This window comes from Oryctolagus cuniculus, chromosome 1 (genome assembly GCF_964237555.1).
Source record: "Oryctolagus cuniculus chromosome 1, mOryCun1.1, whole genome shotgun sequence".
Lineage (NCBI taxonomy): Eukaryota > Metazoa > Chordata > Mammalia > Lagomorpha > Leporidae > Oryctolagus > Oryctolagus cuniculus.
The window spans coordinates 222747762-222891940 of record NC_091432.1 but is presented as its reverse complement, the minus strand read 5'-3'; the positions used below and the strand labels follow the sequence as shown (position 1 = coordinate 222891940).

The window sequence follows — 144179 nt, the reverse complement described above, 5'->3', positions numbered from 1 at the left end:
CTGAGATATCTCCACACTGTCTTTCACAGTGGCTGTACCAGTTTGCATTCCCACCAACAGTGGATAAGGTACCCTTCTCCCCACATCCTTGCCAGCATTTGTTGTTTGTTGATTTCTATACACGTACCATTCTAACAGAGGTAAGGCAAGACCTCATTGTGATTTTGATTTCCATTTCCCTAATGGCTAGCAATCCTGAGCATTTTTTCATGTGTCTGTTGGCCATTTGAATTTCATCTCTTGAAAAATGTCTGTTTAGTTCCTTTACCCATTTCTTAATTGGATTGTTTTGTTGTTATTGAGTTCATTAAGCTTTTTATAGATTCTGGAAGTTAATCTTTGTCAGTTGCATTGTTTGAAAATATTTCCACCATTCTGTCCATTGCCTTTTTGCTATGTGTTTCTTTTGTAGTGCAGAAGCTTCATAGTTTGATGTAGTCCTACTTGTTAATTTTGGCTGTGTTTGCCTGTGCTTCTAGAGTCTTTTCCAAGAAGTCTTTCCCTATGCCAGTGTCTTGTAGGGGTTCCCCAGTGTTCTTTAGTAATTTGGTGGTTTCATGTTGTAGATTTAGGTCTCTGATCCATTTTGAGTGGATTTTTGTGTAAGGTGTGAGGTAGGGGTCTTGTTTCAACTTCTGCATATGGAGATCCAGTTTCCCCAGCACCATTTGTTGAAGAGACTGTCTTGGCTCCAGAAGTTGATTTTTGCTCCTTTTCAAAGAAGTTGGTTGTAGATGCCTGAATGTATTTCTGGGGTTTCTATTCTTCTCTGTTGTCCTACATGTCTGTTTTTTGTGCCAGTGCCAGGCTTTTTTGATTATAACTGCCCTGTAGTGTGTCTTTAGGTCTGGTATTGTGATGCCTCCAGCTTTGTTTTTGTTGTTTAAGATTACATTAACCATTTGGGGTTTTGTGTTTCCATATGAATTTCAGCATATTTTTCTAGATCTCAGAAGAATGTTGTTGACATTTTGATTGATATTGCAATGAATCTATAAATTACTTTCAGTAGTATGGACATTTTGATGATGTTGATTCTTCCAGTCCATGAACATGGAAGATTTTGCCTCTATTTTTTATGTCTTCTTGCATTTCTTTCTTTAATGTTTTGTAATTTTTATGGAAGAGTTCTTTGACTTCCTTGGTTAAATTTATTACAAGTTATTAAAATATTATTGTAGCTATTGTGAATGGGATTGATCTTAGAAGTTCTTTCTCAGCTACAGCATTGTCTGTGTATAGAAAGGCCATTGAGCTGGCGCCGCAGCTCAATAGACTATTCCTCCGCCTGCAGCACCAGCACACCGGGTTCTAGTCCCGGTAGGGGCGCCGGATTCTGTCCCAGTTACCCCTCTTTCAGGCCAGCTCTGTGCTGTGGCCAGGGAGTGCAGTGGAGGATGGCCCAAGTGCTTGGGCCCTGCACCCCATGGGAGACCAGGAGAAGTACCTGGCTCCTGCCATCGCATCAGCACAGTGTGCCGGCCGCAGCGCGCTGCCTGTGACGGCCATTGGAGGGTGAACCAACAGCAAAAGGAAGACCTTTCTCTCTGTCTCTCTCTCACTGTCCACTCTGCCTGTCAAAAAAAAAAAAAAAAAGGCCATTGATTTTTGTGTGTTGATTTTGTATCCTGATACTTTACCAAACTCTATTATGAGTTCCAATAGGCTCTTTGTAGAGTCTTTTGGGTTCTCTCTATACATATAGAATCATGTCATCAGCAAATAGGGATAGTTTGACTTCTTCTTTCCCTATTTATATCCCTTGGACTTTTTTCTTTGCCTGAAGGCTGTGATTGACACTTCAAGAACTATAATAAATAGCAATGGTGAGAGTAGGCATCCTTGTCCGATTCCGGATCTTAATGGGAATACCCTCAATTTTTCCCCATTCAGTAGGATGCTGGCTGTGGGTTTGTCATAAATTATTTTTATTATGTTCAGGAATGTTCCTTCTATACCCAATATGCTTAAGGTTTTCATTATAAAAGGGTGTTGAATTTTGTCAAATGCTTTCTCTGCATCTATTGAGATGATCATGTAGTTTTTGGCCTTCTGCTTATTAATGTGGTCAATCAGATATTGGACCATCCCTGCAAGCAAGAGATAAATCTCATTTGATCTGGGTGATGATCTTTCTGATGTGTTGCTGGATTCAACTGACTATCATTTTGTAGAGGATTTTTGCATCTATGCTCATAAGGGATATTGATCTAAAATTCTCTTTCTCTGTCATCTTTTCCTGGCTAAGGAATTAAGGTGATACAGGGTTCATAGAAGGAGTTTGGGAGGATTCCCTTCCTTTCAATTGTTTTGAATAGTTTGAGAAGAATAGAATTATTTCTTCTTTAAATGTCTGGTAGGACTCAGTTGTAAAGCCGTCAAACCTGGGCTTTTCTTTGTTGGAAGGGTCTTTATTACTGATTTAATATCTGTCTGGGTTATTGGTCTGTTTAAATGTTCTGTGTCTTCATGACTCAATTCCATAAGTACAAATTTAGGAATAGAGTGATTCTTCTTGTCTTCCCAGCCCTACTCCCACCTAACCTCCTCCTTCCTCTCCCATTCCCAGTCCCATTCTCCATAAAGGAAAAAAAAAAAAAAAAAACTGTTCCTTGACAGTCAAGACAAGAACTGTTCAAGTCATTTCTTCTCAAAGTGTCAGTTTTACTTCCTTTTTTTTTTTTTTCTTTTTTTTGTTACAGGCAGAGTGGACAGTGAGAGAGAGAGACAGAGAGAAAGGTCTTCCTTTTTTTTGCCGTTGGTTCACCCTCCAATGGCTGCCACAGCCGGCGCACCGTGCTGATCCAAAGGCAGGAGCCAGGTGCTTCTCCTGGTCTCCCATGGGGTGCAGGGCTCAAGCACTTGGGCCATCCTCCATTGCACTTCCGGGCCATAGCAGAGAGCTGGCCTGGAAGAGGGGCAACCGGGACAGAATCTGGCGCCCCGACCGGGACTAGAACCCGGTGTGCCAGCGCCACAAGGTTGAGGATTAGCCTATTGAGCCGCAGAGCTGGCCAGTTTCACTTCTACAGATTTCCTTTTAGGTGCTCTATTAGGTATCACAGATCAGGGCGTATATATGGTATTTGTCCCTTTGGAACTGGCTTATTTCATTAAGTATGATGTTATCCAGGCTCATCCATTTTGTTGCAAATGACCAGATTTCATTTTTAACTGCTGTGTAGTATTCCATAGAGTACATATCCTATAATTTCTTTACCCAGTCTTCAGTTGATGAGCATTTAGGTCGATTCCATGTCTTAGCTATTATGAATTGAGCTTCAATAAATATGGGGGTACAGATAATTCTTATATTTGCTGATTTCATTTCCCTTGGGTAAATTCCCAGGAGTGGGATGGCTGGGTCATATGGTAGGTCTATATTCAGATTTCTAGTGTATCTCCAGACTAACTTCCATAGTGGTTTTACCGGTTTGCTTTCCATTTTTTAATCTTGGGTACTGTAAGTGTAATTGGTGATCCTCTGAAAGTAATCTGGAATTTCTCTCATTTTAGAATCTTTCTTTATGTTTTACTGTGGTGATTTTGATTACAATGCATCATGGTGAAGATTTTTTCTCATCATGTCTATTAGGAGTTCTATGCGCTTCCTGTACTTGGATGTCCCTTTCTTTCTCCAAATTTGGGAAATTTTCTTTTATTATTATTCACTAAAAAGGCCTTCTGATTCTTTCTCTCTTTCTACACCTTCAAGAAATCCTAGAACCCATATTCTGGGTCATTTGATAGTATTCTGTAGATTCACAATAATGTGTTTCAGTTTGCTAATTTCTTCTTCTTGTGTTTGGTCTGTGTAATTTCCTGTCCTTTGTCTTCTAAGTCAGATATTCTTTACTCTACTTCACCAAATCTGTTGTTAAGGCTTTCCACTGTAGTTCTAATTTGTTCTGTTGAATTATTTATTTCCATTATTTCATTTTGATTTCTCTTTAAGATGGCAATTTCATGGGAGAAATTTTCTTTCATTTCATGTATGGATTTCATTAGTTTGTGTATTTGCTTCTTATTACTTCTAAGTAATCCTATGATCAATGTTTTGAATTCTATTTCTGACATTTCTTCAATCTCATTATCTTCACAATCTAGTATTGATGTGTTGTGTTTTTTGGGGGATGTCATGTTGTATTCTTTATTCTTGTTTCTTGAATTGGTGTGTTTGTTATTTGGCAATTGTGGAGATATTCATTGCTCTCTTCTTCTTCTTCTTTTTTTTTTTTTTTTTTTTGCTGTGGTGACTTTTATCTTTGGACTATGTCTGAGTGTGTCTGAGTGGATTATTGGAGTGTCTGCTTTTAGGGAATAACTAGAGGCATGTGGTGAGGGTGGCCAGGGAGCTCTGTTCAGTACTTTATGATAGAGGGTGTGTCTGAGGTGATACATCCAGGTTTGCCATGATAAATCTACTTTTTTTTTATCAGAGGGAAAGTTTCTTCTTGTTTGATGGTGTAGACTCAGCTGAGCTCCTCTCTTCAAAGGAGACCAGTGCATGGGCACTAGCCCCAGTGAGTGTGTTATTCATCTACTCTGCCACAAGGACCACACAAAGGTTCTGTGCAGTTCTCAGTATAAGCTCAGATGCCACAGCAATGTCCCTCACCAGGTAACCAGGAAGTCCTGAGTGTGTGGAGCCTCCCACAGTGACTGCCCAATGACCCAGCCACACCCTGAGTCCTCCCATGCAGCCTCAGTGTTTTCATAGTCCTGGCACACAAGCCTCCCACAGTTCCAAGCTCCCAACCTATCCGTTCTCCCTGCCAGACTCAAGGGTCTCTGCTTGCTCATTGCTGGGCGCAGACAGGAGCTGGCACAGCTGTTACAAATGTCCAAAATGGCTTGCTCTCTTTCAGCTTGTTACAGGATGCCTTTGCAAGATGATCTGGGAGAGAGAAAGCATGCCCATCCCTTAGTTTTCTCTCCTCTATTTTCACAGGTACACTATCCCCCAAAGGATTTCAATCCGGATTCCCTCTAGGCTTTTCCTGCAGCTTTATCACATGTGGCTTGGGCTTCTGCAGTCTGGTTTCACCTCATTCTCCAACTCTGGTGCAGAAGCTCTCAGCTGTTGGGGTCCTAAATTGTGGGCATCCTTGCCCTTCCATGTAGGTACACTGTGTCCCTCAAATTTGTGTGCAGTTTCCTTTGCTGTTTTCTCCCTAACTCTTCCCTAGGACTGCACTCTTTCCACTTTTTTTAGAGTATCTTCTCCTCAACTTGAGCAGTTAGCTCTCTCCCTACTTTATCACCTTAATCCAATTCAATCCACATTTACTTTTTAATCTCTCATTTTGTTGATTTGGGTCTTTCCCCCTTTTTTTTGGTTAGTTGGGTCAATGGTGTGTCAATTTTGCTTATTTTTTCAAAATCTAGCTCTTCATTTCATTTATGTTTTGTATTTTTGTTGCAATTTTGTTTATTTATTCCTTAATTTTAATTATGTATCTCCTTCTAATTTGTGGTCTGATTAGTTTTTTTTCTAGGTCTTTGAGATTCATTGACAACTCATTTATTTGTTGACTTTCCAATTTCTTGATGTAAGCACTAATTGCTATAAACTTCTCTCAACACTACTTTTGCTGTATCCTATAAGATTTGATATGAGTTATTGTCATCTTCATTCATTTCCAGAAATTTTTAATTTCTCTTTTGGTATCTTTTATAATCCACTGTTCATTTAGGAGCATGTTGTTCAGTCTTCATGTGTTTGCGTATATTCTTGAGATTCTTGAGTTGTTGGTTTTGGGCTTCAATCAATTGTGATCAGAAAAGGTGCATAGTATGATTTGATTTTTTGAATTTACTGAGACTTCCTTTATGGCATAGTATATTGTCTATCCTGGAGAAAGTTCTGTGCACTGCTGAGAAGAATGTGTATTCCACAACTGTATGGTGAAAAGTTCAGTAGATATCAGTTAGATCCATTTGGTCCATAGTGTCAATTAGCTCTCTTCCTTTGTTGATTTTCTGTCTGGTTGATCTATCCATTGGTGAAAGTGTGGTGTTGAAGTCCCTCATTACTATTGTACTGGAGTCTATGTCTCCCTTTATATCCATTACCAGATCTTTTAAATACCCAGGCACCCTCTTATTGGGTGCATATATATTTATTATAGTCAAGTCTTTCTTTTGTATTGATCCCTTAATCATTACATAGCTTCATTCTTTTATCTCTTTTAACAGTTTTTATGTTAAAGTCTATTTTGTCTGATATTAGGATGGCTGCACTTGCCCCCTGCCCTTTTTTTCTGTTCACATATAATATCTCTTCCCATCCTTTCACTTTCAGTCTATGTGTATCTTTGTTGGTGAGTTATGTTTATTGTAGGCAGTAGATAGATAAATCTATCTACAAGATTTATCTATAGATAAATCTTGATTTTTAATCCATTTGGTCAATCTGTATCTTTTAACTGGAGAGTTGAGGCTATTTACATTCAAGGTACTGTTGATAAGTAAATACATTTTTTTCCATGAATATTTCTATCATTTACTTTGGGTTTCTTTTGTACTTTCACGGGGGGACTTTCTGTCTTTGCATTATTTCATGATGGTGGGTTTCTTTCTGTGTTTCTGTGTGTAGCACATCTTTTAGCATATTTGTAAGGCTGAACATGTGGTGACAAATTCTTTCAATTTCTTTTGTTGTGGAAGGTCTTAATTTCAGCTTCATTCATACGTGAGATCTTTGCAGGTACAGTATTCTGGGTTAACAGTTTTTTTCTCTTAACATTTGGACTATATCTTGCCATTGTCTTTTAGCCTGTAGGGGTTCTGATGAGAAGTCAGCTGTGAGTCTAATTGGCGATCTTCTGAAAGCAATCTGGCATTTCTCTCATGCACATTTTAGAATCTTTTCTTTATTCTTTACTGTGGAAAGTTTGACTACAATTTGTTGTGGTGAAGATTTTTTCTGGGCATACCTATTAAGAGTTCTATTTGCTTCCTGTACTTGGACCTTCTTTTCTTTCTCCATGTTAGGGAAGTTTTCTATAATTATTTTACTAAGTAGGCCTTATATTTCCTTCTCTTTTTCTACTCCCTCAGGAACTCCTAAGACCCTATGTTGGGTCATTGAATAGTATCCCATACATCCCCAACATCATTTTTAAGTTTTCTAATTTCTTCTTGCTGTTTTTGGTCTGACACTAAAATTTCCAGAGATTTGTCTTCTAGCTCAGATATTCTTTCTTTTACCTCACCAACTCTATGGTTGTGGCTTTCCACTGCATTTTTTAAAAAATATATTGAGTTCTTTGTTTCATGTATTTCATTTTGATCTCTCTTTACAATCTCAATTTCATGTGCAAAATTCTCATTCATATCATATATGGTTTTCTTAGCTCATGTATTTGCTTTGATTACTTTTGAGTAATATTATGATTCTTTTTTTTTTGAATTCTATTTCTGGCATTTCCTCAATCTCTTCATCTTCACATTCTAATATTGAAGTAGTGTTGTACTCCTTTGTGGAGGTCATAGTGTCTTCCTTATTCATGTTTCTTGAGTTTTCACATTTTATTTTTTGGAATTTTTTTTGACAGGCAGAGTGGACAGTGAGAGAGAGACAGAGAGAAAGGTCTTCCTTTGCCATTGGTTCACCCTCTAATGGCCACCGCGGCCAGTGCGCGGCCGCCGGCGCACCGCGCTGATCCGATGGCATGAGCCAGGTACTTCTCCTGGTCTCCTATGGGGTGCAGGGCCCAAGTACTTGGGCCATCCTCCACTGCACTCCCGGGCCACAGCAGAGAGCTGGCCTGGAAGAGGGGCAACCAGGACAGAATCCGGAGCCCCGACCGGGACTAGAACCCGGTGTGCCAGCACCCCAAGGTGGAAGATTAGCCTAGTGAGCCGCAGTGCCGGCCTATTTTTTGGAATTTTTATAATTTTTTTCCTCTGATGGCTTTTTATCTTTGAACTATGCCTCTGTGGTTTAGTGAAATGTTTATTCTTTCAGTGAATACCAAGACATGTGTGATGGGTGTGACCAGGGAGTTCTGGTTAGCGCTCCAGGATGGGGTAGTATCTTCAGTAACACCCAGATTGGGCTTAGTAGCTTTCCTCTTGTAAACTGGATGGAGAGGAATGATCACCTCTATTGGTGCAACTATTCTTTCTCCTCCAGGCTGAGGAGTGCCCGGGTGTTAACCCCCAGTGTGTACAACACTTATGCACACCAATGCAAATTTGATCTGCCCAGCTCCTTCTGTGAGCACTGTTCCCTCTCCTATGAGCTACTTTTAACCACCCAGGAGCTCTGAGAGTGTGCGGCAGCACTCAGTGATAGCCCAGAACCCAGCCACTCTCTATCTCTTTTTATGTGCTCACAGTGTTTTCTCAGTCTCAGCACTCAGGGTTCTTGTGTTCATAGAATGCAGGTGGAGCCATTCCACATCGCTAGCCTATTCTGACAGCCGGGGGACTACAGCACTCCTAGAGCTGCTGTCCATGTGCGTTCCAGCCCGCTGGATCGAGTCCTGTCCTCCCAAACAGATTCTATGCTAATGTGGTATATGGGTTTTTCTTTCAGGCAAGATCTCTGGGTCACAGGTGCGCACTGTACCCACCAGCCACAGTCCTGCTCACTTCATAATTGTGCTGGGCACTTAGGAAGAGTCCCACAGGCTGCACTTCTCTTCTGTAGGGATGGCTCCCCCGCCCCTCCCATTGCAGAGTGAGTAAAGCTAGAGTGATTGAGGACACCTCAATTGGCTGTTCCTGCACTGCTGTGAGTGCCCCCGCTGACTGGGTGGAGGGTGGCCTTAAGAATTGCTGGGTGCGTGCACACAATCTGGGGTGGCTGCTATGTGCCTAAATCCAAAAATGGCACCTGCCTTCCCACTGCTGGCTGCAGGCCACTGTTGCAGGAGTGAGGAGGGGAGAGAGAGAGACATACTGCCTTTTTTCCTTTCCTCCTCCACGCAGGGTGAGTGGTTGCCCTGCTGTTTCAAAAGATCCCTGGTGGGCTTGAAGGGATACAGTTCTCCAAGCTTTGCCTCTAGGGCACAGCCCTGGAGTCCGATCTCACCTCCTTTGACAAGGCAGGCAGACACCCCCCCTTCCTGGATCCAAGTTGCAGGTGCTCTATAATCTTGCTGTACCCCAATGCATGTCTTCAGCTTCTGCCCAGATTCTGGCAGTTCCTACTGCTTTCGCTGGATGTTCCACTAGTTTACCCTGAGGCTTTACCCTGAGAATGCACTTTCTCCACTTTTTTTATATTAATTTTGTCCTGCATAAATCAGACCACCCTGTTGCTATTCCACTGTCTTGGAACCTGTATTTTTTTTCTTTATACAACATTTCCACACATTTCTAGCTCTTCCCTAGTTTAAGTTAATGTTTCTTGTAGAGCACTTATTAAGTTTTATGTTGTATTATAACTGGATAAAATAATTTGGCCACTTCTCAGCCACAACTTTTGCAATCTGTGTTTTATCAACCTAAAATTCGGGATACTATTTTCAAAGCTATGATACTATTAACAGGTCTTCTTCTTAACAAGCTTTAGCTTTTAAAATCTATTAAATCTATTTAACTTTGAAAATCTTTTTAAAATTTTTATTAAGATCTATTGACAGCAAGCACATGTGGATATTACATATGCATACACATGACCTAGAGATACCATTAAATGCTATTCAAGGAATATGTTTTTTTTTTGTTTGTTACCAGAACAGAAACAGCTGTGTCTTATTTATTTTATTATCCACAATAATAATGGTAATAGCTAGCATTTATTGATTTTTCCAGTGTACCCAATTGATCACACACATTTCATCTTCATAAAGGTTACATGAAATAAATGTTGATTTAATTACAAAGGAGAGAAAGATGCCACAGAGCGATGAAGCCACATACTCCAAAATCCCACACCTGGACCAGCATTGTGACACAGTAGGTAAAGCCCCCATTGCGATGCCAGCATCCCATATGGGTGCTGGTTCAAAACCAGGCTGCTCCAGTTTCCTGCTCTGGCCATTGCATCTGTTTGGGGAGTGAACCAGCTGATGGAAGATTCCCCGTACCCCATCCCCCATATTAAAAACTCTGCCTTTCAAATAAATAAATAAATCTTTAAAAAAAATCCACACTTATTAACTCAGACCACAGGGGTTTTTTTTCTAGTAATATTTTAATTGTTTCACTGCTTACTTTAAAGCATATTCTATATGATGCCTATATCCACAGACTCAGGATAAGTAGCTGAATTTCTTTTAGTTAAGCTGGCTAAGCTACGTAACAGATGTTGATTTAGAGTCTAAAAAGATCTCTGCAGATAAAGAATCCTCTTTTCTCCCTTAGCTTGCTAGGACAGGGAAAGTGGTACACCTTTAAGTTGCCAAAGTCATCATTTATCTTACCTGTTAATCAGATTTCAATTTTTGTATCTTGTCCTCCTGAGGGATGTCTTGCCCTTCTGAGACTCACTCATATCCATTGATCTTTTTGCCTAAATCCTGAGAGATAGCTACTTTTTTTGATAAAAATCCCTACTGTCATTTTTATTTGCTGAATCATCAAAGAGTGGGTAGTGAAAACCGAAGGTAAGAAGACGACTTAGCATCCACAGGACTTGGTTCCTGATTAGAAGGTAAAGAAGTCACCAAAAGAAACAGAAAATCCTATAGTGACTGTGATTTTTTCCTATGTAAAACTAGGACAAGAAACAGTGTATTTAACAATAATGGTAAGGACAGATAGCATTTATTGAGAGCTTACTATATATCAGCTTTATTTTGAGAATGGTACTGTGTTAACTTATTTAATTCTTAGTTCATATTTGATACAAATGAAAACAAACACATAGAAGCAGGGGAGATGAAGCAACCCGCAAGAGGTAGGGAATTATGTAGTAAAGTAATCAAGAAAGGGTTTCTACTTGAGTTTTAGGCAGTAGTAGACACCAGTTGGAGTTCTGTGATTATGTCTACTTATTTTATTCAGCAGAAGGAAGTGTGGACTGGTAGCCTGGGTTGGTGCCCTTGTTACCACGTACATTAGCCTTTGGACTTCACAGTTTTCTTAACTACAAAACACACTGAAATATTAATCCCATGACTCTAAGTTGTCCCTAGGACTGAACAGGGTAAAGTCTGTGAAACATCTGGCCCACGGCAGATTCCTGACCCATGCTACCTCCCTCTTGCTTTCCCTCCTTCTCTGTCTATGCTTCTGTAGGAATAGCTGTAAGCAACAAATAAATAACAACCATGAAAAATGGTATATAAATACAAGCTGATTTATTTACAAACATTTTTAGATTATAAAAGTAAAACTATTTCTCATTACACAGAGCAAAGAAGAAAGGAAGATACAAAATCATGTTCAATAGCATCATTCAAATATAACAGCTTTTACCTAGGTCATAAGCTCCTTGAAGGAACAATCCAGATCTGTACTCAGTTTTATTAAGCATTGTATTGCCAACAATTATCTTAAAATCTAGCATACAGGCAGAGCTCAATATAGACTTGCTGAATAAATAAATATAAATTACTTCGGAGCTGGTGCTATGACGTGATGAGTGAAGTCACCTCCTGCAGTGCCAGCATCCCATGTGGATGCCAGTTCAAGTCCATGCTGCTCTGTTTCCTATCCAGCTCTCTGCTATGGCCTGGAAGGGCAAGTCCTTGGGCCCCTCAGCTCTGGCCCTTGCAGCCAACTGGGGAGTAGTCCAGCAGATGAAAGACCTCTCTCCCTCTCTACCTCTCCTCTTGGTGTAACTCTTTCAAAGAAATAAATAAATCTTTTTTTAAAGATTATTTCTTTGAAAGACAGAGTTACAGACAGAGGTACAGAGAGAGAGGTCTTCCATCTGCTGGTTCACTCCCCAGATGGCCGCAATGGCGGGAGCTGTGCTGATTTGAAGTCAGGAGCCAGGAGCTTCTTCCGGGTCTCCCACATGGGTGCAGAGGCCCAAGGACTTGGGCCATCTTCTATTGCTTTCCAAGGCCATAGCAGAGAGCTGGACTGGAAGAGGAGCAGCCAGGACTAGAACCAGCACCTATATGGGATACTGGCGCTTCAGGCCAGGGCTTTAACCTGCTGTGCCACTGTGCCGGCCCCAATAAATCTTATTAAAAAGAAAATAAAAAGCATTACTTCAATCCTACCATGTTCCTAACCTAGTAATTTTTACTATTTATAACTCTAGTAATTCTTTTCTCTTAGCTCTGTGTGTGTGTGTGTGTGTTTCTGTTGTAGAGATAAAGTGAACTCCAATGTGCAGTCTCTTCCTTACTGTTGACTCTTTGGTTTCTCATTGCTTTCTGGTATAGCTTATTCATTTATATCTTTTAATGGCAGTATTATGTTCTTTTAGGAATCTCTGTATGCCTTCATAATTAGCTCTTCAGTACCAATTTTCAGATACAGAATTGCTGGGTCAGTCTGTGTACTTTCAAATTTTTAGACACATATTTTCAAATCATCTTCCACTAAATCATTATGTAACTAACATGTAAGATATCTTAAAATTTGTTTCACTTGCTTGACATATTCTCTTATCAATTGTTTCTTTCCTTCACAACTCTTAGGAATATTTTATATACCATGAGGAGACACATGAACAAAGAACAATAAACACAGTAGAAATTTTACCCTTTTTGTTTTAGTAATCACAGGAAAAGACTGACATAATACCGCAGTAGGAGATGAAAGTGTGGTTTGAAACACAGTAATAATTCTGAAGTCTATAGTGGCCTCTTAAACAAGAGAAGATTGTGAAATATTCAGCCAAACTGTTAAAATGTAAGAAGAAAAACATTCAGCAGGTATTGGATGTGGGGACCAAATGGCCTCTGGCTATGAAGAATTTTCTTATTCAAATAATTTGCAGAAGATGCTGAAGAATCCCTTTATTTGAGATTCCTTTACTTTACTTTGTTTACTTCCCTAATGTCTAGATTTTTTCCTGTTTGGCTTGAGAGAAGTTACATTCTACTTGAAGATAGGAAAAAGAATGGCCTAAGTTATTTGATCAAACCTGTCTCAAATTTACTGTGTGTGAGACTGGACAATTCATTTGCCTGTCCTCAGTTTCCCCATCTCTCAGATCTATGACAAGGCTCAATTATCTGGTCCCATCTCCTTTTCTCCTCAGTTTATCTCCTCTGTCCCCACTAGCTGTCCTTTCTTTTTAAAATTCACCAGCCCTTTATGGCTCAAGACCTAAGATGTTTCTTCCAAAATCAACCAATTGATTCACTTTTATTGGTCATTCAGTTCTTTTAACAAAAGACCCTCCAGGAATCATCTTCATTCTACTTCATGCCATTCTCCTTTGCAGCATTAATTACACTGAAATCAAATACGTATCTGTGATTGCTTTTATTGACAATCTGCTATACTGCTAACTCTGAAAAAGAATGCCATGTGATCATTTCCCTTGTTTTCTTAAAGCAGCTGCTAATGTGTCCAGAGCATGAACTAGTTGTTTGATGCTGTTGAATGAAGAGGGGAGGAAGAAGAGAGAAGGAAGGAAGGAAGGAAGGAAGGAAGGAAGGAAGGAGGGAAGGAAGGAAGGAAGAAGGGAGGGAGGAAGGAGGAAGGGAGGGAGGAAGGGAGGGAGGAAGGGAGGGAGGAAGGGAGGAAGGGACCCACATTGTTTCAACAACTGAACTACCCTTTTCTTTCAACAAGCATTTATTGAGATTCTACTGTGTACCAAGCAGTGGGCTAGACTCTGGGGATGTAGCAGCAAACATTTTCGTGAGGGAAACAGTGGGTCAATGCGTGGCCTTCAGCTAAGAAGCAGGACAGGGAGTGTGGGGGTCAAGCAGGAGCTCTCGGAGGCAGTGGCGCTGCAGCTGAGACCCGGACAACAGGAAGGAGTGGGGAGAGCATTCCAGGGAGAGGGAAGAACAGGCCTCAGGGGGTCCAAGAGACAGGAAGTCCACTGTGGCTGGAGGGTGGTGAGCAGCGGGCAGCATGGAGCAGGTCCGAGCAGGTGCAAAGATGGTGAAAATACCCTAGTGGTTTGTTTCCTCTTCCTTCAAACTGTCATGCCCAGCCAGTCTCTCAACCCGTGGGCTCAGCAGGGCTCAGTAGTTCAGGAACTACTGCTGGGGGTAGGCGGAGGGTAGGGTGGGATGTGGCCCTTGTTCAAATTTGGCTATAAAATTGGATGCAGGGAGGGGTCATAGCCAGACAACAGTCTGAGAGTCAGCAGCTACAGAGAAAGAAAAGAGATCGCCTTGCACCTTAGATTCTCTCTGCACAGTCAGGGTCCGTGCCGCCCTAGAGGAGAACAGCCTGGTCTGTTCTTTCCGAAGAGAGCAGCCCTGTGCATGGAGAGCGCTCAGGATGTGCTAGGATGAAAGTTCCCACTTGGCCAACTTCAAGGATAAAGGAGGGAGGAGAGGAGAGGTCAGAGTCAGGTTCTATTTCCCTTTCCCAGTCCATGCTGTGACTTCTGGAGTTTACTCCTGGTGACTCTTACAGTTAGGACTCAAGATTTCTAGGACAGCATAGCTTTCCAAGCAACATTTTGCAGAATGACAAAATTCCCAAACCAACTCCTAGCCAGCAAGCCTTCAGCAAGCAAAATGTTATTAAACTCTTTAAAGAAACTGAGCTCTAATCAACTCATACATTTTCCCAGTAGTAGGACACAGGGTGCTAAGGAGGGCTGTCACACACACACACACACACACACACACACATCCAAGTGACTATTACGTAAATTTTCTTTCTTACACAACAGCCAAAAAACAAACAAACAAACAGTGAAACAGAGGAATGAGTACATTCTTTGGAAGATGTGTGGAAGCATGAACAAAATGTCTTCAGAACCCAGTATAAGATGTAAACAGGCAATACTTGTAGAGGTTTTAAGAACTGCTCACTTGCTGTCTTTAGGTAGAGTGTGCCAGTGAGGATGGGGTATCATGCACTGTGACTGTTCTTCAATCTACACTCCTCAGAGGATTATTCTAAAGACACCAACAAGGCAGCATAATAATACCTCTGCAATGCTGCTGCTCCTTCCATCACTTGGCAGGATGCAAACCTAGATCTGTCTCAGTTCATCCTTAACCCTCTATTGGTTCACTTTTCAAATGACTGAGGGCAGCTGTAAGAGAGAAAAGTTCCCCCATCCTCTTTCCTCAATTTTGAATCTTTAGAAGGCAGCCAGGTTGAGGAAGCAGCAGTTCACCAGACTGAGGTAATACCAGGTGCCCCGGGGCTTCTGTGCAGTGAGTTCTGAGCCTCTGGCAAATCGCCTTCCAGTAGCTAAATTTAGATCATCATGACTTCTCTGTTTTCCTGTATTCTCTCTACCCTACCCTACCCACGCTCCAATTCTATACCCCTGCTAAAAAGTCATATTTCTAAAATTGTGCTCCTTGACTGTTCAACCTTATGGATCTTCTAATTCTTTTCTCAGTGTCTTGTGGATGCCTATGATTTACCCAATTTCATTGCTTAAAATGTTGTGATATTGGCCCATTTATTGTAGAATAAAAACCAAACACTTTCATATGGCTTAAGCTCTATTTCCTTCTTTCTTTAGTTACTTTTCCCCCCCAAAATTTTGTCTTCCTCTCTTGATTGAAAGTATCTTTCGGTTCCTGATACGTATCATACATTTGTTACAGACATTTGTGCAGTTCCAATTTGCAATAATGCCTCCTACTTCCCTGATCTTTTACCTGCTTCCCCTTCCCGCCCTTCAGATCTTATTGATCTTGCATCCTCATTGATCACTGCATGCAGCCACTGGAGTAACTGTCCATGGTCCATCTCCCAACTGGACCATAAGAGTTCATGAGGGCAGGGGGCTATATCTACTTTTACACTATTGTCTGTCTAGTACAATTATAAGGTAAGATATTACTAGTAGTTCACTAATATTTATATTCCCATTATAGACATCCTAAACTTTAGCAGGCACTAAGATCACCCAACCACATACTACTAAATATTCTAGCTCTCCTTGCAACTTGGTGTGGACAAGGAATGGACTTCTGATCATTAAGATGTGAGCAGAAACAATGTCACATACAATAAATATTTGTGTACAACCATCCTCTCTAGCCCCTTCCTGATAGTCAGAAGGAACTCTGAACAGAAGAGTCACATTAGAGCCAGAAATGAAAGCCACATTTAGGGGATGGCAGAGCTTCCTACCAGGCTTGGACAGCATAATTCTATAGGGACACATGAAAGAAAAGTAGAATTTCAATTTGTAAAAGTCACTAATTTGGAATCTTTTCATTATAGCCCAGATTCTAAATTTTGGTACGTAAGTGTTCAGTAAATATTTCTTAAATGAATGAATGCATTTGTGGAGTTTGAGGAGCAGCTTAACTTTGCTGTTTTAGTTTTGATCTCCACATGTTTACTGGGTCATTCTTTCTATCTTAGGACGAAGAATACGCTACGGTCAAAAAATGTGGAAGTGACCAGGGATTTGTACATGATATACTTTTACTAAATTCTAGTTAGCAAAGTGTTATGCACTGCTGTAGGTACTTTATATTCACTAGTTCACTTGAAACTCATAACCATTTTATGAATAGGTACTACTGTTATCCCCGTTTTACAGATGGGGACACTGAAGGACATGAAAGGTAAATGTCTTTCTGAAATTAGACATGGTTTAACCCAGGTTCTCTGACTCTAGAGCCTAAATTCTTTTTTTTAAAGATTTATTTTATTTATTTGAAAAACAGATTTAAAGAGAGAGAGAGAGAGAGAATCTTCTATCTACTGGTTCACTCCTCAGATGGCCATAATGGCCAGAATTGGGCCAACCCGAAGCCAGGAGCCAGGGGCTTTATCTGTGTTTCCTTACCGTTGTAGAGGCCCAAGCACTCGGAGCATCTTCTACTGCTTTCTCAGGCACATTAGCAGGAAGCTGGATCAGAAGTGGAACAGCTGGGACTTGAAGAAGTGCCCATATGGGATGCCAGCATTACAGGCAGCAGCTTAACCCACTATGCCTTAATGCTGATTCCCAGATCCTAAACTCTTAATCATTCTATCATACTTCCTTCTGAAGAATACAAGTCATCACAAACAGTGTCAGAGCTGAAGAAACATTAATCTAATGTAGCTTATTAATTTTACAGATGAGGAAACTGAGGCCCAGGGAAAGGAAATAATTTGCTGATAGTGACACAAATAGAAAGAGAGTTCCTATTTCCTACAGAAAGAGTTGTTCCAATGGACATCTCCAGGAGAGGCAAATTTGATCAGTTTCATGTTAAGAATAGGTGAAGCAGAGTGCCATGACAGAGAGAAGTGATACATGACACGTGTGTAGGAATAGTGAACAGTAGAAGGCATATGTGGTAGATTGGATATTGTCTAATTCCTCATTCCCCTGTGGAGAATTACGTGTTCATACTCTATGTCATCTGACTTTTCATAGTCCTCCTATTGTGCACAGTGTACAACCCCACACTGTTAATAATGGGCTTGTTCATGTAATTTGATTTAGTTGATGGAATGTTATCAGATATCACATGAGAAAGGTAAAAATGTGCTTGCGCAAGTTGGTTTTTTCACTTGCATTCCTGTGATTTTTTCACACATCAAAGAGTTTATTCAAGGACAGAATGAAGACATATGGAAGTACCAAAACCAAATACAAATCCTAGCAACAGACTCATTGAACTTGAAGAGCAAAGCAAACTTCCACAGCTGAACTACAGACTCTTTGAGACAAAAAAATGCTGTGTTGCCAGCTACTGAGAGTTGGGGTGGTTCTTCATTACATTATTATTATGCCAATAGCTAACTAAAGCATTACGATTCACCATGGCTACCTTGTCTTACACTAGGCTATTTTATAAGCATTTCACCTTTCCTTGAAATCAGTTTACTGCCTCGAGTTTCTAGTTTGGAATTCGAAGGAAGATGAATAGCATCCAATATGGTTTTATGAACTTAGAGAAATTTGAAGGGGTGTGGAAAATACTGATGGGGAGCTGTTTGGAATACGTCCTTCTCCTAAAGTCTATGAGACAAATAGTGACTATCCTGTAGGAGTCCCAAGAAAGGAACTAACGTTGCAGCCTATAGAAGCAGCAAAATGGATGGAAAGGCTTATCCCTTAGGATCTTCAAATAATAATTCTGGTTGAGTACAATGTGGATAATTCTTGCCACTTTGTTCATTGTGATGTAATTTTGTGTGCTCAAAGCTGCTATCTCTACAACCAGCAAGTCAATGAGTTAAGGGCTTGAACTTATTTCATCAAAATCTAGCTTAAAATTTTGATAGCATTAGGTGATGTTAGAGCCAGAAATCTAATAAATCCTCAATTTCTGTTGAGTTAATCACCTCTGCTTTTCTGGGTCCCTAGGAGTTAATAAATAACTACTACCATTAAAGGACTAAAGAGAAATAGTAATTGTCCAAGCACCTGATATGGCAGTACAGCACTCTAGGTAAAGATTAGGTTGGTGCACATGACTTTAGTTTAATGAAAATAGGGTGTTTTAATCCTCCTATTACACCTCCTCTGCCCCATTCCCAACATAAATCTTGAAAATTATAATTTTAAAAAATTAATAAATGTATTTATTTAAGAGGGATGCACTCACATCTGCTATTTTACTCCCCACATGCCTGCAGAGGCTAGAGCTGGGAGAGGTTAAAGTTAGACAAGATTGAATTCTTATGTATAAGGGACCCAGTGACTTGAGCTACCACCCGCTATCTGTCTGGGTGGACAGCAGTAGGAAACTGGAACAAGGAGCAGAGCTAGAACTGGAATCCAAGTCTGTTATGGGATATAAGCATCCCAAAAGGCATCTTACTGCTGGGTCAAATTCCCAGTTTCAAATTCCACGATTTGTTGACAACTGGTCAAAGGAAATGAAATGAAGATTAGCATAGCACAGCACAGTCAGGTCTCAGAAGCTGTGTGTGGCTTGTCTCTTCTACCACAGGGGTTAGAAGCTAAAGCACAAGAGAGGAGACTTGCTTGTCCCAGGTGTTCCACTTGTTCTTTGAGTAAGTACGTGAGAAACACAGGATCCTGTATTTAAGGTATGGCAACCCTGTTTCTTAGAGAAAGTGGTTTCTGATTGCACCAGTAAAATGATTCCATCTTTTTTTTTTTTTTTCTGACAGGCAGAGTGGACAGTGAGAGAGACAGAGAGAAAGGTCTTCCTTTTGCCATTGGTTCACCCTCCAATGGCCGCCGCGGCCAGCACACTGCGGCCCATACACCACGCTGATCCGAAGGCAGGAGCCAGGTACTTCTCCTGGTCTCCCATGGGGTTCAGGGCCCAAGCACTTGGGCCATCCTCCACTGCACTCCCTGGCCATAGCAGATAGCTGGCCTGGAAGAGGGGCAACCGGGACAGAATCTGGCGCCCCATCCGGGACTAGAACCTGGTGTGCCGGCGCCGCTAGGCAGAGGATTAGCCTATTGAGCCACAGCGCCGGCCCAAAATGACTCCATCTTCTCTACTGAGTGACACAGGCTAGACTGACATGGAGATAAGGGTCCTCAGTGCTACTTGCCCTACACCATGAATCACTATACCTGATCATCTACATTAGGTACAAACAGATTGCAGTCACTCAAAAATATTTGCTGAATAAATAAATACTTGTGATAAAAACAATTGAGGCTAGCAAGCCCAAGTAATGATCCACATTCTGGAAGAGTTGATAATATATCAGGAGAAACATATCCAGAAATTGATCAATACATATTTATTGTGCTCAATGTGCTAGGACTTGGTGATAGAATGCGCATGAGATAAAATGTCTGCTTTCAGTGAACTCATAGTCTGGTGAGTAAAACAGTCACTTCTAGTGATAGTTTCAGAGGAGTAGATGGGATAAAGAGGGGTAGATGAGGCTTATATTAGATATCTCAGGATTTTCCAGAGGGTTTAAAATATAAGCTGAATTTGGAAAATGATTTAAGGTCAGAAAAAAAGACATGTTCCTTTGTTCTTTCAGGCTGCTATTTCTTTAGGCTGTATATTTTATCAATAACATGCATTATTTATTCACAGTTCTGGAGGTGGGGAAGTCCAAGGTTGAGGCACCAGCAGATTTGGTATCTGATGAGGATTTCATCTCTACTTCATTAGATTGTGCTTTCTCACTGCATCCCCACATAGCAGAAGGGCCTACAAGCTGCCTTGAACCTCTTTATGTGGGTACTAATCTCATTCATGAGTGCTCCACCCTCCAAGGCCCACCTGCTAAGACTATTGCAGTGGGCATTACATTTCAACATATGAGTTTTGAGGGGACACAGATATTCAGACCAAAGTAGGCTACAAAATCTTGGCATGCTGAGACAATGAAAGTGAAATTCTGTGTGGTTCAAGTGTAGGTTGTATATGTGTATGTTGCTGGACAATTAGAAAGTAGTGGGGCCAGTGTTGTGGCACAGCAGGTTAAGTCACCATTTGTGACACCAGCATGTCATATAGGTGCCAGTTTGAGTCCTAGCCGCCGTGCTTCTGAACAGCTCCCTGCAAATGTACTTAGGAAAGCAGTGGAGGGTGACCCAAGTGCTTGGGTCCTTGCACTCACGTGGGAGACCTGAATGGGGTTTCTGGCTCCTGGATTTGGCGTGGCTCACCCCAACTTTTTTTTTAAAGATTCACTTATTTATTTGAAAGGCAGAAACACAGAAAGAGAGAGAGAGAGGTCTTCTACCCATTGGTTCACTCACAAAATGGCTGCCACAGCTGGGGTTGGGCCAGGCCTAAGCCAGGGACCAAGAGCTTCTTCCGGGTCTCCCATGAGGGCACAGGGGCCCAAGCGTTTGGGCTATGCTCTGCTATTTTCCGAGGCACATTAGCAGGTAACTGAATAAGAAGTGGAGCAGCTGGCACTTGAATTGGTGTGCATGTGGGATGCCAGCACTGTAGGCAGATGCTTAGCCTTCTACGCCACAGTGCTGGCCCCAGATCCCAACTTTGTGGCTATCTGGGGAGTAAGGCTGTGCATGGAAGATCTCTCTCTTTCTCTCTGTCTCTCTTTGTATTTCTGTCACAGTCTTTTAAATAAAATAAATAAATCTTAAAAAATAAAATGGCAAATGTTATGCATCTGAAGTTCAGTGTAAGGTCAGATAAGTACAAGACAGAGATAGAGCTAGAGAGGAAGAAAACATTATTTGTAAATGAGGCAGTGATACTAATATTACAAGAAAAATTGGCAATGAATACAGCTCTTTATCCTTTATTGTGTGCCATATGTTTTGTATGTATCACTTCATGGTATCCTTACCATCTCTTTGAAGTAGCTGTATTTATTTTCCACATTGTCTAGAAGGAAATGGTCTCAGAGAAGTCGAGTGACTCACTCATCACACACCAGCAATTCTGAAGAAAGCTTGTCTATTCTCAAAACAGATTCTCTTAACCTCTGACTCCTCTAATTGTGAAATATGCTTTAATGGTAGACGAAGGATAGAGATGCAGAGATGAGGTTTATACATTTTATGCAAAGGCTGCAGCATTAGTCATCTCCAGAATTGTGAGGTATCGGGGCTCTCAGAGATCCTGAGATATCACAAAGATGATAAAATGAGTCCCCAGGTATCTGTGCTCACCTCCCTAATGCATTCTCCCAGGAGAGCCTGCCGTCATCCAGTCCAAGAGATGGATATTCACCCTGAACTCGTAAAGAGCAATTTATAAAATGTGCACCAGAAAAGTAAAACCCAGCACTTGAAGCTGATGGTTAGACAAACTAGGGCAGAGCATAGTTTGTTATTATTCTTTAATTTTCCACAAAGGGTTCAGTTTCATCCTATTATAATAAAAGCCACCGATAGAATAAAAGCATCTCATCACATCAGCAGTCATTTCTACAAATAGAGCATTGACGCTTTAGATATTAACATGTGTTATAAATGTCATTGATATATTAAGACTGCTCAGACTGTCTATCTAAAAATAGAGGGAAAGCCAACGAGAGGGGAGAGAAAAATACAGAGCAAACGAGTTCAATAAAAAAGGGGAACTTATTCTTGCCCAATTAAATCCCCTATTTATGCACAATTCAGGTAAACACACAAATCTGATTCATGCCTGGGATTTAATTCATCAGCAGAGTCTAATGCAGGTAGAAGAAAGAGGCAGGGAGAACGTGAGGAGGAGGAAGAAGTGTAGAAAGAGGAAGATTAACAGGAGGAAGAGAAAATGCATGAAATTAAATGATTTTAACATAGGAAAAGACTTAAAAATTATATTCTCTGATCCTCCATTTACAGCTGGGAAAAGAATCTTGTAAAGTTTATACAATTCATCCTGGTTGTGCGTTGCTTGATAAAAACAAAACAAAGCAAAGAACACTTCAGAAATCTGACTACCAAGTCCAACATTTATAGGAGAAAGTTGAAAATTTTTTTTTCTAAAGGGAAGTGGAGAGCTCTGTGTGTGGGGGTGAGGGAGAGCATTGATGTGGAAGGCTTTGGAGGCATAAATACAAAGGAAAAGAATGGGAACAGTCACAACATTCCGAATCTGTCTTTGGATGGAAATATTTCCAAAACACACAATTTGATGTTCAAGCCAGCCCTGGAAGGAAGGGCAATTGGAATCATTTCATTCAAGAAGGCCCAGAGAAGTTAAGGCACACGCTTATGGACTGGTAACTAAACTGGCTTCACTGGTCCCCGCCACCTAGGGGTCAGACTCATTCTTGGCTGCATGGTCCCCACTCCACACATTAACATAAGCCTCGACTTTGGCTTTTCAGTGTCACAAGGCAACATTGCAGTTACCTGGGCCAAGGACTGCCTGCACAAACGGCAAGACTGAAGATCAGAGGGGAAGGGTTCTTCGGAGGGCTCACAAAAGCTGTAATTACCTAATTCAATGAACAGAATAGAAATCAGTTATTGTGCAATTGTCTTATATTGGTGAGCTGTGCAAATTGGTAAAAGCCTAGTTTAAGATTTGAATTCAGGGCCAGAACTGTGGCTTAGCGGGTCAAGCCACTGTCTGTGGTGCTGGCATCCCATTTGTGCACCGGTTCGAGTTCCAGCTGTTCCACTTCTGATCCAGCTCTCTACTGTGGCCTGGGAAAGCAGTAGAGGATGGCTCAAGTCCTAGGGCCCCAGCACCCACATGGTAAGACCCAGAGGAAGCTCCTGGCTCCTGGCTTCGGATCAGCACAGCTCCAGCCAGTGTGGCCAATTAGGGGAGTGAACCAATGGATGGAAGACCTCTCTCTCTCTCTCTCTGCTTCTCCTTCTCTCTCTAACTCTGACTTTCAAATAAAAAAATAATTTTTTTAAAAAGATTTGAATTTGACTCACCATCTCTGTATGTTGCAGACCACTTGATGGGGGTGCACTATGGGGTGGAAAGGGAATACGAGAAAAAGGACAGACAAGATTAGAGAAAGTAGAGATTGTGGGCAATTTAAAAAAACCAAATGCTGTGAAAATTGCACTTGTAATTTGCTGGTGTAAACCCATGCTGTTGACGTTACTGTTATTATTCTGGGGCCTTCCCTAAGATTATCTGGCACTCCACAGCCATGAAGAAAGCAAAGGAAGGCTTTTCTGTTACCTCTGCTTCTCCTACTTGCTTCTTCCTCCCCCTACTCCTTCATCTTCCTCTGCCTCCATCTCCTCCCTTATCTTAACTTTCCCTTTTTCTTACTTGCCTAGTCATTAAAATTATAAATGTATACAAATATACCTCTCACATTATATGCTTAGTTCATAATAGCTTTTAATATTCCCTGTGGCATTTTGCCTCAGCTTTTTCAAAATATAAATTATTTCATAATAAAGACAATGTTTGTTTAGTGTAGAAGTGCACTAAACAAAATGGAAGTGCAAGCCATGGAGATGGAGTTCTTCAGGGATCTCACCCCCAGTCATACCCCAGCTGAGTATGGTGGAAAAGCAGAAAGGGGCCTGGGAACCAAGGTTCTGCCTTCCTTTCTCTTGAGTTTGTGTCCCTAATCTGTTGCTTCCCATCTGTTAGACTTTGTGTAAGTGCTTCAACTTCTCTGAGTCAGTTTCTTCAGTGAAGAAACTGGGACTTGATATCATAGCCTGCTTCTCAAGATTTCTTGTGAAGTTGAACTGAAATGTATTAGTCCAATTTCTGTCCCACATGGAGCGCGAGCTACCATGCATTAGCTGCTACAGTACATCCCTCCAGACACACAGCTGGATGGGAACAATTGGGCTCATTCTCTGTATTATATATAAAGAATGCTTTATTCCTCCTAAAATATCATGTGAACATCTTCTAATATCTGTAGACATAAGCTCATCTTTTAAAATATAGCTGTACTGACTCAGTTCCTCACAGATACTCATTGGGAAGGTGTCCTCAGCTCCTTGGTCTTTTCTTTGTGAGCAACGTTGCTGTAAATGTCATAACTCGGGCATTTGAAAGCCTACTCAGTTCTATCACTTAAGTAGTCTGTTTGTTGTACGAAGGCCTGCTGGGTTGCATGAGTCCTTTTGAAAAGATGAGGGGAAGATTCCCAGCAGTCCTTTTGCTTGGACTCTCTTTCCCTGACTGGGCCTCCCATGACAGTTCATTCAGCGAATATTTATCAGGACACCCTTTGTGTTCAAAGTAGAAGCTAGCACAGTTCTGAGTAGGAAGACTGTCCGTCTGATGGAAGGAAGGGATGAGATGCTACAGAGATGCTGAGGCTTTGCACACTCAACAAAGCAAAACACTAACTCTCAGTTTCTCCAAAATCTGATTAAAAATTGTTAGAATTTACATTATTTCTACTCTATAAGTGCTTTTCTGATTCTGGCTACCATTGAGATTTTTGTAAAGGACAATTTGATACCATACCTGTCTTCTCACCCCATCACTGATGTGTGAGTGTCCTGGGTTTTAGGAGGGCTTGTCTCTGGTTATCTGTTTTGTGTCTGTTTCTGGTCTCCTTGGCATCCTATTGCAACCACTGTCAAAAGCACTGTTAGAAACTCTGGATTTTCTGCTTCTCTGCTGTTCAACTCTCTTGTGCTTAGGGAAATATTATCTTATAATGTTTCTATTGCAAAATATCAAGACAGAAACCACTAAGAGTTGGGTCAGCAGCAGTGACTGGGAGGAAAACAAGAGAGAACAATAAAGAGGGAAAGGAAAAGGAACAACTGACATTTCTCCAATGCTGAATAATGTATTTGAATGTTTCATTTTATTGTAGATTGAAAGGGGCTAAAGGGGAAACAAGATGGGAGAGGGAAGCAATGAAAAAGATGGGGAGGGGTGGCATGTGTAAGTCCCAAGAGATGGGCATTGTCATCTAGAAAGCTACTTCTCAGCTTGGCTTTGTTCTTAAAGTTCGACTCTGAATTATGTGTTGGATGTTTGGGGACTTACCCCCGGTGCACTTGTAACACCTGTAATAGAATGTTCTGGGTGTGGAATTATCCTTCTATTTGAGTAACTATTGCAACTTGTTTGGTTTTTCTACGTTTATGTGTTTCAACTTCTTTAATTTTTCACTCTTCTTTCTCATCTCACATTTATTTTAAGTTATAGAGCACAGACTTGTAGACGTTTGCTTACAGCCACATGAACATCTCTTTCTGTAATATAAATTGTATTCAAAACAATGGGACTGGATCAACCCCACACTAAATATGCTTCAGAAAATATATAAATCCAGCAGAACAAAATGTGCTTCAATTTATCCCTGGTGATTGGTCTTCAATGTCTGAAGAAAGTCTGCACATACATAGTCTGAGACTCTCATGAAAATGTCCTTTTGAAAAATAAATTGTTTTAAAATGGGTTAAAATTAGTTAAAATTTCTGTAAATCTTGAATAGCTGATAGTATTTAAAGAAAAATATTAAATCACCAATTTAGTTGTAATGGCATTCAAAATAAGTTGCTAAATACAACTGCAAAGCAGATGAAAAAATTTGTATTAATATTTGGTGCAATTACTTAATTTGAAATCAGAAAAATGCAATTGCTATAAAACACAGTAAGAAAAAATGTTTCTAGGGTAACTTAGTATCTGAGAGTTATTCTAAGGATAACTCTAAGGAGGGAGAAAAGGATCGATTGGAGGAAAGAAGAGAAGGTGTAAAATAGATGCAGTGAATGGAAACCAAGGAAAGGAAAGAGAGACAAGAGGTCAGGGCGAATGGATGAAGGCAAATAGTTATCATTGCTTTCCTCTATTATATAGGAAAAGGAAGCATTTCAAAAAAAGAAATACTCATTGTGAGTTGCTGTTGGGAAAGTCTCTGTGGAGAATTCAAAGGAAAATTATCTGAAAATCTTCAAGATCCTGGCTATATCAACAGCAGGAAGTAAAGGGGAATGTTTAAGTACCCGGCTTAATTAACAACCTTCAACGTCACATTAGACTTTGGTTAATTTACCACTTTTACTGCTTACTAAAAAATCCAGCTTTTGAAAGTAATTTACATGGGCCTCAGTTCATTCATATATAAAATGGGAATTAGAATGTCTAGGGCCATAGAAGGAATGGGATGATGTAATATGTACTGAGAATTCAGCACAGCAGCTATGCAGATGAGTTACCCCTCATTGCTATTATCATGATGATTATTATTTATTGACCTTCTGGAAAACAGTGGCTTAATATGTAGAAATCATCATGCATGTATTTATTCCCTTTGCCCCAGGAATCCTCCTCTTGAAAATGGATCCCAAGAAAATAATTCAACAAAAAGATAAAGCTAAGTGCTTGGTGATGATCACTATAGCATTAGCTATAATTATCAAAAAATAGAACAACTTAAATGTCCGTCAATAGGGGAATAATTTATAGTAAATTATGTATACCAACATAATAGGATATTATGCAATATTATGCAACCATTACAATTATAATTACAATGACAATGTAGCATCATGAACAAATGCTTATAATTTAATGTTAAGCAGAGAAAATATAAAATGATATATATAGTACAATTGTAGCTTTGTAAAAATATGCATACATATGGGTGAGAACAGGCATCTTCTAAGCAGAATTTGAAATAATTATGCATGGGTGTGCAGTTAAAGTTTTTTTTTTTCCTTTTCACAAATTGTTTTTTAATATTGTTTTCAAATCATCTATTCAATAATAAAAACATGCAGCAGGAGATGTCTAAATAGAGAGGTATACTTTTATAACTCACATTAGTAAATTAGTGGTAAAAACAGATTTGCTTAGGGACATGCCATACAAGGGCTTTGGGGCATTTAAGTGTGTAATATTTATAGATAATAAGCAAATAGCTAACATATATAATTTTTACCATGAGCCAGGTACTGGTTTGAGAGCTTAGTTCATTTTCTACAGTGAATTTTTGCAAAAACATCATTTCACTGTTAGGAAAACTGTGTTAAGAGACTGTGTGGTTAAGCAGTTTGTCTAGAAGTCATATAGTGACTAAATAATGACTAGTATTTGAGCCTATATAGTCGGATTCCAAAATATATTCCCAAAACTGTCACATATGCAGTATTTAGCTGTGAACTGGTCTTTCACACTATATAGGGCCTGCATATGGGATTTATTGAATGCTTGGTTATTGATGGCTGAAAATTTTAAATATTATCTCTGAATTTGCCTTTTATAAATAAAATCTGATGTGATAATGGAGTGTGGGCAGAAGACATAGATAGGGCTGCTACTCTCATGTGGCTCTGCCTCTTTCTGGATTTGTTCTCTGCTCCTGCTCTCCACCCTTGTACCTAATCTCCACTTCCTCACATCCACCCCACAACCACTGTCACCCTCCATTAGGATGTCAATCGAATCACAATGGTGGAAGGAAACTGACTTCCACCACCACCCTTTTCTCCAGTGGAGGTCTGCATGAGGTCATTGGGGAAGGTTACCATCTGGAATGAGTCTGATGATATCTTGGGGGCAGGGAAAGGCAGTGGACTCCTTGTTCCACGCTGGCATCACCATGATGCATTCAGTGGGCAACTTTCAGCAACCTTTCACTAACCCCTCATCTAGGTACCAAGCATGTGTTGTTGTAGTCAAAGGTTGTGATGTGTTAGGGTATTATTTGCCTGCCATGAATTGGGGTAGTGGATCTGTGGGATCTTGGTCAGCCCATTCCTGACCAACACCTAGTACATTTATATAATGCTGATCCCAAAAATCATAAATGTGATTAAAATAGAGATTCTTGACTTTGATCTACCACAAATCAGAGGACACAAAAAAGGGTAGAATTACAGATATAACACTGCTGCCAATGACCTGAAACAGGTGCTTTGTACAACGTAAAAAATAAGTAGTATTGTCACAGCTTCTTCAAATATCAGAAGTTAGCAGCATGCTTTTAGCAGACACTGAATCATCTAGGAGATGATGCTGTTCTGTGGTTCACACACATGCTTGTCATCATTGTCCTTGGTCTGGAGTCCCAGAAATGCCATAACTGCTTCACTTGTGCGGCCTTGAACTGGCCACTTTATCCATTAAAGAAAGTGTAAGGTCATCATGCCACAGAGTTGTTCTCAGGAATAACTCAGATAGTATCTGTAAAGTAGCTCAGCACAACACCTGGCTCAGAGCATGCCCTCAGCTTGACTTATTATCCTGAGTTGAGGCTCATCAAGCCTCACAGACATGAAAGTGAGAACTTGAGACCTCAGAAACCACATGGGAGAGGGGACGGTGAAGGCTGACATTCTGTTGGGAAAGTTAAAGAGCAAGACATTTTAACGTTCCCATGAGTTAAGCATACCTTAACAGCAGGTACTAACAGGTAGAGCTTATATAAAGTCTTGGTTGAGTTCCCAAAGTCACTGAAATGCCACATCGTGGAGACAAGTTTGGTTTAACAAATTAAAGCAGGTGCTGTCAGCTCCTGCTTTTGTCCAGAAAAAAAAAAAAAAAAAACACCATCTCAGCATTTCCATATATAGTGTGATATTTTTAGAATTTCAAATGGGTTATTAAATTCGTAGGAACTCACAATTTCAAGGGCTTTTACTAGTTCTCTTCTAAAAATAAATAATTTAGCTAAACTGTGAGAGAAAGAACATATTTTTGACAATTTTTAGTATGATAAAATTATTTGTACATCCTAAAATCAATTATATTGAGGAATAATTTATACATAATGAGGGAAATTTGTCCATTTTAAATACACAATGCAATGAGCTTTATTTTTTACAAGGCAATTATTTTTCAGAAAGGCAAAATGATAGAGAGAGGGAAAGACAGAGAGAGATAGTCCATTCACTAGAATGATTAATTTCCCAAATACCCACAATAGCTGTGGCTGGACCAGGCTGAAGCCAGGAGGCCAGAATCCCCTCCAGGTCTTCTATATGAGTGACAGGGAGCCAAGCAGTTGGCTCCTCATTTGTTGCATTCCCTGATACACTAGCAGGAAGCAAGATGGGAAGTAGAGTAGCCAGGACTCCAAACAGTACTCGGAGATGGGATGTAGGTGTCATGACTAGTGGCTCACTCAATGTGCCACAAGGTCTACCCCTATAATACAAGGACTTTTAACAAATGCATTATACCTATAATCACTACTTGGTTTAAAATAGAGAATCTTTCAATCATGAAAAATTCCATTGGGTCTCTTTCCAGTTAATTCCTTACCTTTAACTCCAGTCAACCACTGATTTGATTTGTGTTACTACAGACTACTTTGCCTATTGTAAAATTTCACATAGGGAGAGTTATATGGCATAGACATTTGTGTTTGGCTTCTTTTGCTCAGCACAATGCTTCTGATATATTGCACGTTCTGGTTAGCTTTTTTTTTTTTTTTTTTTTGCATTGTGGAGTAGCATATGTACTATGATTATCACTCATTTTGCTCATCTATTCACTTGTTGATGAACACTTTTTCAGTTGTTGACTTCTTTAAATAAAGCTGCATGAATAGTCCTGTAAACATATTTTCTTGTGAATACATATTTTTATTTCTTTAGGGAACACTTTCATTTCCATTGGGGGAATTGCTAGGTCATAGAATAGGTATATATTTATTTAGATATTTATAAAAAGCTTTATACAAGTCTGCTCAGCTGTTTGGTTTTTTTTTAAATATTTATTTATTTATTTGAAAGTCAGAGTTACACAGAGAGAGAGGAGAGGCAGAGAGAGAGAGAGGTCTTCTGTTGGATGGTTCACTCCCTAGATGGCTGCAATGGCCGGAGCTGCGCCAATCCAAAGCCAGGAGCCAGAAGCTTCTTCCACGTCTCCTATGAGGGTGTAGGGGCCCAAGGACTTGGGCCATCTTCTACTGCTATCCCAGGCCATAGCAGAAAGCTGGATCAGAAGAGGAGCAGCCAGTACTAGAACCAGCACCCATATGAGATGCTGGTGCTTCAAGCCAGGGTGTTAACCCACTGCGCCACAGCTGTTTCTTAGTGTATGTAGTATTTATACATCTGCCAGCAACGTTCAATAAATACTTGTTAAGTTACAAAGTATTACATACTTCATAAAAAATGAAAAAAAGGATTTGGAGCACTTCAATTATCCACAAACTAACCCTTTGTGAGAAGTTATTTCATTTCTTAACAGAGTAATAGAAGGTCATAGGAAATTCCTGTCTTAGTTCTCGCTGCTGTAATGCAGCAGCACAGAACAACAGACGTTTGTTTTCTTGCAGTTATTTTTACTGAGGTAAAATTCACATATCATACAATTTACCATTTTAAAGTATAAAATTCCATGGCACTTAGTAAATTTTTAAGTGTGGCACAAATGCCACCTCTGTCTAGTTCCAAAATATTTTCTTTCTTTCCTTCTATTCAAATACTTTAACTTTTTATTAACATGTAATAGTTGCGCATTTTAAGGGGTACAATGTGATATTTCAACATGTATACATATTTTCCAGTTGTAGAGGATGAAAGTCCCATATTAGAATGCCAGCATGGTTGGGTTTTAATGAGGATCTTTTTTTTGGTGGCAGACTGTATCTTCTGGCTGAATGTTCACACGGAGGAAAGAGAGCGAGAATTCTCTGGAGTCCTTCTATAATGGATTAATCCCGTTGTGAAGGGTCCTATTCTCAAGACCTAATTACTTCCCAAATTCTCCCTAACCCCCAATACCATTGCGTTGGGGATTATGTGTTCAAAAAATCAATTTAGAAAGCACAAACACTCAGTGTCTAATAACAAACTGTTTTCAGGAAAAAGTCTTCAGATGTTATGCAATTTGTACAACCAATTTTAGCATGCTGCTATAAGGAGAGTTTAAAATATCAATTTGATGAAAAAGATTCAGAGTGAGCAACATAGATAGTATGCTATAAAGCAAGAGAAGGTTCCAATATATCTACCACAAATAATAGACTTTGGAGATATACTGCCTTTGTAATAGATTAGTGGACTATATTTCAGTTAATGACAGGATTATATATATATCACAAGTTATGGCTGTGTTTGCATTGCTCATGAAATGTCAAAAAATAGAAACTGATTAGAGGATTAAAATTAGTACAAACTGAAATTCCAAATTCTGTCTCCATAGTTTCTTGACATAGACTCAAAGAGAGAGGAAGCCCTTAAAAATGATTGTATTTTTTATTGCATCTTACATATCCAAGAGCAGTGCCAAGAGCCCTCAGTTCTCAACAGGTGCATAGCAAATGGAATTAAACTGATCTTTGTGTCCAGCATGAGCTTAGATCATAGTGGTATGCAAATATTAATGTTTGTATAACACTTTTCAGGCCCCGAAACACTTTATTCTATAGGGTCTGACATGACTGAGTGAATATTCTGTGAAGTTCACAGAACATGAACTCTTATTATCTTTACTTCCAGATGAAGAATTGAGGCTTAGTAGGGGCTTAATAGGCTTGCCCTAGGCCACTCTGACAACAGCACTGCCATAAACTTGATGTCATGGCAGATTGAAGACCCTTATTCTGTCCCCGACTTCAGTGATCCTTGAATCATCATCATCATCCTACAACTGAATTTTGTATGTTTAAATATATTTACATATTTTTCAATAGCCAAGAGTTTTATTATCTAAATCATAATATTACCCCTTTTCATCTCTTTGTTCGAACCTTTCTGGAGGTAGCCTGAGGCTTATGGTGTAGGTGTGAATTGAACTTGCAATTCCTGATGACAAAATTCCCTAAGCCATGCACTGGACTGTGTTTACACATAATCATCTCACCAGGGGGTTATGAGACCTAATTAATTACTGTTTGTAAAGCAGCCTGAGATAAAAAGATGAAATCTTTCACTAGAGTACACTGTATCAGCAACAGCAACTAAGCAAAAAATGACACCCAACCAGTGAGGGAGAGAGTCAGGAGGGAAGGCCTAATTAGTGGGATCCTTGTAACACCCTGTGATATTCCCAGAAGCTGCAGGTTCAAATTCCAGTAGCTCATCCTCAGCCTCCTCAACTTACCCATGCAGTCGAATGGACCACGCTACTGGTGAAACTTGGTGGTAGCTTGAATTTAACCTTGAAACTTGACTGTTTAGCTTTCATGCTTAAGGGACTGTGTTTATGGAAGACAGATTAATGGGATAATAGTTCAATGATTACCTTCATTTGTAAGACCACACTGGGAGCTCTTAAGAGTAATTTTGCCTCCCTTTCTGGATAGACTAGTTAAACTGTTATATAGAACTGCGGTCAAGTTCACAGGTGTGGAGGCAGATCTGAGTTTGAAATCCTATCTCTCCAGTTGGGTTAAGTTGATCTAATTACTGAGTCCTCATTTATCTTATCTGTAAAATAAATTATTTCTAGTGAGAGATTAAGTGAGTGTTTGGCACATTATGACCGCTCCAGAACAAAGAGCCTACATTGTACCTTCTAGCCCCATTGTTTAGAAGATGAGGAGGCCCAGGAGAGGCAAAGTTGTTTGAGATGAAGCAAGTATAAAATTTAGGTAAGCAGAATGCTCAACCCACTGTGAAAATAACAACAAATCTTAGAGGAAGTAAATTCTATTTTCTCTTATTTAAGAACAGATGCAATCTACTGTTACGGACTGATTGTTTATGACTCACTCAAAATGCATATGTTGAATCATTAAGCCCTAACGTGATGGGATGAGGAGGTGGTGTCTTCTGCAGGTAATTAAGGTTTAGATGAGGTAATAAAGGTGGAACTCATGATGGGATTAGGTCCTTACAAGAAGAGGAATTGACTGGTGCTCTCCTAATCTATGCCGTTGGAGGGTACAGGGTAAGAGTGGTTGTCTGCAAACCAAGATGAGAGGACTCACCAGAACACAACTGTCCCAGCACCATGATTTTGGATTTCCAGTTCCAAAACTGTAAGAAGTACATTTATTTGTTTAAGCCATCCAGTCTATTATGTTACTTTTCCTGAGCTTCCATATTATCTATCTATATCTCTATTTCTATCTCTGTATACCCATAATAAATAATCATTTCAAGGTTCAGATAAAGCCAAAACCCTAGCTGTAACATGATGGATGCATTCAATAAATACTAGTTTTCATCTCTTCTTTTATTTCACCGTAGATGTCAGTAAGTTAGCTCTAGTTCCTTGTTGAATAAATGACCTTACTTGTTCTTGAACAACAGGGTTGACTGTTTGACAATCATTCTAATCACTAAAGTGTTTTGGCATATGAGATAAATATTCAGATGAAATATTTATTTCACCTTTAATTTAATAATTATTATTGTTTCTCTGTACTCAAAGAGAGAGAGGTAGGAAGACAAAAGCCCCAAGAGATTAGCGGGAGTATGATTTATTCAGATCTTTCCATTCAGTAGGAACTGGAGTGCACTACTACTTACCAAACATTGCCTTTAAACCATCTGAAAAAAAACTGCAAGAGACTTTTGCTTACTCTGTCTGGCAAGCTGAGACAGTAGAAGGGGTTAATATAGTTCAAAATGAAGCCTGATGTATAAAATATGCCTAGTAGCCTATGAATATGGATGTGATTTCTACAAATGGAAAGTTATATGGCCAATAACTGGGGGAGGCAATATTTAAAAATGCAATGCCATAGCAGGGACTAAAGCGAGGAAAGAAGTTCAGGAAGAGAGTTACAGGAGTTCAAGAACAGTGCTGGTTGGCAAAAGCAGATAAAGATCAAGAGGGCAAGATACAGAGGCTACTCTGATGCTCAACACAGATCAACCAAGGAGAGTATGGGAAACAAACTGAGAGGGATCAGAAAATGTTAGAAAGAAAAAGTGGGAGCCCTAAGCAGTTAGAGAAGACAGGAGAGAATAAACAGGTCAAAACCACCTTGAAGTGTTCATGTCTTCAGAGAGAATGAAAAAAAAATCTTAATAATGGATTGGGGAAAGAAGTTTTGAAAGTCTTTCCTGTGGCTTTTAAGCTAATAAATATGTATAACTCTTAGGGACTGTAAGGTGTATGGTATACGGAAACAGCTATTTTTGGTATGTTTGATTAAAGAATACTCAGTAGAATATAGTCAGCTGTCCTATAGGACTGGTCTCATGACTAAGCTTAAGAACTTTAGTGCTTGGAAGTTTGGTGTAGGTTCTAAAACTTCATACCTGGAGATCAATCTTTAGGATTTTCCAAATAGTTTGATTGACTTATTAAGCATCTGAAATAGCACAGAGGTAGTAATAAAGGAAAGGACATTGTGTGAGGTTCTGCTACAGCCAGGCCTTTCACCTAATAATCTAACCTATTTCCCCAAGAATCTTAGGTCTTTGCCTCATTTAATTTCTTACATAGAGACTAAAGCATTATTTGGTAGCACATTTCCTGTAATTTCTAATTTACTTGTATCTAATCTGACAATAGGACCCCAAATCTTTCCTTTCCTGTTCTTAATCCACCTTGGTTATATCAAAAAGATTTTCTCTTAAGCTTTCCAGGGACAGAGATATTTAATCAGAGTATCCTTTAAATCTGATTATAGTCCCCACTGGTTACATCAGAGATGGGTAAAAAACCCAATTCTGTACTTATATAATTTTTTAAAAGCAAATAATAGTAATCAACCAGGAATAAACAAGGGTTCAGTGTTACCATGTTTGACTTTGTCAATGTAGACCTTTTCTGAGACATTTAAGTTAAAAGGAAAAATACATTATTTCCTCTATTTCTCTCTCTCTCTCTCCTCCCCTCTCCTTTCTTGAGGTGTACCACTTATAAATAAGCATTCTATTATTGATTCTGAAACTAGTTTTTTTGGTGACATTAAATCCCACATATACTTTTGGGGAATTTCATAATTTACATCAACACATGGAAGTATAATCAAGTTCCATCTTAGCTAACTGCATTTAGTTTGCTTTAATATAGCAATTCCCAAAGACATTTGATAATTATATTTCTTCAGAATACCTACGTATATGTCTTATAATAGACACTTTACAGAATGGTTTTAAGGATCTGTCAATCTCAGAGAATCCTTAAAAGGATTATAGGGATGGTATTGTCATTATTATTGTTCCTCTTTTCATACAAATAAACTGAGGCTTAAATAGATAACTTATTGGATAAGGTCCAGAGTAAACGGCAAAGTTAGAAGATGGGAAGAGAAGCCAGCTCAAACCTATACTATAGATCTTGATTCAATCCTTGAGGTCAAAGAGAGCCCAAGAAAATAGCTGAGAAATCAGAACACAAGTCTCATAATTTTTCCGAGGTTCAACAAGAATACTTGCCAAAATTTCTGTAGAACCACCACCAAATGTTCAATTACTGATGCTACTCTGAATACAGAGAAGTTCCCTTTTCATTCAGTTTTTTCAGATATATTTTGGTAAATTTTGGCCATGTCCTGGCACCTGCATTCAAAAAGCTTATGCTTGTACTTTTCATATGTCTAAAGGCCATATTTTAATATTTTATTTTTTTTAATTTTTTAAAAATGTTATATTTCATATATACAGATTTATTAACATAGCCCCCTTACCCTCCCTGCAACCCATATTTCAACCTTCCCCCACCCCCACATTCCTACTCTCAATCTTTATAAAGATGTATTTTCAGTATACTTAATAATCACACAGTTAACCCTACTCTAAGTAAAAGAGTTCAACAAATAGTATTAGGAGAAAAAAAAAACAAAACACTTTTCCTCAATGGAAGAAATAAAGGCTATTAACAATCACTGAATCTCAAAATGCCCAGTACACTCCAGTACATTACATTTCTGGTACTCTGTTAGTTACCTTAGATCAGTGAAACAATTGATATCTGCTTTTTGATACTGGCTTATTTCACTAAATATAATGTTAAAAATAAGAGTGGGAATAAGAGAGGGAGGAGATGTACAGTTCGGCACATGCTTACTCGGGCTTACCCCTAATGGTAGAGCTAGAAATGTGTCAGGGGATTCCAAATCAATCCCATCAAGGAGGTATGTACCAATGCCATCTCACTAGTCAGAATGATCAGTTTAAGCTCATAATTGATCATAAAGATAGGATTAAGTGTCAAAGAAATCACATAAACGAGACTAGTATCTGCTAATAATAACTGATAGAATTAAAAAGGAGAGAACAATCCAACATGGGAAGCAGAATACACAGCAGACTCATAGAATGGCAGATGCCCTAAATAGCACTCTGGCCTCAGAATCAGCCCTTAAGGCATTTGGATCCGACTAAAAAGCCCATGAGAGTTTCTCAGGCATGGAAAGCCAAGATACTGTGGAAAAAAAAAAAAAAACTAAATGAAAGATCTCTGAGTGAAATCCCAGTGGAAAGAATGGGCCATCAAAAAAGGAGGTACCTTTCTCTGAATGGAAGAGAGAACTTCCACTTTGATTATGGCCTTGTCTAAATAAGGTCGGAGTTTGTGAACTCAAGTGGCTTCCATAGCCTTGGCAGCTCATGAGAAGAGCCTAGGGTGATTACTCAACATCATAAATAAGAGTGTCAATTGTTAAATCAACAACAGGAGTCACTATGCACTTATTCCCCATGTAGGATCTCTGTCCTTAATGTATTGTACTATACAAATTAATGGTAAAACTAGTACTCAAAAAGTATTTTATACTTTATCTGTGTGGGTGCAAACTGTTGAAAATTTTATTTAGTATATACTAAGTTCATCTTCTGTATATAAAGATACTTAAAAATGAATCTTGATGAAGAATGAGATGGGAGAAGGAATGGGAGATGGAATGGTTGTAGGTGGGAGGGAGGTAACGGGGGAGAAAAGCTGCTATAATCCAAAAGTTTTACTTTTGAAATTTATATTTATTAAATAAAAGTTAAAAAAATGGTTTACAAGTACATCCATATTGTTGCCAAAGATAGAATTTCATTTTTTTACAGCTGAATAGTACTCCATAGTGTATATACATGATAATTTCTTTATCCAGTCAAGTGTTGGTGAGCATCTTTATTGATTCCATATCGTAGCTATTGTAAATTATCCTGCAATGAACATAGGGTACAGATAACTTTTCATATGCTGATTTCTTTTGATTTGGGTAAATTCCCAGGAATGGGATATCTCATCCTGAGGTAGGTCTAATTCAGATTTCTGAGGTATCTCCATACTGTCTTCCACAGTGACTGTGCCAGTTTACATTCCCACCAAAAGTGGGCCATCGTACATTTTTCCCCACATCCTCACCAGCATTTGTTTTTTGTTGATTTCTATATGTGAGCCTTTCTAACTGGAGTGAAGAGAAATTTTACTATGTATTTTTTTTATTTGACAGGTAGAGTTACAGATAGTGAGAGAGAGAGACAAAGAGAAATGTCTTCCTTCCTCCAGAGATTAATCTTAACTGGTTTGTCAACGATAAGTTAGTTGTAGATGCAGTTTCTATTCTGTTCCATTGATCTAGATGTCTGTTTTTGTGCCAGTACCAGGCTGTTTTGATTATATCTGCCATGTAGTATATCTTGAAATCAGGTATTGTGATGCTTCCAGATTTGTTTTTGTTGTATAAGATTACTTTAGCTATTCAGGGTCTCTTGTGTTTCCATATAAATTTTAGCACTTTTTCTAGATATGGGAAGAATGTCATTGGTATTTTGATTGGAATTACATTGAATATGTAAATTGCTTTTGGTAATATGGACATTTTGATGATGCTGAATCTTCCAATCCATGGACATGGAAGATTTTTTCATTTTAATGTTTTCTTCCATTTCATTCTTTAATGATTTGTAATTTTCATTGTAGAGTTCTTTGACATCCTTTGTTAAATTTTTATCCCAGGTATTTAATTCTGTTTGGAGCTATTGTGAATGGGAATGATCTTATAAGTTCTTTCTCAGCCATGCCATTGTCTGTGTATACAAAGGCTATTGATTTTTCCTTGTTGATTTTATGTCCTGCCACTTTACCAAACTCTTTTATGAGTTCCAATAGTCTCTCAGTGGAGTTTTTTGGATCCCCTATATATAGAATCATGTCACCTGCAAATAAGGATAGTTTGACTTCCTCCTTTCCAATTTGTATTCCTTTGGTTTTTTTTTTTTCTTCCCTAATGGCCCCTGGCTAAAACTTCCAAGACAGTGTTGTACAGCAATGGTGAGAGTGGGCATCTTTGTCTGGTTAAAGATCTCATGGTTAATGCTTTCAGCTTTTCTCCATTCAAAGGATGCTGGCTGTGGGTTTGTCATAAAATCACTTGATTGTCTTGAGCAATGTTCATTCTATCCCCTATTTGCTGAATATTTTATCATGAAAGGATGTTGTATTTTACCAAATGTTTTCTTTGCATCTATTGAGATAACCATATGGTTTTTGTTCTCCAGATGGTTAATATGATGTATCACATTTATTGATTTGCAAATGTTGAACCATCCCTGCATACCAAGGATAATCCCACTTGGTCTGGGTGAAGGATATTTCTGGTGTGTTGTTGGATTTAATTAGCTAATATTTTGTTGAGGATTTTTGCATGTATGTTCATCAGGGATATTGGTCTATAGTTCTCTTTCTCTGTTGTGTCGTCTTCTGACTTAGGAATTACGTTGATACTGGCTTCATAGAAGGAGTTTTGGAGGATTCCCTCCCTTTCAATTGTTTTGAATAGCTTGAGAAGAATTGAAATTACTTTTTAAAATGTCTGGTGGAATTTAACAGTAAAGCTGTCCAGTCTTGAGTTTCTCTTTATTGGGAATGTCTTTATTACTGATAAAATTTCTGTTTTGTTTATTGGTGTTTAAGTTTTCTATGCCTTCATGACTCAATTTTGGTAGATCGTATGTGTACAGAATCTAACCAGTTCTTCTTGGTTTCCCAATTGGTTGCCATACAGCTCTTTGTAGTAATTCTTGATGATTCTTTTTATTTCTGTGGTATCTGTTGTTACATTTTCTTTTTCATCTCTAATTTTATTGATTTGGGTATTATCACTTTTTTTTCACTAGTTGCACCAATGGTATATCAATATTGTTTACTTTTTCAAAAATAACAACTATTCATTTAACTGATTTTCTGGTTTCTTTTGTTTATTCTTCTGCAATTTTAATTATTTCTTTCTTCCTACTAATTTGGGGTTTGCTTTGTTGCTTTTCTAGGTCATTGAGATGCGTTGATAACTTATTTATTGGTTCTTTTCCAATTTCTTTATGTAGGTACTGACTGCTATAAGCTTCCCTCTTCATACTGATTTTGCTGCATGCCATGAATTTTGATATGATATATTGTCATCTTCATTTGTTTTCAGAATTTTTTTATTTCTCTTTTGATTGCTTCTATGACCCACTGTTCATTACAAACATGTTTGGTTCTCATGTGTTTATATATGATTTAGAGAACGTTGAGTTTTTTTATTTCCAGTTTTATTCCCTTGTGGTCAGAGAAGATGCATGGCATGATTTTGATTTTTTTAATACAGTGAGATTTGTTTTATGACCTAGCATATGGTCTATCCTAAAGAAAGTTTCAAGCATTGATAATAATGTGTATTCTGCTATTCTGAGGTGAAAATTTCTGTTGATATCCATTAGGTCCATTTGGTCTATAGTCTCAATTAACTCTGTTGTTTACTTACTGATTTTCTGTCTGGTTGATCTGTGCATTACTGAAAGCAAGATATTGAATCCCCTCTTATTATTGTATTGGAATCTATGTCTCCCATTACATCTATTAACATTACTTTAAAATAGCTAGTCACCCTGTGATTGGGTGCATATACATTTACTATAGATATACCTTCCTATTGAAATGATCCATTAATCATTACATAGTGACATTCTTCATCTTTGTGTCTGATATTAGAATGGCAACGCCTGCTTTTTTATTTTTTATTTATTTATTTTTTTGCATTAGCTTGGAATATCTTTTTCCATCCTTTCACTTTCAGTCTGTGTTTGTCTTTGTTGGTGAGATGTGTTTCTTGTAGGAAGAAATGAGATGGGTCTTGTTTTTTAATCCATTCAGAAAGTCTGTATCTTTTAACTGGAGAGTTGAGCACATTTACATTCAAGATCACTATTGATAAGTAACGACTTGGTCCTGCCATTTTTTCATAGTTATTCCAATTATTTATTTTGGATTTTTCTGTATTTTTCCTGAGGGAATTTCTGCCTTTACATTCTTTCATAATGAAGGCTATCTGTCTGTATTTCTGTGTGTAGCATACACTTAAGCATCTTCTGTGAGACTGGATGAGTATTGACAAATTGTTTCAATTTCTGTTTGTTATGGAAAGTCTTCCTTTTGCCTCCATTCATAAATGAAAACTTTGCAGGGTACAGTATTCTGGATTGACAGTTTTTTTTTTTTCTCTTAAGACTTGGACTCTGTCTCTCATTCCCTTTTAGCCTATAGCGCTTCTGATGAGAAGTCAGCTGTGAGGCTAATTAGAGATCCTCTGACAGTAATCTGGTGTTTCTCTCCTGAACAATCTTTTCTTTTTGTTTTAGTGTGAAAAGTTTGACTATAAGGTGTCATGGTGAAGATATTTTCTGGTTATGCCTGTTAGGAGTCCTATGTGCTTCCTGTGCTTGGATGTACCTTTCTCCACATGAGGGAAATTTTCAGTAATTATTTCATTAAATAGGCCTTCCAGTCCATTCTCTCTTTCCACACTCTCAGGAACTCCTAAGATCCATTTGTTGGGTCATTTAATAGTATCCCATAAATCTCCAACACTGTTTTTAAGTTTTCTAATTTCTTATTCTTCTTTTTACATTTTTGTTCTTACTTTAAGATTTCCAAAGATTTGTTTTCTAGCTCTTATATTTGTCTTCTGCCTCTCCAAGTAGGCTGTTAAGGCTTTCCTCCACAGTTTTTTTAAGATTTATTTATTTTTGCTTTTTCAGAAAGCTTTTATTTAATGCATACAAATTTCACAGGTACAACTTTAGGAATATAGTGGTTCTTCCCCCCATACCCACCCTCCCACCTCCTACTCCTTCTCCCATCCCATTTTTCATTGATTCATTTTTAATTTACTTTATATCTAAGAGAGCAACTCTGTACTAAGTAAAGATTTCAACAGTTTGCACCCACACAGACACACAAAGTATAAAGTACTGTTTGAAAACAAGTTTTACAGTTATTTCTCATAGTGCAACTCATTAAGGACAGAGGCCCTACATAGGGAGTAAGTGCACAGTGACTCCTGTTGTTCATTTAATAATCAACATTCTTATTTATGATGTCATTGATCACCTGAGACTCTTGACATGAGCTGCCTATGCTATGGAAGCCTTTTGAGTCCACAAAGTCCCTCTATTTATACAGGACCATAAGCAAAGTGGAAGTTCTCTCCTCCCTTCAGAGAAAAGTACATCCTTCTTTGATGGCCCCTTCTTTCCACTGGGGTCTCCCTCACAGAGATCCTTCATGTAGATCATTTGTTGCCACAGTGTCTCAGCTTTTCATGTCTGAAATGCTCTCATGGCCTTTCCAGCCAGATCCAAATGCCCTAAGGGCTGATTCTGAGGTCACAGTGCTGTTTAGGGCATTTGTCATTCTATGACTCTGCTGTGTGGTCTGCTTCCCATGTTGTAACATTCTCTCCTTTATAATGATATTGTTATTATCAGACATTTGGTTTTATTTATGTGATCCCTTTGAAAATTAACACTATCTATATGATCAATTATACAATTAATATGATCACTTTAACAGATAAGACAGCATTAGTACCACTCAGCTTAATGGAATTTGGAGTCCCATGGCAAGTTTTCAGCTTTACCTTTAGGAGTAAGTCCATGTGAATGTGTACTGAACTGTATAGTTCCAACCTCTCTTATTCCCACTCTTATTTTTTACTGATATCTATTTTCAGTTGGATTTGTACATCTATGAATAATACTTTGTTAAGTAAAGGTTTGACTAATGGTATTAAGTAGAAAAAGAAAATAAAAAATAATGAACTGTTCCTCTACAATCAAGAAAAGGATTGTTCAAGTCATAGATTCTCATAGTCAAGTTTCTCATAGTCAGTTTCATTTCTACAGATTTTTTTAGGTGCTCTGTTAGTTGTCACAGATCAGGGAGAACATATGGCACTTGTTCCTTTGGGAATGGATTATTTCATTAAGTATGATATTTTTCAGATTCATCCACTTTGTTGCAAATGACCAGATTATATTTTTTGGCTATTTTTTTTACCACTGTGTAGTGTCCCAGAGAGTACATATCCCATAATTTTTTTATCCAATCTTCTTTTGATGGGCATTAGGTTGATTCCATGTCTTAGCTATTGTGAATTGAGCCACAATATACATAAAGGTGCAGATAGCTCTTTTATTTGCTGATGTCGTTTCCCTTGGGGAAATTCCTAGGAGTTGGATGGCTGGGTCAAATGGTAGGTCTATTTTCAGATTTCTGAGGTATCTCCAAGCTTCCTGCCATAGTGGTTTTACCAGTTTGCATTACCATCACCAGTGGATTAGAGTACCCTTTTCTGCACATCCTCCACATTTGTTACTTGGTCTATTGAATTATTCATTTCTAATATTTCATTTTGATTTTTCTTTAAAATCTCAATTTCATGGAAGAATTTTTCATTCACATCATGTATGGTTTCTTCAGTTCATGGATTTGCTTCTGATTGCTTTTGAGTAATCCTATGATTAATTTTTGAATTCCATTTCCAGCATTTCCTCAATCTCTTCATCTTCACATTCTAATATTGAAATGCTCTTATGTTCCTTTGGGGGGTCATATTATCTTCCTTATTATTGTTTCTTGAACTTCTACCTTCGTTTTTAGGCATTTGTGGATTTTATTTTTGTTTTTTTTTTTTTCTTTGCTGGCATTTGTCTTTGAGCTATGCCTCTGTGACTTAGTAGAATGCCTCCACTTTCAACAAATACTAAGAAGTGTGTGGTGGGCACAACCAGGGAGCTCTGGTCAGTGCTCCAGGGTGGGGTGAGTATCCAGAGTAACACCCAAATTGCATGTGATAGATCCTAATACCCAGCTATACCCTGCATCATCTCATGTAACCACTGAGTCCCCACAGTCTCAGCACAAAAGGCTTCTACAATCGTTAGGTCCAGAGGCTTGTCTGTGCCTCACCAGCCCATCCAGTCAACAGAGGGGCAGATGTTCTCTGAGATAGCTCCACCTAGGCATCTTGATTCTGGGAGATGTCAGGCATCTCCCCATCACACATGGTTGCTGAGTTACCTCGCAGCCAGGTTCAAAGTCAGTGGGTTCTTCAAATTCTTCTTTCTAATAGAGCCTACAGATCACATGCATATGCAAAAGCCACCAGCTGGATGCTATTCCCTGCCCACCAGTGCTGCCGGTACTGCCAGAAAGTGTCCTGTCTCAGCCAGTCGCTCTGTGTGCACACAACAGCTTCTGCAGCTGTGCCTAAACCCAAAATGGCACCTGCTGTTTTTCAACCGGTCAGCAGACACTGTTGTGGGGAAGTTGGGGTGAGATAAATGTGCCCCCTCTACTTCCACTGGGTCTATGGGCAGCCTCTAGCAACAGCCAGTCCCCACATCTCCAGTCTGGACTCACACCGTGCTCTCCCTATGGCTATATCACCATGGGTTGCTGCAGTCTGGCCTCACCTCCATCTCTAAACTGCTGCTTGCTCTGGCTCTTGGCTGTTGCAGCTGTGTCCATGTTGTGCTGCACATCCTCACCTTCCAAACAGGTCCACACCATTTCTCTTCTTCTTGAAGGACCTCCAGTGCTGTTTTCTCTCCAGTTCTTCCCTAAGAATGCACTTCATACAGTTCTTTCCTTACTGTGTATCCCTAGCCTAGCAAAGCATTTCACTCCATAATCCACCATCTTGGAATTTCCCATTTGAATGCTTTTAACAGTTCTGGTCTCCTTCCTCCTTGCAAGGAAACAAGAAATATACAGCTATCATGTGGCAGGTATTTGGCCTAGCTGTTACACATGTGGAGTACGGGGATTCAAGACCTGGCCTCAGCTCTTTACTCCCTCCTGCTGCTAGTGAGGATTCTGGGAGATATTGTTAATGGTTCAAGTAATTGGGTTCCTTACACCCATGTAGGAGCTCTGGATTGAGTTTCACCATAGTGAACATTTGGAGAGTGAACAAGCAGCTGAGAATTTTTTTCTCTTAAAATATTGATTATTTTAAAAAGAAATACACAGCTTTTGTCCAGTAAGTCATGTGAGAGCTTTTTGTCCAGTGAGTCATGTGAGAGGCAGGGAAAGGTTCACAGAACATGGCCAGAAGAAGTGCAGAGGAATTCAGAGAAGAAAGTATTCAAGGGGTTAACATTGTGGCATAGTGGGTAAAGCTGCCGCCTGCAGTGCCGACATCCCATATGGGCACTGGTTCAAGTCCTGGCTGCTCCACTTCCCATCCAGCTCTCTGCTATGGCTTGAGAAAGCAGGAAAAGATGGCACAAGTCCTTGTGCCCCTGCACCATTGTGGGAGACCCAGAGGAGGCTCCTGTATCCTGGCTTTGGATCAGCACAGCTCCCGCCATTGCGGCCAGTTGGAGAGTGAACCAGCAGATGGAAGACCTCTCTTTCTCTTCCTCTCCTTCTCTCTCTGAGTAGCTCTGATATTCAAATAAATAAATAATCCTTTATTTTTTAAAAAAGAAAATATTCAATTTATCCCATAAAATGATCAGGGATAATTTCACATGAAGGTGGCTTCTTAGTTGAGTTTTGAAAATCATGGGATTCTGACAGATGAAGAGGATCAGGGGTGACATCTCAGAACCTCTAAGATCATCTCCACATATTTCTTTATTCCTCTAGGGCAGTGAACACATTGACCTCCATTTTGGCATCTGTCTGATTTTCAGTTGACTGGTGAGTACCATTTCCTAAAAGAATTGCTGGCAAGACCTATGTGCACATATGGTCTTAAAATGCCTCTCAGTTAAACTATCCTTGACCTACAAGCTTCTATAGTGCTTGGGGAGAGAAGATTGCAGATGCATACAAACAAAAGTACCCATTTTTAATGATCCTGGTGAACAGGAAGGATGTGTCTTGGAATAGACTCTTCTGAAAGATCAGTCTCCTGGATTGATTAAGTTTCTTTTAGCCCAGTAAACAATACCTAAATGAATATAAAGCAACTGAGGTTTTCACATTAGGATGTAAGTGTCAGTGTTTTCGTAATACTATCTGGTATTTATTTGGTTCTTCTCATGAGTCAGTTCTGTTGTGCAAATGATATCAATTCATTATCTCAATGAATCTCAGGAAACATATGTTATCATCATCCCTCATTTTCTAGATTAGTAAATTAAGGTTCAGAGATTAATTACCCCACCCAAGGCCATACACTTAAATGTAGATCTTGGATTTGAACTCAGGGTCTCTGAGTCTAGAGAACTTTGAAGTTTTTATGCTTTGTTTCCTTCCAAATGCCACCTCTTCTCCATATGTTGCCGCTGATGATTGGCACAGTGGCTACAAGGCACATAGTGAGTCACAGATGCTCTAATTAGAGTTCATGCTGAGTAATGTAGAAGAAATCTTCCATATTATTTCAGATTACACTGGAGGTACCCAGAAAGGAGGAATTAATGAAAACTCAGGATTACAGCACTTTTGAAAAATAAATGGATAGGCCAGCATTGTGGGACAGTAGGTTAAGCCACCACTTGTGACACTGCCATTCCATACTGAAGTGCAGGTTGAGTCCTGACTGCTCAGCTTCTGATTCAGCTCCCTGCTAATGTACCTGGGAAAGCAGCAGAAGATGGCCCAAGTATTTGGGCCCCTGTCACTCATGTAGGAGACAAGGATCAAGTTTTTTTTATTTTACTTGTTTTATTTTTGTCTTTTTTCCCCCAGGAATTTTTTATTTAAGGAACACACACTTCATGAATTTCATAAATATAACTTTACAACTTCAGGAATATAGTGATCTTTTCCACTGTACCTGCCCTACTACCCACACTCCCACCCCTCTTCCTCTTCCCTCTCTTATTCCCATTCTTATTTTTTACTAAGATCTATTTTCAATTAATTTTATATACATATGAGTAACTTTATACTAAGTAAAGAGTTCAACAAATTTTTTAAAAGATTGATTTATTTATTTGAAAGTCAGAGGTACAGAGAGAGAGGGGAGAGGCAGAGAGAGAGGTCTTCCGTCAAATGGTTCACTCTCCAGATGGCCGCAATGGCCGGAGCTTCGCCGATCTGAAGCCAGGAGCCAGGAGCCAGGAGCTTCTTCTGTGTCTCTCACATGGGTGCAGGGGCCCACGGACTTGAGCCATCTTCTACTGCTTTCCCAGGCCATAGCATAGAGCTGGATCAGAAGAGGAGCAGCCAGGACTAGAACCAGTGCCCATATGGGATGCAGGCGCTTCAGGCCAGGGCATTAACCCAGTGTGCCACAGCGCTGGCCCTGGCTTCAACAAAATTTATGGAAAAAAAAAAAAGTGTTCCTCAGCAGTCGAGACAAGGGCTATTCAAAGTTATTACATCTCAAAGTGTTAATTTCACTTCTATATGTTACCTTTTTTAAGGTTTTTATTTATTGAATATAAATTTTCATATGTACAGCTTTTAGGGATATAGTGTTTCTTCCCCCCATTCCCGCCTTTCCACCCCCACTCCCATCCCACCTCCCAGTCCCTTTCCCATTCCATTTTCCATTAAGATTCATTTTTAGTTGACTTTATATACAGAAGACCAACTCTATACTAAGTAAAGATTTCAACTATTTGTATGCACACAAACACACAAAATACAAAGTACAGTTTGAAGACAAGTTTTACCATTAATTCTCATTTAACAACTCATTAAGGACAGAGGTCCAACATGAGGAGTAAGTGCACAGTGACTCCTGTTGTTGATTTAATAACTGAAACTCTTATTTATGAGGTCAGTGATCACCTGAGACTCTTGACATGAGCTGCCAAGGACTATGGAAGCCTTTAGAGTTCACAAACGTGGAAATGCTCTCCTCCATTCAGAGAAAAGTGCATCCTTCTTTGATGGCCCCTTCTTTCCACTGGGGTCTAACTCACAGAGATCCTTCATGTAGAACCATTTTTGCCATTATGTCTTGGCTTTCCATGCCTTAAGTTCTCCCATGGTGTTTTCAGTCAGGCCTTAGGGGCTGATTCTGAGAATACATTACATTTTAGGTACTCTATTAGAACAGATCAGACAGAACATATGTTATTTGTCCTTTTGGGACTGGTGTGTTTAACTAAGTATAATGTTTTCTAGTTTCATCCATCGTGTTGCAAATGACAAGACTTCATTTTTTTACCACTGTAGTATTCCATGGTGTACATATCCCATTTCTTTATCTAGTCTTCAGTTGACAGGCATTTAGGTTGATCCTATATCGTAGCTATTGTGAAATGAGGTGCAATAAACATGGACACCCATATTCCATATTCTAGTAACAAGGATTAAGTCTCACCTACCTTCATTTCTGATCCAGTTGTCTGTTAATATGCCTAGGAGGCATTGGATGATGGCTCAGGCATTGGAGTTCTTCTACTCACATGGGAGACCCAGATAGATTCCTGACTCCTGACTTCAACCTGGCCAATTCCTGACTTTTGTGCACATTTGGAAGTGAAACAGCACGTACAAAATTCTCTCTCTCTCCTTGCCTTTCAAGTAACAAAAATGAATAAATGTTGAAAAAATAAAAATTTGTTTATGATATAAATTATCATTTTCAAAAGTTTTATGTATTTATTTGAGAGGCAGAGGGACATACAATAGATACAGGGCTAGAGATAGGATTAGAGATAGAGACAGAGATGATAGAAATAGAGACTGGGAGACAGAGAGAGAGAGAAGAGAGAGAGAGAGAGAGAGAGAGAGAGAGAGAGTTTCCATTTACTGGTTCCATCCAAAAATACTTGCAACAGTTACCAGCTGAGGCTGAATATTGCAATCCAGGTCTCCCACATGGGTGGTAGGAATCTAGTCAATTGAGCCACTTCCAGCTGCCTTCCAGGGCCTGTGTTAGCAGAAATCTGGGGTCAGGAGTGAAGCCAAGCATAAAACTCAGCTCCGAAATATAGGACATGAATGTCTTAACTGACTGGAAACACCTGCCCCTGAAATTATTTTTTTAAAATCTCTGAAACAGTATCAATTTTAACCAATGCATATATAGTGCTTACCATCTGCTGGATACTTCATATATCAATGAGCTCAATTATTTGAGGAAATCCAATTATCATTACCATTTTATAGATGGGTAAACTGAGTTACAGAATAGTTGAGTCTCTTGTCTGGTGTCCTATTGTTAGTAATTAACATTTCTGGCCGTGAAATTAGTCTGGCCCCAGACACTATGCTTTTGTCTACCATGTTCTACTGCTTAGAATCCATAAAGATGCAGTACTGTTTCTTGTCTTCAGGGCTGACTTCTTTGAGATCTCGTGGTATATTCTTTCAAATACCAGAAATACACTCATTATGGTAACAGGTTCAAACCTTGATTCAAGAACATCTTAAACTTAGACCTTGAATAACACAGGCACATTGGCATGTATGCTTGTCAAATGGACTATTAAAATATTTCCCAAATATAATTCATTTTAACATTCTCTCTTTTGCTCTCTTATAGAATTGACATTTGAGTAAATTTAATGCATTTAGTTTTACACTTGTTTTGGCAGAGGATTCATCAACCTCTTCACACCATGCCTGGAAAATCCTCCAAGTCAAATCTGTTTAGGATGTAACTCCACTCTACTTTTTGAATTATTTTATTTCTACAGAAGACTAATAATAAATTGATACCAAAATTCTTCAGAAAACACTTCATTTTCCCCTTCAGTTTAAAGACCCTGAGTTTGTACTCTTAGCTTCTCTTTCTTTGGAGTCTTAAACTTCCTACCCATCAATTGGAAATTCAGATTGGTTAAGTGTGAATTACTGAGTTAATATTCCTAGTATCTCCTGAACCAATCCATCTATCAGGTAACTAATGAATGCCTTGCACTGATATAGATGAAGCTGGTGATACAAAGAATTCATACAATAGCCCTTGTCCTTAAAGAGGGGTAAGACTTGCAAACATTTTAATTAGTGAATAACCACATATACACATTTTATGGCACTGAATTAAACATGCATAATGTATATAATTGTCAGAAAAGGAGAATATTGCCAATTAAATTTTGGAGGAAAGCATCTTTAAAGGAGGTGAGAAATGGGGCAAAATAGAAACTGACACTCCTTGAATATCTCCAATAATAGCACAAGTAGTAGTTGCAATGACAATATAGTTTTCTGAGTAGTTAATATGCTCTGGACCTTCTGCAGACTGCTTTTTGATCATAAACCCTGACAGTCATAATGCTTCTATAATATTGGCATTATTATTCAACTCTGAAGGTGAATTAACTGAGTCTAACATGTTAAAGGAATTTAACAAGTGGCACAACTGGCAAGGAAACCCAAACAATGCCCAGCTCCCATTGCCCTTGCTGCTCAGTCAGCATTGCACTGGTCCAGACAGTGATGTTTCATTGGCATGATTCTTATCAGATTGGGGATTACATTTGTCTCTTCCATACTGGAAAAATAAGATTACAAATTCACTCTTGCAGATGAAGAAGGAGAAACATGAGGGATGATACATACATTGGCCAGATTCATGTTCATTCGTTCAAAAATATTTGGGTAATGTACTGTGTAAGAAGTTAGGACTGTGTGGTCTGCAAACATATGACGCTGTCCTCTTGATGCTCAGAAGTTTGTGAGATATTGATTATCGCAGAAACACACATGTAACGGCAGGCTGAGATAAAAGGTACACAGAAAAGCGTGAGGGCCATGAACATGCATAGGACAGAGCTTAACCCAGTTTGAGAACCTGAGAAAAATGCCCATGGTAGAAAGACTTGTGACCTGCTATCCGTAGAAGGAGGAGGGGGCTAATTGGTGGGAGGCAGGGCAACTTAAACAGGGGACAATGGGTTTTTTGAGGCAATCTTGGTAGAGGAAAGACCTTATATGAATAAAGTCAGGAGAAAAGGTTCTGTAAAGAGACAGGAGTTTTGTGAGCTCAGAGAACAAAAGGGAGAATTGCAGAGGTGAGGCAGGTAGACCCAGATCATGCAGAGTCCTGTGAGCTGTGTTAAGGCATTTGTCTAGTGTTGTAGACAAACAGGAAGTCCTTGATGAGTTTTAAGCAGAGTGATTCTGCATTTTAAAAAGGTCCCTGGGGTTACAGAGTGAACAAACTCATATTAAATGAAAGTTGGAGTAGAGACAGGGAAGCTGGAAAGGAGGCTCTTCTGGGAGTAGAGGGGAGATTGAAGAGGGCTGTGGTGGCCTGACCCAGGCAGTGTCAGAGGGATTGAAAAGAAGTCAGTGGATAGGAGAGATTTTTAAGACATAAAATTAACACAGCTTGAAGACTAATTGACTTGGGGGTGGAGGAGGATAACGAAATGACAGAGTCAGTCATTTCAGATCCAAGTCTCAAGCTCTACACAATGTGACAATGCCTGCTGGAGCCAGGGACTTGTTCTTAATTTAGATCTTAACTATATCTGGGCAATGAACAGTGAGCACCAGGACTAGGGATACAGAAACTGGTTAGGAAATGAGGCCACTTCCCAAGTTCCACTACTGCATTTTGGATGCTGGACTTCTGGGAATCTGTGGAGGAACTGTGTATAGGGGTGAGTGAGTAGTGTGTGTTTGTGTGTGTGTGTGTGTGTGTGTGTGAAAGAGAAAGAGAGAGAGAGAGAAAGTTTTCTCTCCTGCCCCAGTTTCTAAGAGCTGCTCTGTCTTTTGTGTTCTTTGCCAAGAGGAAAGAAAACAGATTGTTCTTGCCCAGAGCATTCAGCTGACTTGACTGGTGCCAACCAAAAAGAAAACCCCTAAGAATATAATAATCATTGCTCATGTGTACACATCACTTTACAGTTTACCAAGGGATACACATTACACTCATAAAACTCTGCAGCAGGCATCCTGTTCTTAATTTTACTTCCATTTGAAAGATACTAAGAATATTCAGAGAGGTTAAAATGCCTGGCTTCAACCTTCCAGTGTATTTTCATAGTGCCTGTTCTTAGACTTTATACCCCCTCTATTGGCATTATCAGGCTTGAGTTCACTGGAAAGGAGCTGCCAATGATATCAGTCCCTCCCATTTAAAATTCCTTTCACACTGGGCAGCTCACTTTCATCAGCAAACCACACACAAATGACCATCTCATTTCAGATGAGAAAACAGAGGACCCAGACGCCGAAGGTCAAACAGTAAGCACATGGTTGGTGGGAAATCAAGCCTGTTTCTTCTTTTACTGACCTTTACTACTGCCCAGGACTACCATTAAGCTAAGGGGTATGGGACCTTAAGTTTATAGATTTTGTTTTTTGACAGGCAGAGTTATAGACAGTGAGAGAGAGAGACAGAGAGAAAGGTCTTCCTTCTGTTGGTTCACTTCCCAAATGGCTGTTATGGCCGGTGCTGAGCTGATCCAAAGCTAGGAGCCAGGTGCTTCTTCCTGGTCTCCCATGAGGGTGCAGGGACACAAGCACTTGGGCCATCCTCCACTGTCCTCCCAGGCCACAGCAGAGAGCTGGACTGGAAGAGGAGCAGCCGAGACTAGAAACCAGTGCCCATATGGGAAGCTGGCACCACAGGCGGAGGATTAACCAAGTGAGCCATGACGCCAGCCTGGGACCTTAAGTTTAGAGACACTGTTTTAAATAACTCAAATGTGGTGCGTGTTGGGAATGCTCTCAGAAATCTCAAGACCTGGTTACAGCCCTAAACTGAATGAGGCCAAGTCCACAACAGTGAGGAGCAGTTGGGTTAAGAGCAGCTGTCGTTGCAATCTCCTAATTGGAAATAATTGGGATTTTGTCTCAAACCACAGAGCCCTGATTTAGCCAACTCAGCCTCAACCAGGAAGCATCTGTTACCATCTCCAATGGCAACAGTTTAATCCCCACTCCAGCACACCATTCTTCCCTGCCAACTGGCAGGCAGCTATGCTCAGAGCCTGCAGGCTTCCAGACCTGGCCCTGCGGCCCCAGCAAGAATTGCGTCAGGTCAACTTCTCAAGTTAGAATAAGATGTAGAGAGTAAGGGAAAATGCTGAGCACAGCACTAAATGACTCTCCTTAGGGAAAAGTGAACTCATGTTTCTGAGGATATATTGGGCACTGTGCTGGGAGATGGATATATGCATAATTATTTCATCACCCAGTGAGATAGTGAACAGTGCTATTTTATGGAAGAAGAAATAGACTCAGAGAGGTTGTCCCGCTGGCTCAAGGACACAATGCCAGCCAGTGGTGAAACTACAATTAGATCTCTTGTCTCTCAGATCCCAGGGTTATGCTCTTCCCATCTTTCCACTTAGCCTAACTCCTATGCCTATGTTTTTAGACTCAGTGTCCCTGGTCTTATTTCTACCTGTTTCTCAATGCAGAGATTAAGAGCTACCTGCTTTTTTGAAGCTTCCTCTATCCCATCAGATGGAGGTATGCACAGATAATAAAGTTCCCAAACTTAGTCAGCAGGGAGAAGTCCTTGCAAAAGAAACCAGGCAGTTGCTGAGCAGCAAATAATGGCTGTTTTTATATTACCTTGCATGTGGGATATTGGCAAAGACTTCTGTTTATTATGTTAATGAGTCCTCTGTGATTCTCCATTGCTTATGTATAATTAAGATGGCCTTTTTAAAAATACCTCCTTCTAGAGTTTGGGAAAACTAAAGTGTTTGTTTGGATTGGTAATAACTAATAACAGGAAATATAGCAATTGCTTCCAAAGAACAGCAAGAAATGAGCTGCCTGATGCCACACAAGAAATCAAAGTAAATCCAATGCTGCTAGCAGTGTACGGAGGCAGGATAACGGAGGTAGCCTTCTGGGGGTAGGCATCCTATTTTTCTCGCGCCAAACCAAGTTCTACATCCCAAGTTGAATAAACTCCTTTGAGCCTAATTTTTAAAAATGAAGAGATTTTAAGGCAATTTTCATTTCTCAGTTATACTTTGCTGTTTGTTTAATGAGGCAATAATGAATCATGGACCACTTTGAGGATCTATATATCAAATATATACTGAGCACCTTTATATGCCTGATAAAAATTCCAGGTACTAATACAACAGGAATAAGTACAGTCATTCATTTCACAGAACTTACATTCTAGTAAGTGTGGGTTGAAGTAAGTAAGTAGGGGTGGTTGGGCATTGTAGCACAGTAGGTTTAAGCTGCCACTTTGGGCACCTGCATCCCATATCAGAGTTCTGGTTTCAGTACCTGCTACTCTACTTCCCATCTAGCTTTCTGTTAATATGCCTGAAAAAGCAGATGATGACTCAAGTACTTGAGTCCCTGCCACACACTTGGGAGACCAGGATGGAATTCTGAGCTCCTGGCTTTTCTCTGGGCCAGCTCCAGCTGTTGTGGGTACTTGGAGAGTGAACCAGAGGGTGGAAAATCATTCTTTCTCCCTCTCTCTCCTTGGGTCTTGTCACTCTTCTTTTCAAATAAATAAATCTTTATAAAAAGAGAAATATCTAAACAAAAATAGAGAAGATAACTTAAGACTGTGTTAGGGAATAATAAGAAAGCAAAACAGAATTATGAGGATCATATAATTAACAATCATCGGGAAAGTTAATCCTTTGGGTGTGAAGAAGGTGATAGTTAAATTTTATAGCTGACTTATCAGAAGGAAACAGTCAGACACAAACTTTTGGCAGGGCCTTCTAGGCAGAAGCAAGAGCTACACAGATTTCCTAAAGCACGGATTTATTTGTTGTGTTTTTGTAGTATTTTGGGAGAGTAGCTGTGGTTCGGTGAATTAAGGGGAAGGGGCTAGAAGATGAGGTCAGATTGTACAAGGCCAAGGCTTGGTATTAAGAATAGATTTTATTCTAAGTATAATGAAAGAAAGTCTTTTGAAGGTTTTCTTTTTTTTTTAACTTTTATTTAATGAATATAAATTTCCAAAGTACAGAATATTGATTACAATGGCTTCCCCCCCATAACGTCCCTCCAACCCGCAACCCTCCCCTTTCCCACTCCCTCTCCCCTTCCATTCACATCAAGATTCATTTTCGATTCTCTCCATATACAGAAGATCAGTTTAGCATACATTAAGTAAAGATTTCAACAGTCTGCTCCCACACAGAAACATAAAGTGAAAAATACTGTTTGAGTACTAGTATAGCATTAAATCTCAATGTACAGCACACTAAGGACAAAGATCCTACATGAGGAGTAAGTGCACAGTGACTCCTGTTGTTGACTTAACAAATTGACACTCTTGTTTATGGCATCAGTAATCACCCTAGGCTCTTGTCATGAGCTGCCAAGGCTATGGAAGCCCCCTGAGTTCACTGACTCTGATCATTTTTAGACAAGGCCATGGTCAAAGTGGAAGTTCTCTCCTCCCTTCAGAGAAAGGTACCTCCTTCTTTGATGACCCATTCTTTCCACTGGGATCTCACTCGCGGAGATCTTTCATTTAGGTTTTTTTTTTCCCCCAGAGTGTCTTGGCTTTCCATGCCTGAAATACTCTCATGGGCTTTTCAGCCGGATCCGCATGCCTTAAGGGCTGATTATGAGACCAGAGTGCTGTTAGGACATTCGCCATTCTATGGGTCTGCTGTGTATCTCACTTCCCATGTTGGATCATTCTCTCCCTTTTTTATTCTATCAGCTAGTATTTGCAGACACTATTCTTGTTTATGTGATCCCTTTGGTTCTTAGTCCTATCATTACGATCAATGTGAACAGAAATTGATCACTGGGACTAGTGAGATGGCATGGGTACATGCCACCTCGATAGGATTGAATTGGAATCCCCTGGTATGTTTCTAACTCTACTGTTTGAGGTAAGTCAGCTTGAGCATGTCCCGAATTGCACATCTCTTCCCTCTCTTATTCCCACTCTTATATTTAACAGCGATCACTTTTCAGTTAAGTTTCAGCACTTAAGAAGAATTGTGTATTGATTACAGTATTCAACCAAAAGTGACATGAATCCTTAGGTAGTGAGAAACATGGACTCTATACATAACAAAATGCACATGTTCACAAAATTCATTACTGTTCTAGTGACGCCCAGTTCTCCCTAAATCCCATTCATGTTGCCTCTCAGTTTCTAGCATCCTAAAGCTCCTTCCAGTTCTTACATAGTATGAGTTTGCACCGTGCTGAGTTGAAGAATTGGGGTCGTTTGGCTCAAAGGCAAGAACTAGCAATGATCTGTGATAATATTAGGAATGTCAGTCAGGAGAGTGTGGGTCTCGCAGAAGGGATGCTGCGCAGTAGTTAGAACTGCTAGCTCCAGTTTCTCGTGCCCTAAGCCTTCTATCACCTTCCTCACCCCTTGCAGCATCACTGTGTTGAGAGTTTACTGCTGGGTGGGAAGACAAAAGCCCTAACAAAGACCCATGTTATAAAAGACAAAAAGGGAGGAAGTATATACTTCCTTTTATTCAAGTCCTAACTCTATATTTCTTCCAAATACTTGTGTAGCATTTATTAGTAAATGTGTTTTACTTTTCAATTTGAATTTAAGCTCCTAGAGTACTGTGTTCTTTCATGATTTCAATTTAAGTAGGACCTTGGCTCTCCCACTATCCTGTAAAGATTGCAAAAGTAGGGGCCATGTTTCTTTTTGTAGTTTCTTTGTTTTTATATGTAATACAATGCCTGTGTTGTGTTTTGAGTTATGTAGAAGCGCTAACTCTTATTACCTTGGAGTTCATTGTTTTTAGAGATAAGGCTATTAAAGAGGTAATTCTGAGATTGGATGATTGTTTACAGCCCTTTTCTTTTCCATTGAAAAACAGTGATTTTTTTTTCATAGTATTTTTTGAACTCTTGTTATTTAGTGTAGTGTTAACTATATGATCATTAAGTAAACTGGAAATATATCTTTTGCAAAAATTAAAAGGGGGAATATGAGAGAGAGAAGGAGGAAGGGTTGGAACATGTGAGGGAAGGAGGGTCGCAGGGGAAGTTTCACTATGTTCCTAAATCTGTATATATGAAATACATGAAACTTGTATAACTTAAATTAAAAAGAAATAATTAAGGTAAAATGAAGTCATGTGGTTGAGCCCTAATCGAATATGAATGAAACAATGTTCTTATAAAAAAAGTATGCAGACATGCACATGTACTGAGGAAAGCCCTTGGCAGGACGCAGAAAGACAGTGTCTGTCTGAAAGCCAAGGAGAGAGGCCTCAGGAGAAACAAAGCTGGCCTGTACCTTGATCTCAGACTTCTGAATTCCAGAGCACTGAGAAAATAAATTTCTTTTGTTTAAGCCCCCCAAATTTTAGTGTTTCGTTATGACAACTCTGGCAAACTTATATGGCCTGCTACAGTGTGTGTGTGTTAGTAAATGGAATCAATCACTCTGGAAGTAAAATGCTTTGCTATATTGTAAGCTCTGTGAGAAAGATGTTAAGTTCCTGTTTGCATTGCTCTGTCTAGTTCAGCACCTTACACATGGTAGGCACATAGCATATATTTGTTCAATGAGGGAATGTGTTATTATGACTCCTTGGAGCTAGACAGGATCCTAAAGATCATCCAAACTGGTTGCTATTAAACTACCTTTTCAAAGAGAATCTCTTTACAAATAAAATCTTATGTGAAGACCAACTATAAGAAAATTTCTATAAACAGTCAATGAGTAAATATATATGATCTCTTTGCAACTATTCAGTTCTAGCATTGTCACATAAACACAGTCATGAATAATACACACACAAATGATGGTGACTATATTCCAATACCAATTTATTAACAAAAATAAAGAGGATCTGAAATTTGGCCTGTGGGTCATACTTTGCCAACCACTGGTCTAGAGCTTATCTAGTTTCCAGTTGTGGAAATGAACCCCAGAAGATACAATAGAATACTGCATTTATTAGGCCTTGCTACTGAGTTCATTTCTTGTATTTTACAAGAAAGGACATAATTTTTAGGACATATGACCATATTGATCTTCACTTTGTTCAAATGCTGCAGGGCACACCAATGCCAATGTAATAAAGTCCATATTCAGATAGTCTGGAATGTCCTCTGTGAGTTGATTGCTGCTAAATTCTCCCATCTTTTCTCTCCTGCTCCTCTATGATGTCAACTCCTCCCCACTCAATTTCAAATCCAGAGCATTAAGAATTTCCGTTTCGGGCCAGTGCCATGGTGGTGCAGGAGGTTAATACTCTGCCTGCAGCACCAGGATCACATATGGCGCTGGTTCTAGTCCCGTCTGCTCCTCTTCCAATCCAGCTCTCTGCTATGGCCTGGGAGAGCAATAGAAGATGGCCTAAGTGCTTGGGCCCCCGCACTTGCATGGGAGGCTGGAAAGAGGCACTTGGCTCCTGGCTTTGGATCAGTGCAGCTCCAGCTGTTTAGGCCATTTGGGGAGTGAACCAATGGAAGGAAGACCTTTCTCTCTGTCTGCCCTCTTACTATCTGTAACTCTACCTCTCAAATAAATAAATACATCTTTAAAAAAATTATTCTTTCTCGTGTCCCTAAATCTTTTTTAAAAAGATTTATTTTATTTATTTGAACGACAGAGTTACAGATAGAGGTAGAGACACAGAGAGAGGTCTTCCGTCTGCTGCTTCACTCCCCAGATGGCTGCAATGGCCGGAGCTGCGCCGATCTGAAGTCAGGAGCCAGGAGCTTCTTCCGGGTCTCTCATGTGGGTGCAGGAGTCCTAGGAGACTTGGGCCATCTTCTACTGCTATACCAGTCCATAGCAGAGAGCTATATTGGAAGAGGAGCAGCTGGGACTAGAACCGGTGCCCATATGGGCGCTTCAGGCCAAAGCTTTAACCCACTGCACCACAGCACTGGCCCCATCATGTCCCTAAATCTTTTAATATGTTTTTTTCCCCTGGATTTACTTTCTCACACCTATCACCCTGGGAAGCCCTTCCTATCATTCAAGATATGACGGAAGTATTAATCCATTCTTCACTGGGGAACTCTGTGTTACTTAGGGCACAGGGTATGGGCTATAATAACAGACAGGGTTTAAATACAATAGTTCAAATCAAAGACATTTACTTTTTGATATGATCATTTATCAGTCTGGAAGTAGGTGGCATTGCATTATTTTTTCTTTTCTTTTTGTTTAAGATTCTATTCATTTGAGAGGCAAAGTTAGAGAGAGAGAGAGAGAGAGAGAGAGAGAGAGAGAGAGAGAGAGAAATCTTCCATCTCTTGGTTCATTCCCCAAATGGGCACAACAGCTGGAGCTGGGTGGCTCCAAAGCTGGGAGCCAGGAGCTTTATCTGGGTCTCCCATGTAGGTGCAAAGGCCCAAGTACTTGGTCCATCTTCTGCTGCTTTCCCAGCCTCATTAGCAGGAAGCTGGATCAGAAGTGGAGCAGAAAAGTACCTAGAGGCTAAATGCAATGTTGTCACCACAGGTGGAGGCTTTTACCCATCGCTTCACAGTGATGGCCCTGCCTCATTTCTACAAGATCATACAGGAACCCAGGTTACCTCTAAATGATCACCCCACCTGCCTGCATGGGGGTATGGGTTTCTCCCAGGCAATAAAAGACTGGGCCATGAACACCATGTGTCTGTTAGACTCAATTTGGGGGAAAGGTAGTGAGTTGAAGACAGAAGTTCCCTTTGCAAAGGTTGTGACTCAGCAGTAGAATACAGCACTTCCCTTCCTATTCATTAGTCTGAAGTAGGCCCCATCTCTACAATGAAGTACAAGGCCATGTAGCCAATTAGATACCAGCAGATTCCATTGTTAAGAAGAAGTAGGAAAGACTGAATAGATTCAAAGAAAAACTTAGGAGTCTCCTCCACAATGCTTGGTTAGCATTAGTCTCTTCTTTCTCCTCTCCAACAGCATAGGTGCGACTTCATTCCCAAAATCATCACCTTGTTTTATGGTGGCTCGATGATTTGTCTAAATTGTGACAACTTCAAGGGCAGCACTTTTTCTTTGCTCAGTTTTGTGTCCAAAACTCCTAGTACTAGAGTTAGCATTCAGTCAATGAATCCCACCAGTACTAAAAAACAGAACTGAAATGATTTCCCAAATTCAGTCAGTACCAGAAAAAGAGCCTGAGTCTTCCTTACTCTGGTTTACACAAATCACAAGGAGATGGCCATGACAGCCAGATTCAAGGCAACCAAAGTTAGAGTTTAGGAACCGATGAGAACAGCTACCAGGAGAGGTCCATCTCACTTGAAGTTGGCCAGTGATTGGGGAATAATTCCTAGGCTCGCCAGAGCTGGGACTTGAGGGAGAGTGCTCAGCCCCTGAATGCAGATGGGAACAGTTCTACCATTTTCTTCATATCCCTGTCATTCTTCATCCACTTCCTACCTCTCTGCAAAGACAAGAAGGATTTTTCATCTGATTGGTCATGTTTGAATTGTAAGTTGGCTTGAATCAGAAACAGGCTTGCTGTGCTTCAAAATCAGGAATCAGATATTAGCACCTTCCTTACATGTGCTTTGTATCTTTAAGAAGCAGAAAGCACAAGTTAAACTAGATTCCCCTGGGGAAAACTGTCTTTCCCCACAGGCAATCTGAGTGTGATAGTGCAAGTTATAGTAAAGGAGCAAGAGGGTGTGCACTGAGGTCTTGAATCTGAGCATCAACTCCAATCCAACTAAGTCTCAAAGCTAAGCATCAACTTCAACCCAGATTTCAAATGGAGATCTCATCACTGTGTCATTAGACACTTGCATGAGTATTCACAAAAAGTGGTAAATGTAATTTTCCAGAGTCAATGTTCCTTTTTCTTCAAAATACAATGGGTGGGATTATGTTTGAGATCCCTGTCCATCCAAATCCTCTCCTTGGCTACCCTATCATCTTGCAGCCCCAAAGGCTCCCACCTCACTCAAGTTCCCTGATATCTGCGCAGAGACATTTGGGCTGCACATCTGTGGGCGGTTTAAGATCCTGTGAATTACGCAGATCCTGGCTCTTATATCATCAATTATTCTGGTCCTTCGTGTGGGTCTGTGTGGGCTGCATGGTGTGATTTCTGGTTCTCTCCCTGCGGGGATTCTTAGCAGCCTGACCTTTGAATCACTTCACTGAATCGCTTTTCTAGTAATGGTCCCTCCTCCCACCTTTCTCCTCCTGACACCCATTTTGACTAACATAATGGTGCCTAACCTGCACTGTTGTGTTCTCAGGTCCCCCTTTCTCCCTTTTCAGTGCAAAGTTTGTTACTCTCCCAAAGAAACAAATCAAGCATCACGTTCTCTCTTGGAGTCCTGATGATTTTAAAGCATTGATTTATTTCCCTAAATAATAGGAATAATACAACATTCTAAAAGAACATAGAAAAAAAAATCCTTGCTTTGAACATTAAACTCCCTTGAGATTTTTGCACTAATACATACACACATATGTACACACATGTTCAAATCTGCATATTTACGTACCTTACTTTTCTGAGGGAAAATAGTTGCTAGATAAAACAAATAAATGACACAAATGTGTATATAGATATAAATGCAATTTTCTGCCACAGTCTAACTGCAGAAATGGCCTCCTGAGGTCAGGTGCTCAGAGGGATCCTGTTCCCTTTCTAATAAAGATCCAGTGGCATTTATGCAGGGATATGCTGCCAGGTAATTGTGCTGTTGCTACTTTATTTCTTAAGTTCCCTAAAGCCAGAATAATGTCACCATCTCTAACAGCTGAATCTGGAAAGTACTAAGTTGCTATGAACCACTTTTCCCCAAATCCTGCAGGAGATAGCCACTGACACCACAGGGAGGAGCAGGACTAGTGGCACACGCTGGGCTCACATATTGTATGTATAGGAGTGGTCACACTCCTCAGCTTGTCAGGTGGCTGATGGTTTGGCTATATTTTCCTTTTCTCACTGATAAAGATCTTTGCCAAATCATGAATTAAACTTCTGCATCTGTATTTAATTGTAATTGTCATTCTTTCTTTGCCTATAAGTTTCTTTGTAGAATATGCCAACATAAAATAATAATGAGAGGCGCAAAAATAGTGCTTCTTACCCAAACCCCCCCTCAGTGTATCATCACACTGTTGAATCTATATTTAGAACTTGTCTCTTAGGTCTCCTCTTTGGGTAATATACTGTTCACTTTAGTACAATTTTAACTTACCAATAATTGAGGTTTTTCTGAATAACTTATGGTTATTGATTTCTAGGATAATTTCATTTAGTTAAAGTCTGTACTCTGTAGGATATTGATCTTATAAAATTTATGTTGACCTATTTAATATTCTAGCATATGGTCTATCTTGATACACATAACATACATACTTTATGAGTCTGTATTCTCAGTGTGTCTGAGCTTAGATTAATAAACTCAATATCCTTACTGATTTTTTGTTTAGTTACCTGTCAATTATTGAAGATGGATATTATAATCATCAATTTTGATTGTGGATTTATTTCCTTTTGACTTTAATTCTATCAGTTTTGCTTCATGTATTTTGAAACTCTTATTAGACACTTATACATTTCTGGTTACCATATATTCCTAGTGTATTGACCATTTTTCAGTATTGGATACTGCTCTAAATTTAAATATAACTGTACTCTTTGCTTTCATTTGACAATGACTATAGCAATAATAGCTTCAGATAAAATCAGTAGGTGAAAATTTAATTACAAACAGAATATATTTTGATGGTCTTAAAGTATCTCCCAAGAAGCAACATATTAATGACAAAGGCAAAAACAGTAATCTTAGAAAAACAAAAATTCAGCAGGCACCGCCTAACAAAGTGATCAAAGTTAAGCACCAGAAATAGGACAAATAGGCACTATTTTCTGGATATTTTGTAGTAAAAATGACACAATATTATCTCCAAAGTACTCCTGCCAAAAATGCATCACTTGAGCTTACTCATTAGAGAGCATCCTTCATCCAATTTGAGGAGTATTCGACCAAAGAGCTCCTGGGTTTTCCCAAAGCTCAAGGTTGTGAAGACAGAGGCTGAAAAACCATTCCACAATACTGGAAATCAATGGCACATGACAACTGAGTGCAGCATTTAATCCTGGATTAAATTCTGACCTAGGAGAAAAATTATTTTTGCTGTAAGAAAGACCCTTGTGAGTCAACTGTGAATAAATAAGTAGATTTGCTGATTAGATGATAATACAGTATCAATGTTAATTTCCTGATTTTGATCATTGTATTGGTGCTTACATAAGAGAGTGTCCTGGTTTTAGGGGAAACACATGATGACATACTTAAGCCTACGATGAATTTATGTATGAAAATAGCCTCAAAAATGAAGAAAAATTCAGTACACTTGCACATATAAATCTACACACAGATGAACAGAGAAAGGGAGAGGAAGAGGTTGGGGAGGAAAAGACAGAGAGATATGAAAAGAAAAATGTCAATAAATGTGATCAATGTTAACATTTGGTGAACCTATGTAGAGAACATGTAAAAGTTCTAGAAGCTCATTTGCAACTTTCAATGCATTTTAAATAATTTTAAAAAGAAGTTGAAGTATTCCTTATCTTGAAGTCTATTTTGTCTGATATTAATGTAGTCATTTCAGCTTTTTTAATCTTATTATTTACATGGTGTTTTTTTTTTTATTCCACCCTTTTGCTCCAATCTGTGACTTCGTATTTAAAGCACCATGCAAGGACATTGCATCTTGCTTTTTCAGTTTGACAGTCTCAGGCTTTTAATTGTAGTGTGGATTTCATTTAGACTTAATATTATTATTCATATGGTTGGATTTAGGTCTACTTTATTTTTATTACTTTGCTATTTGTCCTTTCTTGCTTTCATTTGAGTTAATCAAATATTTCCGAGCATTTCATTTTAATTCTTGTATTGACTTTTCAGCTATACTTCTTCACTATTTTTTAAATGGTTGTCAGAGAAAGTGCAATATATATCCTTAGATTATTACAGTCTAGTTAAAGTTAGTGCCACTATTTCTATTAAGGGGAAACCCTTGCAATGTTAGCATTCTAGTCATAACTCTTCTTTCCTCTAAGGTTACACATTGTATAGAGGGTGCTTCAAAGTTTGTGGAAAATTGAATTAAAAGATCAATTTCCAAATTTTAGTAGCACAGCAAAACTTACCTTTTAATTCCGTTTTCTAAACTACTTTGCAGTCATCTCATATTTCTATGATGTACTGCTTTGTTGTGTCCCATAGTCATTGAGGTTTTGCTGTTAAGTCTTTTCTCATTTTCTAGGCTCCATTATTATGTGTTTAAGTTCATTGATTCCTTTTTTCTGCTGTCTCTAATCTGCTCTTCAGGCAAACCAGTGAATATTTTATTTGGAATACTATATTTCTCATTTCTTAAATTTCATTTTGATTCTTCTCTAAAGTTTCCTTTTATGAGCTATAGATACCCTTATTATGATGTTATATTCCTTAGTGTCTGTCGCTCCCCCTCTTCGTGGAGGAACGACACAGGACCCTGCGCTGTTCTTTCGTCTGCTCGGCCCTCCCCGGGTTTGCTGCTGGTTCTTCCTGGGTTGGCTACTGTCCCTTCCACCTCCGTGGAAGGGCAGTTCCCCCTGGCCACATTCCCCACTTCTGCAGGGGAGCGGCACACCGCCGGCCGGCTCTCTCGGGGGCTGCACAGGTGTTCCCTTAGATATTCCCCTTAGATGTTCCTTGTGCATGCCGTCTCTCTCCTCCTTTATAGTCCTCCTCCGCCAATCCCAACTCGGCTGCCCACACGCCGAGTACGCTGCTCTCCTCCAATCAGGAGCAAGTCCTACAGTTTATTGGCTGAACTGGAGGCAGCTGTGTAGAAACTGTTTTCTCCTCTCCCAGCGCCATATTGTGGGAGAGCAGATGCATAGAATAAGTCTTAATTCCAATAACAGTCTAGTCCGGGTTGCTCCCCACAGATCCCCCTTTCTTTTTATTTTTTGGCGTTGATACGCGCCTGTCTTCGGTGTCCCGCGGCACACACTCTGCTCTACTTGCTAGAGTTGCCACAGGTTCTTACAAGTCCTATCAATCAGGCAAACCGAATCCGGGTCCTCTCTTCGCCATGTTGTGAGGAGGTTTTTAGGCGCTGATGCGTACCTGTCTTCGGTGACCTGCGGCTCATACTCTGGTCGAGCCTCCTGCTGGTGCTTACCGCCTTAATCAGGCAGACCTAATCCAAGCTTTCTCATTGCCATATTGTGGGGGAGACTTATTAGTGTTGGTTCGTGCCTATCTTCGGTGACCTGCAGCTCATACTCTGGTCGAGCCGCCTGCTGGTGCTTACCGCCTTACTAATCAGGCAGACCGAATCCAAGCTCTCTCATTGCTGTGTTGTGGGGAGGCCTTACTGATGTTAATTCGTGCCTGTCTTCGGTGACCTGCGGCTCATACTCTGGTCGAGCCGCCCGCAGGTGCTCATCGCCTCACTAATCAGGCAGTCCGAATCCAAGCTCTCTCATTGCCATGTTGTGGGGAGGCCTTTCTATTTCTCTATTTCTCTATCTCCGGGCATTCCTATTTCTCCCATTTTACTTCTATCTTCCAGCATTCCTATTTCTCTCATTTTACTTCTAAACTTCTGTTTCTCTTATCCCTGCGGCTTTCCGGCACCCGCCCCGAGGCTGCTTCTCGGTGCCTCGCTGCCCCGCGGCAGCTTAACGGCTCTGCGCGGCTTCCCGGCGCCTCGCCCCGCCGGCAGGCTCCCGGCTCTGTGCGGCTCGGCTTCACGAGCACACTCTGCAGTCTCCACGCCCTTCGCGTCTGAACCACGGCCTCGCGCCAGCCCCGCGTTCCCTATCTATTCACGCCCCGTGCTCTCTCTGCACGCGGCGGCTTCCGCGAGTCACACAGCGTAGCTTGCGTCTCCGCCACTAGCATTCAATCTAAGTTCCCCGGGCTAACCTGGCGAATTCAACCCAGCTCACGTCTCCGCCCCACGATTTGGCTTCCCGTCCTTTGCTCCCCGGGCTAAACAGATGGATTCCAACTGGGCTTACGTTTCCACTTCTGGTTTTAACTTTTTGCCCCCTATTCCCGGGCTAACTTGAGAATCCCAAAGTGGCTTTCGTTTCCGCCTCGGCCTGCCCCCCGCGGCTTCAATTTCCCTAACATTTTTCTCTACCCGGTATGTTTCCCCAAGCTTTCCTCCAACAATACTCCTCCCTCATTTCTCCTGGCCTCTCCCCACAGTCCGCATCCGAGTCTGTTTGTTCTAGCTTTCACTTTCGCTTTCGACCTTAGAGATTTCTCCCAGCTTCCCCCCGTAGTCCGTATCCGAGTCTATGCCTAGGTTTTCAATAGCTTCTTCCGGCACCTTTTTCGTCCGGCTTTCCCCTAGGCTGTTTTCTAGTCTCTCTCTCCGATATTTTCCACTTCTTCCCGTTTCTTCCCTCCTAAGTTTCCTATCCGACCTAGGTTTCCTATCCGAGTCACGGCACCATTATGTCGCTCCCCCTCTTCGTGGAGGAACGACACAGGACCCTGCACTGTTCTTTCGTCTGCTCGGCCCTCCCCGGGTTTGCTGCTGGTTCTTCCTGGGTTGGCTACTGTCCCTTCCACCTCCGTGGAAGGGCAGTCCCCCTGGCCACATTCCCCACTTCTGCAGGGGAGCGGCACACCGCCGGCCGGCTCTCTCGGGGGCTGCACAGGTGTTCCCTTAGATGTTCCCCTTAGATGTTCCTGGTGCATGCCGTCTCTCTCCTCCTTTATAGTCCTCCTCCGCCAATCCCAACTCGGCTGCCCACACGCCGAGTACGCTGCTCTCCTCCAATCAGGAGCAAGTCCTACAGTTTATTGGCTGAACTGGAGGCAGCTGTGTAGAAACTGTTTTCTCCTCTCCCAGCGCCATATTGTGGGAGAGCAGATGCATAGAATAAGTCTTAATTCCAATAACAGTCTAGTCCAGGTTGCTCCCCACAGTGTCCTTGAGTATATTCACAATAGCTTCTTTAAAGTACCATTTTGCTAATTTCAACACATGGATTATCTCAGGATCTGTTTAATGATTGAGGGTCACATCTTCCATCTTTTTGTTATAAATCTCATTTATTTTAATTTCTTTAATTGTTATTTTAATTTTTAAACATTTTATTTAAGCTATAAATTTCATGTATTTTCTATACACAGATTCAGGTACATAGTGATACTTTCCACCCTTCATGCCTCCTGCCCACATTCCAATCCTTCTTCCTTTGCCCTTTCTATTCCCATTCCTATTTTATAGAAAGATCTATTTCAGTTAACTTTATATTCATAAGATTAACCCTACACTAAGAGATCAACAAATACTGTGAAGAAAAAAAACACTATACCTAAACAATTGACACAAGAGCTGTTAAAAATTATAGAATTTCAAAGTGTCAATTTCCTGTGCTTCTGGGAACTTTTCTAAGAAGTCTTTCCTATGCCAATATCTTGCACTTTTCCCAATGTTCTCTACTAATTTGATAGTATCAGGTTATAGATTTAGGTTTTTGATCCATTTTGAGTAGATTTTTGTATAAGGTATAATGTACAGGGCTATTATCATAATTCTGAGTGTGGAGATCTGGTGTCCCCAGGACCATTTGTTAAAGAGACTGTCCTTGCTCCAGAGATTGATTTAGCTCCTTTGTCAAAGATACTTTGGTTGTAGATGTGTGGATTGATTTCTGGAGTTTCTTTTATGTTCCATTTGTCTACGTGTCTGTTTTTGTGCCACTACCAGGCTGTTTTGATTATGACTGCCCTGTAGTATGTCTTGAAATAAGGTACTGTAATGACTCTGGCTTTGTTTTTGTTGTATAACATTGCTTTAGCTATTTGGGATCTCTTGTGTTTCCATATGAATTTTCGTATCATTTTTTTCTAGATCTGCAAAGAATGTCATTGGGATTTTTATTGGGATCACATCAAATCTTTAAATTGCTTTTGATAGTATGGACATTTTGATGATGTTGATTCTTCTAATCCATGAACATGGAAGATTTTCCATTTTTAAATGTCCTCTTCCATTTATTTCTTTAATGTTTTGTAATTTTCATTATATAGATCTTTGACATCATTGATTAAATTTATTCCAGGATATTTGATTGTTTTTGGAGCTATTGTGAATGAGATTAATCTTAAAAATTCTTTCTCAGCACAGCTCTTCCCTCTCTTATTCCCACTCTTATATTTAACAGTGATCACTTTTCAGTTAAGTTTCAGCACTTAAGAAGAATTGTGTATTGATTACAGTATTCAACCAAAAGTATTAAGTAGAACAAACAAAAAAAAATACTAAGAGGGATAACATATCAAGTTACTCATCAACAGTCAGGGTGAGGGCTGATCAAGTCACCGTTTCTCATAGTGTTCATTTCACTTTAACAGGTTTCCTTTTTGGTGCTCAGTTAGTTGTCACCTATCAAGGAGAACAAGTGGTATTTGTCCCTTTGGGACTGGCTTATTTCACTCAGCATAATGTTTTCCAAATTCCTAACAGGGATCACTTTACAGTTAAAATATAAACACCTGAGAATAATTGTGTGTTAATTACAGAGTTCAACCAACGGTACTAGAACAAAAAAAAATACTAAAATGGACAAAGTATTACATTGTACTTCAACCCTTTTGGTTGAATACTGTAATCAATACACAATTCTTCTTAAGTGCTGAAACTTAACTGAAAAGTGATCGCTGTTAAATATAAGAGTGGGAATAAGAGAGGGAAGAGATGTGCAATTCGGGAACATGCTCAAGCTGACTCACCTAAACGGTAGAGTTAGAAACATACCAGGGGATTCCAATTCAATCCCATCAAGGTGACATGTACCAATGCCATCTTACTAGTCCCAGTGATCAATTTCTGTTCACTATTGATCATAATGATAGGAGTAAGAACCAAAGGGATCACATAAACAAGAATAGTGTCTGCAAATACTAGCTGATAGAATAAAAAAGGGAGAGAATGATCCAACATGGGAAGTGAGATACACAGCAGACCCATAGAATGGCACATGTCCTGAACAGCACTCTGGCCTCAGAATCAGCCCTTAAGGCATGCGGATCTGGCTGAAAAGCCCATGAGAGTATTTCAGGCATGGAAAGCCAAGACACTCTGGAAAAAAAAAAAAAAGAAAAAAAAAAAAAAAGCTAAATGAAAGATCTCCGCGAGTGAGATCCCAGTGGAAAGAGTGGGTCATCAAAGAAGGAGGTACCTTTCTCTGAAGGGAGGAGAGAACTTTCACTTTGACCATGGCCTTGTCTAAAAATTATCAGAGTCAGTGAACTCAGGGGGCTTCCATAGCCTTGGCAGCTCATGACAAGAGTCTAGGGTGATTACTGATACACTCTTGAAACAAGAGTGTCAAGTTGTTAAGTCAACAACAGGAGTCACTGTGCACTTACTCCTCATGTAGGATCTTTGTCCTTAGTGTGCTGTACATTGAGATTTAATGCTATAACTAGTACTCAAACAGTATTTTTCACTTTATGTTTCTGTATGGGAGCAAACTGTTGAAATCTTTACTTAATGTATGCTAAACTGATCTTCTGTGTAGAAAGAGAAATGAAAATGAATCTTGATGTGAATGGAAGGGGAGAGGTAGTGGGAAAGGGGAGGGTTGTGGGTGGGAGAGACGTTATGGGGGGGAAGCCATTGTAATCCATAAGCTGTACTTTGGAAATTTATATTCATTAAATAAAAGTTAAAAAAAAAGAAAAAAATTCTTTCTCAGCCATGGCATTGTCTGTGTATTCAAAGGCTATTTATTTTTCCTTGTTGACTTTATATCCTGCCATTTACCAAACTCTTTTATTAGTTCCAAAAGTCTATCAGTGGAGTCTTTTGGATCCCCTATATATAGAATCATGACATCTGCAAATAGGGATAATATGACTTCCTCCTTTCCAATTTGTAATCTTTTTCCTCCCTAATGGCCCCGGCTAAAACTTCCAAGACGATATTGAATAACAATGGTGAGAGTTAGCATCTTGTCTGGTTATATATTTTAGAGGGAATATTTCCAGCTTTTCCCCACTCAGTAGGATGCTGGCTGTGGTTTTGTCATAAATTCCCTTGATTGTGTTGAGGAATGTTCATTCTATCCCCTGTTTGCTGCAGGTTTTCATCATGAAAAGATGTATTTTATCAAATGCTTTCTTTGCATCTATTGAGATAACCATATGGTTTTTGTACTTCAGTTTGTTTATGTGATTTAACACATTGATTTGTGAATATTGAACCATCCCTGCATACCAGGACTGGGTGAATAATCTTTCTGATGTGTTGCTGGATTCAATTAGCTAATATTTTGTTTGGAATTTTTGAATTTATGTTCATCAGTGATATTGGTATATAGTTCTCTTTCTCTGTTGCATCTTTTTCTGGTTAAGTAATTAAGGTAATACGGGCTTCATAGAAGGAGATTGGGAGGATTCCCTCCCTTTCAATTGTTTTGAATAATTTGAATTACTTCTTTAAATGTCTGATAGAGCTCAGCAGTGAAGCTGTCTGGTGCTGGGCTTTTTGTTATTGGAAAGATTTTATTACTGGTTCAATCTCCATCTTGGTTATTTTTCTGTTTAGGTTTTCTATGTATTCATGACTCAATTTTGGTAGATTGTGTGTGTCTAGGAATCTATCCATTTCTTCTAGGTTTCCTGATTTGTTGCCATGCAGATCTTTTTGGTAATTCCTGATTATTCATTTTTTTCTGTGGTATCTGTTGTTATAGTTTCTATTTTATCTCTGATTTTATTGACCTAGGCAGAGAGAGATAGAATGTTCCTCCATCCAACGGTTCACACCTCAGTTAGCCACAATGGCCAGAGTTGTGCCAATCCGAAGCCAGGAGCCAGGATCTTCCTCTGGGTCTTCCTATGTGGGTTCAGGAGCTCAAGGACCTGGGCCATCCTCCACTTCTTTCCCAGGCCATAGCAGAGATCTGGATCAGAAGTAGAGCAGCCAGGACTCAAACTGGCAGGTTCACTCCTCAAATGGCGGCAATGGGCAGAGCTGCACTGATACAAAGCCAGGAGCCAGATGCTGCTTCTCAGTCTCCCACATGGGTGCAGGGTTCCAAGCACTTGGGTGATCTTCTACTGCTTTCCCAGTCCATAGCAGAGAGCTGAATTAGAAGAGGAATAGCTGGAATTAGAACTGGCACCCATACGGGATGTCAACACTTGTATAATCTAAAAAAAATTTTTAAAAATAAATAAATCAAAGTGTAAATTTATCTCCTGTGTATTACCTTTTGTATTATTAGGGCTACTATTATTGTTATTCATTATTATTGTTGATATTATATACTGGATGTTATGGAGGGTACCTTTTTGAGATTAGATTTTCTTGTACTCTTTTTAAAGAGTGTTTTTGTTACTTTTGCAAAAAGGCAATTGATTTATTACAGAGTTTTCCATATGTATGCGAAACTGTCCCCCATCATTTTCTGGAGCACCTCTTGCAACTGTGAACTCACTATCTCCTGAAAAGCCTAATCTTTCTGACAACTCTATTAAAATATTCTTTTTTTGTGTTTAATCACAATGTTCCATCTTTGTAATTTCACCCAGGAGTCACAGAGACATGTCTGTTACCTTTTTAAAATGACAGTACTTTTTATATCTAAAAATGGTGATCATGTTTCTCATCACTCATTTGTTTTTTTCTGAAAAATGTAGCTTTTGGTTCAATCAGCTCCTTTCCACTTTCTTTTTTTAATCAAAGGTTTCATGGAAGAATTTTTGATTATTGGTGAAGTCGTGAAACTGTGTCTAACTGATATGCTTTCTGTGTGTGGGAAGTTTTCTGGGAGGGGCTCTCATAGATTTCATCAGAGTCTCAAAGGTGTTAGTATTGTTAACTACTTTATTAATGTATTTATTAGAATCTTCTCTTATCTCTGAAACACTATACATAGGGCTTGGGGGGAAGAATGTGGAACAGCCCTATCTGGCTTTGAATTCTTGCTCTGCTGTGTGCTCATGGACCAGTTACAGTTTTCCTCACATATAAAACAAGGATGATATTAATCACCTACTTTGGGGACTGTTTTGAGAGTTAAATAAGGCAATACATATAAAAATCACTCACAGTGCCTAGTGTGTAGTGCTTTATGAAGATCTGTTATAATAGAATTAACATTTCTATTGGAATCATTCTAATCTATCAGGATAACTGGGTTGCCCTTAATCCACTGAGCATGATTTTTTTCTTTCAGCGCTTGTCAGGAACAAGCAGGTGATATATATTTCAAAGGGAAATCTAGGGCAAAAGCTAAGATGGGAGAGGGAGCAGATGTTACAGGTGTTGGAAATCTTCCCTATAATCTGTGAAAGTGCAAAGATCACCTGCAGTCGGTCTCAGACTGGTTCTATCAGAATCATCTGGGTCATGTTTAAAAATTTTGCCTTTTAAGCCCCCTCTCCGGTCTATTCTACTGGAATTCTTGGGCTGTGCCCCACACCTTTCAACCCTCACAGTTCTGAAACAGTAATGTTGTCACTATCCCAAGAAGCACTGTTCAGGGAAGTGCAGGCAAATGACTCCCAAGGAAAGGACCATCATGAGAGTAGCTAACTATAGGTAAGACAGTGATCAGCATCTCCATTGTTTTGATGATAGGTGCATAGAGGAGGAGAAGGGAAAAGTAACTTCAGTCTAATCATTCATAAAAAATAGAAAGGTCAGGCCTGAAACACATCTATTGCCTTCACAGTCAGTGCTTTCTCTGACATACAATTTCATCTAATAATTATTTCAGTTGAGTCAAAGACAGAGCCTCTATCATCTGCTTCGGAGGCTATTGTGACAAATGACCCATCTTGATTTTGTGCTTTATGAGAGTCATTATCATCTCAGTTTATCTCTCTCTAAAATTGGTACAGTCCTGACCTTAAAGAATTAGGGTGCTGTGAAGTTTAATTAATGTGGACTGAGTCCTCAGATGCCTCTGATGAGAGGTGCTGCCTTGATGCACAGTATTATTATTACAATTTACCATTTGTCAGGGCCAGATCACCTGCTGGGCTGTGCATTATGTTGCATTCGAAAGAAGAGCACAGAAATGCTAGCATATCAGCAGCTGCTTAGAAATCCAATCTGATCCTGAACTTGCTCATTCCCTCTATTTCTTTTACTTGAACATCAAATTTATCTCAGATCACAGGGTTGATTTGTAGCTCCCTACAAGTCCTAGAAGAAGCTTGTCGAGAAGTACTAGAATAAAGAGAAATGAGCTCCTGCTTCAGAGGCAAAAGATTATGGGCTTGACTCCTGGTCTCCTGCTCACTAGTTGAGTAACTATGGTAACTCTTTTCATCTCTTCTTGGTGTTGTGGAGATTATACCTCACTTTCTCAGGGTACTTTAGGAGCACAAATGAGCTAAAGTATGCAGGTCATTATACACAACATCTGCCTGAATGATGAATTCCAGGGAAAGAAATTGATGTGAAAGTACCAGGAGAGAGCAAAGTCATAAAACAGAAGAAAAGCACCATGGGCCACAGTTGTTATGTAAAGATTATATGGCTACATTGAGCTAATCAAGAAAATGTTTAGCAAATATTTTCAGATGAAATAAAGGTAAATAGATGTTTATGAACTTACTCTGTCCTTGTAGCAATCCTGATAGACAGTTTCTCCTGTTTTCTTCTCACAGATGCTGTCATTGAATTTCATGGGTAGACCTGGGATCACACAAGCATCAAGGGTGCAGATGTGCTGTTATTGATATTTTTGTTACCCAACACCTCACATCCATGTTGTGGATGAATGTGTGAAGTTAACAGTCACATGTTTCGCTTTTTTTTTTAACCCCAACAGATAATTTTGTATTTGACAAAGTTACTTTAAAGAATCTTATGAAATAAAACAACTTTAAGGAGTATCTTGTCATGATGTTCACTTGATTATTCCTTTGAGTCTCTCAGAAGCTCAGAAAATGAGAATCTGGATGGGCATTTTCTGCAGTGATTGGAATGATGCTTGGGATGCCCACATTCCATACTGGACTGCCTGGGTTCCTGTTCTGGCTCTGTTTCTGATTCTAGCTTCCTGCTAAACATGTCCAGGGAAGCAGCTGTTTTGGTTCAAGTAATTGAGTCCTTGTCAAGCACGTGAGAAAACTGGATTGAGTTCTGGGTTTCTGGCTTCACCATGGCCCAATCTTGAATGTTGCAGGCATTTGAGAAGTGAACCAGAGGAGGAAAATCAATCTCTCTCTCTCTCTCTCTGTGTCTCTCTTTCTCTCCCCTCTCTGCCCCCATCTCTAATATAAGCGAAAATAAATACATGATTTTTAATGTGCATCAGCTTTTTCTATTTTATTTACATTCAAACTGAGACCTGGAGAGATTAAGAACAAGTGAGCAACCAATTAACATGATTTGTTTAAAAATCAAATACCAGGTATGTGCAGGGGCTTACATGCTGCCTTTGATGCCGACATCCCATATGGATACCTATTGATGTCCTGGCTGCTCCACTCCCAATACAGCTCCCTGCTAATGGCATGAGAAAAGCAGTGGAAAATGGCCCAAGCATTTGGATTCCTGCCACCAATGTGGGCGACCCAGATGAAGCTGCTGGCTCCTGGCTTTGGCCTTGCCATTGCAGCCATCTGGGAGAATAAAACAGTGGATGGAAGACCTCTATCTGTCCTTCTCTGTCTCTGTAACTATGATTTTCAACTAACTAACTAAATAAATAAAACTATTTTTTTTAAATCATATGTTCTATTGGATTCTGCACACTTTCCACTTCCCTGTTTTGATCTTAGTCATAAAAGATTTATTTTTTTATTTATTTGAAAGTCAGACTTACATAGAGAGAAGGAGAGAGAGAAAGAGAGATCTTCCATCTGCTGGTTCACTCCCCAAATGGCCACAGTGACCAGGGCTGGGCCAGGCTGAATCCAGGATCCTGGAGCTTCATTTGGGTTTCCCAGTTGGGTGCAGGGACCCAAGTACTTGGGCCATCTTCCACTGCTTTCTCAGGCACATTAGCAGTGAGCTGGATTGGAAGTGGAAGAGCTAGGACTCAAACCAGTACCCCTCTGGGATGATGGCACTGCCTGCAAAGGCTTAGCCACAGTGCCAGCTCCAGTCATATAATAATCTAAGTCAACTTTCCTTAAGCCAGAACAAACTCTTTTTCTTTATCTCCCTAGGGTAGAAACAGTCACTTTCTACCTAAACTGAAAAGGCTTCCAGTAGATAAATGCTTTCCCTCAACACAATCAAATGAGCTCCCAGGTGGGATATTCTGTGCTCGTATATTCAGTCCTCATCTCCCATCCCTACCTGTGTCCCTGAGCACCAATAACGCACTATCTGCCAGGTGAATACCAGCTCCCTTGCTGTGTTCTCTCTGTGGTAGAAATGGTTCATCACAGAGGGCTGCCTTCCAGAGGGCACTCACAGATGAGCCCGAGACATGGCAAGTTTTACTGATGTCTAGGGATTCTCCCTGCTTTCTATTCCATCCTGATTAATTTCACAGCTAATGGTTCTTCAGATTTGGTGATGTATGATGCTCTGTCGAGGACAAAAATATTAAACTTTTACTAATTAAATAGAACATCTTCATGCAGTGAGAGATTTTGCAAATGAGTGTAATTCACAGAAGATTATGTTCGCAAGAGAGTTCCATGGAAAAACTTTCTGATGACCAGGGAGTGATGAAAGGGAGAACTAGTATAGGAGGGAGAAGAGAAGATTAAAAAAAAAGTGAAGAATGAAGATAATGACATGTGTGCATTTATAAAAGGAGACACACAAAAGAAATAGACATAGCTTGAGACAGAGGCAAAGGGATAAAAGAATAAAGGGAAGAGATATAGACAAAGCCAGATATGTGTTAAAGGCATATTTGATTATTTTAGTGAGTGGACTCAAGGCAATATTAAACACTATCATACATATTAGCGCCTATATCATATAAAGATGTCTCCTAGACTTCTGTTTATGCAAATGTATAAATTATTGAAAACCTTCTCTGTGAGATACTAGGCTTGGACCAGGGGATCCAGTAAACAGAAACATACAAAATCTCCTTTCTGAAGTCCAATTAAAAAGAAATTCATCAAACACAGAATAACTGGACATATCCAATTTTTATGTTGCAGTTACAGAGATGGACAGATCTATGGGTGTACAAAAGCATGTTTAACAAATTACATTCATGTTTTATATAAAGAATGAGGGATACCAATCATAGCACTTATTTTTCTTCATTTTTAAGGCTCAGAGATGTAAACAGATGATCAAACTCTTAGGAGCACAATGTATATAGAACCAGTAGCTAATACAATGACTTCAAATAAACCACACATTTTTATTTAGAAATTAAGTAACAATGGAATAGGTCAAACATTTAAAAAAAAAAAGGTATAGCAAATGACACATCAGCCATTCATTTTTCTAACACTGGCTACCATATTTAGTCTTATGAAGTTAATGTTTGTGTCTTCCCAAAATTAATTTTTTAAAATCCCAATACTAGTGTGCTATTAAGAGGTAGAACTTTCTGAGGTGGTTGGATCAAGTGGGTAGAGCCCTTAGGAATGAAGCTAGTGCCATTAGAAAGAGACCTAGATTGCCACCCCCAAGGCCATGAAGATGGGTGACTGGATGACCTGCCACAGTTTCCTCATCAACGAAAAGATGAATGGGAAAGTATGAGACCTTCTTCCTGAGGCCGACAAAGTTAGCACCATGCTGGTGAGGAAGATCCAGAAGAATCACTAAGGACATAGCTCTTCATTTACAGCAGTGTCTATGACTCCATCAGCATGGGGAAACTGTGTGACATGTTTGGGATATGATATGCCCATGGTGCACTCCATCATCAGCAAGATGATCATTAATGAGGAGCTGATGGCCTCACTGGATCAACTGACACAGACAGTGGTGGTGCATCACACTGAGCGCACTGCCCATCAGAACCTGGTTCTGCAGCTGGCCGAGAAGCTGGACAGCCTGATGCAGAATAATGAGCAGGTGTTTGACCACAAACAGCCTGCAGCTACTTTTGAGACAAGAAGGATGGCTGCCACAAAAATGAGGGCTGCATGCACAGGGGTGGTTACTGCCAGCAGCAGTCTCAGATGGCCTACTGAGTGCCTCACTTCTCTGTGATCTGCACCATTCATCCTTTGAGTCCTAACCATTCCCCAGTCATTAAAGGTCTATTTAGAGTTAGAGAGAGAGAGAGAGAGAGAGAGAGAGAAAGATCCAGAGATCTCTCTTAGCCTTTTCACCATGAGAAGACAGAGCTAGAAGATGTCCTATATAAGGAAAAGGCCCTTTCTGGATGCTGATTCTGCTGGTACCTAGGTTTTGGACTTCTCAGCCTCTAGAACTGTGAGAAATACATTTCTATTGTTTTTAGGTGACCTATCTCTGATATTTTGTTATAGCAGCCCAAACAAAAGCATCTAATAAGTTTAAACTCTGAACCATCTGAGCCTTCTGTGGTTCAGGTATTTCATTTGTATTACCTTTGATCTTGAGAATCTCATGATGTGGGTGTCATATCTCTTTTACAAATGAGAGAGCTGAGACTTAGAAGGTTAAGGATCTTCCCTGAAATGTGAAAACTTTTAACTGGTATAGCAAAAAATTCCCACCCAGTGCTATTTAATTCCATGTTCTTTCAGATATGGCACACTGCCCAAGAGTAAAAAGGCAGAAAAGAATAAAAAAAATTTTCAACACTGACATTTGGAAATAGGACACCAGAATACTTTTACTTTCTCTTCTGTCCCGCTTCTCCTCTTCTTTTTATTGGCTAGGTGATTAAGAGACTTATTTTTGTTCCTTAAGGATTACTCACATGCTTACCCTCACTTCATCTCAGGTCTAAGGAATGTTGGCAGGAAAAGTAGCACACCTGTTCCTTCCTTTCTGTTTCTTCCTTTCCTGTTCACATCAGCATCTGAAGCTGCCATACTTTGTTAACACATTGCCATGATCCTTAACTGAAGGCAATAGGCTGCCAACTTGCAGTTGTTGCTATGGTGACCATGATGTCATAAGGTGACATTACGTCTGATGAGTAAAATGATGATTTCTTAAATTTGCTATTAACTTCACAAATATAGAATGCTGGAAGTTAAAGTAGAAGGCATCAAAGTTATGCAGAAACCCAACATTAGTGCATATTTTTCTTAGTTATCAAGTTGGACTCAACAGCCTCCATATGGTCTTGCCCTGCTTTAAGATATTGTAATTATGGGAGATGATGAATAATCACTTGTTGCAGAAAGAAACAGGATCAGTGGCATAGAGTAGCAAGAGTTGGGATTTCAATTGAACTCTATGTTGAAGAGCAAGACGGTCTTCCAGAAAGTCATTCAGATTTTCAAAAATTTTTTTTAATTTTTTAGAATTTTATCTAAGGTAAACAAATTTCATGTATTTCATATATACAATATACAGATTTGGGAACATAGGGATATTTCTCTCCCTTCCCTCCCTCTCACCCACACTCATACCTTTCATCTTCCTTCCTCTCCTAGTCCCTCTCTTAACTTTTATAGATTAACCCTATCTAAGTAAAGAGTTCAACAAGCAGTAAGAAGAAAAAAAATACTGTTCTTCAACTATAGAGACAAGGGCTGTAAACAATCATCAAATCTCAAAATGTCAATTGCACTTCTATACATTACATTTGGTACTCTATCAGTTACCACTCAGCCATAAAAAAGAATGAAATCCTGTCTTTTACAACAAAATGGATGCAATTGGAAGCCATTATACTTAGTGAAGAAAGCCAGTCCGAAAAAGACAAATAGCATGTTTTCCCTGATCTGTGGTAACTAATAGTTAATAGGATTTGAGTTCACTTCTGTAGAACATCCATGAGGATTTATTTTCTCCTAGCCTCAGTTTCACTATCTGTTATATAGGAATGAGAGCACCTATTCTCATGGAGCTCCTGTGACGAGTGCATGAAAACATGTTTCAAAGCAGTTGGCGCAGAGTGGTCCCACATCAGTGTTAGTTCCTTAGCTTTAAGTTCTCCCAAGGATATGTTATCTCACAGCATGAACTCAGACCTGTCGTTCTATTTCTCTTAGGCAACTACTTTGTTGTTGTTTATAAAGATGGGGAGAACAGGAGAAAATAAAGATAAAGGAAATACATAAGCAAATGAGGAAAAAAGAATGCAATATTGTTAAAGCATTTCTACATCTAGATTCAAGAATCTAGAACCTAAAACAAATGATTACAGGAAGGGTACAGATTTGCCTGTGAGTATTTTTGGAACTATGCAGTCAAATCCAACTATTGCCAAATACGACAACTGTTGTCTTACAGCTATAGGCTAGCTAACATGGCTGAGTGGATTGGGGACACTGGATTTGAAGGGACAAAATTTACACAGAGAGCCCTGAAAGTTGTTCTCAACTCTGAATTTTGCATTTTAGAAGTGCAAGACGGGCTTGATATGGCTGCAGAAGTAAGGACAACATCCAGTAGATGAAACTTAAAGAGAATGTGATTTAGGTAGAAATTTCTTATGATCAGACTTGACAAGTGATTAGTGTTAAACCCTTAAGAAGGCTAAATCCATTGCTGAGAATGTCCTTTAATGAGTTAAAGAATGTGTTGAGGTGCTTAGAGTAGATTAACAGATGCAATTAATATGTTCACTGGCAGGAAGAGGATTCGGAAACAGTGGCCCTAACACCTCAAAGACTGATAAACAGCTCTTAAATATTAGGGGGACACTTTATTACTTTTGTTTGTATTTGTTAAGTTTGAAATTGATACATAAGCCAAAATGACTGTATGATAGTACTTATATACATACAGGTTCAATTCAGCTGCTAGAGTCTTATATTCTGGGGATAGCTTTAAAAGATGAGATCTCTAGTTGTCTAAGGGAGATAGTTATTTATAATGTAGGGGATTTTTAGGGTATCAGCTGGATAGCTGAAAAGTGAAACATAGTTTGTACTTGATTAAAAGAGGTTCTACATAAATTCATTAACTAGCCATGATCGTGTAAGCATCAGTCTGTTTCCATTGAAACCCAAAGTACCCTGGTGATATTGGAAGCTAAATAGAGGGAATGGAGAAAAATGAAATCACTCTAAAAGGGAATATCAAAAGTATTTTAGTTCATAGTGATGGGTCTAACAAAAGGGGTTTAGGGTACAGAGTGATATTGGCCAAACATGGTTGAGTGGAATTATATGCCTCATCAGTCATAGACTTGCTCATCTGCAGAATGCTGTAATGTGTTTTAAAAATTTTATGGGCAGTCATTACAAAAACAAGCAGACCATTAAGCTGATCATCTTGAACCATGGGCCAGAAAGATACTTGTGGACAAATAAAAGAAAAACATTGTAGGATATGAGAAGCTGTATGGTGATCACTCAATTTGGGGGTGATCCCAACATTTGTATCCATCTGTCAGTCAAATGCACCTGTCTCTTTGATAGATATGAATTGCAGACATCCTGGAAATGAACCAGGGTTCCACCAGATATATTACCTTGAGATAAAACTGTCCCGTTATCTATATATCAATTTCTTCATCTAGACACTATCCAGCAGGGAGCACAGAAGAGGGCTACAGCAACTAGTTTGATCTCCAGAACCAAAGCTCACAACTCTACTCTTCATAATTTCTCTGGTTGGCTCTCTGACCTCTATGGATCTCTCTAGATTAGGATACCTCCTTTCTATCAGCTTTCACAGAAAATTCAATGTCCTAAGCCCAGATTGTTGGTATTAGATATTTGTAGTTAGTCTTTTTCACTCAACAGCTATGTGCCAGGCATTGTGCTAAATTGGAAAACTATTTTTGAAAAGGACCAGACCATAGGTTTTGCATTTCTTAAAGTCTTTGTATCAACTACTAAATTCTAGCATTGTAGTTTAAAATCAGAGATGAATTAAGCATAAGACAATGGGAATCGCTGTGTACCAATAAGACTTCATTTTCAAAACAGATAGAATACTCAACTGGGTTTCAGGGCCACAACTAGAAGTCCCCTGAAGTGGATGTTTTGCATTACAACTTCAATAAAATCTGATATTTGATATAAGAGTTTAAACTCTCTGGCCCATTCATTTTTGTTTTGCCTATCACTGCTGTAATGCTACAATAGCAGAGCTGAGTGATTCTGACAATAAAAAATCTCAGGGCCCACAGCACCTAGAATATATACAATCTTAAGGCTTGCTGAAAAATGCTTGTCAATTTCTAGTTTAGGATAATAGCAGGGTTATTATCAGAAAATACTTAGGAATAAGGAATTAGGAATGAGACCGATATTGTTTCAAATCCAGTAAAAATGCTATTAACAATAACAAAAATAACCGTGTGTCAACCATGTGATAAGCATTTTATAAATAATTTTTAAATTGCACTTAATGTGCTAATCACAGCAATTATACAACATAATTATTGTTGTACTCAATTTACAAACTCAGACATAGTTTACTAAGCCACACACCAATTAGAATATAAGAACTCAAACCCAGCTCTATGTGTCTCCACAGCTCAGGTTTAATTAATCTGGATCACGAAGGATGAATAGAGAATTTGCTAAGTTGGAGAAGAACATTTGAGACAGAGAAAACAGTCTCTGCAAATGTGCTGGGGCATGAAGGCAAGTTCAGAGAACAGGAAAGCCCTGCACTGATGACACGAAAGAGTTTGTCCTTGCATTTTCCTTAGCTAAGGTGGGTTGGTGTGGATAAAATACTTAGTTATGGTAGAGAGCTTTAAAATCCTGGATTGTGGGTTTTTCCCAAATATTAAACTCCTTGGTTGCATTATGTCAAAGTTTTGATGTCAACTTGACTAATTATGGCACAGGCATCCCTAGCTTGTTGTTCAGGTCCTTTGTTGGATCCAACAGTACCTCATTCTATTCAGAATTCTGGTCTGACACTGTTGTTAACCTCTGATATTTATTTAGAGAAATTAAACAGCCAAAATATTAACCTGCAGGGGTTACTATGGAATTGGAGGCCTGGCTCATTTCAGAAGTTCCCAGAGATGTTAAATTATCTAAAAATAGTCATAAGAATGCTCTAGGACATTCACTTTAAGGTCAAGGCCAAGTGCTTTGAAATGTCTTGGTTCTAAGCCCTATTTACAAATCAAGAGCAGTCAACATAAGGCGTGACAGGTCTGCATTCTCCACATCTCCAGAAAAGGAGACTGAAGCCCCAGGGAGAGAATGCTCTCACCTGAGTCATAGCCTTTCTTGAACACAGGCTAAATGACAGAAAGGCTACGTAATTTGAGTTCCAGATAAGACAGAATAGTGAACGGTACTGTCTAATTGAAATCTGACTGGTGAATCATTTGACTACACAGATAAAATATGCTTAACGACTTTGACTGAACAAAGGATTGTGGCTCCTGAAAAATCATGTTTCATAGATGGATTGGCCATTTCGGCAGAGGAAGCTCAGTACTTGGATTTGCAAAGAAAAGCATATCTCAATTCAAAATATACTTCTGCAAATTACAAATGACTGTGGAATCATCTGAGTCAGTTGGTCTCTGAGAGCTTGCTCATCATCACCCTCCACCCAAGGAAAATCTTACAACTAAGGAGAATGAATAGGTATTCATAGAAATCCAGGAAAATCAGTCTCAAAATGGATTCTGAAAGTACAAAATGCAAATCAAGACTTCTGTTTTATACAAAAATTGTATGCAAACTTTACTTTAAATCCAACAATGTGTGCCTTTTTGTATCCTACAATATGTGAATTATCCATAACATTGATTCTTGCACACTTCTGGAAGTTTGGAAACCCTATTTTGAACAGCAGAAACTGAAAACATGTAGTAATTATCCTATTAACATCTCTTTCTGATTCCTGTCCAGTGCATATATTTGAGTGCAGGGTAATTTAAAGTCATTCATGTTCCTTCTCATTCTGCGAATCTATGAGGTCAGACTTCAATGAATCCTTACACCATTACATTCCCAATGGACCATTGTTTTCATCCTTATTACAGTAACTTTTATGCTACACATTTAAAATATTTCATTGTATTAAACACAAATATACAGAGAGATAAATTTTTCAACATGTTTCATAAGAAAGATACACCTTAGATTATGAGCTTTGCATTTAGGCATACTTGATTTCAAATTCCAGTTTTATAGAGGTGATCACTTCTGTGATTTTATTTTTTTTTATCTTTTATTTAATGAATATAAATTTCCAAAGTACGACTCATGTGTTACAATGGCTTCCCCCCCCATACCGTCCTTCCCACCCACAACCCTCCCCTTTCCCACTCCCTCTCCCCTTCCATTCACATCAAGATTCATTTTCGATTATCTTAATATACAGAAGATCAGCTTAGTATACCTTAAGTAAGTATTTCAACAGTTTGCTCCCACACAGAAACATAAAGTGAAAAATAATCGATGATTTTTTTTAAATGATGATGAAATCAGATCAGACCTATTGTCATGTTTAATCCCAGTGAGAATCAAGTTGGGAATTGATAATTTCTTTTTTTTTTTTTTTTTTTTTTTACAGAAGATCAGTTTAGTGTACATTAAGTAAAGATTTCAATCGTTTGCACCCCCATAGAAACACAAAGTGAAATATACTGTTTGAGTACTCGTTATAGCATTAAGCCTCAGTGTACAGCACGTTAAGGACAGAGATCCTACATGAGGAGTAAGTGCACAGTGACTCCTGTTGTTCACTTTACAAATTGACACTCCTGTTTATGGCATCAGTAATCTCCCTATGCACCAGTTATGAGTTTCCAAGGCTATGGAAGCCCCTTGAGTTCTCCGACTCTTATCTTGTTTAGACACGGTCATAGTCAAAGTGGAGGTTCTCTCCTCCCTTCAGAGAAAGGCACCTCCCTCTTTGAAGACCTGTTCTTTCCACTGGGATCTCACTCACAGAGATCTTTTTGCCAGAGTGTCTTGGCTTTCCATGCCTGAAATACTCTCATGGGCTTTTCAGCCAGATCCGAGTGCCTTTAGGGCTGATTCTGAGGCCAGAGTGCTATTTAGGACATCCTCCATTCTATGAGTCTGCTGAGTATCTCACTTCCCATGTTGGATCACTCTCCCCTTTATTTATTCTATCGGTTGGTGTTAGCAGGTACTAGACTTGTTTATGTGCTCCCTTTGACTCTTAGTCCTTTCATTATGATCAATTGTGAACTGAAATTGATCACTTGGAATAGTGAGATGGCATTGGCACATGCCACCTTGATGGGATTGAATTGGAATCCCCTGGTATGTTTCCAACTCTACCAATTGGGGCAAGTCAGCCCGAGCATGCCCCAAATTATACATCTCTTCCCTCTCTTATTCCCACTCTTATGTTTAACAGGGATCACATTTCAGTTCATTTTCAACACTTAAGAATAACTGTGTGATAATTACAGAATTAAACCAGTCATATTAAGTACAAGAGACAAAAAAAAATACTACGAGGGATAATGTATTAAGTTGTCCATTAGCAGTCAGGTCTATGCTGATCAAGTCACCATTTCTCATAGTGTCCATTTCACTTCAGGAGGTTTCCTTTTTGGTGTTCAGTCAGTTGTCACCGATCAGGGAGAACATATGGTATTTGTCCCTTTGGGACTGGCTTACTTCACTCAGCATGATGTGTTCCAGATTCCTCCATTTTGTTGCAAATGACTGGATTTCGTTGTTTCTTACTGCGGTATAGTACTCTAAAGAATACATATCCCATAATTTCTTTATCCAGTCTACCATTGATGGGCATTTAGGTTGGTTCCAGGTCTTGGCTATTGTGAATTGTGCTGCAATAAACATTAGGGTGCAGACCGCTTTTTTGTTTATCAATTTAAACTCCTTTGGGTAAATTCCAAGGAGTGGGATGGCTGGGTCGAACGGTAAGGTTATATTCAGGTTTCTGAGGAATCTCCAGACTGATTTCCATAGTGGCTTGACCAGTTTGCATTCCCACCAACAGTGGGTTAGTGTCCCTTTTTCCCCACATCCTCGCCAGCATCTGTTGTTGGTAGATTTCTGTATGTGAGCCATTCTAACCGGGGTGAGGTGAAACCTCATTGTGGTTTTGATTTACATTTCCCTGATTGCTAGTGACCTTGAACATTTTTTCATGTGCCTGTTGGCCATTTGGATTTCCTCTTTTGAAAAATGTCTATTGAAGTCCTTGGCCCATCTCTTAAGTGGGTTGTTGGTTTTGTTTTTGTGGAGTTTCTTGATCTCTTTGTAGATTCTGGTTATTAACCCTTTATCTGTTGCATAGTTTGCAAATATTTTTTCCCATTCTGTCGGTTGTCTCTTCACTCTCCTGACTGTTTCTTTTGCAGTACAGAAACTTCTCAATTTGATGCAATCCCAATAGTTGATTTTGGCTTTGACTGTCTGTGCCTCCCGGGTCTTTTCCAGAAATTCTTTGCCTGTGCCAATATCTTGAAGGGTTTCTCCAATGTTCTCTAATAACTTAATGGTGTCAGGACGTAGATTTAGGTCTTTAATCCACGTTGAGTGGATTTTTGTGTAAGGTGTAAGGTAGGGGTCTTGCTTCATGCTTCTGCACGTGGAAATCCAGTTTTCCCAGCACCATTTATTGAATAGACTGTCCTTGCTCCAGGAATTAGTTTTAGATCCTTGATCAAATATAAGTTGGCTGTAGATGTTTGGATTGATTTCTGGTGTTTCAATTCTGTTCCATTGGTCTATCCATCTGTTTCTGTACCAGTACCATGCTGTTTTGATTACAACTGCCCTGTAGTATGTCCTGAAATCTGGTATTGTGATGCCTCCGGCTTTGTTTTTGTTGTACAAGATTGCTTTAGCTATTCGAGGTCTCTTGTGCCTCCATATGAATTTCAGCATCATTTTTTCTAGATCTGCGAAGAATGTCTTTGGTATCTTGATTGGTATTGCATTGAATCTGTAAATTGCTTTTGGGAGAATGGACATTTTGATGATGTTGATTCTTCCAATCCATGAGCATGGAAGATTTTTCCATTTTTTGGTATCCTCTTCTATTTCTTTCTTTAAGGTTTTGTAATTGTCATCGTAGAGATCTTTAACGTCCTTGGTTAAGTTTATTCCAAGGTATTTGATTGTTTTTGTAGCTATTGTGAATGGGATTGATCTTAGCAGTTCTTTCTCAGTCATGGCATTGCTTGTGTATACAAAGGCTGTTGATTTTTGTGCATTGATTTTATATCCTGCCGCTTTGCCAAACTCCTCTATGAGTTCCAATAGTCTCTTAGTAGAGTTCTTTGGATCCTCTAAGTACAGAATCATATCGTCTGCAAAGAGGGATAGTTTGACTTCTTCCTTCTTGATTTGTATTCCTTTGATTTCTTTTTCTTGTCTGATGGCTCTGGCTAAAACTTCCAGAACTATGTTAAATAGCAGTGGTGAGAGTGGGCATCCCTGCCTGGTGCCAGATTTCAGTGGAAATGCTTCCAACTTTTCCCCATTCAATAGGATGCTGGCTGTGGGTTTTTTATAAATTGCTTTGATTATATTGAGGAATGTTCCTTCTATACCCAATTTGCTTAGAGTTTTCATCATGAAAGGGTGTTGAATTTTATCGAATGCTTTCTCTGCATCTATTGAGATAATCATATGGTTTTTCTTCTGCAGTCTGTTAATGTGGTGAATCACATTGATTGATTTGCGAATGTTGAACCATCCCTGCATACCAGGGATGAATCCCACTTGGTCTGGGTGGATGATTTTCCTGATGTGTTGTTGTATTCTATTGGCCCGAATTTTATTGAGGATTTTTGCGTTTATGTTCATTAGGGATATTGGTCTGTAATTTTCTTTCAGTGCTGCATCTTTCTCTGGCTTAGGGATTAAGGTGATGCTGGCTTCATAGAAAGAATTTGGGAGGATTCCCTCTTTTTCGATTGTTCTGAATAGTTTGAGAAGAAATGGGATTAGTTCTTCTTTAAATGTCTGGTAGAATTCAGCAGTGAATCCATCTGGTCCTGGGCTTTTCTTTGTTGGGAGGGCCTTTATTACTGTTTCAATTTCTGTTTCAGTTATGGGTCTATTTAGGTTTTCGATGTCTTCATGGTTCAATTTTGGTAGATTGCATGTGTCCAGGAATCTATCCATTTCTGATAGGTTTTCCTGTTTGCTGGCATACAGGTCCTTGTAGTAATTTCTGATGATTCTTTTTATTTCTGTGGTGTCTGTTGTTACGTTTCCTTTTTCATCTCTGATTTTATTGATTTGGGTCTTTTCTCTTCTTTTTTTAGTTAGTTGGGCCAATGGGGTGTCAATTTTGTTTATTTTTTCAAAAAACCAGCTTCTCGCTTGGCTGATTTTTTGTAATGTTTTTTTGGATTCAATCCTGGTAATTTCTTCTCTGGTTTTAATTATTTCTCTTCTCCTACTAGATTTGGGTTTGGTTTGCTGCAGTTTTTCCAGGTCCTTGAGGTGCGCTGAAAGCTCATTTATTTGGTACCTTTCCAATTTCTTGGTATAGGCACCTATTGCTATAAATTTGCCTCTCAATACTGCTTTTGCTGTATCCCATAAGTTTTGATATGTTGTGTTGTTGTCTTCATTTACTTCCAGAAAGTTTTTGATTTCTCTTTTGATTTCTTGAATGACCCATTGTTCATTCAGGAGCATGTTGTTCAGTCTCCATGTGTTTGCATACTTTCTGGGGTTTCCTGAGTTGCTAATTTCCAGCTTCATCCCGCTGTGGTCTGAGAACCTGCATGGTATGATTCTAATTCTTTTAAATTTGCTGAGACTTGCTTTATGGCCTAGTATGTGATCAATCCTAGAGAAGGTTCCATGCGCTGCTGAGAAGAATGTGAAGTCTGTAGATGTAGGGTTGAAAGTTCTGTAGATATCTGTTAGATCCATTTGGGCAATAGTGTCAATTAAATCTGCTGTTTCCTTGTTGATCTTCTGTCCGGATGATCTGTCTATTTCTGAGAGTGGAGTATTGAAGTCCCCCAGTACTATTGTATTGGAATCTAAATCTCCCTTTAAGTCCCTTAACATATCTTTTAAATAGACCGGTGCCCTGTAATTAGGTGCATATACATTTATAATAGTTACATCTTCCTGTTGAATTGAACCCTTAATCATTATATAGTGCCCCTCTTTGTCTCTCTTAACAGTTTTTGTATTGAAGTTTATTTTGTCTGATATTAATATGGCTACACTTGCTTTTTTTTGGTTTCTGTTGGCATGGAATATCTTTTTCCAACCTTTCACTTTCAGTCTGCATGCCTCTTTGTTAGAGAGATGTGTTTCTTGTAGGCAACAAATAGTTGGGTTGTGTTCTGTGAGCCAGTCAGCCAAACGGTGTCTTTTAACTGAAGAATTCAGACCATTAATGTTCAATGTGACTATTGATACGTAGTGACTTTGCCCTGCCATTTTCCCGGAAATATTTTCTAGTATATGCTTTGAGCTTCCCGTGCTCTTTTACTGGTAGGTGTTCTTCCTTTCCCTTCTTTCATATTGATGGTCGTGTTTCTGTGTTTCTGAGTGTAGCACATCTTTAAGTATCTTTTGCAGGGCTGGACGAGTGGCCACAAAGTCTTTCAATTTCTGTTTGCTATGAAAGGTCTTTATTTCACCTTCATTCACAAATGAGAGCTTGGCAGGATATAATATTCTGGGCTGGCAATTTTTCTCTCTTAGCACCTGTGCTATGTCTCGCCATTCCCTCCTAGCTTGTAGGGTTTCTGATGAGAAGTCAGCTGTGAGTCTGATTGGAGATCCTCTGAGAGTAATCTGACGTTTCTCTCTTGCACATTTTAGGATCTTTTCTTTATGTTTCACTGTGGTAAGTTTAATTACCACGTGTCGTGGTGAGGATCTCTTTTGGTCATGTTTATTGGGGGTTCTATGAGCTTCCTGTACTAGGATATCTCTGTCCTTCTCCAAACCTGGAAAGTTCTCTGCTAGTATCTCACTAAAAAGGCCTTCCAATCCTTTCTCTCTCTCCATGCCTTCAGGAACTCCTAGAACTCGAATGTTGGTTTTTTTAATAGTATCCTGTAGATTCCCAACAATATTTTTTAGGTTTCTAATTTCCTCTTCTTTTCTTTGGTTTGACTGTATGTTTTCCTGTGCTCTATCTTCTAAGTCCGATATTCTCTCTTCTGCTTCACCCATTCTGTTTTTAAGGCTTTCTAATGTGTTTGTCATTTGATCTATTGAGCTCTTCATTTCATTTTGATTTCTCTTCACTATAACACTTTCCTGTTCTACTAGTTTCTGAGTTTCATTTTGACTCTTCCTTAAAATTTCATTTTCACGAGAGAGATTTTCAATCTTGTCCATTAAGGATTTCTGTAGTTCAAGGATTTGCTTTTGAAAACTTCTAAATGTTCTTATCATAAATTTTTTGAAATCCGTATCTTGCATTTCTTCTATCTCATCATCTTCATACTCTTGGCTTGGGGTGTTTTGCTTATTTGGAGGCATCATAGTGTCATCGTTGATCTTGCTCCCTCTATTTCTGTGTTTGTTACTCGGCATAGTTAATTCTTCTTGCGTCACTGTGCGTTTTTTTTTTCTTTTTTTTTTTTTTATACTGTGTCCGTGTTAAGTGGACTGCCTGCTGTTGGAGGAGCCTTGGAGGCTTGAGATGGGTGTGGCCTGAGAGCTCTGCCTGGTTCTTCCTGGTTAAGGGTATGCAAAGGTGACACCCTCAGGTTATGCGTGGTAAATCTCTCTCTTTTTATTTATTTATTTATTTTATTTATTCAGGGGGTAAGTAACACCGCAGGGCATGGCTGTGCAGAATTGATGGTATTTAGCTTCCAGTCTTTGGCTCCTCTGGACTCCCACTGGGTTGCCTAGGCTACTGAATTGTAGTGACTCAGTTCCTTAGCTCTCCCCCATTGATATGTAAATCCAGAGAGGAGGCCTGCTCTTTGTCTCTTGGGAATTCTTCAAGCCTTGCAGCCTTGTAACCTTTGCAAGGTTAGGGGGAAGAGAAACCCCGAAGCTTTTTTTTTTCCTTCTTTCCGGTAGTGAGTTTGCTGCACTTTCTGGCCCCCCTCTAGATTCTGACCCCCGTTTCCCCACCAATGTCTCGGGTTATTGAGCTCACCTCCCCTTCCAGCGCCGATGTATGGACTCGGAGCCCTGAGCGTCCCAAGTCTCCCCGCTGTTGTCTGTGTGGCATGCACTCCCCTTGGAGCACTGGCGCGCAGACCCTGGGGCTTCTGCGGCTCGGTCCCGCGACTTGGCTTCCACGCGGTGGGTGACCTTGTTCTCCCAGTAGGTCCTCCGATTCACGGCTGCTCCATCCAGAAGGGTTTCCCGTGCAATTTTTTCCTGGTTCTTTTTTCTGCGGCTACCGTAACTCCCCTTTTATTAAACTAAATTTTCCCGGACTATCGGTGCGCGCCCTCACTATTCCGCCATCTTGGCTCCGCCCCCACTTCTGTGATTTTAGACATGCGTTCTCATCTTGTTTAATCTCTGTTTTTTTCCTATAGAACAAGAATGAAAACAAGTTCCTTCCAGAAAGATGCAAGGATCAATGAAAATAAGGAACATACATTTCTTATTATTATGCCCCAAATAAGTAACTTATACAGGGAACAGTAGCTGGTGTGTGTCTCTAGTCTCTATGTGTCTGTGCATGCATACACATACTTAAGCATTTTCTGTGTGTATATGATTGCTGTGACAACTGTAAAACAATAAGCTTGATAAAAATATGTAGACTTAAGCATAGTTGAGTCATGAAATGGAGACAGACGGTTTTAAGGATTCCAAGCCTAAGATGTAAATGAAAAAACAGTACATTAACACCATTTGTTCCTTTACTTATTGGCTCCAGGAGGCTTCTGAGCCCCAAGAAATTCTGGAACTCAGTTATGCAAAGCTGAAAGTCCGAACTTCTTCTGTTCTCAGACATTCGCACTGCATCCCTAGACAAAACAGATGGCCAGCTCTTTGCACACAAACTAGTTTTGTGAAAAAGCATTGGGTATACAGGGGAGAGAGAGAACATCTCCATCAGTGATACTCTCCCTGAATTGAAGAATAGATTCCTGCTACTTCTTATCATTGACAACAAAGAATTAACCAGACTCTTGGTATACACTCCAAACCCAGAATTACCAGTTGGTGCCTCTGATAACATTCAATGTCTTTTCATTAAAATGTCTGCTCCCAAGATGTGCCACAATGCTGCAGATTAAGGAGACAGGCCTAATTATTTATCTTTCCCTTTGAGACGGACTGTGCACCAGACATGCTGAAGTTCAGAAGTCCTTTATCCACTGTAGGCAATAGGAACTTCAACCAAGTCATTTAGCTTGCCTGCAGTTAACTACCTAGGAGCAGCTCACAGCATGTACCAAGCTATCAAAGTACTGCAAAAAATTTAACTACATATAAACTTAGTGAAATATATTAATAGAATCTCCTATCTATATATTTATGTATTTCAAATGTATAAATCCATAAAATAAAACTGTTTGTAAAATCATTCTCCTGTTTGTTAGCCCAAGATGTTCTTCTTCTCAAACTAGCAGATGGGGTCTCCTGTTTCTCACTCTGGGACCCTTGGGAATTTCAAGGCATTTGTATATTCAAGAATCCTTATGTTGTGTGAATGTTCAATGCTTAAATTTTGATTATGGTTGTGCACATGTCTTCATTACATAAAGGTATTCAATAAAAGTCTTGTTATAAAATTAGTCTTTGCCAAGGTGTCTACCACATATCTTCCAGTCTTGTCAAAATAACTTTTGTTGTTGTTGTTTAGGCTGTCACTGATTTTAGAAAATATTTTGAGCACCCACATCATAATGAGAACACAATGCATCTCACCTGCAAAATGAAATTGTGAAAGCTTCACAGTACCATGAAGTTGATGACAGTGATGCTCAGGTTTGCTGGGAGCACGTTCCAAGCCATTGGCAAATGAGGATTTGGTTGAGTTAGACCAATTAACAATTGAAAAAGAGAAAATCAACACTGAAGATGATTAGAAGCTTCAAAGGAGAAATATTTGAATATCAAAGGATTCAGAGAAGCCTCAGGGAAAAATGATGAATCTCTCAAATATTTTTACAAAAATTACCTTTCCTCCTAATCATGATATGAAAGTTAAATTCAAAGTGAAGGATTTCATTTCATTTGATCATACAATTTTGTCAGAAAAATTACTGTTAAAAAATCAAGACTGGGCTCATTTTCTCATCATTTTATGAATTAGCATGCAGCTGAAATTATCAAATAAATTCTTCTGACTATATAAGCTAGAATAAACTTATATTCATGTATTTTAGTTTCATTTGCCAAACAGAACTTCTTGCATGCTTTTCTCTGGAATTATGTTTCTATTCGTGATAGATTCACTTGAGAGTGGATTTGATTTAAGAGAATGATGCTGTAGGATAATTAAGGTAACTAGGACCATGTGCAATTTCTGGAGCCATGATACTGGGCTTAGAATTCAAGTTCTGGTATTCTTTGTGCAAAATGGAAAGGTTGTTCACATTGCTTTTACCAAACTTCTTCATCTAAAAGATGGAATTAATAGAAGTCCTAGCTGATCAAAATATCCTGGTTGAGTTGGGGCCTATTGTATTGATATTCATCTGGCTGGCCTTTTTTTCTCAGTCCTGCCTCTAAGTATTTCTTGAAGCCCTGCCAGACCATTTCTTATATCATACAAGGTTGGGGGCTCTTTGCTATGATCCTTATGAAATTTTGTGAATATCTCTGTAACTATTCTGCTTCAATTCTTTCTTTTACTTCCCAGATCTGCTTCAGGAATGCATGGTTTTCTCAACTATGGGAAGCACACACACATATACACACACCCTCTGTTTTTCTCATACACATTACAGGACACCTCCAAACAGCATCAGTGAGTGAATGATTAATCCAGCAGACAGGATAAGCAAAAAGAACCTCGGAACGTAGGGCATTGCCCAGATTAGACCTGCCATTCACTGGCCCTGGATGTTTGAACAGCTCATCTTCTTCAGACTCATTTTCCATTTTTTCTAGAGTGGAGGAATTGGATTTGTTAAACACTTCGAGCTCTCTCGGCTTAATGTCTTATGGTTCGGTGACATCTACATAATGAGGTTCTAAACTTAAAAGGAGCTATTTTTTAACCAATCTGTAATATGGTCCTGAGATAGTGAATGAGGGCTGTTATGCTCCATCTTTGTTCATCAATTAATATTTGAGTCTGGAAGTCTCAATTTAGATCAAACTGTATGCTTTCTGTTCTCTTTGTAGAGCTTCAGTTAAGATTACAAGGGTCATTAATCCTTGTTTGAGGGCTCATGCCTCTGGCTATGCATCCTAATCATCACTAACACCATTTCTCCATCACTGGTAACTTTCATTACAACCTATCCTCTGCCAGGCAATATTTATAAAAAGTTTTTCGTGCATTATCTTATTTAATCCATGCACAATCTCAGAAAGACAAAACTGATAGTCCTTGTTTTATGACTGAGATAATTGAGACCAAGAGAAATGAAAAAGCATTCTGGAGTTTTCTTTAGCAGTAAATTTTAGAAATTCAACACCAGTACTACACCCCCTTCGCCTCCGTCTCTGTTTCTCTGGCTTCAGATCCTATGCTCTTAACCACCGTGTTCCACAACCTCCTGAGTTGCATCTACTTTTATTTAACCGTGTCCATTGTCCAGCAAATTGATGGGGTTTGAGAGTCCCTTCTTTTAGGTCACTAACCAATTGCTGCCTATATCTGTGTGTATTGTGGATGGAATTGGATACATATTGAGTTGCTTCATAAAATTTGTGAAGGCCTTGGGCATGCAGAAGAGTCAGAATGGCATAGTGATTGAAAATGAGGACCCTGAACCACCAATTTTGAAACCTAGTTCTGGCACTTACTGAGTTGCTTTGGGTAAGTTACTTAACTGCAGCACCATGTGTTGATTTTCTCATTAGTAAAATGTAAACAAATGTCATTTCCTACCTCCACAAATTGTAGCTATGAGTTGGCATTTGGTGCTGCAGTTAAGACTGCACTTGGGTCACTCACAACCCATGCCTGGATTCAAGTCCTGCTTTTCTTCTAATTCCAGCTTTCTGCTAGTCCAAACCATGGCAGTAGGCAATGGCTCAAGTTCCTGGGTCCTAGCTAGTTACATGAGGTCCTGGATTGAGTTCTGGGTTTTTGACTTCTGCCTAGTCCAGCCCCGTTTCAGGCATTTGATGAGTGAATCAGCAGATGGATGGTCTCTGCTCGCTTGTTTCTCTTCCTTTCAAATTAAAAAAAAATACAAATACTACAATTAAAGATAGTAGTTTCTGCAGACTTTCTGTATATTTTTGAGAGAACAATTCAAATGACACTTTTTCTATATTTTGTTTCCAAAAACCACATGTTGGGCCTCCCTTTTCTAATATCTCATTATGGTATTAAATAAACAAACAAATAAGCAAGAAAAATGCCATCACACTACAACCCAAACAACAAAAATTTTAGAAAAGCACCACTAGATCATTTTACTTCCTGGTATCAAAACACCTGTTAATTCAATCTCTTCCTCATTTCTATAGGTGACTCAGCCCCATGTTACATAAATCTTACTTTTTGTAGGCTTTTCCCTAATGCAAAAGAAAATACATTTTGTTTACTTTATTAAAATATTTATTTATTTATTTGAAAGTTGGATTTACACAGAGAGAGAAGGAGAGGCAGCAACAGAGGTGGGGGAGAGAGAGAGAGAGAGGGGGGCCTTCCATCTGCTAGTTAACTCCACAATTGACCGCAATGGCCGGAGCTGTGACGATCTGAAACCAGGAGCCAGGAGCCAGGAGCTTCTTCCAGGTCTCCCATGTGGTGCAGGGGCCCAAGGACTTGAGACATCTTCCACTGCTTTCCCAGGCCATAGCAGAGAGCTGGATCAGAAGTGGAGCAGCCAAGACTTGAACTAGCACCCATATGGGATGCTGACACTTCAGGCGGTAGCTTTCCTCTATACAGCACAGCACCAGCCACTTTTGTTTACTTTTGATCCCTTGTCTTGGCTGCCACAATTCTGAGAGTCATATTTTTGTGTTAATTTTTGTAATAAGTAAAATCATATAATCTGCATAATCTGAATTTCCCTTCATCTAAAATTTTCATGTAATTTTTAGGGTCTCTGACTTTAATCAATTTGTATTTTCCCATTTCATTGTAAATCTTTTGGTAAACCTCCTCACAATCTCGATTAACTAAAACAGCACAGAATGAGTTAATACAGTGAAAACTATTTTCATCTTTGAAACTACATAGCTCCTAGGATTATTTTACATACATAGCTTTAGTTTGAATCACATGAGCATGCCAACAGCCAACTATTATATATATATTATATATATATGTATATAGTGGCTTGTGATAGTTTAACCTAATATTGGTCTTACTAAATGTCTGTTTTTTGGAAAACTACTAAAATTCTGATGTATTCGTAATGAAGGGAGGGAAACAGATTGTGTTTTCTTCTTTAAAAATCAAAATGACACTTCTTTATTGTCCAGTCCCCCTTTCTCTGCCTGTCAATAGCAGCTATTTATTAAACAGATATTACACCTGTCCTCCACAGCTCTAATGTGACATGTCCTTGGTGCCTGGGAGCACTGTTACTTCCAACTGCATTTCATATTTAATTTATTACCTAGCTTTCCATTACTGCTTTTATTGATGAACTGTGTACTGTAAAATGATTATTTGTTAAGCATTTCACAGTATTTCTTCCAGCTTGATAGCTATAAAAAAATCCATCCATCTGTAAATGCATTTGAGAGGAAAAAATCCAAGATAAAGAACTTGAAGGATTAAGGATCTGCTCTGGTTAGTCCCTTCATCCCCTGCTTCACATAAACACAGTGGCCGTACTTTTCAAATAACCTTTCACTTAGGGAACAGATAAAAAGGGATTCAGTATATGTCTACAAATATTTAGGATCCACTATCTGTCAGGCTGATGATAAAATTTCAAACATAGATGGCACTGCAGCTCACTTGGCTAATCCTCTGCCTGCAGCGCTGGCACCCCAGGTTCTAGTCTCAGTCGGGGCGCTGGATTCTGTCCCGATTGCTCCTCTTCCAGTCCAGCTCTCTGCTGTGGCCTGGGAGGTCAGTGGAGGATGGCCCAAGTGCTTGGACCCTGCACCTGCATGGGAGACCAGGAGGAAGCACCTGGCTCCTGGCTTCGGATTGGTGCGGCACGCCGGCCACAGCATGCCAGCCGTAGCGGCCATTTGAGGGGTAAACCAATGGAAAAAAGAAGACCTCTCTCTCTCTCTCTCTCTCTCTCTCTCTCTCTCTCTCTCACTGTCTAACTCTGCCTGCCAAAAAAAAAAAAAAATAATTCAAACATAATCATGTTTCCTACCACTGAGGTACAGCACATGGACTCATACTAGTGAAATACATAAACACTTTCAAGTGGGATATGATACATTCTTTACTTCTGCTTTTTAATTGAAGTTTTTTCTTGCTTTTGATAAATAATAATCTTCCACAATCAGTCCTATTACTTGCAACTTAAAGAAAACAATGCTGTGACTAACCATCAAACAAAATTGTGATTTTATTAAAATGCATTTTTAAATGGCCCTGCCAATATCTCTGAAGGCCATTCCTCCAGCCCTAGCCTTATAACAACCACCGTAAGTGAGATTAAACTCAGAGGAGCTACACAGAGGCCCTTTCCAAAGTTAGAAAAAACATGAGAAGTCACACTTAAAAAATAAAGAAAACATAAACTCCAGAATGACTGATACCACAACTATTTGAACCTTCTTATTCCCTCATTAACCAGGTCACCAAAAATATTGACTGTGTTTTCACAGATTGATGGCCAGCGTTCTAGCATTTTTGATTTGAATAAAATCTTAGAGACTGCCTTGTGTAGAACTTGTAGTTTTTGGATGAAAGAAAATGAAGATCAAAGAAATACAAAGTTTTGTCTAAAAATAGGGTACAGGACTCTACCTAAAAAATCTAGTGCTTTTCCAGGGTCTCAGATACACCCTTTTAAAGCTTCAATAATTCCCCTAGTTGTGATGTCACCATCTGTATCCTATTCTAGCTTTACTTAAAACATACACCTTTTTATTACTATTATTATTATTTTATGGTTGATGCCCATTAGCTCATCATTGTGAAGTAAGAATATAGGACTTGAGTGTTTTTGGTTTTTTTTTCTTTGTCTCCTTATATTTGCCATTCATCATCATCTCTTCTGCTTCCACATTCCCCTAAATGGGAGGAAGTTGATGGTGTACAATGAAGATGGAGAAATGCCTTGTGTATCTTCAATCATAGAACATAATAAACAAGATGCAACTGCAGGGCTGAAGGTAATGTACAGAATGCAATAAGAAGAAATACGTCTATAGTTCCTTGGGGCTTTCACTGAATCAGCCAAGGGTAGAGGCAACCTGGATGGCGAAGACCTCCTTGAACAGGTATACCAGTCAGTGAACTCTTGGAACATCAGTGTGTACTTTTCCAAAAACATATCTAGAAGACAATACCTGGACTCTGTTTCCGGGGGGAGCCACAAGTCCAGAGGACAAGGAAAATATTAGAGATGAGGAAGAAGAGGAAGCCAATAGAAAGGAGACGATACTCTTAACTTCACATCCATGATGCTTCATTAATTCATTGTTGTTTGTCATGGTCATTATCATATTCAGTTATTTCAAACAACTTCTAAAGCATGCAATTTTATGGTCACAGTATAGTTTAAATTCTTTAGCCAAAGAGGCCAAGGACCTGCTGGGAAACTCCCTGGCAATAAGAAAAATGCAGAACAAATCCTTACACAATCATTCAGTAAACATTTATTGCCTTTCATGGCAAAAACCCAGGAGAAACAGCAGTCAATAGGAGAGACAAAGTTTCCATCCTTTTGACACAGGTCTGACTTCAAGAGTAGCCCAAGAGGGCCGGGGCCGCGGCTCATTAGGCTAAGCCTCCGCCTTGCGGCGCCGGCACACCGGGTTCTAATCCCGGTCGGGGTGCCGGATTCTGTCCCGGTTGCCCCTCTTCCAGGCCAGCTCTCTGCTGTGGCCAGGGAGTGCAGTGGAGGATGGACCAAGTGCTTGGGCCATGCACCCCATGGGAGACCAGGAGAAGTACCTGGCTCCTGCCATCGGATCAGCGCGGTGTGCCGGCCTCAGCGTGCTGGCCGCGGCGGCCATTGGAGGGTGAACCAACGGCAAAGGAAGACTTTTCTGTCTCTCTCTCTCACTGTCCACTCTGCCTGTAAAAAAAATAAAAAAAAAAAGTAGCCCAAGAAAAGTTGCCAAGTTTTTGACAATCAGAAAATAAATACATTTCCAAAGTTCTGACCAACTTGAAGATTACCAAGAGTAAAACCAGTTTAAAGCTAGGTAAGATTCACAGCACTTTAAATCTAAATTGTGTATCATTAAATATAATTAGCAATTCTAGTAAACATAATTTTCCTGTATCTAAAAAAAGATTTCTATTGTTACAAGGAAAAAGCATAACTGAGCAGAAAGACTTCAACACAGATAACCACAGTTCAGCAAAGTAAAACTATTGAAACCAAAAAGCAAAACTCTGGTACCCCTATCCATGTGGGGGCAGCTTAACATAGTCTTTGTACTAAGAGTGATAAAAATAGCATCTGAATGGCTAATCTTTCAAAACCAAACTTATAATTATGCAAACATCTACCCAGGACATTAGTTCACTTCAAAAAAGGATATTTCAAATATGTCCTTTGACTTTTTCTGAAATGGCTTAAGGTGACTTAGCAGTTAAAACAAGTAGGAGGAATAACATGTAAGGTTATTTGAAAAGACATTTGGAACAAAAAAAGGCAGATAGAATTGGCACCTTCAAGCCCTTGAGTTGAGAAGATTATAGTACAGGGACAATTAGTTTATTTTTTGGCAGTTAAGCTGTAACGAGAAGCATTATGAGTTACACAATATTCGGAAAGTACAAATTCATCCACAGAGAAAATTCTTCTCAGACCTTAACACAAGCATATACCCCCATTTTTAAAGTAAAACACAAACATCATTCAGTGCATTTTATGTTCAACCAGAGTTTTACAAAAGATACAGAAATGGTCTTGTGCATGATTCACATACTGGCCCTCCATAAAGGCAGAGGGTGTGACACTAAATCATAACTCAGGGCAGGCAATTTCGTTCAAGGCTGATATAATGGTGTCCAAGGGCTCAGCTTCCGGATGCCCTAACTTAATGCTTGAAAAGAATGTTGAAACTTGAGATGAATGCCTAGTTAGCAGGTCTATTAGACTGCCTTCTTGCTATTTGAAAGTATTTGAAGCAAGCGTTGTAAAAGGACCGTGTCTCTTTCACTCTCAGGGAATCACTTAGAAAATACTGTTTTTGTCACTAGTCCACAGTGCTTCTTTATATAGGGCATGTAATGTCAACTCATCTGTTTACGCCTTCTAAACTTGGTTTGAAGAATCAGAAACCAGGGTGGTACTGATTAATAATTTTTATTACAGCTCACAATTTTAAAGCTGTGCTTTCGGTTACAAGGTAAAGAAGCTAGTGGCCTTTCTTGTTGCTTTAGTATGATGAACAAGATGGTTTATCAAAAATGTTGCAACTATTCACCTCCCTTTATTCAGTTTTTGCAATGTGACTTTGTAGCCTCTTCCATCAGGAGATAGAGTTCACTCCCTTATGGCTTGAAACTGTGTTGCTCTTCAGACTTGCTCTGGACAAATATGTTATGGTTGCAATGACTGAGTTTGTTCTAAGCCTAAACCTCCAAGGTGTTATTCCAACCTGAGCTGGGCTGCTTGGAACCTTGCTACTATCTTAAGAAAACAAACTGGGACTAGATAACCTATTGGATGATGACACTTGTGTGTCCACAACAGCCTAGTCAACAACCAGCTGACCTCTGGTGTAGAGTTAACTAAGTGACCTGCGGCTTACTGAATGTGCATGTTGGAGCCCAGCCAACACTAGGTCTACTAGGTTGAACAATGCTTGATTTTCTGACCAATAAAATTGTGAGCTAAATAAATGATTATTGTTTTAAACCACCAGCTTCACATGGCTTATTTCCATCAGTTGTTAACTGTTAAATATACCAAGAAAGTGCCAATAGTATCACCTTTTTTGTATAGAACCTATTTTTTGAAAGGTATCTTGTATTTATTATCTCGGCTACCCTCTGTGCCGAGGTCCCTTATTTTTTTAGCATGAGCAAGCCAGGCAGGATAAAGGATTGCAAATCAGGACTTTTGATGGGTTTTGTCCCCGCCTTGTAATTGAATGTTAAGCTGATAAGTTTTTTTTTTTTTTTTTTTTTTTTTTTTTTTTGACAGGCAGAGTGGACAGTGAGAGAGACAGAGAGAAAGGTCTTCCTTTGCCGTTGGTTCACCCTCCAATGGCTGCCGCGGCCGGCGCGCTGCGGCCGGCGCACCGCGCTGATCCGATGGCAGGAGCCAGGAGCCAGGTGCTTTTTTTCCTGGTCTCCCATGGGGTGCAGGGCCCAAGCACCTGGGCCATCCTCCACTGCACTCCCTGGCCACAGCAGAGGGCTGGCCTGGAAGAGGGGCAACAGGGACAGAATCCGGCGCCCCGACCGGGACTAGAACCCGGTGTGCCGGCGCCGCTAGGCGGAGGATTAGCCTAGTGAGCCGCGGCGCCGGCCAAGCTGATAAGTTTTTAATTCCCCAAAATTGCTTAAAAACTCCAGTACCATGGGCCCCTTCAGGTTTTTTTCCCTCTTGGAGCCCCCCTGCATGCTGCTCTGGCTGGAGGTCTTTGACTCTAATACATCTTGCTTTTAAACCTCAAATAAATAATAAATAAAAAATAAATAAATAAATAAAGCCACAGATTCACAGTTTCCTTAGATGATTCTTATAAGGCTTAGCGGAAGACTAAGTGCTAGAACTAGTAGGTGTTCAATGGGTCCCACATCCCTTATTCTGTATTACATGGTTTCTCAATTTCTTCTTTCCCTGTTAACACACCTAAGGATGAATTTCATATATTGTTATTTCTGTAAACAGCAATTTTCCTACTCTTGGGGGAGCATATTGTCTCAGTGTCATTGGGAATGCCTGTTGTATTGGTATCACAATGTACATTACTTTTTCATGTTGACCCTGGAGTCATGAAATGATTTTCATTGGGTCATGTAGTTTAAAAACTGCAGTTCCAAAAGGTTTACCCAGGGCATTTGACTCTAGGCCATCACTCTTGTTCCTCTATCAGAGAGCTTGGGTTCAAATGTTCATTTAATCTAAGGTTGGATAAATTGAATCGTCTATCTTTACAGGACTGAGGTGAAAACCAACTAATTAAACTGTTTTTAGTTGTTAGAGGGAGAAGGAGAGAGAGAGAGAGAGAGAGAGAGAGAGAGAGAGAGAGAGATGTTCTATAAATGCTTAATAATTACGTTGACAAAATTGGAAGATGCAGTTTGCTTCTCTGAGTATACAGATTTCTTCAGATGAAGAGAATTCATTCTCTGGGGCCATCCATCTAGCCCTCACTAAATTCCCTCACACTACATTTCTTTAAGGATTTATAAGACAGAAAAGAAAATAGCAGTGAGACAGATGAAAACATTTCCTTGACACAAGCATAAAACTCTAAGGATGGAAGCACGGAGGGGAGCCGCAGACAGGGAAAGATTGGAGAAGATTAAATGTGTACATGTCACTAATCACTATATTCGACCTTTGGAAACGCTCTTTTTGAGGAAAGTCATTTGAAAAATGAGAGCTTATAAGGAAATATGAAACCGACCCTAGACACCAAGTTCCCACATCAAAGCATGATGTTGATTAAGCTCTGAGTGGTTTGCAGTCAAATGTGGGGTTTTCCATGTCCAGTCGGTATAAGCTCACTTGGATTAGAGAAGCAACTTGGTCTATACATATGAGGAAGAGGGGTTGTGAGGAGCTGCAGAGTACAAACACTTGGACTCTTCCCAATATTCTAGTGTTTAGTTCTCAAGGATCACAGAGCCTGACTGATTACTAAGCAATCATCAGCAAGTTCCTAAACTGGTTTCCTTCCATAGGCTCCGGGTCCTGTTTGAGGAGCCTTTGTCTTTCCACCCAGGTAAGAAAAATTAAATGAGAAGTGTTTTGTCTACCCCAGTTATTTACCAACATATTAAGAAATGACAGAAGTAAATATTTAAGAGGGAAAAAGAAAGGAATGTAGAGAGGATCCTCAGAAACCACTATTTGCTATTTTATAGTTGGGGGAAACTGTAAAGCACTATCGCTATTTTATAGGCGGGGAAACTTAGACTTTGATGAGGCAGGAAATGATAGCTTCCAAATCCAGTGCTTGAACTAAAAGCAGAGCGTGTTTATCTAATGCACTTTGTACCACACCAGACCTTTCCTCCTATGAAACAGTGATCTGCTGCCCTCTGAAGTATGCATTTAATTTATTCTACTGCTACTTTAGGAAAACCAACAAACCAAACATATCCTGGAATTTTCTGATGCTTCTTTTCCATTCAGATTAATTTGCATGAAGATTGTTTCTTCTTGTTAAATTTTAGCCTCTCCCAGTTCCACCAGGAGCACTTGCTCAAGTTCAGAGACAATCCAGGTTAGGAATCATCTATCATGGATTCTGAGCAGCCCCTGACCCACCTTCTCACTTACACATTCTTTTTTTTAACTTCTATTTAGTAATTATAAATTTCCAAAGTACAGTTTATGGATTACAATGGCTCCCCCGCCCCTTAACTTCCCTCCCACTCGCACCCCTCCCATCTCCTGCTCCCTCTTCCATTCCATTCACATCAAGATTCATTTTCAATTATCTTTATATACAGAAGATCAATTTAGTATATATTAAGTAAAGATTTCATCAGTTTGCACCCACACAGAAACACAAAGTGTAAAATACTGTTTGAGTACTAGTTATAGCATTACTTCACATTGGACAACACATTAAGGACAGATCCCACATGAGGAGTAAGTACACAGTGACTCCTGTTGTTGACTTAACAATTTGACACTCTTGTTTATGGCGTCAGTAATCTCCCTAGGCTCTAGTCATGAGTTGCCAAGGCGATGGAAGCCTTTTGAGTTTGCCGACTTCGATCTTATTCCAACAGGGTCATAGTCAAAGTGGAAGTTCTCTCCTCCCTTCAGAGAAAGGCACCTCCTTCTTTGATGGCCCGTTCTTTCCACTGGTATCTCACTCGCAGAGATCTTTCATTTAGGTCTTCTTTTTTTTTTCTTTTGCCAGAGTGTCTTGACTTTCCATGCTCAAATACTCTCATGGGCTCTTCAGCCAGATCCGAATGCCTTAAGGCCTGATTCTGAGGCCAGAGTGCTGTTTAGGACATCTGCCATTCTATGAGTCCTCTGTGTATAACTTGCACACTCTTATACCGAAACCCTTCTTCAAATAGAACTTTTGGTACCAATTGCTTTTCTTAAATATTTTCCTTCCATACAATTTTTCATTGCTGCCCAGTGCATGCTGCTAGTCTTAGTGGTTATTCCCTTTATGCACAATTCATGGATTCTGGAAGTCCCCTAATCTTTCTCCCTTTCACCTTCCTTTCATCCTTCTGTTCCATTTTTCATGGCCTTGATATCCATCCTGGCTCTTTCAGGAATACAAGTTGGTGATTTCACAGGGTAGACTTTTTTTAATGATTTATTTATTTATTTATTTGAAAGGCAGAGTTACAGAGAGGCAGAGGCAGAGAGAGGCAGAGAGAGGTTTTCTATCTGCTGGTTTGCTCCCCAGATGGCTGCAATGGCTGTAGCTGCGCCGATCCAAAGCCAGGAGCTTCTTCTGCACCTCCTATGCAGGTATAGGACTTGGGCCATCTTCTATTGCTTTCTCAGACCATAGCAGAGAGCTGGATCAGAAGTGGACCAGCTGGGACTCAAACCAGCATCCAAATGTGATTCCGGCACTCCAGGTGGTGGCTTTACCTACTACTCCACAGCACCAGCCCTGTTGACTTTCTAATACCTACATGAGGCTGTCTTGCATGGCATAATCTGTGACTCCTGCCATGCCCTTGGCCTATCTCACTCCATGAACAAGCACCTCCTTTGATTGATCCAAGTAATCCACGCTCTCCTGGTCTTTCCTGTCTTTGGGGTCTTTTGATTCACTTCAGAACTCATCAGAGTGTAATTATGTTGAATGGTCCCTAGACCTAACCCTGTCTCTGTGTTTCTTCAGAAGGTCCACTTCTAGTGTTGAACCTGTCCATCACTAGCTGTAAATGTGAAGCTAATCTTGTCACTCATTGGACCTAAGTATTCCCACTTACAAATTGAGTAGTAGTGTTTCAATATTTATCCATTGACTCATTCATCCACTTATTGACTCAGCCACTAGTCTTTCCAGGATGCTTACTGCTGTCAGTTTAAGTAATCCCCAGGGAACCTTCACCAATAGGTCATATGAGGTCAAATTCTTCACAATGAGGTCAGATTCCTGCATAATGCAGAGTGATTCATTCAGGACAGACAGCAGATTGTCCCAGCCAGAGATTCTGTGGAGTAGGGGCACCCCTTATCTACAGGAATAGGCTGGGGTTGGAGGCTTGGTTTGCAAAAGGAGAAAAGGAAGGTGTGAAAGAGCAGCAGATCTACCATTTCACAAATCCTTCCCACAGCATCCCTGGTTGAAAATAGATAGGACACAGGACAGAAATAGCAGCACCTGCGTAAGTCTGCAGTTTTTCACAACCTGAGCTCCAAGAACAGGATGCGCTTGCAGGTGAACTCTCCTACTATGGGGAACTGCTGCAGGGCAATGCTGGTCCTGAACATTCCGTTAACTACTCTGGTTCCTGTATGCCCTGTGTCTCTTCTTTCCCTTTCTTTATAGGTGTATGGGGTGATTGATAGAACACTGGGTAGAAGTCTGGGGCTGGACTAGGGTTGGACTTCAATGTGCTCCATAACTGAAGACAGGACTTTGATCCTTCCTAGGTCTCCATTTCCCTACTGGCATAATCAGAGTATTTGTCTTGATAATTTGCTATAGTTCTCACTGTCTGGACCAGTAGCTTTCCTCATTACTTTTATACCTGCCTCTCCTCCCAGCCCACATTCTTTTCTTCTTTCCTTCCTTCCCACTTTCTTCTCTTCTCCTGCAGGAAAGTGGTTTGTGTTCAGAGCTCTGATGCTGGCCAGACAGACTGCAACAGAAAAGTCAAGGCTCACCTCCAGTCTGTGCATTAATTAAAGGGTTGGATGGGCTGTCTGAGCATTGTGCCCAGTATAAGAAAGATGGAACCGACTTCGCCAAGTGGCGTTGTGTGCTGAAAATTGGGGAACACACCCCGTCAGCCCTCGCCATCATGGAGAATGCCAACGTCTTGGCCCATTATGCCAGCATCTGCCAGCAGAATGGCATTTTGCTCATTGTGGAGCCTGAAATCCTCCCTGGTGGGGACCACGACCTGAAGCAATGCCAATATGTCACTGAGAAGGTGCTGGCAGCTGTCTACAAGGCTCTGAGTGATCACCACATCTACCTGGAAGGCACCTTGCTGAAGCCCAATAGGGTAACCCCAAGCCATGCCTGCACCCAAAAGTATTCTCACGAGGAGATTGCCATGGCAACTGTCACGGCGCTGCACCGCACTGTGCCCCTCGCTGTCACTGGAATTACCTTCCTGTCTGGAGGTCAGAGTGAGGAGGAGGTATCCATCAATCTCAAGGCCATCAACAAGTGCCCCCTACTGAAGCTGTGGGCCCTGACCTTCTCCTACGGCCGTGCCCTGCAGGCCCCGGCCCTGAAGGACTGGGGCGGGAAGAAGGAGAACCTGAAGGCTGCCCAAGAGGAGTAAGTGAAGCGGACCCTGGCCAACAGCCTCGCCTGCCAAGCGAAGTACACCCCGAGTGGTCAGGCCGGGGCCGCAGCCAGCGAGTCCCTCTTCATCTCTAAGCACGCCTACTACGCGGAGGTGTTCTAAGGCTGCCCCCTCAACACTCCAGGCTCCAGCGCCCCCCTACGCACACACACTTGCGCTTGAAGAGGGAGCCTCCTTGGGGATTCCAGGCTGTGTTTCGCATCACTCTTGCCTCCCTCGTGACTTTGGTGGGTGATATTGTCTGTGTACACTAACTCCATCACTTTTTCCAGCCCACTGCCAATAAACAGCTATTTAAGGGGAGGGGGGGGCTTTGAAATGGGACTTTGAAATGTAGAGGTAACTTTGATTTCTGTGGAGTGGCCAGAGCCAGAAGAATGCAGGTTAAGTGCCTGGCTGGGCCAATTTTGTGAGATCTACCATGGCTTTTAGTGGCTGTCATTTGACCCCATGGCTGTCTCAAATATGTCACTTCTTCCACCTCTCACTGGCCTTCTTCATCAGTTTCTTCCATACCAAACATCCATCTCTTCAGTGCACCTGCAGTTTTCTTATGTGTGAGAATACTTATCATTCATGCCCACTTGGTTCACATTTCCACCCAGGAGTCTTCCACCTACATTCTTCATCCTGTCTCTTTCCCCTTACTCTCTTCTCTTACATGCTTCCCTATCTTAGAGACTTTCCCTCCTCTGTCTCATGCTTCTCTTAGTTCTTTATTTACTGCATTTTATCCCTCATTGTCATTTCATTACCTACTGTGTCTTCATCATTCTTTCATGCCCTCTCCTCCCCTCCTCAACAACAGAGTGGTGGAAAGACCATTGTCTTGGATGTAAGAACATGGATGGGTTCATATTCTGTGAATTCGAGGGAGTTATTTAATACTCAATACATCTTTTACTCATCTTTAAAATGGGCCAAATTTGGGGCTTGTGTCATGGTGTAGTAGATAAAGCTGCCACCTGAGACACTGGTATCCTATATGGGCACCACTTCAGACCAACTCCTTGATAATGTACCTGGGAGAACAGTGGACAAAGGCTCAAGTGCTTTGACCCCTGTATCCATGTGGGAGACCTGGAGGAAGCTCCTGGCTCCTGGCTCCTGGCTTTGGGCCAGCCCAGCTCTGGCCAATGTGCCCATTTGATGAGTGAAGCAGCAGATGGAAGATCTCTCTCTCTCTCTCCCTTCACCTCTGTAGCTCTGCTTTTGAAATGAATAAAAAAACTTTTTTATAAAAATGGGTCAATAATATGTATTATGCAGAATTACCATGTTGATATGGCATAAAATTGGAGCGTAACTTCAATTATAAGGGGGCATCATTGAACACAATTCCTTAAAATAAACATTGGCTTTCATAATAATCACTATGATTTTCATTGTTGTACATAATATTAGTCCTCTTTTCCTTTCTGTTTTAAAATTCTGCCAGTCTCCATCCTGACTTTGGTTTCTCATGCATGATGTTAAATGTCCACATTATATGTTCTTATCACCTCCTGAATGCCCTTTTCCATAGCTCACATCACACTGAATTATAATTGATAGACGTTCCCCCTGTCTTCTCCATTTGGAGCAAGGGTCATGCCCTGTTCAGAAGTCTATCTCTAGGGCCAAGGGCAGTAACAGAGCATATTATTTATTAGGGTAGGACTAGTGTGTTGGGAGTGAGTTGCCTAGATTATGACTCTTCAAGAGACACTCATTTTCAGAACTGTGCACCTGAATCAGGTACTCAGTAAAAATGTATGAGTGGCTTAGCAGATTAATTTTACCTATCTCTCCTAACCCTGTAATTATCCAATCACATCCTCTTTCTGTTTCTCTCTTTTTCTTCCATGAACTCCTGTTCACATCTTTGAATTTCATGGCCTGACTCTGTCCCTTTGACAGGACCAGTGTCTCTATCCTTTTTTCCATTCCTCCTGCATTTTCTCCTTACTTTCCTGCCCTCTGACTCACTTCAGCCCTTGCTCTATCTACTTGCTCAGATCTGGCAAACTGTCTCCTCACTGGCTCTTCCTTTATTGATTTGTAAGGGGTTATTTTGTCCACGGAGGGAAAGAATTTCTTTTATGCTCCAAAGGATCAGACTGGGCACAAAAGCCACGGACAACTTTTGTTTGATGTGGACAATTTTATTCCCATTCAATTCCCTGGGTTTTCAAACAGTTGCAGATCTCTGAACTCAAAACATCTGAGCCAGTACATCCTCCCGCTCCTGAAAGGGCACAGGTTTTTTCCTTTCAGTCTTTAACAACCTTTCTTGTGTCTCCCTGCACAGAGGTCACATCATTAGTCAGGTCTTGAGTTCATACTGAAAAGGTAAAATTGTTAATTTAAGAAGAGAACTAGGTACAGGTACTTAAATAAAATGAAAGGCACAACTCATCTGCAACTCCTTCCTTCTTTCTGTCGCATGCTTGTTGTACTCTCCACTTCATAAGGTCAAAATCTTCTAATACTTACATCTACTATATGAGCTGCATTCACCATTAGCTGTGCAATCACTTCTCTAATTAGAATCTTCTCCAGAATAAAACTGCATTACAGAATTTTAAACATAAAGAATCTACCAAAGAAGGCATATTCTGAAAAATGATATGTAAACTTTCATGAAAATTTGTAGAAAAACTGAACAAAATGTTTAAAGAGTAGGTTTATTCCCTCTCTGGCGTCTCCCACCCCATTTTCTGTGACTCTCCAAAGGTTCACAATGTCCAATTTGTAAAGCACAATACTGGACTCAATATTTGCTCTAATCACTCAAGGACAAGGTGGTGATAAGTTCAAGGAAGTGAAAATGTAAATCATGGGAGGCCCCAGACTTTGCAGACATCATCTCTGTTTGGGCAACATTGGGACAGTGCTGAGTGGGTAAGACCAGGCAAAGACGGCAACAGGGTCATGGTGGACATAATGTCTACTATTTGCTGGAAGAATAAGCTGCTATATTCTCTTTGAGAAGAAATTTAGCAATATTTGATGAAATTTAAAAATGCATGTATATGCGCATACACATACATACATATAAGATAAATACAACGCAAACATTTGAAGCATTATTGGAAGTAAGACAAATGACTAGAAATAACATAAATAGGGGCCGGTGCTGTGGCACAGCAGGTTAAAGCCCTGGCCTGAAGCGCTGGCATTCCATATGGGGCCGGTTCTAGTCCCGGCTGCTCCTCTTCTGATCCAGCTCTCTCCTATGGCCTGGGATAGCAGTAGAAGATGGCCCAAGTCCTTGGGCCCCTGCACCCACATGAGGGACCCAGAGGAAGCTCCTGGCTCCTGGCTTCGGATTGGCACAGCTCCAGCTGTTGCAGCCAACTGGGGAGTGAATAATCGGATGGAAGACCTCTCTTTCTCTCTCTTTCTCTCTCTCTTTCTCTCTCTCTCTCTGACTCTCCTCTCTCTGTGTAACTCTGACTTTCAAATAAAAATGAATAAATCTTAAAACAAAATAACATACATAACCATCAGTGGAATAAATTGTGCTGCACTCATGCTCTGAAATATTTTGTAACTGCTGCAAAGAGTGAGTTTCTCTGTGCCACTATGGTAAATCTTCCTGAGAGAAGACCAAGTGTTAATGTCATGTGGAAGATGAGAACATTGTGATGCTTCTTGATGTGTCAACTTGGATCTGCTGAACTATTTTCCTGGGATGCCCTTAATGATATATTTCTTATTATGGAGAACAACAAGGGGTAGTCTCTCAGGAAAGCTGGAAGACAGGAAAAATATCTATGGCCATTTTGTAGCATGTGTATTCTTTCTCCTAGTTGTTCAATGAAACCATAATGTCAGTCTACTGTGAAGCAGTTTCACAGATATAAAGACCCAAATGAGTCGACTTTCAATTAATCAGTAGGGAGTGGATTCAGGGTGGTCCTGAGTTAATCACTTGGATGATCTCGCTAAGAGTATCAAGCAAGTTATGCTTATTTATTTTTTCTTTTTAAAAGCACTTCTATTTATTTCTTTTCATTTTTATTTGATGGAGGAAGAGAAGGAGAGAGAGAGAAAGAGAGAGATCTTATCTTGCAATGCTGATTCCATTACTGAGCCATGACCTGTAGATTAAATCCAGATCTCCCATGTGGGTGGCAATAGCCCAAATATTTAGGACCTCACCTGCTGCATTCCAGAGTGCACACATCAAGAAGCTGGAAATGGGAGAAGAACCAATACATGAATCCAGGTCCTGTGATTCGGGATGCAGACTTCCCACGTGGCATCTTAACCACTGCAGCAAATGCTCACCCCTTTTCTTGATGTTTTGATTGTAGCAAAAATACATTCAATAAAACTTCTTACCTTAACCATGTTTGAGTGTGCAGCACTGATGTGTTAATATACTCTCATTGTCACGAAATAGATTTCTGGAGTTTTTTCATCTTGCAAAACTGAAATTCAATACTTCTTAAATAGCAACTCTCCTTTGCTCCTACCCCACTCCTTTGTTCCCACCCCCTTGGTAAACACTATTCCTTATGCTTCTCTGATTTGGGCTACTTTGAATATGTCATAGAAGTGGGATCAAAACATCTGTGGTCATATCTAATTTTAATACAATGTTTGAAAGTGCTGCAAAGCAATCTTTATCCAGTAATACATTTCCTCACCAGAGGAAGACTCTCATGAGTATTGTTTGATGGGCTGATTAATTAACTGCTTTCTTTCACTTAAGTGCTTACTTTATACTTAGATTCCATTTATTCAACAAGTATTCAGTGACTGTCAAAAAGTCACTACCAGTAAGACTGAGTTGGACACCTTAGGACATTGATGTAAATAAAAAGAAATAATATTTATGGACTTTATGGGTGTCTGGGAACAACTAATAATGGATGTTACATGGTTACCATAGTTGTGGCATTGTTATTAATGATAAAGACTTAGACGGACCATGGAGGGCAATTCCTATGCTGTACTGCAAATCTTCTGCTTGAATATGGGGGAGTCTCCCTCACTGCTGTGGATGCTTACAGAGACAGATATATGGGCTAAAATCGCAGACTCCTTGGGATGCATTGAATTCTCATTTGTAAATAATCCACTGGGGCATACGTTTTACTGAAAAAAGGTACAAAGTTGCATAATGTATGAAACACTAGTTTACTTTTAGTTGTGTTTGATTTAACCCTAATTCTTTGGACAATTGAAAAACATAAAAACATGGCTCTGTATTCCTTCTTTTCTTCTCTACGCAGGCTACTATTACTAGAATCAAATGGTAATATTGTGAATTTTAAATGTAGCCACTCATTTGTAACATACTGTGTACCAGAAAATATTTTCAGTCTTTTATGAAAATAAGATATATTTATTTACTTGAAAGGCAAAGTTACAGAAAGGCAGAGAGAGAGAGAGAGAGAGAGAGAGAGAGAGAAGTCTTCCATCTGGTGGTTCATTCCCCAAATGGCTGCAACAGCTGGAGCTGGGCCAATCCGAAGTTAGGACACAGGAGCTTCTTCTAAGTCTCTCACGAGGGCACAGAGGTCCAAAGAATTGGGCCATCTTCTACTGCTTTCCCAGGCCATAGCAGAGAGCTGGATTGGAAGTGGAAGAGCTGGAACTCAAATCAATGCCCATATGGGATGCTGGCACTGCAGGCAGCGGCTTTAACCACTATGCCACCATGCTAGATCCACTCTTTTCAATTTTTTACCAGATGAATTTATTTAGTCTCTGTTCAAAAATATTTATTTATTTTATTTGAAAGGTACTGTTACAGTGAGAGAGAGAATGAAAAATTTAAACAGAGAGAGAGATTTTCCATCCACTAGTTTGCTCCCCAAATGACCACAATAACTGGGGCTGGGTCAAACTGAAGCCAGGATCCTGGAGCTTCATCCTGGTTTTCCATATGAGTGGCAGGGGTTTAAGCACTTGGATTGACTTCTGTTGCTTTCCCAGACACACTACTAGGGAGCCGGATTAGAAGTGGGGCAGCCAGGATTTGAACTGGCAGTTGTATGGGATGTCAGCATTGCAGGTGGAGCTTAACTTGCAGTGCCACAATGCCGGTCCCAGACTTAGTGTTAACAAAGCTCCTATGAAGTAGGTTAGTGTGAATATACTTATTTTTACAGGAAAGAAACGAAGGCTTTCAGTGGTCATTAAATGTACCATTGTCATTCACAGTCTATGTCTTTAGTTACTGAATATGCTGCTGTACCTTGGGCATAGGTAAGGTGAGCAAGAGGGCATAGATATGAAGAGATCCGGGCTCTGGCCTCAGAGATAGGAATGTAGAGCAGTGAATTCAGGCTATTGCTGAACCTCTATGTTGGATGCCACGTGTTCTTACCAGACTGGATTGTTCAACCCAGATGTCCTCTTGGCCAGCACTTTTAGAGTCAGTTAGCAAAAAAATTTGGAGCTTTCTCTTTCTCCTAAGATTACCCTGTTTTTTTTTCCCCATTCCTTGACTCACATGGAGTAATTACTGAATAAATATTAACAGATAACTTTTGATAAGTTTTATGGAATTTTGATTCTAGAAGACCCAGCTTTCAATACTATTCTATGAGTGTGTTACTTAACCTATTACTTAAGCCCTTGTCTAGAAAAAGGGAAATTATAATTGTGTTCAAACTTTATTAATAAGATGATTTGAAGAAAATTATTACCAGCACTTCTGGAATGTACCAAACACCTATGAAACAAGTGCTATGATTAAATTATTAATAAATGACTGAAAAATACTCAGAAGATTAAGACAATACAGGTTTTGGAAAAGCTTTCCAGAACCTCACTCTATATACAATGTGTGTGTGTGTGTGTGTATGAATGATCTTCACAAAGTTCATGAAAAATATGTATAATGCAAAAGTATACAGGAGTTTACTATATGTAACATCAAAATAAACTTATCTTCTAATTCCATTTTCCATGAACTTTTTGAAGTACCTTCCTATATACATGTGAGAGTGTGTGTATGTGTGTGTGTGAGTGTGTGTATAGAGATGCTAAACCATGTTTCTTTAAAATTCTACTCTGCGAAGTGTAGTATACATGGGCTATATAAATTTGAGATAAAAGCAAAGGAAGAAAGTCTCGTGTAATCTCTTTGTACCCTCTGTGACAGGGAGGGCTAAACAATGGACTGGTATACTGGTAGACTCCGAACCAAGTAATACATTTGAACTAATTGGAGCTTTCTCTGTACCTAGGGGGTGACACCGCTTGAATTTCACCTTGTTAGACCCTGGAATTTCTCACTGACAAATTTATTTCTGTCTTTCAACAGTCACACCACACCCTCTAGCTGCATGCGTCATATCCTTCAAACTTTCATCCAGTTGCTGATACCAAAAGGTTCTTTGAGGTTGTCAATGGATGGCTTCAGAATTGGGGATGAGGATCAGACATCCACATTCAAATCAAGTCTGTTACCCTAGCAATTTCCACTCTGTCTTCCCCTCCCAGATCTAAGCTGGAGTCTGGAAACTGCTTGCACATTACGGCTGTTACAGAACCAAGCTATAATTTTCAGGCTAATGGAAGATGTATTGGCAAAGTTGACATTAAGTGGAACTAATTGCACTGTAACTGCTAAATAACTAAGAAATAACTACCCTGTAATTTATGATGCAGTGTGGACTATTCAGTAACTTTGGAGCTCTTCATATAGCAAGGAGCTCAGTGATGCATGGGCTGCCAAACTTTCCACCATTCAGAGGGCCCCAGAAGCAGAAGATTGTGTGTTGTACAAACATGCAAGGCTGCCGTTTATAAAGGCAACCTGCCCTACTTAGGGATAATGGCTTCAATCCAGTGCTTAGTGGATGATAACTGTGCCTCATAGAACTTTAGTTGCAGGTCTCTTGTAGGCTGAAAACCCAAACTTGGTTCATACTTACAGAGTATATCTTATCCAGAATGATTCAGCTGATGGGCTGACATTCTGCTATGGACAAAATAAATTAAAGAACAAAATAAGGGCAAGTAATGAGGCATAGAGGACGTTTATCTCATCTGAATGAAAACCCTTGTGTTTTGGTAGGCTAAAATTTGAGTCTTCCAAGACATCTTCTGAATCACAGCATCTCTAGTAAGGACTGTATTAATTTCCCTTTACCTTTTCTGACAATCTTCTCATTGGTCCTCTCTCACTCTTTTTTTTTCCACCAGACTCATGTACCCACTCCATTTCTTCACAGTTCTCATTTACCTTTTAAGATCAGAAATGTGCTTCACTCCACTTTTTCTGCTTAATTTTCTAAGTGATCTCTTATTTTTGAAAGAATTATTTTTCAAAGCTGTGAACATGCAACACTAATCACAAGTGATGCACTTAAAAAACTTATCTGGATAAACAGATTTCAGAAATGCTCAATACTATTTCTTTCTCTTAGAAGCTCACATATTAAAGTTCTAAGAAATCCTATATTGCAGAATTTTTTAACTTTGGTTAGATTAAATTTACTTAAAAAACATTGTCCACAGAAATCTATGTGTGTGTGTGTGACATGGGTGTGTGCTTTGTGTGTGTGTGTATGTTGTAACTCTATACTCCAGTTCCCTCATATACCATAGTACGTATTCCTTGGAATGCAATTTTGAGAAATGTTGGTAACTAATTTAGATCCTAGCTCCAAAGTATGTAAACTTCTTTGATGACTTCATTTGCAAAAACAATTCTTTTTGGCACATCCCATAAACCCATCTCCATGAAACTTTTCCTTTACTGCCCAGGTAGCATCAGTTGTTCCCTTGGGATTTCATGGAGATATGTTCTAGATACATGCACATTGTTTGTAATTATTTTTCTCTCTTGAATTAATTCAGGATTTCACAGTTTAGGCACTGCTAACATTTTGGCACTGATAATTCATTGTTATATGGAGCTGTCTGTGCATTGTAGGATGTATAACAGCATGCCTGGCCTCTACCTACTAGATACCAATAGCTCCAATATCACCCAACCATCCCAGTTACAACAGAAATATTTCTAGATACCACCAAATGTTCCCCAGTGAGCATAAAATAACCCCCTGTTGAGAACCACTGATTTAAGTAGTGAGCTGCTAGTGTCGGGGAACGGGACAGCCTGGCCAGCTGTGCCCCTCCCGACATGTACAAGCACAAGAAGTTTAGTGCTGGGCTTTTTCCACCCTGCCCGTTGCTAATTGCAAGATCCTGTTTTGACTTTAAGCATCCTGTTATTGCATGTTTCCCACACTTAGTTGGTAACATGTTTTCTGTGAATGATATATATAAATAGGTGGACGGTGGGCGGGGGTAGTGAATGAACGCTGGTAAAAGACGGAGGAATGAATGAACGCTGGTAAAAGACGGAGTAATGAATGAACGCCGGTAACAGGCGGAGTTGTGAATGAACGCGAGTAGTAAGCGGGAGTGGTGAATGAAGGAGTTGTGAATGAATGCCGGTAACAGGGCGGGCGTTCGCGACATGTAACGCGAGTCTGCTGAAAAATAAAGTGGAAGCTGAAAAGCCGATAAACGCGTCTGGTGTCTCCGAGGTCTCGCTGGCGTTAACCTATCCGGAAGGTGTACGCCTGCATGCTAGAGGCCAGAAGTTTTATCATGCTACTCACACCTAATACCACACCTAACATCCATGGTTATTTGTATGTAAATGTTTAATGAGCAGTTATTTTTTTGTCTGAATCTTTACTGACAAAATAAATTTATTTCATTAGAAGTAATTTTATGCACATATTATTATAGTAATGTAATCATTCAATTACTGTAATCCAGCCACATTACCTGAAGTTCACTAGTTTTTGAGAGACTAATTGAGGGAAATAATGTGATAGAAAAAGTAAAAGTAGATTGGTTATTGATTCAGCAGACAGTACGAGAGGAAAATACTAGATAGTGATAGATCCTATATATTTAGAATTGTCACATTTGTCAGTTTACACTCTTACTCTCAAGGTTCCATTTGCAAAATGGATATACTGACGTCTAGACTGTCAGTCACAAATGTTTCATCTGGAAACAAATTAAAACATGTTTTACAAAGACTGAAAATTTTAGAATACTTATCAAAAGAAATGGTAATCTTTGTTTTGTTCAACATGCTTGAGGATGAGAATGTACTGTTCTTCTTATTTTCTCCAAGCAACTAAAATACAATGATCTAAAGCAAAAAATGATATTTCAATTTTAATTATCAGTGTTATTAGAAGCTTCTTTAAGTTACTTTACTAATTTTCCTGACTTTCTATTTACTAATTGTACTGTATTACACATAATTGAACTCTAATTTCATGAAACAGAATCATCATCACAATCATGTGCAGAGTGAGTCATTTCAACCTCCTTTAAAAGACTCAGAATGTTGAAAATTCTATTGTTCCCTGGTTCTCTTTATGTTGTATCATTTCTTACATTCTTCCATCAGTTGCACGCCTTGAGCCATCCCTCTTGCTGTTTTCATTGTGTCTTTGCCTCAAACTTCCCTTGAATAGTGCTGACCCTACTTACCTTCCATAACAATAAAAAATAGATACATAGATATATTCCATTTACTTAAAAGTAAAATGAGAATAAATAAAACCTGAAGATCCTTTCTATAAAGAGAATACATAGATATTACTGCACAGACACTATTAAGTATCAATTTGTGACTACTGAGAAATCTTTTCTCATTTTTCCTTCCAAGGTTTCAGACTCTATTGTTACAAAAAAATTACACTTTGTGTGTGGGGGGGGGGGTGGCTAGTCACTAGACAAGGAAGGAACAGTGCAAACAGACAGAAGAGTAATTAAAGTAGAGGAGGATAGAAAAAAGAGAACAAGAAAGGATTAAAAATAGAAAAAATAGGTCAGAACAGAATAAAGCAGAAAGGAGTTGATGGAAATGGATGTTTTCCCCCAACTAATTTATTCCATCTTATTGTCTTGTGACAGAAAAAACATTCTTCAGAAGAGGATTCTTCCAGAGGGTGTAGGAATATTCCTCGGATGAAGAGTTATTTCCTGTTTTATCTGTTTTTAGTCATACTAACATTAGGTACATCAGTCAACAGTTACCTTGAAACATAGACGCCTGATCCACGTGCAACAGAACTTTCCTGGGAATAGGGCCCCTCTTTGGAAAGGATTGATTGTTTTTCTCTAGGGACATCAAAACAAACAAAAAAATACACCTGAATTATTAGTTTCCCTTGTTCTCGGTTAGTTTTCTGATAAGAAAGGTTTATCCTGCAGTCTCCTCTCCAGTAGACTCCACACCTGCTGCTATAGAGAGTTTTAGCAAACAGAGAGCAGGCAATAATTAGCATCTCCTCTACATGTGCTGTGCACACTCTCTCAATTGCTTGACAAAACTTTGTTTCTCAGAATGTTGATCTCGGAAATAGGAGTCATTTTAACTAACTCAGTTCTTCAGTTTTAATGCAGACAGATTTTTGATTATGAAAAGATTTTGTTAAAATGTAGATTCTAATTTAATGTGCCTGGGATGTGGCCTAGGAGTTTGCATTTCTCTTTGTCTTTTTTTTTTTTTTTTTTTTCCGACTGGCAGAGTGGACAGTGAGGGAGAGAGACAGAGAGAAAGGTTTTCCTTTGCCGTTGGTTCATCCTTCAATGGCCGCTGCGGCCAGCGCGCTGCGGCCAGTATACTGCACTGATCCGAAGCCAGGAGCCAGGTGCTTCTCCTGGTCTCCCATGGGGTGCAGGGCCCAAGCACTTGGGCCATCTCCCACTGCACTCCTGGGTCACAGCAGAGAGCTGGCCTGGAAGAGGGCAACCAGGACAGAATCCGGTGCCCCGACCGGGACTAGAACCAGATGTGCAGGCGCCGCAAGGCGGAGGATTAGCCTACTGAGTCGCGGTGCCAGCAGGGGTTTGCATTTCTATCTTGCAATTGAATTTGTAATGTTTGTGTACTAATTAAAAGAGATAAAACTTAAAGCACTCTGCAAACTAAAAATGTTACATATACAATTGGAAGATTACTATTATTTTTTTCTGATGAACTGAACACAAGTTGGAAAGGTGAGATGGGCTTATTTAAATATAAAACATTTGAAATCTGAAAAATATGAGTTATAGTTCCATAAATTTGAGCAAATCATTTCACTTCTTGAGTAACAACTTCTGGTCATGAATAATGAGAATGAGTAGACATATGGCAATGGTTAAATCAGGAACTGTATATAAATGTCCTGTTAATGATTTTGAGACATTATGTGATCAGTCCATTGCAGCTGTTTTATTACATTTTTACAAAAGACACAAAGAATAAATATAGGCATCTCCTTCATTTTACACAACTTGTATGTTTCAAGATGGCTTCCAATTAGATCCAGAGGACACAAAGAAGAAAAAAAATACAATAAGATTAATATATGATAAGTGAAAACCTTTTTCTTTTAATTACTGCAAAATATATTTGTTGCTAAGACAATATGAGAAGAAATTTGAGTATGTATGAGGATATTCCACCACACATTTATTATCAATAAAAATAAAAATAAACATTTTCATGCTCATTAGAATTATGGGCTTGAAGTTTATAAATCTATATGTGTTTCATTTATTCTGAATAGTTCAGCCTGAAGTGGATTTAAGCCTCCCTTAGTCCTGTTTATGAAGAAAGAGTTTTGCTGTAGAAATTAAGAGTGTGACACATATCATGTGGAGGGAGAGGAGAGAAGAGAGGGTGTAGAAAGAGCAATGCTTAACTATTAGGTTGAGTCATAGTTCACTGCTAATTTTTGTTACATTAGACCTCTTTCCTAGTGCCTGTAATCCATTGCATAAGAAAATTTAAAATAAGTCCTGCTTCTTTTATGCTCTAATTGAATGTTTTTATGAATAAAGTTTTATTGTAACACAGGCATAGTCATTCATTTGCCTATTATTTATGACTTCGTTCACACTTTGATGAAGGGTTGAGCAGTTTTGATAGACTATATGTAGCAAAGTCTAAAATATTTATTATAAGATCTTTTACAGAAAGTGTTTGCTGAACTGCATTCCATAGGAAAATAAATCCAACATTTCATAATGATCTACTATATATGGTATACTTCACTCATGTAATTTTTTAAAATATTTATTTATTTGAAAGTCAGGGTTACAGAGAGAGAAGGAGAGACAGACACAGACAGACAGACAGACACACACACACACACAGAGAGAGAGAGAGAGAGAGAGAGAGAGAGAGAGAGAGTTTTCCATCCACTGGTTCACTCTCCAGATGGCCAGAACAGCCAGAGCTGGGCCAAGTCAAAGCAAAAAGCCAGGAGCTTCACTGGGTCTCCTATGTGGACGGCAGAGCCCAAACACTTGGGCTGTCTTCTGTTGCTTAGCTGGAGCAGCTGGGAGACCAATCAGCATCCCATGAGATGCTGGCATTGCTGACTATGGCTTTACCTGTTACGCAACAGTGCTGGCCCCAATCCATGTTCTTTAAATCAAAACAATTATATAAAAATTTCCCAAATGATCTCTATTTGCCAGAAAGTATTATATATATATTACAATAATCATATGACACAGTTGATGCTATGATATATTATGGAGGTGGATAAAAGTGATGCTTCTTATTAGGGTTCTTTGGACTCACATGGTAAGGATATACTATTACAATCTATGTGGCTATAGAATATAATATTACTTTGAGGCAAATATTATCATCCCCATTTTAAAAACAAAGAAACTGAGACTCAGAGGAGTTGAGAAAATCATCCAAAATCAGAAGCTAATAAACATTAAAGCTGTATTGGAAGAAAGAAAAGAAGGAAGGAAGGAAGGAATGAAGGAAGGAAGGAAGGAAGGAAGGAAGGAAGGAAGGAAGGGAGAAAGGCTAGGCCAGCACTGTGGCTCATTTGGTTAATCCTCTGCCTGCGGCACCGGCAACCCATATGGGCGCCGGTTCTGGTCCTGGTTGCTCCTATTCAAGTCCAGCTCTCTGCTGTGGCCTGGGAAGGCAGTGGAGGATGGCCCAAGTGGTTAGGCCCTGCACCACATGGGAAACAGGGAGGAAGCTCCTGGCTCCTGGCTTTGGATTGGCACAGCTCCGGCCATTTCGGCCATTTGGGGAGTGAACCAATGGACGAGAGAGACCTTTCTCTCTCTCTCTCTCTCTCTCTCTCTCTCTCTGTGACTCTGCCTGTTAAATAAATAAATAAAAATCTTAAAAAAAGGGAGAAAAGAAGAAAAAAGATGATTTGAAATAGAGCTGATGCCTGTTGCCCAAGTGTTTCTGTGCTTCTGGAATTTAGCTCAAAATTATTACATCCTTGATGTCTTACCCCTCATCTTTCCTTCCTGTCCTATTCTGGGTTCAGAAAAACATCTGTAGTTCTGACTGTATCTCTGGCATATTGTCATTCTTTAAATCCATTTATATTTGGTAATCGTGCCCTCATTGTGTCTGATTCACCTAATTTGAAGTTCTCACCAACATCTCGTTTATTAGTCTTTATTTAAAGCTCCTGATCCCTTACCCTGCTCTGACCACATTTCTACTCTCAGAACTTCTCTCAGAATTTCAGAGTCAAAGAATCTCTGTGATGCCCATTCATTTATCATGTTGGAACTCATAAGAAATTACCAACTTTGGTCAATTACTTTTGGGATGTAGAGGGATATTGCTAATTGTTAGGGCTTTGCCCATTTCTTCAGAAATTTCTCCAGAATTCACATACTAAAATCATCCCAGGGAAGACCCTGAGGCATGAGATCAGTAAACCTGGTTTTTAGTTGTACCTCTGAGTGTTATTTTCTCATTTGCAAAATTTAGATAATTACTAGGTTTCTTACAGACTTACTGTGAAATTAAAATGAACCAAGATTTGAAATGGTACTTTGTGTAAATACAGCTAATTGCACATATGTAGGGTGATAGCATCAATGTTAATTTTACTAATAAGTATTGTAAATTCATTTAAGGTATTATGCTAATATTTTAATATTGTAATGTAATAATGTGAAAAATAAGAAATTTGAAGATTGGAAGCACAATGTTTGCAGAATACTGCTTTGGGAAAAACTGGAAGCAGAGCATAATTTTGAAGAACCAATAGACACAAGGCCAGGAAACCATTAATTCACAGTAAAGTTGTATGCAATGGACAACACACACCCACTTTGTCTAGCTCCATCTTGAGGACTTAGAATTAGTTTCTCTAACTCAAAGAGACTAAATATTTCCCCCTGCTTATTTAATATTTTATTGTTTAATAAAATTGAGTGTATTTTGCAAATAAGATATATTGTTTCTTTTTCTTTTTTTTCACATTATTAAATCATAAGCATAGAGATTGGGGTCAATGTTATGCTACAGCAGGTTAAGCCATAGCTTTTGATGTGCCATCTCATATTAAAGTGCTAGTTTAAATCCTGGCAGCTCCACGTCAGATCCAGCTCCCTGCTAATGTGCCTGTGAAAGCAGCAGAAGACTGCCCAAGTACATGGGACTCTGCCACTCATGTGGGAGACCCCAAAGGAATTCCTAGCTCCTGGCAGCTACTTGGGGAGTGAACCAGTGGATGGTAGATCTCTCTCTCTTTCTCTCTCACTGCCTTTCACATAAATTAATTAATCTTTGTAAAAAGTGTGAGATCAACAGTTAATATATTTGCCTTCTTTTGGGGTTGGAGATGAACAAAAATAAATACTCCAAAATTGTGGTGATTTTGGCACAAAAAACATTGAAGTGTATACTTTACACCAATCTGCTATGGAAGCAGCACTCAATTTACCAAAAACATGCATTACATCATTTATTTAGATACATGGAAGGTCCATGATTGTTGGACATGAAATAGCAATGGGGGTAAAACCTAGTTTTTAACAAATCTGCTGGAATGTTGACATTGTTAGTCAGCATAGCCTAGCAATGATGAATGATAAGTCTAGCTAGTCATGAACTAAGCTGAAATTTCCCAAACCTTCTCTGCACAAGAGATTGAAAGGCAAGTTTATTATTTCCTTTTCAATATGTAAGCACCTCTGGAAGTAATTTCACTATCCTCCATTACTTCTCCAAAATTCACCATTCGTCAATTAAATAAGCCACTGCTCCCTCAACTAGGTAAGGAGATAAAGACCATGAATTGGTGAAGTAAAGGGACCATCACAGCCATGTGATTCCATTGGAATGAAGGCTCCTCCCCAAAACTGATGGAATTCATTTATGCTCGCTCAAGGAATCTGAGTTCTCAAATAAAAAGTATAACTGCATTTCACCACCCTCTCCCTTCCTTCCATTTCTCTTCCTCCCTAACTATCTCTGATAGTAAGGAGTAAGTGAAGTGATACATGGGAACACATTCTATAAATTTCAAGGGGCTATACCAATTTGTGCCATAATTTCCTCTTCTACATTCCTACCTTATTCATTTTCTAGAAATGTACTGAATCCTATTTGGATAAATGAATACAAATACATTCATTTTAGAAATTTTAAATAACTTCACATATCTAAACCTTTGTCTGATTTTAGTATGTAACATGTATTTATGTGTTACAATATTCTATAAAGTTCTGATCTTTTACATGAGTGAATTCTATGCTGAGAAAAATGTCCTTTTCTATAAAGGGAGAGAAATATGAAAATTGCTTCATAGAATCTGGAGTTTTGTCTATAAGTTATTTTCAATATCCTATAAGTTGTGACAGTTTCTGTTACTTTTATAAAGATTATTCAACATTCTATTTTGAGGCAGTACCTGTGGATGCAATTTCATTCACTGCTGTCTGAGAGATGCTTTGATTATCTGGGATCAGGAAGGATTAAAAAGAAGAGCACTGTGGAGACACATGTAAGACACATCCTTGGACCCACCTGTTGTTAGTAATAACAATGATAGTCTCATCTCCATCTATGATATCTTATTTCCATCTACCAATGTGTTTTCAAATTTCAATATCCAGCTGGGCCTTTTAGGGTCTACTTTTAGAGTGCAGATCCCTTCCCTCTTCCAAGCCTTGTGGACTTGCACTGTAAACAAGAATGAAAAGTTTTCTTTGTTCTGATGAAATTTTGATATTGTTTATTATACAGAATAAGCCAGTCCTCCATTAGCCAGTCCTAGAGCAGGATGGACAACTTAAACTCTCCACTGGAGGAATCGGGCTTGGCAAGAATAGAAATAAGAACTGTTGCTTATTGATTCCTTGTATCCCCAACAGTGGAGACCCACTAAATCTCTAACACCCCGAAATGACTCAGAATTTATGCTTAGATCTTTGCAATAATTTTGGTACTCTTTGTAATGCAAAATCCTCAATAGACTTGTTAGTAAATGCAATGATAAACAAAAGAAAATGAATAACAATAGAACTGGGGAAAATAAATTAACCTGAGAATTTTAAGGCTGATCTCTCCATGAGCCAGTTTTCATTCTGTGTTTTGTATTTGTCTGCCACAGGTAGCAAATAACTAAAGTTGTATTTCTATATAACAAAGGGAAATAAAACCAATGCTGTCAAAATGCAGCTGCCCCTCTTGCTACCAAATGAAAAAGAAATTGGAATGACTAATCCTAAGTTCTTTTTGGATTTAACATCATTGGTTTGTTTTTTAATTTATATTGAAACAAGTTTTAAGAATAAGGTTGGACTTTTCATATTCTCCTTTTGAAGTTCTTATGAGAAAAAATGGCAATTTTAAAGAAGTGGTGGGGTGGTGGGGTGGTGGGGTGGTGGGGTGGTGGGGTGGTGGGGTGGGGAAGGAAGCCTAAGAGATGAAGAGAGAATCATTACCTATAGAAATAAGCACAGTTTGGGTTCTGAAGACAGAAACAATATTTGACCATTAAAACCAGAAAGGCAGTGAGAAAAACTCCTATTAATGAATTTGGTAGTTGTGAGAAGTAAAGATGATAGTAGAAATGTGAGAAATAAAAATAGTAGAAGCCTTTAGAGATTAAAATCAATCTATAATTAATGATATACAAGGATGGAAGAATCCAATATTTTGAGCTTACTATGTGACAGGAATCATATTAAATGCCTATAACCTCATTTCCCCAGAAACTTTTATTGAAGATTTGTTATTTGATGAACATTTGCTAAGAATTTAACTATGTCATCTCATTTCATCTTATTTTAAAAGTGCTAATCTTATGACTTTTTTCAAGCCTTATTAAGGCATAATAGATAAATGATAATTTTATATAATTAATATATATGAGGCCAACACTGTGGCATAGTGGGTTAAGCCTCCACCTGCCGTGTCAGCATCCCATATGGGCGCTGATTCAAGTCCAGGCTGCTCCACTTCAGATCCAGCTCTCTGCTATGGCCTGGGAAAACAGTAGAAGTTGGCCCAAGTACTTGGGCCCCTGCACCCATGTGGGATACCTGGAGGAAGCTCCTGGCTCCTGGCTTTGGATCAGCGCAGCTCCAGCCATTGCACTCAGTTGGGGAGTGAACCAGCAGATGGAAGACCTCTCTCTCTCTCTGCTTCTCCTTCTCCCTGTGTGTAACTCTTTCATATAAATAAATAAACCTTAAAGAAATAATTGACATATATGCCATGCTGCTTTCATATAACAAACCCATGACCTCACAAAATTAATATTTTTTCTTTTTTTAATGAGACTACTTACCTACTTCTCTCTTAGTAAATTTTAAATACACAAAACATTATTTTTTTATTGCAGTCACCATGCTGTGTGTTAAGTCTCTAGAACTTACTCATCATATAACTGCAAGTTTGTGTGTTATGATTGTATCTCCCGATTTCAGCCACCCATCATCTCCTGGTAACCATGCTTTTACTCTTGATTTCTATGAGTTTACATTTGTATTACCATGTATAAGTAAGAACATAAGGTCTTTGTCTTTCTATGTCTGATTTACTTTGTGTATAATAATGCTGCCCATGTTGTCTTACAAAAATTCCAATGGAATTTTTCACAGAAATAAAAAAAATGCTGAAATTCTGTGGAACTACAAAAGACTTTGCATAGCTGAAGGACTTTTGAGAAAGAATAGAGATATCACATTTCCTGATTTCAAATTATATTACAAAACTATGATAATTAAAACTATATGGCACTGACCTAAAAACAAGCACACAAACCAATGGAACAAAAGAGAAAGTTCAAGCAATTTTCAGTCAACAAATTTTCAATAAAGTCACCAATGCACAAAGGGTGATGGATATTCTGTTTAATAACTGATGTTCAGAAAACCAAATATCTACCAACTGAAAAAAAATCAGGTCCTTCTTACATCACACAGAAAACTCAGTAAAAATAGATTAAAGACTTGAATATAAAATTTGAGACTGTCAAACTCCTAGAAGAAAACACAAGAGAAAATGAGATTTATTTTTTTAGAAAAGGTATTTTCAATATAACACCAAGAAAACAGGCAAGAAAAGCAGAAATAAACAACTGAGACTGCATCAAACTGGAAGCTTCTTCACAGGCAACCTATGAAACTGGAGAAAATATTTACACATCATGTATCTAATGAAGGTTAATCTCCAAACTATTCAGAGACTGACAACTGTGTAAGAAAACTTTTCCTTTGCCTGATTAAACAAAGAAGATGTGTTAAAAGACAAATAGCCATTTAGGCCGGCACCGCGGCTCACTAGGCTAATCCTCCGCCTTGCGGCGCCAGCACACCGGGTTCTAGTCCCAGTCGGGGCGGCGGATTCTGTCCCGGTTGCCCCTCTTCCAGGCCAGCTCTCTGCTGTGGCCTGGGAGTGCAGTGGAGGATGGCCAGAGTCCTTGGGCCCTGCACCCCATGGGAGACCAGGAGAAGTACCTGGCTCTTGCCATCGGATCAGCGCAGTGCGCCGGCCGCAGCGTGCTAGCTGCGGCAGCCATTGGAGGGTGAACCAACGGCAAAAGGAAGACCTTTCTCTCTGTCTCTCTCTCACTGTCCACTCTGCCTGTCAAAAAAAAAATAATAAAACAAATAGCCATTTTTCCAAAGAATGCATAGAAATGGCCAATAGGATAGAGTCCATGGAAAAGTGCTCAACTTCACTAATCTTCCCATAAATACAGGCTGAAATTCCAAGGAGATGGGCCCTTGCAACTGTTAAAATGACTATTATCAAAAAGTCGCTGGTGATGATGTAGGGAAAAGAGAATACTTATACATTGTTGGGGGGAAGTAAATTGATCTCGGTATTATAGAAAGCAGTATGAACTTTCCTCAAAACCTTAAAACTAGAGCTACCATATCATCCAACAATTCCACCACTTTGTATCCCAAAGAATATAAAAGAAATTAAATCAGTTCATTGAGCATTGTAAAATAGCCAACTTGTAGAATCAATCCAAGTTCCTATGGATGAATGGATATATATACACACACACACACACACACACACACACATACACACAAGAACTTCCAAAACATTTCTAAGCAAGTGAAATCATGTAATGAACATATTTGGGCATAAAAAGGATTGAATTCCCTGTGTAGTTTTCTCATAGTATGCATTTTCCATGAGCGTTTTGAAGACTCCTTGTGTCTGCCTGTGTATGTATATGTACAAGGGAATATGATTCAGCTTTTTAAAATGAGGGAAATCATAGCTAATCTGAACTACAATTCTGAGCAAGCTATCTCTATTTTTAGATGATGAAAGATAAACTATTTTTTCCAGAAAAAATAGGCAAGCCCCAATAGTCAACTGGGTAGTACTTTAAGGATATTATGATTTCAATCCTAATCTGGTTGACACCAAATCTCAGGTAATTTCCATGCTGCAGAAGTGTTCCCCAGAGTACCTCTACTTTGCTGCATAGTATACAACGCTCTTCCACAGCTTCCCTATGTTAACTTAGCACAAATATGACCATTTTTTTATGCAAAATGGAATTGCAAAGAATGTTTTCCCTTGAGTTGCAAAAGTACCAGCGTCTTTGAAACTTCCATTGGTACGAATGGAGTCTTCTAAAATAGTACAGAACAATAGTAATTTCTAGATTGGAAATAGGAATTTAGTTGCTATTCAGTCTTTACTAGGTTATTTCCTGACCCCTTTAATAATTAGTTCAATGTTCCTTTAAATGTGGTGGCTGTAAATGGATCACTCTGTGTTTGGTATAGAGGAATGTGCCCAGTTAGTTCTCACTCATTCTCTGGGTACAACATTCAAATTTGAAAGTTTCACTATAAGATTCATGAAATGAATTCTCTGCTACTTAAAGACTTCTCTGTTTATAATTGTTTGCAGCTCCCAATTGCCAGAGAAGTGATATAAGCTTCAGTGAAAAGAAATGACATTTCACTGACACACAGTGGACGGTAAAATGACATAATTATGTCCAACATGCATGAATATTTTAGAACTATGCCATGAGAATGTTAAATAAATCCCCTAAAATCCTGCAACTGCAGCAAGACTTTGTTTCTTCTATTTCAGTCTACTTTCTGCTTGCTGGTTTTTAAAATGACTTTTATCATTAGAAACCTGAAAGTTATTCCCTATATTTAGTCATCTTTACTATTTCTGTCATTCCCCCAAGGAGTTCAATGTATTTATCCCTTATAAACTTATGGATTATTTATTCAACACATTTCCTAACTTGCTAATTTTAAAATTCACAATTTTTACTTCTCCTACTTGAAAAAAGCAAAATGATTCTTTAAGGGCTATGTACAAATAAAGGAATTTCTCCTATTTAAATCATTCTTATCTTCATTGTACACTACACAAAGCATTGCAACTTTAGAGACGTGGATATGCCTCTTTCTTTTGTGGGGTGTCTGACATATGAAAGAGCTGCAATAATTACATGATAACTAAATAAATGTATTGGAATTCCAATCTGCTAAGGAAAATGTTCTTGCATGATAGGAAATATGGGAGCATGGACATGAGCCTTTGAATTTCTAAGATTCAGTTATTTTCAAAAGGGCAGAACATTGGCACCATAAATTCATTCGATGACTGTTGACCCTCAAAAATAATTTTAAAATTTTGGCACAGTTTACAAGGTCTGTTATTATCTAGTTTCTTCCTGTGTTTAATAGCAACCACCTACACACTTGTTTCTGCTACATTGTCTGCACTGGCCTTGTATAAGATCCCCAAGTGAGTTGAGTTTGTACACAACATCCCATTTGTACAGGCATCCCTCCCTGCTTGGAGTACTCTTTCCCTAGCATGGCTGACTTCTTCTCACATCAGCTTTTGCTTAAGCATTGCTTTCCCAGAGAGGACTTCTTTGGGTCTTCCTGATACAAGACCAAGCACATAGTGGGCTCTGAATAAGCAGAGTTAAATTATTAAATGTTTACCATATATAATATTCTTCCTCTTTACCTAAGTGACAGCAGAAAAAAAAAACAGCACAGTGTAGATGAAGTTTAACATTAAGGCTGAATAAAAAACAGATATTAGCTTATTTTGAAAAAGTAGTTCTTATTATTGATGTGTTCACACCACACCTTTTTGTGTGGATGACCTAACTTCTTGTTTTGTAAACAGTAGGTAGTCAAGGAGATTTGAGTTGCACATGAATGAACACGAACTATATGACCCTTCATCTAAAAGGCTTACCAGACATTAGAGTTCGTGAAGTTCACACCTACTGTGTCTGGTGCTTAGAACAGCTCCCTGAGGTGGGCAAATTTGCTCACATGGCCCCATTTAATGGATGAGGAAGCAATATAGTTATGATATGTATTTGCATGTACTTCATCAAAGAGATGGGACATGCAGGGTGGGCAGATAGGTTGTAGTTTTGATTTTTTTAATTACTTGTAAATAAGACAAAGAACAATGTTGGTTGTTCACAGAAAATAAGAAAGGGGTAAGTATTGCTTTCATTTTGTTTTCATGATGAGAATGTCTGTTATAACCAAGTATGGTTGCCATTCCACAGTTCAGGGCACATGATGGATCACATTGATGAATCAAGGAAGCTCTATCTTATACTTCAAAGTAAAGGCCACTCTACACTTGTAGATAAAGTATAACAAAAGTATAACTCATGCCTATGATCAAGCCATAGTCAGTAGATTGTGTTGAGCAAAAAACAACCCCAAAATTTCTAAGGCTCAAAACAATCGCGTATTTATTTTTTCAAGTATATATCCACTGCAGGTCTGCAGAGAGCTCTGCTAACTATTATAGTTGATTAGAAACCGTGACTGGTAGAGACCACATCCTTACATATGCTTCCAGTATTTTTTCAGCATTGCAATGTTTTGCCCTGATAACTAAATGTTTCCTCCTCAAAATTATGCATAGGATGTCTGATCACATATTCTGGTCAAATCCAGCCACATAAGAATTCCTAACTTCAAGGGAGTAGGAAGTATGATTTTTTCATCAGTCAAAAAGGGGAAAATCTGTAATATTTTTGAGCAGGCTTAATAACTACTGCAGTTCACTTTTCTAGTGGCAAAAATTATCTATTCTTCTGTTTGGAAAATAAATTCATTCCCATAAAGTAGCGACAACTGAAGAGCCTAACTTAAGATCAGGAGACAGCTCATGTAGTCAGTGGGACTAGCTTATAGTCCAGATCTCTGGTTCCCTGTTGCTTATTCATCATACCCAGAAGTAATGGCTTTGGGCCCAGAGCTCTGAACTAAAGAGACATAAGTCAGTATACAATAGATGGTCATGGACAGAATTACTGCACTAAACATTTCAACCATAAATGGTGGCAATTATTGGTCTATAGTAATTCAGAAATCCTGTGGTGAGATGTATCAAGGCTGTGGGAGTGGAAGTGTTCTCATATTAGGGCTCTTTTCTGTTCCCTGTCTGGGTCTCCCAGTCTTTTGTTTTCTCTTGTCCATGTTCCTGTCTTCTGGAGTTATTCCATTTCCATTAACCTTGGTCACATCAAAATGTTGACATTAGAGAACACGTCCTTTTCCATGACTTAGATGTATTTCTAGCCTATTTCCCGCTTAAGAGTTTGAGAGCCTTAGTGTTATTTTAAATCTCTAGTAGTTGCTGGCTTTTATGATTTATTTGCACTCTCACTCACTACAAAATATTAGTAGATTTCATATCTCTTTTAATCCAGCCATTTCTGTGTGCCAACAGTACCCTCACTATTCTTCTCCAGAGATATTGCTTAGATTCTTGATGCCTGTTTGCTTGTCTCCTTTGCCTCCAGCCCCCGCAACCTTAATTAAAGCAACTTCATCTTATAATGGTTCCATGCAAGCCAAGATTCTAGTCTTTTCTCCCTCTGAACCATTTTGTGCAATTGAATGCATTTATTGGATACCAAGTTCTTAATTATACCTTTTCTCTGAAACACCTTAATTGACTCAGAGATTTTAACAGTGGTTGTGATGGCCAATCCTTTCATTTGATCCTTGCTGCAAGTCTACGTTTTCTTTGGCCTTTGTTAAATTCAATGACATTCTCAGTGATGTCTTTTTATAGATCGAATTTGAAAAACAGTTTCTTTCCTCAATCCAAAAAGTGCCTGAACTTCTGTTAGCTTCTACTTCCCTTCAGTTCATTTCTGAACTCAACCTTTTTCTTGCAATATCCTAAGTAATGTTACCAAAACATTTATATGATGTACCAAATCACATTAGAATAGCAATAATAGTGATAACTATTATAATCATATAATGAGTTTTCAAAATGTTCATGGAAATACATATTATGCAAGAAAACTATGTGAGGGTTTCAAATATTTTTTGAAAGATTTATTTTATTTATTTGAAAGACAAATTTACAGAGAGAGGTAGAGACAGAGAAAGAGAAAGAGAGGTGTCTTTGATCTGTTAGTTCACTCTCCAAATTTCAGCAATGACTAGAGCTGAGCTGGTCCAAAGCTCAGGCACCCATGAGCTTCTTCCAGGTCTCTCATGTGGATGCAGGGCTCAGGGACTTGGGCCATCTCCCACTGCTTTCCCAGATGCATTAGCAGGGAGCTGGATTGGAAGTGGAGAAACCAGGACTTGAACTGGTACCCATATGAGATGCTGGTGCTTCAGGCTGGGGCTTTAACCCACTATGCCACAGCACCAGTCTCTCAAATATATTTGTGCTAAAATAAGCCAATGTTTTAATTCCACTTTTCCACAAGCTTTTTAAGCATTGTAATAATAATAGTGTCTCTTAAATCCCAGCATCTAACAAAAATCCAATATGGGTTAGCAGGAGATCTATGCTTGCTGCAGAATCTCAGGGCCTACGTGGTTAGAGATGCCATCTGCATACAGCCTTCCATGGTCTCTTTTGAAATGGGAATAGACCACAACAAAGGATATACTGTCGTAAAATTTCTTACCCTAATATTCTATTAGCATATCCCATGACCATATCCACCTTCATATAAGTGAGGAAGCACAACACTAATACATGGAAACCAGAAGTGGAGCTAGAAATATTTAGTGAACAGCTTTAATACTTACTCTGGCCTTTATAGCTTAAGGATTTTCTGCTTTACCTGTGTTCCCTTTGTCTCCCTTTTTTTCTTCCTTCCTTCTTCCTCCCTCCCTCCCTCCCTCCCTCCCTCCCTTCCTTCCATCTTTCCTGGTTTCTTTCCTTCAGTGTATCAGCCAAGGACATTCAATTCAGAAGGTCAGCAGACTGGGGCCAGTGATACAGCACAGCAGGTTAAGCTGCCACTTGAGATGCCAGCATCCTATACTACAGTGCTGGTTCAGGTCCTTGCAGCTCTTCTTCTGATCCAGCTCCCTGGTAATGTGTCTGGCAAAGTAGCAGAGATGGTCAAGTTCTTGCGACCCTGTCACACGTGTGGGAGACCAGGATGGAGTTCTGGACTCTTGGCTTCTGCCTGGCTTGTCCTTGTGTTTTGTAGTCATTTGGGGGGTGAACCAGAGGATGGAGAATCTCTCTTTCTCTATCAAATAAACAAATCTTCAGAAACGAAAAAAGAGGTTCACCAGATAGTTAAGTAAATTAGTAGATGTCTTTAGGCTTTTAAATGTACAGAATTATGTTCTGATAATATGAATGCTGGTTTAAATATTGAGAAGCTGTATATGATTGCTCAGGTAAAGAGTTAAACAGCTGCACAGAACTGTTAGGAACTGATAAGAAAAACATTTCTACACTGGGTTAGCTCCATATACTAGGAGAATCTGCTTTACCTCTGGGGCAGACTGACACGGTGGTCAGGCTTACTGTTGCAAAGCTTAGGACTTGCTAATGGAATTTTGTCTTTCACAGACTCAGGGAAGGTGACCCAGCACCGTTGGGGATTGAGTGTCTGCTGAGAAAAAATTTTAAATACTGTTCACTCCATCATAATATACTAACTTTCTCTATGTCCAGGGCAGACTGTGGTTTTAGGAATAGAGATCTTTTCATACCAACCCTGAACATTGTGATCATGGGGCATGGTTCGAGACGCAGCTCTCGAGGTGGATTTTGCCCACGAGGCCACAGTGCTGTCTTCTTGACCAACTTTTGAAGGCCCTTCATACTCATGGAGTTGTTGTCTGCTGACCTTGCAGATCCTCGAGGGTAATGGTATAGATAATAAAATGAGAAATTAATATATCAATATTCAAATTATTTTAATACCTCCAATATGAGTCAATAGAAAATTCTATCCAAGATCAGTGATTCTGGGGCAGAAGAGATCCAATTGCTCGCCCAGCTAAACTTTAGCTTTATATTACTAGTGAGCATTCATTTCTTCTGACCCAAATTTCCAACATAAATATTTAGCATGAGCAAAATTTTCTCTCAATGGTTACTGGTCATCATATTAGTGAAGAGATTCTCGGCTGGCGCCGAGGCTCACTTGGCTAATTCTCTGCCTGTGGCGCTGGCACCCCCCGGGGTTCTAGTCCCGGTTGGGGCGCCAGAGTCTGTCCCATTTGCTCCTCTTCCAGGCCAGCTCTCTGCTGTGGCCCGAGAGTGCAGTGGAGGATGGCCCAAGTGCTTGGGCCCTGCACCTGCATGGGAAACCAGGAGAAGCACCTGGCTCCTGGCTTCAGATTGGTGTAGCACATGGGCCGTAGTGGCCATTTGGGGGGTGAACCAATGGAAGGAAGACCTTTCTCTCTGTCTCTCTCACTAACTCTGCCTGTAAAAAAAAAAAAAAAAAGTGTTGTGCCAAATTATATCTTTGAATTCCACTTTCCTATTAATTTATTGAAGTACACTAATTATCAAGTAATTCTAATACATTGCCAAATTTGCTAACTGCTGTTGTATATGGCTCACTCTGAGCCATGTAAGTCACCATGTCTTCTCCTCTTTCCTTAGGGGATGGGTTCCCTCTGTAATGTAGTTGCCATCTGGGGGGTGAACCAACGGAAAAAGAAGACCTTTCTCACTCTGTCTCACTAACTCTGCCTGTCAAAAAAAAAAAAAAAAAAAAAAAAAAAAAAAAAAAAAAAAAACCACACACACACACACACACACACACACAAAAAACAACAAAAAAAAAGAGATTCTCAGAAGAGGATCATAGCTCTTTATAAAGTTGGTCATAGCCATTATATGGAGTGGTACAAGTCGAAGCTTTCTGCAAATGACGTGAATAGCTCATCTGTCAGAGCCCAGCACAGATGTTACATCAACTTGGAAATCTCTCATGATTTCAAAATTATCTCATTCTTATTTATCAGGAAATCATTATAAACTACTGGTTTAGAGCATGGCAGCTGTGTCAGACTAACTCAGCCCCCTCTACAACCCTATCAGTCATTAGCTGTGTGACCTTGAACACATTACTTACCCTTTGGTCTGACATTTCTTTAGCTTCTACCATTTAACATTAAATTACCTGCCTTCTAGGCTTGTTGTAAGAATTAAATATGATTGTAAATATATTTTAAACACTTAGAAGAACACCTGAGAAGTGGGATACCTTTAATTTTTTTTTTTTTACTTTTAATGCAAAGGCACTGGAATTTGAATGCACTATGCACCTCCATATCTGTTTTCTATATTTAGACTGTGAACTCTGTGGCACTGGGGAGAGGTTTCATTTAGCACTGTGTTTAAACAATATCAACAATATAATAGTAATAATGATAAACAGAATAAACACAGATCACACCCTAAACATTCTTTTTTTTATTTCATTCTTGTACTTTGTAGCTCTTAATTTTTTTTAATTTAATCTTGTTTTATCCTTGAAAAGACTCAGGCTTAGATAATTCAAGAATCTTGTTTAGGTGGGTGAACTTAACTTCGAATGGTGGAAAACTCAAATCTTAACCACAAGGCTAGATTAACATAAGATATATTTTATTACTGGTTTGAGTTCTCAGTCCTCACCACAGATCTCACAGTTACCAAAGATTCCATAAGTGTTGGTAGAATTAAATGGGATCTCAGTTTTGAGGATTGATGATTATTTATGATTGCTTATATTTCAATTACTTGGTTATACTAAACATATTCCTCTATCGGCCTCTCATCCTATATTACTCTTTTTCCCCCTTTCTAAGGTTCAAATCTGATCCTGTTTGTTCTTTCTTTAAAACTTTCTATAGCTCTTCACTTACTACCAAATAAAAGCCGATTTGAAATTGCACTGTTAGCTTTCTGTACTTTCCCTCACTGTCGCTCCCCCTCTTCGTGGAGGAACGACACAGGACCTTGCCTAGGTTTCCAATCCGAGTCACGGCACCATTATGTCGCTCCCCGTCTTTGTGGAGGAACGACACAGGACCCTGCACTGTTCTTTTGTCTGCTCGGCCCTCCCCGGGTTTGCTGCTGGTTCTTCCCGGGTTGGCTACCGTCCCTTTCACCTCCGTGGAAGGGCGGTTCCCCCTAGCCACTTTCCCCACTTCCGCGGGGGAGCGGCACACCGCTGGCCGGCTCTCTTGGGGGCTGCACAGGTGTTCCTCTTAGATGTTCCTGGTGCATGTTGTCTCTCTCCTCCTTTATAGTCCTTTTCTACCAATCCCAACTCTGCTACCCACACGCCGAGTACGCTGCTCTCCTCCAATCAGGAGCAGGTCCTGCTGTTTATTGGTTGAACTGGAGGCAGCTGGGTAGAAGCTGTTTGCTCCTCTCCCAACGCCATATTGTGGGAGAGCAGATGCATAGAATAAGTTAATTCCAGTAACTTAGTCTAGTCCGAGTTGCTCCCAGTTGCTCCCCACAGATCCCCCTTTCTTTTTATTTTTGGTGTTGATACGCACCTGTCTTCAGTGCCCCGCAGCACACACTCTGCTCTGCTTGCTAGAGTTGCCCACAGGTGCTTACAAGCCCTATCAATCAGGGAAACCGAATCTGGGTCCTCTCTTTTCCATGTTGTGAGGAGGTTTTTAGGCGCTGATGTGTGCCTGAGTTCAGTGCCCTGCAGCGCATGCTCTGCTCTGCTAGAACTGCCTGCAGGTGCTTATAAGCCCTAGCAATCAGGCAAACCGAATCCAAGCCTTCTCATTGCCGTATTGTGGGAAGACTTATTGATGTTAATTCGTGCCTGTCTTCGGTGACCTGCAGCCGCCCACAGGTACTTATCGTCTTACTAATCAGGCAGACCGAATCCAAGCTCTCTCATTGCTGTGTTGTGGGGAGGCCTTATTTTTCTCTATTTCTCTATCTCCGGGCATCCCTATCTCTCCTATTTTACTTCTATCTACCAGCATTCTGCTCTCCCACAATATGGCACTGGGAGAGGAGCAAACAGCTTCTACCCAGCTGCCTTTCACCAACTTGACAAGCTGCAGGAGCTGCTCCTGATTGGAGGAGAGCAGCGTACTCAGCGTGTGGGTAGCAGAGTTGGGATTGGCAGAGGAGGACTATAAAGGAGGAGAGAGACGGCATGCACCAGGAACATCTAAGGGGAACATCTATCTGAAGGAACACCTGTGCAGCCCCCAAGAGAGCCGGCGGCTTCCGCGAATCACACAGCCCAGCTCACGTTTCCACCACCGGCATTCAGTCAAAGTTCCCCTGGCTAACCTGGCGAATTCCAACCTGGCGGCCCACGTCTCTGCCTCTGGTTCCAGATTTTCGCCTTTTGCTCCCCGGGCTGACTTGAAGAATTCCAAGATAGCTTACGTCTCCGCCTCGGCCTGCCCCCGTGGCTTCAATTTCCCTAACATTTTTCTCTACCTAGTATGTTTCCCTAACTTTTCTTCCAACAACAATATTCCCCTCTCATTTCTCCCGGCTTCTCCCCATAGTCCGCATCCGAGTCCAAGCCTCCTCCAGGTTTCACTTTCGCTTTCAATCTCCTAGCTTCCCCGTCATAGTCCACATCCGAGTCTATGAAAGCTTTCACTTTCGCTTTCAATCCTAACTTCTTTCCCACAGTCCATATCCAAGTCTATGCCTAGGCTTTCAATAGCTTCTTCCGGCACCTTTTCCGTCCAGCTTTCCCCTTGGCTCTTTGCTAGTCTCTCTCTCCGATATTTTCCCACTTCTTCCCGTTTCTTCCCTCCTAGGCTTCATATCCGAGTCACGGTACCATTATGTCGCTCCCCCTCTTCGTGGAGGAACAACACTAAACCCTGCCTAGGCTTCCTATCCGAGTCACGGCACCATTATGTCGCTTCCCCTCTTCGTGGAGGAACAACACTAAACCCTGCCTAGGCTTCATATCCGAGTCACGGCACCATTATGTCACTCCCTGTCTTTGTGGAGGAACGACACAGGACCCTGCACTGTTCTTTTGTCTGCTCGGCCCTCCCCAGGCTTGCTGCTGGTTCTTCCCGGGTTGGCTACCGTCCCTTCCACCTCCGTGGAAGGGCGGTTCCCCCTAGCCACTTTCCCCACTTCCGCGGGGGAGTGGCATACCGCTGGCAGGCTCTCTCGGGGGCTGCACAGGTGTTCCTCTTAGATGTTCCTGGTGCATGTTGTCTCTCTCCTCCTTTATAGTCCTTTTCTACCAATCCCAACTCTGCTACCCACACGCCGAGTACGCTGCTCTCCTCCAATCAGGAGCAGCTCCTGCAGCTTGTCAAGTTGGTGAAAGGCAGCTGGGTAGAAGCTGTTTGCTCCTCTCCCAGTGCCATATTGTGGGAGAGCAGATGCATAGAATAAGTCTTAATTCCAGTAACTTAGTCTAGTCCGAGTTGCTCCCAGTTGCTCCCCACACCTCACTATATCAGTTGGACAACAAAACTGATTGAAGAGAATAGTATTAATATGCATTCAATGTCACTGGCTTTCACTTGTTAAAAAAACTGGCTAACCCAGGAGCCATATGTTAGCATTATTTTCATTTTACAAATGGGAAAACTGAGGCACAGAGATTTGAATTAACTTAGACAGCAAGTAAGTGATAAACTGAAGATTTCATCTCAGAGAATCTGGTTTCAAAGCCTGCAAATCAGACATTGAACAGCACTATACAGCATGGGATGGAAGCATGCACAAAGGAACCAAGCTTTAATTAAAAAGTCAGAAGAACATTATTGATGAAGAATGATCAAAGAAGAATCTCTCATGAGTAGAAATTCCTAAGACAGAGAAGTTAGGGAGCAGAATTTTTATTAAAGAGAAAAGAAAGAGAGGGAGAAGGAAAGAAAGAGGGGAGGAAGAGAGAGAAAGAAAGAGAAAGAGAGACTTCTGTAGAGAACTTTGTATTTTTATTAAAGAGAAAAGAAAGAGAGGGAGAAGGAAAGAAAGAGGGGAGGAAGAGAGAGAAAGAAAGAGAAAGAGAGACTTCTGTAGAGAACTTTGTAAAATATGTTAATAAGACATTGACCTCTTCTCTCTTCCTCCTTATTCTTGTCTCCTCTCCTTTCTTTTCCTTTTGTTGGGTAAATGTGAGAAAACAAAACTCAGCAGATTCCTATGCCTCTGTATCTCTGTACTCTCATATCTGTACCTTTACAGTAATCAATGTCATGGTATCTGGTGGACCGGTAGACCTGGAACTGCCATAGTTCTGTTATGTAACTGCCTGGTTGCCCCCATGCCACTGCTGTCTGTAGGTTATGGAAGCAATCAGGTGAGCATAACTAGTGGTGGCTGTTTGCGGATGTGTAGATGTGTGTGGATGTCTTTGTGTGTGTGTCAGACTCCAACTGCTGCCACAGACAGAGGCAGATATCTCTAGTGGTCCAACTGCCATCATGGGCTAGTGGCTGTTTATTGTATATTTCTCATTGTCACTGTGAATAAAGGAGGTATAAACCTACAAATAACTCTGGGTAGTTCTCTGGCCTGTTGGAATCTGAATTTGTTCTCACTGGAACTGAGTTCCAGATTCGTGTCTTTCCTTTTTTCTTTCCTATTTTTTTCTTATTTCCCTTTTTTTCATTTCCCCTTTTCTCCTTTTGTAATTTTCTCCCCTCTCTTTCCTTCCCCTCTCCTCCCCTCCCCTCCCCTCCCCTCCCCTCCCTCCCCTCACCTCCCCTCCCTTCCCTTCCCTTCCCTTCCCTTCCCTTCCCTTCCCTTCCCTTCCCTTCCCTTCCCTTCCCTTCCCTTCCCTCCCTTCCCGGCCAGGGTGAGCCAGGTGCTGGTAATTCAGTCTAGGTCTCCCTCACAGGTAGCAGGGACCTAACTACTAGAGATACTACCTTCTATCTTTCATGGTTGCAATAACAGGAAGCTAGTCTTTGGAAAGGATTCAGGACTTGACATAAGGTACTTTCTATGAACATTAGCCTCCTAACGGACATCTTAAGTACAGTGACCAATACCTGCCCTGACACTAAGTTATTAGGCAAATTGAGTAGCATGTTAAGATTTTTGTAGTGACTCAAACTAGATGGAGAGAGGTTTCAAGGAGAACCAGCCTGAAACAAGGAGATCAGTTAGAAAAGAGTAGAAGAAAGTAGCTATTGTGAGGTGTTAGTGCCTGAACTTCAGTAGTGATAGCAAAGATGGAAAATAGAGGACAGAATTTAGCAGTATTTAAAAAACATACTGGGGAGACTGGATATGGAAAGGAAGATTACAGAATCAAATATACCCTCTGTGTTTTTTTTTAAAGATTAGTTTTATTTATTTGAAAGACAGAGTTACAGAGAGGGGTAGAGAGAGACAGAGACAGAGAGGTAGAGAGAGAGAGAGAGGTCTTCCATCACCTGGTTCACTCCCCAGATGGCCACAATGGATGGAGCTGAGCTCATCCAAAGTCAGGACCCAGGAGCTTCTTCCAGGTGTTCCACATGGGTGCAGGGGCCCAAGGATTTGGGCCATCTTCTACTGCTTTCCCAGGCCATAGCAGAGAGCTGGATCATAAGAGGAGCAGCAAGGACTAGAACTAGTGCCCATATGGGATACCATTGCTTCAGGCTGAGGCTTTAAACCACTGCATCACAGCACAAGCCCCTCCATCTGTTTTTTTTTTTTATTTGTTTGTTTTTTGACAGGCAGAGTGGACAGTGAGAGAGAGAGACAGAGAGAAAGGTCTTCCTTTTGATGTTGGTTCACCCTCCAATGGCAGTCGCAGCCAGCGCGCTGCGGCCGGCACACTGTGCTGATGCGATGGCAGGAGCCAGGTACTTATCCTGGTCTCCCATGGGGTGCAGGGCCCAAGCACTTGGGCCATCCTCCACTGCACTCCTGGGCCATAGCAGAGAGCTGGCCTGGAAGAGGGGCAACCGGGACAGAATCTGGCGCCCCTACCGGGACTAGAACCTGGTGTGCCGGCGCTGCAAGGCGGAGGATTAGCCTAGTGAGCTGCGGCACTGGCTTCCATCTGTTTTTAATTAAGCATCTATTTACTTAGACAGTAATCAAGTTGAGGTGGAAGGTGGGAAGTTTGATGTCTGACAAGTGTGATTATGTATATGCTGAATTTGAAGAGTTTAAAAAATGTGCACATAGATCTAACAAGTGTTTACCCAGCAGTTTGTGTCCCTCTATGAGAACAGTTTTCTTATTTATTTAATTCAGAATCTATACTCAGAGCCTTGAATAGGAGTAGTATCAATCACATAGATCATACTACTCTCAGTGGTTTCCATCAACGAAAGTTTGTGCTGTGTCACCTTCTCATTAATGTGGATGAGTGGGGCTCTGCTTGCTGTACACACACTGTAATCTAAACTGATAGACACTTCATCACAACACAATGTTCATGTCTTCTAAGACAGTGAGAAAAGATAAAGTGACCCAGACTCTATCAATTAACCTTTAGACCTGAAATGGGCATGGCACTTCATGGATCAAAACAAATAAGATTGCACACATAATATTGAAAGACAGGAATGAAGAACTTTTGCTTAAAATGATATTCATGTTAACAGAATTATTGATAACCATTGGCAACCAATCATAGCAGGTATCAAGAGGTACAGGTTGAATTAGTCGACAGTGATGCATTTACATCGACATCTGGAGTTCAGAAGGTCAATCTAGATCTAAAGAGATCTTTAAGACCTTTTTAAATTATCTCCCTGATGCCGCTGTGTCACACCCTCTCACCAGATTTCCTGCTCTGCCCTAGATTTATCTCATCTAATGAGCCTTAGTGAACATTATGTGGAATATTGAATTTACAGTAATATCACGATGTTTAGTCATGTGTTTCAGTATGTGGTTTTGCTGTATATGTGAAAGCAAGGCCATAGCATGGGTGTCAGTATATTCCAAGTCTTTTTGGTACAATGATTATCTCCTTAAAGGCATCCAATTCCCAGTTTTTATTGGCTTTCTTCCTCTCTTTTTCTCACTCTCTCCCTCATATCTTTCTTTTCATCAAAATGTATACAAGCACAGGGAAAAAAAAACATACTCATATGCATAATACTCTAATAATAGTCTGCTAATCCATTATGGCACTGAAGTGAAAACACGCTGTGATAGTTCACAAAAGGGGGATCATGTGCTCTTTAACCTTGATGCAGTAATCTAAGTCATCTTTCCCGCTATCTGTCCAATACTATAGCTCCCAAGCTTTCGAATCTTTTCCCTTATAAATCTGGCTCTGTTCCTGACACACTGTTACATTTATGCTCCACTGAGATAGAAAGACTCAACCCAGTTCCAGCAGAAAGCACAGATAAGGAAACAGAGCAACATTTTGGTTAAACAGATTGAGTGTTACATGGTCTGAGACTTGTGAAAGCATCTGTTCAATCAGGACTTTTGTTGAATTAAAATTTATTGAAGCTGGATCAGCACAATTTAGTGACTTCAGATCTCCCACAGGGATAGAGAAATTGCATTGCTAACCCGAAAGCCACATTAGGTATCTTTAGTGAAAGTTGGTGTGTTTTTTTGTTTGTTTGTTTGTTTTTTGTTTTTGGTGATTGGAGCTGCAAAAGTTTATTGAAGAGAAAACTCCTATGGAAGAGATGGGGCTGAAAGAGAGTTTTATTAGGGGAAGTGCTTTAGGGGTTTTTATGGGCTATAAAGGGGAAAGTTCCCGTGACTGGCCTGGGAGAGATACAAATGAGGCACTTAGCAGTGGCTGTTTTGATTGGTTATTGACTATGGTAATTCGATGACAATTAAGTTTCTAATCACAGAAGCTGGTTGTATGACTTCTCTACTGATCTCCAAGACTCATCCTCACATAGTGGGGAGGGACACCCCCTATTCCTGCCTCCCTAACTGGTGTCTATCAATCCCCCTTCTGAAGAGGAGGCCCTCACTGCCATCAGGGAGTAGGGGCGACAAACTCTGGCTACTTGGAACTGGAGTGGGGAGCAGCTGGAAACAGTAGTCAGGGTTCCTCTTTCAGAGGCCTGTCCAGGTGTCTCCAAGGGAAAGACGACATCCAGGTTCCTTCTGCAGGACCGTCTGGAGTCTGGACAAGGATTCAAGTCATACAAAACTGCTTGTTCACACGGACGTCTGATGCCTGATGGTTCTGCAAGACCATTGAACCCAGCGAGTTCACAGTTTTCTTGAGGCTTGATGGCATCTATCATGGCTTCCCATCTTTAACTGTGAGTGGATCCTTTCTTCTTTTGAACAGCAGGAGTCCCTCAATAGCCTCATAGGAGCAGTCACCATTCTCTTTGAAAGTACCGCAGCCATCCTCTGGGGTCAATGAAAGGTTTATTAAAGGTTTATTTCCATCTTTGGGGGATTAATATGTATATAACATAGACATATACTTAGTATCATTGATAGAATTTTAATGCTGATCAGCCAAAACTTGTCAATTGAAACTTTTACATTAATAACAAGAGATGCCACTTAATCAGTTGCAGATCGTGCATCTAGTACTGTGCTATATTTGGAGGGTTTTGTTCCTGAACTCACCTGTTTCTGATATGAAAGAATTTGTATCTCAGTAGAACATTCCTGGCATCTTGCAAGGATTCTTATTCTACAGTTCCCACACAGGTGATAAGTGAGATGTTGATTTTCGGGTAACAAACATTTGTCTATGCTTCTAAATTAGGTACAGATAGGTTATTATAAGTGAATAAATACCAGAAATGCCTTCTCTTCCTTTCTTCTGTTCACCATTCACTCTGGGGGGATGAGGGAGCAGTGTTCTTGGATCAATTTCTACTCTGCCAGAGGCCATCAGAGGCCTGAGAATGTGGAAAGGCGTAGCAAGGGGTTTTAATAAGTCTATTTAGCATCACACATAATTTATATTGTTTTCAACTTTAAAATAAATTAATGCAATATTTTATTTCAAACTGAAAAATATTGATTTCCAAAAATATCCTTAAATATGTTATACACTATATGCATATGTGCATACATAGATCTATATACACAGAGATCTTAAAGTTATTATGAGGAATCAAATTATATATATGCCTATATCTATTATATATACATTATATAAAGGTTACTTAATGATACATACACAGCATCATCAGATATAACAGTAACTTAAAAAGATATATATTTCACTTTGCACATTTTACTACTTAAGAGATTTGCAGGATCTTTCTTGGAAATGTGTAGTCATTCAGCTAACATTCAAACCTAAGCTGGTTGAAATTCATATGTGATGCTCATAACAGATCTCAAATATTACTTAGCACTTTTCGAAGTGTGGCTGAACTGTTTATGAATATGGGAAATTGGATCTAAATTCTGCTTCTTATTGTCTGTGTGTTTTGCAAATTTTGAGAACTTGGGCATGAATTACTGCAAAGAGACTAATGAAAGAGCCATGGAGGTCCTCTGCATAATGTCTGTACAATAGTAAAAGGTTTAGTTTACGAATATGACATTTTGAAGGGGTGAGGATACAGGTTCCCCAGAGATAGTGGCAGGATGTTAGACTAGAAACTAAGATTGGACTTGGTGAAGGGTTTTTAACTCTGTGCAAAGAATCTTGATATTTTATTTCCTTGTTAGCAGTGATAAAACAAAAAAAATTATTGAAGATAACTTATCAAGAACTATGTTAAGTTTCTTAGATATTCCCTCCAATTCTAAAATAAACTTTGAAACACAGTTGCAATCATTTTCACTTTGTGGTGAAACTGGGAATCAGGGATTCAGAGCTTTCATAGAATTTGCTGAAGATCTCACAATAGAGCAATCACATCTTACCTTGTGAGAATGAGCTGGCCATTTGGAAAATAAGACATTGAGGTCAACTTTAAACAAATTCAAGTATGTGAACATTCAAATATGCGAAGACCTAATTCCAGGCTAAGTGAACAACCTAAGAGGAAACATGGAAATGGAAAATTAATAAGGCACCTAAGGGTTTGTGGAAAGCAGCAACCTAATATGCAACCCTGAGTGAATTTCATTGTGAGTGAATTGCAAGATGAAAAGTTGCTTAAACATATTCTTCATAGTTTATATGCATTCCCTCTTCCCATCTTGAGGTATAGACTCCATGGAGGAATTTAAACGAGGTTTCCTATTACTGAATTGGATGAACATCTTAAAAAAACAGCTGTATCTTTATCAAAAGACAACATAATATTAATTTCTCACTGGTGTTGGGAACTCATGTAAAATGTATAGGCTGTTTTTTAATTTTCTCTAGTGCAGGTGGCATGCTGTGGTGGGGATGGGGGTGTGGAAGGGGAGGGAGTTTGTAGCAAAATCAGTTAAGTCACACAGATCCATGCATAGAATGACCTTGCTTGTGTGCCAACTTTAGGCAGAACAATAATGAGAAGGTAGCAGAACTAATCAATTTGGAACAGGGCCCATTCCCTCTACCTCTCGGGCCACTTAGAATGCAGGCAATGTCCTGAGATGTTCCTCAAGTTTGCCCTTTGAACACAAATACAATGCTTTCTTTTACATAACTGAATAGAAAAATGTAGAATTGCCATCTAAAATAGGAACGGAATTAGTGTCTGTGCAAATGTAAGTTTTATTTTTCAGTTTTGATTTTGCTATCTCTTTTTTTCTTGAACTTCCCTTGGCTTTTGGACTTTAAGGAAGAGGTAGTGCACCTTACTAAGCTGAACTACATACCTGTGGTGGCCCCCAGAAATCAAGAATTCTCTGGCTTTCTCCTAGAGCATTTGTATGATCTCATTAAACAAGTGCCCAATTTCACTGGACTTTAACTTTTCCATCCAGCCATATCCGCTTTTTTTAAGATTTATTTATTTATTTGAAAGTCAGAGTTACACACACAGAGAGAGAGAGGCAGAGATAGAGAGAAAGAGAGGCTTCCATCTGCTAGTTAATTCCGCAACTGGCCACAATGGCTGGAGCTGTGCCCATCCAAAGCCAGGAGCCAGGACTTCTTCCAGGTCTCCCACATGAGTACAGGGGCCTAAGGACTTGGGCTATCTTCCACTGCTTTCCCAGGCCATAGCAGAGAACTGGATCTGAAGTTTAGTAGCCAAGAATAGAACTGCCACCCATACGGGATGCTGGCACTGCAGGCAGAGGCCTTAACCACTATACCACAGTGCCAACCCCTATATTTGCTTTTGAAAAGTAACTTTAATACTAACTTGCTAATTTTAGACAAATTTCCTAATATTTCTGAGGCTTGATCTTGCCTTTTATGAAATCTGAATTATTGTGTAAATCTTGTGAAAACTACTGTGTGGATTAACTGATGTAATATTTAGGATATAAATATTTAGTCTGTTGTTACTCATCTCTGTAATTTCCACAGCTCTTTAGAGAGTACATATTACTTGTACAGTATTAGGATATTAGGTGTTGATAGAATAATTCAATAATCCTAAATTAAGGCTAGCAATCTAGAATCTGAAATTTTTTTAATATATGCTATTCCATCTCTGTTGTAGATGAACACATTCTTCACTCACATGGGTGCTTTTTTCATTGGCTCCATAGATAGAAATCCAGGAGGAACTCACTCTCTAAAATTGCTTAAACTAGAAAGCTTAAGAGGTTACTAATCTCTAATAGTTGGAAGGCATCAGGTAGCTGGCCAATGGAGCAGCTCAATGAAGTTCAGAGAGCTATTGCAATGAGCCTGATTGTTCTCAGCATTTGCTAAGAATACAAAT

At 39.7% G+C, this 144179-nt stretch overlaps 2 pseudogenes; both read left to right on the top strand.

The window, feature by feature from the left end:
- Window positions 1–44176: 44176 nt before the first annotated feature.
- LOC103352042 (eukaryotic translation initiation factor 3 subunit C pseudogene) lies at window positions 44177–76294 on the top strand (annotated as a pseudogene).
- A 2219-nt stretch (window positions 76295–78513) lies between these two features.
- On the top strand, window positions 78514–105128 carry LOC100352450 (fructose-bisphosphate aldolase A pseudogene; annotated as a pseudogene).
- Window positions 105129–144179: the final 39051 nt, after the last annotated feature.